This window comes from Anolis sagrei, chromosome 4 (assembly GCF_037176765.1).
Source record: "Anolis sagrei isolate rAnoSag1 chromosome 4, rAnoSag1.mat, whole genome shotgun sequence".
Lineage (NCBI taxonomy): Eukaryota > Metazoa > Chordata > Lepidosauria > Squamata > Dactyloidae > Anolis > Anolis sagrei.
Window position 1 is genome coordinate 194,280,810 of NC_090024.1, and position 139,563 is coordinate 194,420,372.

General features: G+C 40.1%; 1 protein-coding gene across 3 annotated transcripts; it reads right to left on the minus strand.

Annotated features, from left to right (window-relative positions):
- Positions 1–6,697: 6,697 nt before the first annotated feature.
- On the minus strand, positions 6,698–116,670 carry BLACAT1 (BLACAT1 overlapping LEMD1 locus). 3 transcript variants are annotated; one of them, XM_060772914.2, is made up of 5 exons: positions 116,484–116,670; positions 116,213–116,360; positions 22,098–22,265; positions 17,094–17,303; positions 6,698–12,148 (listed from the first exon to the last, which is right to left on the minus strand). In XM_060772914.2, the coding sequence occupies exon 4, from the start codon at positions 17,268–17,270 to the stop codon at positions 17,169–17,171; it is 102 nt and encodes a 33-aa protein (XP_060628897.1). In that variant the 5' UTR covers positions 17,271–17,303; positions 22,098–22,265; positions 116,213–116,360; positions 116,484–116,670; the 3' UTR covers positions 6,698–12,148; positions 17,094–17,168. The 3 variants fall into 3 exon arrangements, with proteins under 3 accessions (XP_060628897.1, XP_060628896.1, XP_060628899.1); XM_060772913.2 differs by lacking the exon at positions 116,213–116,360; XM_060772916.2 differs by lacking the exons at positions 116,213–116,360; positions 116,484–116,670 and adding an exon at positions 36,711–36,735.
- Positions 116,671–139,563: the final 22,893 nt, after the last annotated feature.

Below are 139,563 nucleotides of genomic sequence, written 5' to 3' on the forward strand. Positions count from 1 at the left end.
TGAGATTACATAGACTAGAGTTTAATTTATTCAGGTATACTGTACTCATTCGCAAATATGCACAGACCCGCAGTGTCTGAAATCTTGTACATATGTGTTTAACAGCCCAAAGTTAGGAACATCTTAGCCGATTATAATCAATACACATTTTTTACCACACTTAGCATAACACAGCTGCTTTACAGACCCCATGAGTCAGGATGCATGTATATGTTGAATGAATGGAGTTTGACACCAGTTTAGCTGCCATGACTCAATGTTACAGAATTGTGAGAGTTGTAGTTTTACAAGGTCTTTAGTCTTATCTACTAATCAGTGTTACTACAACTACAACTCACAGGCTTCCATAGCATAGCATTGTGTCAAGGTAGCTAAAGTGGTGGCAAACTCCATTAATTTTACAATGTAGGTGCACCAAAAGTAAGACACAGTGTATAAGTTTGCATAAGAAAAGGATTTTAAAAGGTAAGACATACTTTCTTGGGTGTCTGTATATATTGTATATTCAACAGACATCATTTATTCAAAATAGGGTCCTTTTTGTGTGGGCGCAGGATGAACACAGTTTCCAAAGGACTTGTATTTGAAGTATTGAAGCTAAAATGCTTCCTAATTAATGGGATAGATTTTTAAGTCAATTAAACAGATTGAAATTAATTGTTTGATCTTTCTTATAGAGAATTCCGTTTAATGTTGTGGTGTGACGTTTCCTTTAACTGTTCGCCTAAGGCAGTACTGGAAGCAGTATGGCTCTGAATATTATTTGCAAGGGTATGTAAGTGGAAGGGCACGGTTGCATTTATGTCCAGCCAGCGGGTTGCTTACAGGCAGCTTGTGGATTTCCTCTGATACAATAAGGTTATTGTGTATTCTATATACTCATATATAAGTCTAGAAATTTTTGCCAAATAATCTAAAAAAACTGGATTGATTTATCCATAGTTCAAGCTGAGTATTGTATCTTAAGTTTTATATACTGGAAGTCCCTGAGTTACAAACATCCGATTTACAACTCATAAGAACGGGGTTGAGACCACGGGAAGTGAGAGAAATCCATCCCTAGGAAGGGAAAATCACTCCTGGAAGAGTTTTCATAGAGAAAAGGTGTCTCTACTGAAGCTTTATCACCAATTCTTGTTTCCATAACAAGCCAATTTTTTTCCAAAATCCAGTTCTAACAGGGACAGAAAATGAGGTGAAATCTTCTGAGCAGTGACAAAGACAGCAGAACAAACACCACAGAGGTGTTAACCCTTCCCTATGGTATCCAAAGCCATCTATCTGTCTATCTGGTGTTACGCTTAAAAATGTACCTTCTCCGACTTAAGAACAAACCAACATAACCTATCTTGTTCGTAACTTGGGGACTGCCTGTACATATAAAAGGAACAATCCCCTTCTCTGAGTAGAGTGCTGAAAGGCAAGAGCTTAGTCTGTGCTGGCAAAACCTAAAAAAGGCATCAACCACCTCTACACTTTCTGCTGTGACACTGCTTCTGGCCTTTGGTGGCTGTACCCCAAAGGTGGCATTGGTGTTTTCCAATCTCTTTGGAATGACCCTCAATATATCCATGAGTCATATCGAAATCTTCAATTTTGGCACCCAAACCTACCCTCAACTTATACAGTAGTATATACTGTACTTCTTGTATGTACTTTATGTGACTGAAATTGATACGGCTGGATTTTAATCCACATCTATTGCTGCGTTTTATTGAGGAGTCACTATAAGGGGTTTTATATGCTGTTTTATTTATATTTATTTTATGTAAATTGACACTGCTATATGTGTTTTACTGTACCTATAATTTTACTGTACCTTTACCTGTTGCACTGCTACATACTTTTGTAAGCCGCTCCAAGTCCCTTTTTGGAGATGGTAGCAGAGTATAAATTTATTATTGTTATTGTTATTGTTATTATTATGCTTCTTGTAATATTTTAGGGGCATACCCTGCCATGGATATAAAATCATCTAAACCACTAAATCTATTTAGATAATTAATGAAAGGGGCTAACCTTGGTATTACACTTTGGAGCCAAACTATTTTCTATGAACCAGTGCAGGCTTTGAGATCTGTCGGGGAGGCCCTTTGAGATCTGTTGGGGAGGCCCTTCCCTTGGTCCCACCACCCTCTTAAGTACGGTTGGTGGGGATGAGAGAGAGGGCCTTCTCAGTGGTGGCTTCCTTGCTCTGGAATGCCCTCTTTAGAGAGATTAGGTTAACTCCCATTCTCCAAATCTTTCGATCTATTCTAAAAACATGGTTTTTAAAATGGGACTTTGACTTTGAGTAGACTGAAATGGGTGCATGTGAGAAGTGATTATTCACTCTGGCACTTTAGTTCATTAATTGATGACAGTCAGTTTTATCTGCAGGTACTTCTGTGCTTTGAAAAAATTAACAATTTTATTATTATGTGATGTTATGTTCATTTGTTGTGGTTGTTGCTCTAATTTTATGTTATTGTTTTTATGCTTTTGTATTGTTTATTTTATATGCAGCACTTTGGAGTGCTTTTGTGAGCCACCCTTTGGGGAGATGGTGGCAGGGTATAAATAAAGTTGTTGTTGTTGATGATGATGATGATGATGATGATTATTGTTGATGATGATAATTAATTATATGCCTAAAATGACTTATTCTGCCATCATTCCTTCTAATATTTCCAGCTGAAGTTTCTGTAAATGATTTTTGTGACTTCTCCTTTACACTTTTCTCCGACAGGGAGCTCTGGCATGGGCTGGTCCATGAGGTCACGAAGAGTTGGAAGCAACAACAACAACAATTCTTACACTTCTGTTATTTCCAGGGAAACTTAAACTTAAATCCTGATTTGCATTCTGGTTAATCTTCTGTAGTATGGAATACGGAATGCTATGGAGAACTGGAGTTACAGAACAAATGAGGTTTCCCCTATACAATTTTGCCAGCTGTTCTGTGAAAAGATATAAGAGAAAGTCCTGCAGATGGCACTATCTGATCTTTTTTTTCTTCGCTCCATCCTCAGCTCGTACAGCTCCAGGCAGTGCAGAATGCAAAAATAAAAAGCATGTAATAATATATTTCACATATTTGGAACAAAACTGTCAAAATAGTTATTTTTAAATTGAGGGCATCATGCTGCTGGCTGACTAATTTAACATTAAAACACTTGAAACTCTTGACCAAAGAGTCATTGGTGTTCTAGAAAGAAGAAACATATGAAAATTTCTTTATATGTAAAGTTAGACAAAGAAGAAACAGCCCTACAAATGCTGTCGTAGAAATGCCATTAAAGTCATGAATTCCACATATTTTATTTCAGGGTGATCCCAGTCTTTTCCTATGAAGCTTAGTTCCAATAATACGGCATGTTAAGTCCCATTTCTTAGCTATGTATTTTAACCTACCTCTCACCAAGGAGATTCTTCACTCTGTTTTACTCATTGCAATATGCATGTAAAATTGGTTAGGCTGAGGAATCATGTCACTTCTAAGGTTACCCAGTTAATATCATGGAGATTTCAACCCCATTCCTTTGAGTCCTACTCCTACAGACAGGACTGCTTTTCTTACCTCTAATTGTTTTATAGTGTGGATTGTTAACATGCCTCTCTAGGTTTCAGGATTTCTGTGCAGGGCCATTTCTTTGTCTTAAGGCCTGGCTCTCTTGAGGTTACACTGAACAAATTAGTGTTGGGTTGCTGTGAGTTTTCATAGCCATGTTCCAGAAGCATTCTCTCCTGATGTTTCATCCACATCTATGACAGGCATCCTCAGAGGTTGTGAACAAATTCGTGTTTTTCAGGAAGCATACAAAAAAAAAGACAGTGAAGTGTCTTGCAAATTAAAAATATTATATGACAGCTTTTAAAAACCTGGCTATTATGGGATAAGTTCTGCAGTCATATAAAGAACTTGTTCACCTTTTCTGTCATTTTCTGGGGCTGTCACTTTGCCATTATATTGTTGCATATGAGTTAAATCTCAGCTCTCCTTCTGATAAAAACAGGTCGCCATTAATATATATTAGCAAAATTACCCTCCTTAGGTTGAGATGAACAATAGTGTGGTGTAGTAGTTTAGGTGATGGGCTAGGTCTCAGGGAGAGCAGGGTTCAAATTCCTGATCAGCCATGAAAGCTCAGTAGATGGTCTTGGACCTAGTATATTCTTCAGATAACACAGAGATGTGATCTGCAATGGGTTTCTCTCTCATGCCAACCTGATCAAGCAGAATGATGTTCTTTTCCAGTTTATCTCTGAGGAAGGCAATGTCAAACCTCTGTTGAAAAAACCTTGGCAAGAAAAAATCCACACAGGTTTTACCTTAGATTTGCCATAAGTTGGAAATTATTTGGAGACACTTTTAAGATAGTTAGAGGCTGCATATTACAAAGAATCCTCAGGAGGTACAATGTGTTACTGTGTGCTCTTGCTACACATAATGACAATTTGGAAACTCCCCACTTCCTCATTTACTCCAGCTGGATTACTCACTAACTGGACTGCAGGAAAAAAATTCCCCCCACTTTTGTGCAGCAGCATCCCATCTACAACATTTCACTTTTTTTTCCTGAAAGAAGTGTTGGGAATTATCTGTTTACACAAGAGAGATACATGTACAGAAATATCAAGGTGTACATTGGAGACATCTGAAGAGGTGAAAAAGCTGGTCTGTGGTGACCCCTGCCCAAAGCAAGGCTGATCCACATTGTGTAGTCTTGCATAAGTTTGTTTTGTGGTTGTGAGAGAAATACTGCAATTTTGAAATACAGGAATCTGAACAATGGTCAAAACGAAAGTTAATGCAATTACACACCTCTCCGCTGTGTCTGGATCTTTGAAAAGGCAGAAGGGTCTCAGCTGGACTGTAGAAGATCTCATTTTCAAGTGCCTTCAGGTAGATTTAGGGCCCTTCCACACAGCCCTATATCCCAGAATATCAAGGTAGAAAATCCCACAATATCTGCTTTGAACTGGGTTTTTTGAGTCCACACTCAGATAATGTGGGATTCTCTGCCTTTATATTCTGGGCCCTTTTAACACAGCTGAATAAAATATCATATTACCTGCTTTGAACTAGAATATATGGTAGTGTGGACTCATATAACCCAGTTCAAAACAGATATTGTGGGATTTTCTGACTTGATATTCCAGGGTATATGGCTGTGTGGAAGGGCCTATAGACACATTTCTCTGAAATCCAGGAAAGCTATTGCAATCTTTGTTGAACTACTGGCTAAATAGATCCATGCTCTAAGGGTCCTTCCACATAGCTGAAAAAAATCCCACAATATCTGCTTTGAACTGGGATATATGACAGTGTGGATTCAGATAACACAGTTCAAAGCAGATATTGTGGGTTATTCTGCCTTGATATTCTGAGTTATATGGCTGTGTGGATGGGCCCTAATTCAGTATAAGGTAACTTACAGAAGAAAGAGGGAAATTTCATAGGGGCTGCAGCACCCCCCCCCCCCTTGCAATTCCTGCTATAATAATTAGAAATGAAACTCTTGAATGTCATCTAGTTCAGTATTGTTTCATATTAACCATGGGGTGTTTTAATTGGGGTTTAATTAATTGTTTATTTAAGGTTTTTTTTTTTTTACTCATTAGGCTTTCCCTCAGATGTCTTGATAGGTCAAGTGACAATGAATCAATGCCATAGATAAAAAATCAATATCATCTACGTTAGTGGTTCTCAACTTGTGGATCCCCAGGTGTTTTGGCCTACAACTCCCAGAAATTCCAGCCAGGTTACCAGCTGTTAGGATTTCTGGGAGTTAAAGGTCAAAACATCTGGGGACCTAAGCGCATAGAGTGGCAGCAGCCTTTCAGAACTTTGGACAAGAGTTTCTCACCCCTCCTTGGAGATGCAAAGTGTGTGAATGTCAATATATTTAGATGGCTATTTGTATACATCTGTATACAAATAGCCATATTTAGATGGCTATTTGTATACATCTACTGGGAAACAAATAGGCAATTTCTTTCTGTTTATACCATTTTACACCAGTATACACAAGCGGCTCACCATTAGACAGTACATTCGAGGATACTTCTAATGTATAGTAATCTATACCTTACATAGTTTGTCCCCATGATCGATTTTTGTTGTCAGGATTGTGTAAATTGGACAAAGTTGTGTAAAGGAAGCTCCATTGTTTATATGTTTATGTATATTGTTTATATGCTTTGATGTTCTATACTTTAATGTTATGTTGTTTATTTTATTGTAATTTTGTATTTTTTGGATTGTAATTTGTTGTTCAGGCTTGGCACCATGTAAGCCGCTCCGAGTCCCCGTTGGGGGAGATGGTGGTGGGGTATAAATAAAGATTATTATTATTATTATTATTATTATTATTATTATTACACAGTGAAGTTGTGCAAGTGGGCTGAGCTGCTTGAAACAATGTAAAATAGAAATTTTACAGGATTAAAAAAGTCTCTGTGTTGTTTACATTGGATAAAATAACGAAAAGGAGATTGGACTATTGAGTTTCACTGCCATGACCTTATTTATCTATCCCTCCCAACCACCCTTTTTACATTCTGTTTTGGATCGTAAACAAATGCTATCTTTCTGCTTCTTTCAATTGTTCAATATGTGGTTGTTCAAGTTAGAGGTGTAGCAGAAATTTCAACTCACTGATTTCAATAAGTAAAGCAGCATGGTGGCAGATGCAAGTTTTAGACCATGAAGAGATGGAATAATAAACTCTGTTTATTACTGCAATTAACATTTCCGCTCTCCTTAGCATGCTTTCACAGTTACAGCAGAAAAGTGCTTACTGCAAGTGCATAGATCTGAACAAACAAACATAGGAAGAAACTGAGGTCAAGCAATTTAGCTGGTTCCAAACTTGGCATCAGGCAGAACAGGGAATTAATCAGCCAGGAGACCAATCAATAGGCAAGTATTTCAGTGAAAGATATAGACATGATAGGCATCTATAATTTATAATACAACCTTGTAAACCACCTTGTTACAGCAAAAGTCTTTTGGAGTCCATGTACTTACAACCCAAAGATATCTGTGAAATGCTGAAAGGAAGTCAGCAATGCCATAAGAGTTTTCCTGATTTGATTGTAAGATGTTGTGCTTCACTAGCATTGAAAAACACTGGAATGCACCCAGCAGACTTGCTTATCAGTAATAAAGTCAATGGAGCTCTACTTTACCCAACAAAGGTTTTCCAGCTGTATAGATCTATTGATTCAGTTTCACAAGGTGATCTTCATATTATCCAGCATGACACAGATGAATCTCCCTTTGTATCCATGTCCTTAATAGTACCGCATATAATTCAAGAATATTGTTTAGCACCATTTTTTCCACAAGTGTTTTGCACCCATCACAAGGCTCCTATGATTATATCAGCATATACAGTTTGGGAGCTTTTGTGATAACTGTTCATTCATATATATATATATAGTATTCGATGCAGTGCCAGTTTGTTGAATACAACTCTGAGTTATTTAAAGCATTCAAATAATCAGGAGGGTCATATAAATGAAATTACAGTTGGATACAGTAAGTATATAAATGTCACAAATAGAGGTTTACAGAGGGATACAAAAGTTCTAGAGCCACAGAGGGAAGTACATAGTGAAATCAACCGGAGATTTATAGGATTTGAATATATATGGTATCTGTAACATATATTTCAGTATCTTCAGTCCTACAAAAAAAATAACTTGGTGAAAGAGTTGGCTACCAGATAGAGGAGACAGATTTATTAAAATCCTCACAGTGCAGGATAGTGAACGGATGATTCCTGAATTTTATTTTATTTCATTTCATGTCAGGAGCGACTTGAGAAACTGCAAGTCGCTTCTGGTGTGAGAGAATTGGCTATCTGCAAGGACGCTGCCCAGGCAACAAGGATGGGACATTGCCCATCCTTGTGGGAAGCTTCTCTCATGTCCCCCATGGGAAGCTGGAGCTGACAGAGGGTGCTCATCCACGCTCTCCCCGGATTCGAACCTCCGACTTGTCGGTCTTCAGTCCTGCCGGCACAAGGGTTTAACCCATTGCGCCACCGGGGGCTCCTTTTCCTGAAAGATAATACTGGTTTGAACAATCCTGGGTGGGTGAGTGGGGATCCTAAGTTAGAATTGTCTTTTTCCTTGTAAAGTGCACTTGATTATTGACCATATAAATCTGATTCTTTATCTTACTATATAAAAAGCCTTTCTAATAAAGGCAGGCAGGTTTTCAGAAAACAATGACATTATTATTGGGAAGCTTTCTTTAATTTTACACTTGCATTTTCAATAGCAATTATTTGTTTAAAAACACAGTGGAATATCCTTTTTCAAAAGTAAGCTGTTGCCTTAGGAAACAAGATAGCTCATATATTAAAGAAAGATTGCCATCCTCACCTGGCTCTGAAGATACATTTTTTTATATAAAATAATCAGTACTACAAAGGGCCTGTTCTAAAAATTCTCACAAATATTTATCTCTCTTAAAGGGTATTTCATAGCGTGCAAATAATCTATCTAGCAGATTCCACTGCATGTGTACAAATAATCCTTCTCCCCCTTTTCTTTGATATACAATATTATACAATCAATTTGCATGGCTTATAAAGAACATCCAGTTCACAGGAAGCGGAGTTGACCTGTCTATCCAGTATAGAAAAAGTCATTTATTGATATCATGCAAAATAGATAGAAATAGCTGGTTTCTATGGCTACTGAGGCTGGAAGACTCCCGAGGAAGATTTCTATTTATGCTCCTATATAATAGAATCTGGAGAGCAAAAAGGGGATAAAGAAATAAGCACAGACTGCATCAGATAGATTGTGCCCTGTTGTTTGCCAGCTTTCTAATGAAAGTATGGCTTCTGTTTCTTATTTACAGAAGTTGGAGATCCAGATTAAACCAACCATGTATGGCGCTGCAAAGCAAGTGCTTTCTGCATGATAAGAACATTAATATTACAAGCTAAAAATAGGCACAACATCTATTTTCATTTGCCATTATGTCCAGGGGGTTTCCCATTAAGTCAAGCCGGAAGCCTAAGATATATTTCAGAAATGCAGTTTGAGCAAAGAAAACATGCTATATGGAAGATTCACATTCTCCAAAATGGGTTCAAGAATTTTCTCAGCAGTCAGATCTGCACATATCTTCTGCACCATGGGAAGCAGCTATGTAAGTAAAATCAGCTTCCTTGCTCCCAGCTGCCAAGATGTGTCCTCATATGACCCGACTGCTCATTTCTCATTAATTATGATTGCATTGGCTCTAAAAGTTGTCAAAATGTCATAGCGGAAAATAACAAACAGCTACCACAGATCCAAACAGGTAATGTTTTAATATCATGCTGGATCCCCATTGATTATCACAGGGGAAGAAACTGGCTATCCTTTCTACTGAGTTTTTGAGGGATATACAATTTAAATCTAGATAATTTATTTTGCAGAGTATCAAAATCTGTGCCAATTTACCTTTTGCCTATTGCCCTAACAATCTCTCTTTTTTACTTTCCTTGTCAACATCAATGCTTCCATGTTTTTTCAGCTTCAAAATGCCACATATCTTACCATTTTTGATAACTGGAATGCAGTTTTATATCTAGAAAACTGCCAAAGTTTCTATTGGAGCACCCCCCAAGAATTCTTGCTGGATGGATCCACCTCCAGCCTAATATGTGACTACAGATGTCTCTGAAAATAGATGCCTCTATATAGGGAATCTCCATATCCTGGTCCTGAGTTATGTGAATCACTAAAAACATATCTTATGAGAATGTACTTTTGTCTTTTAATATAAGAGCTTTGAATATTAGTAAAGGTCCATTGGAGTTACAATAGCAATGAGTATGAACCATTATAGTTAGGTCCTGATGGTAGCACAGTGCTTGGAAAGAGGATTAATTCCATCCCACCTTTTTAGATAGATAGATAGATAGATAGATAGATAGATAGATAGATAGACAGACAGACAGATAGACAGACAAACACAAAGCCTCCAGGCCAGGCATGGGCAAACTTCAGCCCTCCAGGTGTTTTGGACATTAACTCCCACAATTCCTAACAGCCTTCAATTGTGGGAGTTGAAGTGCACAACACTCGGAGGGCCGAAGATTCCCCATGGCTGCTTTAGCCCTACAATCACCCTTTCCTGATTGTTGATTCCATACATGGTTACTTCTTTCTAGCCATGCATAGAATCACATAGCCTCCAAAATCTATTAAATGAAAACTCAAACAGATGGCAAAAGTTATTAAGAACATACAAAGTAGAAGAGTCTGTGTGAGTTTTCTTTTGCCTATGTTTACTGGGAAGGGCAAAATGCTACTGCCCTCTTCTCCCCTACCCCTTGTTGAGTTAAATGTGTAGAAATTATGTTTGCTCTCTCTGTTTGCAACTATTGATGTAAGCTGAGCACAAACAGGGAAGATCGAAGGAAGGAAGAGAAACTGGGATGTTTTAAAAGCAACTGACAAAATGGTCTGACAGGGATTAACTGGAAGGAGAGTAATCCTCATAGGGTATAGTAAAGGTTTTCCCCTGATATTAAGTTCAGTTGTGTCCGACTCTGGGGGTTGGTGCTCATCTCCATTTCTAAGCTGAAGAGCCAGCTTTGTCCGTAGATATCTCCAAGGTCATGTGGCCAGCATGAGTGCATGGAACACTGTTACCTTCCTGCCAGAGCGGTACCTATTGATCTACTCACATTTGCATGTTTTCGAACTGCTAAATTGGCAGAAGTTGGGGCTAACAGCAGGAGCGCACACCACTCCCCGGATTCGAACCTACAACCTTTCAGTGAGCAAGTTCAGCAGCTCAGCGGTTTAACCCACTGCGCGCTCCCTCATAGGGTATAGTCGGACATAAATAGCTAGCTGTGAAAACAGTACACCAAAGCTTATGCTTACTGGCAGCAGCTTTTGAATAGCACCCTAAATACTTAAAATATAAAATTATCTGCAAAGCTGCCAGTGCTATGGAAGAGTTTTCTTATAACTTTGTAGCAAGGTTTGAGCTTTCATGTAGCTAGCTAGAGCCCAGGTATCTCAAAAGCCTTTTGGTTTGACTGAGGCCCGCGTCAGTATTTCTGAGCACATACAGTGTGAGGTTTGTAGATATGTTTATAGATATTAAACAGAATCTAGCTGAATCACTAATATTCTATATACACAACTTTGTGGTAGCCTTTAGTGACCCAGAGATCTAACTGTGCAAAATGAATGCAGGTACATTCAATAAACAGCATGTAAGTGTTGTTCTCATAAATCAGAGATATAAAATCAATACAGCACACAATGCCGCATACCTAAAGGAGCACAGAATTGTGATTTGTAACTGCCTGGAAGCAAAATGACTATTTGTTACAGTGGCAATTCCTGCAACATTTGACTCATGCAATATTTTCTATGGATAAAAAAATAACAAAAGCATGACTGTAGTAGATGCTTGATTATTAGAGTGTGCAACTTGAGCAGCTTGAATGATGGGGAAGTCCTTAGTCAAAAACCTAAAATTAGGATAGCTTCATAAATATAGTAATCACCCAAGCATTGCCCTTTGTGAGTTAAAGCATATGTCAAATGGCTAGAGGCAACCAAGGTGGAAAATAAGCAAATAGAGCTTTTTATTTCTTCCCTTCAGTCTGCTGGTAATGTTTTTCCCCAAAGAACCAGAAAAAATATTTTGATGATGGTCTAGCTTACTCTATCCAAAAATCTATATCTACTCACCCCATAGAATAAAGTGCTTCTCATGATATCATCCTTATTGCAAAAATATATACCTGTCACTATGTTTTTATATTGAATAATACTGGAATGCAGCTATTGTATGATTCACAGCAAATGTAATACTCACACAATTGTTTTTAAATGTGAAAACCAGTGTCATCAGAATTGCTGGGTTTTTACTATTCCTTATTTCACCGTTTTAGAATTTCTTCACTAATAGTGCAAATGGCTATATCAGGATATGTTTCTTCACACAAGTTGGTCTTTTTTTTTTACAGTTTAATCTTGCACAGGACAATGCTACACAAGGAGATGGTGTGATTTTCCTTGCCTTGCTTCTCATTCTTTGTCCATGTCCTTTACCATTCCAGCTTGCAATGTAAATATGGTTTTTTAAAAAATCTGAAACTAGTACAGTGGCGGTTTTCTTGGAAAACGGAGTCTGTAAAAAGATAAAAAAAGAACAAAATTTCAGAGAAAGATTTTTTACACATTTTAAACTTTTAACTCTACTATTTTCATGTAAATTAAACAGATAGAGACATTGAAATAATGTATTGCTATCTTGGACGCTAGTCTGAGACAAGGTTTCAGTGTTAAAACTTTTCACCTACTAGTGACTGACTCCTCCTACGCTTAGACATTTCACTGATGCACTGATTACTCTGATTTGTATTGATAGCACTATGAACCTGTACCCCTAAAAGACCCACCTCTATCAATATACTATATAGAATTAATATGTTTAATATTTGAAAAAGTAATAACTCTTTTAACGAACACTTCTAAAACGTATGTTTTTTTATGGTTTATTATGGGAATATGACTGAGGACAAGGTAAATGTCACCACTTAATTAGGAGCTCCTAGCATATTCTTCAAGTACATATAAACCACATCTCCTTCTGTGAACCAGTGCGGGTTCTGAGATCTGAAAATGGCTGGGAATGCCCTTCTCTCAGTCCCGCCATTGTCTCAAATATGGTTGGTGAAGACAAGAGAGAGGGCCTTCTCAGTGGTGGCTCCCTGGCCCTAGAATGCCCTCCCTTTTGATCTAGCCTAAAAACATGGCTTTTTAAATGGGCCTTTGACCTTGAATAGACTGAAATGGGTGTATGTGAAGATTGATTACTCCCTCTGGCACTTTAGTTCATTAATTGATGACAGCCAGTGTTATCCGTAGGTTCTACTGCGTTTTATAGTTTTAACAATTTTATTATTATGTGATGTTATGTGCACTCGTTGTGATTGCTGCTATAATTTTATGTGTTACTGTTTTAATGTTTATGTATTGTTGCAATGTGTAAATAAAGTTTATTATTTATTATAATAAGCTGTGACAATGGGCATAAAGGATTTTTATATCATGTTTGGAGGCTCCCGGAACCCCCTAGAGATGAAGCAACCCCCCCCCCCCCATGATCAAAAATTTCAATTATGTGACATGAGGTGCATTTCCACTATATTTTGCACATACACATACACACACACACACACACAACCAGCGTAGGCCCTAGAGAGGCCTTTTTTGAAACCCAGAACAAAGTGAAGATGCCCCACACCTCTAGAAGTTTTGGGAATTCCTTGTTTGTTTCTGGTGGAAACAGGTGTCCCCCCCCCCCCTCCCAGATCTGACAGACTTGCCCAGCTCTGATCTAAGGTGAAGGGAAGTCAGGTGATGGGTGCCCATTAGTTAGTATTCCTCAGTTTGTACAAGGCAGCATTTACAACACTGATCTAAAAAGATTGGGGGAAATTGCTAATAACAGTATGTTTATGTATCCACCAGTTATATAGAGATGTAGAGACTCCAACACATTTCAGTAGTTAAAATATGGTAGAAGAAAACTCTTGAGTTTTTTCTTGTGGAGCCTTGCAATCATCAATCAATTTATCTATAAGTACATTGCTCGCCTCTCCCTGTGAATCTAGATGAGGATGAACAACTAAGAAAACATATCACATAACAAAAGTTAGAGTATTTTAAAACTTATCACAAATACTTTAACAGCCACAATTTAAAAATAATCTGGATAGGCCTGATAGAAGAGACTGGCCTTTACTGCTGATTTTAACTCAGACAACATCTCAAACTGACAAATCTCTTCCAGCAGTCATTCCACAGTCTGGAGATGGCCAAAGAAGCTGTCCTCGAGGCAACTGTCAGGACCTCTCTACACTTACCTTGGTGTTGCTCTGTTTTGCTGGCATTTGCTACCAAAATGGCAGGTGTGCAAGGCACCTTGTGGCGCCCTTGCATCCTCCCTCCTTCCCCATCATAAGTGAGGGGCAGTATAAGCAGGTATGTAGCTGGGGGGGGGGGGTTGAGGGGCTTCAGCCCTCCCCCCCCCCCGAAATTCTCATGGTGGTTCGTGAAAAGGCCTTACTGGTGCATTATTTAAACTGTTATGTTTATTCATATCATGATCTGATCACCATACTCAATATATACCATATGCATGGGGGTATTGGGGTAACGATGCAAAAGGTTTGCTAGGGTAGACCCTCTTTCACTCAGACTCAGCCCCCCCCGAAACTCAGCCCCCCCCAAAAAACCCTGAAAAAACCTCAGCCCCCCCTCCCCCGAATCAAAATCCTGGCTACGGGCCTGAGTACAAGGCATGTTGGTGCTCTGTCCCCATCAGATGGGAGAAAGGGTGGCAAGGCCCGTTGCCACATTACCCTTTCTCCCATCATATGGGGAAAAGAGAGGAAAATGAGAGTAGCTCTGTTGGAGCTACCTGAAAAACACTATCGTTTTGCCATGCTTCCTCTGCTCTTAGAGAATCAATGGAGCAGGGCCTGCCAAGTGCTCAACAGGGACCGCACCCAAAGTGCCGCAAAGGGCAATGCTTGGGTGATTACTATATTTATGAAGCTATCCTAATTTTAGGTTTTTGACTAAGGACTTCCCCATCATTCAAGCTGCTCAAGTTGCACACTCTAATAATCAAGCATCTACTACAGTCATGCTTTTGTTATTTTTTTATCCATAGAAAATATTGCATGAGTCAAATGTTGCAGGAATTGCCACTGTAACAAATAGTCTGAAGTGAAAAACAGATAGTGTCCTGGCATCAAATGGGGCATGTCAGAGGGCATAGCCATTGTTTGATAAGTAATGCTATTTTCCTAGCTTAGCTTTTGAACTAGTCAGAATCTTGTATTAGTGTTTCCTTTCAGCTCCATGGCAATAGGATGAAAGAAAAGTCTTACCCTGTGAACATTTCAGGGTGATACAGTGAGGTTAATGGCTGAATGCCAATTGAATCCCATTGTAGCTTCAGCCCATTATTGTCCTGCTCTTCAGAGTTACAGGTTTGAAGCAACTCAGGCATCTCCTACAGCAACATCATTTCTTTGTCTAGTACTGACAAAGATGAATTAAAATCTCTTAGGTTCTCCTTTTTCTTTTAAAAGTGCCCAGCCCTCCTTTCAGATGACATCATATGTAGCCTACAATTGGATATCTTTGCTGGATAGATATTTCATGTAGCCATGTAGAAACAAGAAAATAAAATACAGGCAATCCCTAAGTTACAAACATCTGACTTACAAATAACTCATAGTTACAAATGGGGGTGAGACAAGAGGAAGTGAGACAAATTTACCCCTCAGAAGGGAAATTCACACCTGAAAGAGTTGTCATGGGGAAAAGCTTTAACACCAGTCCTTGTTTCCACAACAAGCCACTTCCTTCAAAATTCAGTTTTCACAGGGACAGAAAATGGGGTGAAATCTTCTGAACAGGGGCACAGACAACAAAACAAACACCACAGGGGTATTAATCCTTCCTTATGCTACACAAAGCGTGTGTGTGTGTGTGTGTGTGTGTATCTGGAGACACACTTATAAAATGTACCTGTTCCAGCTAACATACAAATTCAACTTAAGAGCAAACCTACATAACCTATGCTGTTCTTAACTTGGGGACTGCCTGACTGTACTGTACAATCCATGGCAAGGAATCAAACCAGAGACCATGTATACTATGTGTTGGTTTCCAGTATATATACTATGTTATAAAGCTTTACTATTCTAGTAGCAATCGGGTCTTCTAGCAGAAATTTAAAAAAAACTAGAAAGGTTTAAAGAGAGTTCATCACTATGCTTTGCTGCAAAGCAATATCAAAATTACCAAGAATCAGTACCAAGTATCACCCAAGCTTGTAGTGCCTTGGTTTAGCTGGACATTGTTGTAGGAACATATCTCACACAGCCAGTTTGGTGGAAGAACGTTTAAAGGGAGTGGTATTGGACTGCCATTAGAGAAGCTGAAGACTCAAGTATCTCTTTGCCTTTTAAAAAAATGAAGGGAAAATTCAAGTTGCTGAGGAAGAGCTGATAATTATCAGGATTATAGCATGTAGAGAGAGGAAAACAACTTTTTAAAAGATAGCTTTTTTACAACGCAAGTTTTTAAGAAGTCTAAATGTGTTCCTCAGTAAACAGAATATTCTGAGTCATGAATATCTACAGTCTCTAAGGCTTGGTGTGATTCAAATTAGGGAGCTGCAGAATTGCCATTTTGCTAGGTAGCTTCTAGATCTTCAATAACATTTTTTTTTTGCAGAGAAAAAATGTTTTGATGATCTCTAAAGTCTCTGGAGGGAAAGAAACAAAGAAATAAATGTAATAACAACATTAACGTCTTCTACATTCTCCTCTTCCCACTGCCAATGCTGATGAGAGAGGCTATCATTCACATAGCGGGTTCATCTCTTCCTGCCAGAGCACCTTCCTGTTCTAATCCATCAAGCTCCATGGGAGAGCTGGAAGGGTGAGGGTAGCATCACAGTCAGGAACATACAGCTAGAATCTCTCCATAGACATTCACACACACACACACACACAAACACATACACCAGACTCCATAGGATGGTGATAAGACAAGCACAAAGTAAGACAAAATCGGGTAACTTAGAAAGGAGTTTTACAGACGATGACTGTGGGCTGCAATTCAGTCCAAGTCCTCAAACTAAATGCCTTGGATCTATAATTTTTAATTTAAGAGGATGTATTTTAGATCAGATTCCTGTTTGTAGAGCTCCAGATTCTCAAAATAAATAGAGCTCCTTCCAATCTTCTATCCTTCACATTAAGATATGTATTACTTATTTGGCCCTGCCACCTCTACATGTTTGAGATAATCCTCACATCAATCCTACCCCCTCCCATGAGAAGAGATACCTATGGATTAGATGGAGGATGATCAGGACATTGAGAGGGGGGATGACCATGAGAGGTAGCCTAAAGACATTAATTAATTTATATCCCGCTTTTCTCCAATGGGTGTGATTCAAAGCAGCATACAAAGTTTCAAACCACAAATATATACACATCAATACACAAAATACATAATGAACAATATAAATAATAATATCATACCAAGTTACTGTAGTAGCAATCTTCTCCCAACTCAATACTGTTGAAGATAGCACCCCAAAAGAATGTGTTCTCCTCTCAGACAGCTGTCTCTTGTTCACTGTCAGCTTCTTCCTTTTTCCTCTTCATCTTGCAGAAGCCATGCAGCCCACAAAAGCAAGCAAAAGTGAACTGGGGCATCCCCTAGGACAGGCAAGGGCATCCAAAAGAAATCTACACAGAGTAATATAATAAACGACAGAACATTGTGGGTGTTTGTTTTTGCTCCAGCCTCAAAACAAAGAGTACCTTGTAGGTATTTCAGAGAAATGTTCCAAAAATTTGCATCACTTACATAGAACCTGTACAATTGGTGAAACACTGCTCAGGAATAAGAGTATGTACTTTGCATCTAGACAGTCTAAGATTCAATGGATTAGATACAGATGGTGACATTCTGCCCAAGATATTTTACTATGTAGGGTAAAATGCAACAAAAACAACCAAACAAAACCTTGATCAAAACCCAGATGAGCTGGCAATTTAATAGTTTGACTTGACCAATCTTCCTCTGCGCCGGAAGGCAACAAGCTAGTTACAGGAATGCAGCACAGATCTTGTTGTCTCTCAATATCTCCTTCCTGGAAGAGTAATCTCTGTCTAAAAGTAGGACCAGCCTTGCTACCAGAGATGCTGGGGGAACCACAGCTACTACTATACCAGGTATATCAGATAGTCTTACCTGACAAAGAGTAGCTGTTGACTATGTACACTCCAGAAACTCATCTTTGGGGACGCTATTATTTTTGTAAATCTTTTTATATGAGGTCTTATTTCTCAAGTCAAGAATATATATTTTTGACAAAATAAAGTTTGTATGAGACCTTACATCTTTACTAGAAATTAAGCACTGGCTGACTTGCTTTCAACTCTGTCACTGAACCTTGCTGTGTTCAGTTATGGTCCAATGACTTGCATGTTCTCTTTCTGGTACAGTTGCAGCTGCAAGGCAACTCACTTATTTCTAGCTCCCTCTCTCCAGCTGTAATGTATGGATGTTTTTATTGTTATTTCATACATTGGCCTGGCAAGCTGTTGTGGCAGAGGGCAAGACCCTTAACCTTAAGGTTGTAGATTTGGGTCCCACATTTGGCTTGAAGAATTAATTTCAGAGGGAAGGAGTGTCATATTTTTTTAAAATCCTTATAAATTTAGCTATGTAATATGTATTTCTAGGTGCAAAGATTACTGCAGATGCAGACTGTGGCCAGGAAATCAGAAGACGCTTACTTCTTGGGAGGAGAGCAATGTCCAGTCTCGATAAAATAGTAAAGAGTAGAGACATCAGACTGGCAACAAAGATCCGCCTAGTCAAAGCCATGGTATTCCCTGTAGTAACCTACGGATGTGAGAGCTGGACCTTAGGGAAGGCTGAGCGAAGGAAGATCGATGCTTTTGAGCTGTGGTGCTGGAGGAAAGTTCTGAGAGTGCCTTGGACTGCGAGAAGATCCAACCAGTCCATCCTCCAGGAAATAAAGCCCGACTGCTCACTGGAGGGAAAGATACTAGAGACAAAGTTGAAGTACTTTGGCCACATCATGAGGAGACAGGAAAGCCTAGAGAAGACAATTATGCTGGGGAAAGTGGAAGGCAAAAGGAAGAGGGGCCGACCAAGGGCAAGATGGATGGATGGCATCCTTGAAGTGACTGGACTGACCTTGAGAGAGCTGGGGGTGGTAACGGCCGACAGGGAGCTCTGGCGTGGGCTGGTCCATGAGGTCACGAAGAGTCGGAGACGACTGAACGAATGAACAACAACAAATATGTCTTATTATACATTTTGAAAATTGTCCACACAAATGGCAGCATAGCATATTAGTTTCTTCCTTGAGCCTTCCTCTGTTGATCCACTGATGCATGACTTCCAAAGTAACAGAGAAATGAAAAGCAGCAGAAAAGCTTGTAGCTTTACATTGGGCTTGGAGGAAGAGAGTCTAACCTCTGTATTTATGACTTAGGAACAAGACAAATTGTCACCTCCTGACTCCTTATCTAGCTAAAGCAAGTAACCAAAGACATTAGAGAGAAAAGATAAGTGACTCAGTGATAGCAAATGCATTGCTGCTCATTTAGTGAAAATGGAAAGAGATTGTGTTATCTCATACTTAAGAGTCAAGTTAAAAACACTCTATCTTGTTTTTGGAGGCTAAGTTTACTGTGAAGCAATGTTAAAGCAACAGTTCCAAAGGTGACATCATGAAGTAATATTGACCACCATAGGTATCCGTTGCTGGGGCTTGGGCTGCCAGCTGAAATAAAGGAAGAGGGTTGCTGTTGCTTTAATGGGATAGCAGCCCTATCCCTTATTTTACCTACCAGTTCTAGCTGGAATCGTGCCTGCTTTTCTATCAAACATACCTTCTGACATTCCCATTCCCAGTATCCTCATTCTCCAGACCTAGTGTGGCTTGTGGCAATGATTGCTTCACTTAGCTACTGAGGAAGTGGGACAATTTCAGAAGAAGCCCCAGCTGTTCCTCCTGACTTGCCTGCCCCCCTCGCATTCCCATCTTCCAGACCCTTTCCCCTGGTGGCAATGCTGCTTTGGACTGGCTGTCTCACATAGTCTCTTCATCTCAGTATGTCACAGTCAGCATATTAAGACAATCTCCTGACCTAAGTTCATAGAATCACAATATTTGTTCTGGTAGGCATCAAGACATCCACCATTAGAGCAATAAGTGATTGACAGTGATATTGGATCAGAAGCAGATTCCCAGACTGTTGGCCCCTTTTCTGGGAAGGATGAAGACTGGTACAATTAAGACTCAGCCTCCTTTAATAGAATTCACAAGTAGAAACCAGATTGCTTTGGTCTCCCTGAGGGTCCTTCCACACAGTCCTATATCCCATAATATCAAGGCAGAAAATCCCACAATATCTGCTTTGAATTGGGTAATCTGAGTCCACACTCAGATAATGTGAGGTTTTCTGCCTTGATATTCTGGGATATAGGGCGGGGTGGAAGGATCCACAGACTAGTTTTAGCTCAGTAAGGCAAACAAAGGATATGCTCGTTTCATAGCTAAAACATTAATTACATTCAAAAGTGCATTCAAATACATACACCTAAGTTCTCACTAACTACACAAAAGTTTCAAGACAGGGAATTGTTCAGCAAAGCACTTATCATCTTGAGGGAGGAGGAAGAGAGAGAAGGGTTTTTTGGTTATATGTTGTCATTGCTGAGATACATCCCCACAATGGAAAACTGAGCAAATGGGGAAAGCTTTAGACAACATATATAGGGTTGAGGTATGCAGGAAACACTTATTGTCTAAAGCCCTCTTGCTCTGGTTGCAAATGGATAAAGGGGGTTAACAAGGATGGTTGGCTGGGAGATATTTTCCAGCAAGTGCTATGGTGGAAGAAAGAAGTACGGATGTTGAATCAGACTCCCTGCTCTCAGGTGTGGTGGAAGATGCTCTTGCTAGTATTGAAGTATGGTCCAGTGGACAGCCAAGTCAAGGCCTCTCCACAAAGCCCTATTTCCCAGAATATCAAGGCAGAAAATCCCACAATATCTTCTTTGAACTGGGTTATCTGAGTCAACACTCAGATAATGTGGGATTTTTTGCCTTCATATTCTGAGATATAGGGTTGCGTGGAAGGGCCCTTAGTTTCTTCACATGGAAAATGTGTGTCAGCAAAGTGACTTGGGATGGCCCTTGAACCAAGAACTATCTTACCATGACAAAAGAGCACAGAAAATGGCCCTTGAACCAAGGGCCATTTTCTGTGCAAGGTTCGGTTCAAGGATGGCCCTTGAACCAAGAACTATCTTACCATGACAAAAGAGCATAGAAAATTATGGATTTGGATTATAGCTTCCAAAATCCTCCAGTCAACATGCTGCTAATCAATCTGACTAGGGCATTCAAGGAGTTACAGTTCAAAAAAGTAAGATTTCTAAGCTCTGACAACAGCTGGCTCACCAAAGGATACCATTTTTATGGATCCATGTGTATGCAGCATATGTGTGTGTGTAATGACTGATCACTTTCAGATGAAAAACAAAGAATATCTAAGGACAGTACTGGTTGTTGTGCTCGTAGAGACTTTATTGAATGCTTAAAGATCTTTTGCCTTGAACAAAGGTTGTGAAGCAAAACCAAACACAGCAAGTCCAAATGACTTATCTGTGAACTCCCCTCCCACCACAACTCCTGCTGAAATGAAGCATTCCAATCTATGGATTACTCCAGCCAGATGAAAAAGAAGAGGCGAGAGCCAAAATCCCGTTTGAGATGGTTGCTTTTCAATAGCCTGGCTTGCACTCGGGGCATGATTAAACCCTCCAAGGTTACAGGGAATATTTGACTGACCTTCCAACTTCAAACACAGCCGCTCAGCATTCATTAAAGAGCCCTTCAGCACCTCGGAACAGTCAGTTCCACACAGCAATGAAAACTGCATCCCTCCCAGCCAGTAACCTGGGAACCGGAGGAGGCTAGCTTTGTCCTCTCTGCTTCAGCCTGACCTTGTCTTTCGCAATGACAGACCCTGACTTTAGAACAAAGCAGCTCCAATACAGATAAACCACAGAAATGCACAGCCTGTTTAATTCAGTTCTACAGCTGCACTTTCCCCCTGCCAGCCGTCCACCACTTTCCCTTGACAGGTTTCTGTATACCTGTCTGCCAGAACCCTTCGTTTGAATATGAGCCCTGATGCCTCCTGTGAGGCTCGAAAACTATGACTAGAGAGACGCCTTAATGAGCATTCCTGTCTGCAAGGTTTTTGAGCAGATTGCCATCTTTCGCTCATCTCTAGGCTACTTTTATTCTAGGCATTGGGGGGACTTTTCTACGGTAATGGCCAAGAGAGAGCAAAGTGCAATCAAATGAAGCTGTCAGATGGCTAACTATGCAGCCACAAAGTGAGCTCATTCCTCACCCTCTACCTGCATTTTTGCTGTCAATTGCTTTTCTGGGTAAACAACATCGCCAGAAAGTGTTAGAATAATACCTTAATCAGCATCAAGCGGCACTGTAGGAAGGCAAGAACAATAGAAATGAAGTCCTTCCATATATAATGTTTCCTCGGATTTCCAGCAGCAATGCTTTTGCTTTTTTTCTTCAGGCTCTCAGATTTTAATCGAGGAGATGGTTTTATGGCTTTAGGGAAACCAAAACACTTTAAAAGAACAAAGCAGAGGAAGAAAAATAAATGTATGACAACAAGAAATAACAAGAAAGGCACAAATAACACCAACATATTCATTTTTCTAGATTTATGCTTATGTCTGAATGATCATTTAAGTGATTAATAATTTATGAAGTTATCTTTGTCCACATATTCATACACAAGCATATATACATGCATTTGAAATACTTTTGATTATAATATGTATGTTCCTATATCTGGAAAAATATCACAATTACATTTTATAAAAGTTGTACATTTTTAAAATTATTCATATTCTGCCCTATCTCCCTGAGGGAACTCAGGGTAGATTCCAATGACAAAAAGGCAAGCATTCAATGCCTGAAACAACAATAAATACAAATACAATAATAAACCTACCAGAACCCAAAATAAACTACAATAAACCCACATATACTAAAATAAATCCATATATATGACCAAATTATAATTGATAACATTGATAATAAATATATCAACATTGATAATAAATATATGAAAATACCTGGGTTGCATTCAATGTGTGCATGTCTATTAGTCGCCAGTCAACTTATGGAAACCACATTAATTTCATAGGATTTTCTTAGGCAAGAAATACTAAGAGCTGGTTCCTTCCTCTGAAATATAGCACTCAGACTGAAACTTAAATGATTGTGTACTATAATAACAGACCAAATACTTTTGGGGGAGGACTAGCTCTGATTTGCCTTGACTTATTTAATATGATGAATTCTTGGTGGTAGTGTACACATTGTCCTAAACAAGAGAGGTGCTAGCTATATTATAGACATATATAAAAATGAATTTATACTAAGTGGGACAGAGGACACCACTCATTAGAGTTGGGTAATGTATGTGTGTGGTGAAAGGAAATTGCTGCCACAGGGTCCAATTTTTAGGATGCCTTGAAGTATAATTTTGGTGGATTTTGTTTCAAAAATAAATGCAGCTTTCCAGCTAAGTCATCAGAACACATATCCTGCTTCACTTCCATTTTCTGCATTTCTCCATCTGTAAAATAATGACTTTTATATGGTAGCAGAAATACCTATGAAATCTTTTTGCTCATAACAGAGTGAGAAACCTCCAGAAGCTTTTGGCAGCCTTTCTGACTCTGATAGTCCGCCAAGTCACAACAGCGTCCTCCAAAAAATGAATGAAACAAAATCACTTAGGATAGATCAGAAAGCCATTCCTGGCTTCCAGGTATGCCAGATACCACTGAAATACCAGAATCTCCCAACAGCCTTCCCAACAATGAAAACTGGCTGATGGTAGCCAAAAACAGAAACTAAAAATATCCCCTGATTTTGTTGTTATCGACTAGTTTTTCTGAGAGGGTTCAGTGGCCAAAATTGGCCTCTGTGTCTTCAACAACTGCCCACACTTGATATCTGGTGACTATTTCAGGAAGAAGTAACAAAAGGCTCCCATTTTGCATCCATTATCAACCAGGTTCAATCTCCACTACGTCCAGGTACATTTCCTATGGGGAAAAAACTAGAACACTATTGCCACTCAACATAGATAATAGTAAGTTAGAATCTAGCAGATGGATTTGTTTCATTAATTTGTATGCTACTTTGTTTCCAATATGGAACCAATAGTTGGACTTAGTGTAAGGCAGCACCTGGATGCTATAATTCAATTCCTGCTGTGCAGTCATCTTATGCAAGAAAAGTGAAGGTAGGAGGGTCATATTGGTCAAAGCCTTTCTGAAGGAGTTCAGAAAATCTCCAATATTTTCATGCTGATGAAATTTCTTGTTTGATACTTGATTTGTAAATATGGAAACAAGCAATGATGAACTGTATGCAGCACACATATCAGTACAGTTCATTTGTGCTTGTTCTTCCTCAAGATTTTTTAAATTTAGTGCCCAAATACAGTATGTGCTACCTGGACCTTAGAGATAATCTTCAAAAGCCCCTCTGTTGGTGCCTTTGCAAGTGAAGTGCAAAAGGCAAAAAGGACCTTTTCTTTGATGGCAGCCTACTTATGATTTCTTTCTCTCCAGACAGCCTTAGAACTTGAGAAGTGGGTGGGTGGGATTAAATTAAATGTTTCTATATTAATTTCTATTTATAGCCATGAAACATGGCCAATGAAGAATGCTGACAGAAAGAAAATTAATTTGAAATGTGGTGATGGAAGGGAATTCTATGGATATTAGGACTGCTAAAAAGAATAAATAATGGGTCTTGGACCAAAACAAGGCAGAACTTTCACTAGAAGCCAAGATGACTAAATTGAGACTGCTGTGTGTTGGACATAGCACGAGGTATAAAAGACAATAATACAATATGCGATTAACTTTAATTGGGGCTAGGACACAGCCCCCCCCGCCAAATAAAAAATGCAAATTTAGACTCCCCCCCCCCCCCGAGAGAACATTATCTAACAATCTCTCTAGTTCAGTGGTCCACAACCTGTGGTCCCCAGCTGTTTTGACCCACAATTCCCAGAAATACCAGCCAGTTTACCAGCTATTAGGATTTCTGGGAGTTGAAGGCCAGAACATCTGGGGACTCACAGGTTGAGAATCACTGCTCTAGATCCTCCAGTATGACTCTGTGCTCAGTATCTGTCAGACACTGACCATAGCATCATCCAGGTGGACCTAGAGGGAATATATTAAACATATCAGTGAATAATGAAACCAGCAAAACGTTAAACTGGCAAATGTGAAGGGTTGACTGTACTGGGTAATAGGGAAGGCAATCGGAAAAAGTAAAGACAACACTGCAAGTAGATTGATCAATCAAAGAATGACAATGTTGTGTTTGCAAGACCAGAACAAAGCAATTGATGATCAATGTTCTTGGAGGTTTCTCATGCATAGGATTTTGGTGGCAAATAACAACAGTATTGATGAATTCCGTTATCTGGTACACAAATTGTACTGGTATGGTTTATTGTTAAATTGTACTATTTGTAAAGTATGCTGCCCTGTGAAACCTTGCATTGGATAGCCTGTAAATAAATGCCTATAAACCAGAAGACAACACCAAGTGACCATCACTTGGTGCATTTGTGTGCATATATGCATGTGCATTCAAGTTTCCTGTTGATATGTGGCAACACCATGAATTTTATAGGGTTTTCTATGGCAAGGAATCCTCAGAAGGGATTTCCCACTTGCCTTTCTTTGATGAGGCTGAAGCCTCATAAAAGTGTCAACAAAGCGTGACCTGGCTTACCTTCCAAAATCAACAGGATCTGGTTCTTTCAGCATATTTAGGATTTTTTTATTTATCTATCTATCATAAATGCACCTGCTGTTTCTGGAAATGAGTATATTCAAGACAGATTGCACAAAAGTTAAATCAATCATACAGCAGAGAAAAAGCAATTAAAACAAAAAACAGGTAACAGAATTCTAAAGCATTCATATAAGGGGAAGCCACATTAGTTAAATATGTGCAGAAATAAAAGTCCTCATCATTTTTAGGCAGTGGAGGGGTGAAGTTGAACCTCTTTAAGGAAGCCATTCTACAATACAGATGGTATACTTGTTATATTGCAGATGGTAAGAGAACATGGAGACGTGACCTTGTTCTTCGACAGGTTCATGCAGAAAGAAGCAATTTGGGAGGTGCCCTGACCCCAAACAATGTAAAGCTTTCAAGTTCAAAGCTAGTAGTTTGCACTGAACTTGAAAACAAAGTGGTATCCAATGTATTTTTTTAAAAAAATGGCAAGCCATCTTGGCTCCCAATTTGGAGAGAAAAGAGAAATAATAATAGGGTTGTGGGTTTTTTTTTGTTGTTGTTGTTGTGTCAGGAGCAACCACTCCTGTTGTGAGAGAATTGGCCGTCTGCAAGGACGTTGCCCAGGGGACGCCTGGATGATTTTTGATGTTTTATCATCCTTGTGGGAGGCTTCTCTCATGTCCCCACATGAGGAGCTTAGAGCTAATAGAGGGAGCTCATCCACCTCTCCCCGGATTCAAACCTGCAACCTGTCGGTCTTCAGTCCTGCTGGCACAGTTCTTTAACCCACTGCGCCACCGGGGGCTCCTATAATAATAGTAATAATAATAATAATAATAATAATAATAATAATAATAATAATACTGTTGCAAAAGAAGCTGTGGTAGGGATGATAAGCTGCTTATGTCATTATTGTATGAGAGCCTGAGGTATGGGGAAGGGGTTAAGGAGTATCCCATAGTATCTGAGGCACATTTTCTTTCCAAGAGACCTGGGTGGTCTGAGTGACAAGACTCCAGTTCCATTAGGGAGCTATTGATGTATTTAGGCAAGCTTGTAGCATGGAGCCTTTTAAAACTGACCCTCCACTTTCCATTCAGGGAGCAGACAATGATGAACGAGTCAGGAAGAATAGAGGCGGCACAGCTGAGTCAAATGCTCCTGTTCTTCTGGAAAATGGGGAAAAGGGATCTTTTAAGGAGTGAGGAATAATTAAAAAATAAATGAACTAGCGCTAGCCGAGTGACAGAGGCCCTACTTGATTTGCAAAATCTAAGCATGTTTCATGGCCTAGCTCTGCCCTTTCTATTCAGGGGAGAGGATCCTTTGAATAGAACCCTCCGCAGCCCAGAAAATGTGGTGAGCATTAAAAATGTAAAGCCAGAGAATTCTCTTTAGTCATTTGCTTAACCTCGGGCTGTGTTTGTCACTGTCAGAGTGATGAATTGGGAGCTGTCTGAAATCAGCATGCTCACTTTAATAATGTCACTTTCCCCAAGCCTTAATAAATGTCTTTCTGAACCAGCTGGACAGAACCAATTCCTTAGACCAACAATTACCGATTTCACCGGGTTTTTGCTCTACTTAATAGGGTCCTGTTGCTGAAATTGGAAATCTTTATCCTTTTTGTACATTCGCTCAGCAATGAGGAGAGGTGTGATCCAGTTTGTAAAAGCTTTCCACCAAAAACAGGAGCAAAAGGCAACAGTTCTCCATGAGCAAAGCAACAGGGTTGGCTGGTTTTCAAATTCTGTTGACTACTTAATCAAACCTAATGGCAAGTCCACTCATATCAATAGATTTTAATCTTGATTAACAAATTACAGTGATTTTAATGGCTTAATCTTAAAATAATCATGACTAGTTTGGATAACATTTACTTTTAGAGGTCTGCTATAATAAAATACTAAATCTAAATCTAGATCAGTACAATCTGAGGAGTAGATTTATTTATTTATTATTTATTTGTAGCATTTATATTCCACCCTTCTCACCCCGCAGGGGACTCAGGGCGGATTACAGTGTACACATATATGGCAAACATTCCATGCCAATTTTGACATACAACATATACAGACATACACAGAGGCTATTTAACTTTTTCTGGCCGCCAGGGGAGCTGTCGCTTTCATTGTCCATCTGCGACACTGATGAAGTACTTCCGCATTCCCCGCATGCTTTTTTGCTGGACTGCTTTGCTGGAGTCTTTTTTATGGCCTCATAAATTAGTTAATTTAGCCTCCCCGCACTTTAAGGTGGTACCTAATTTTCCTACTTGACAGATGCAACTGTCTTTCGGGTTGCAAAAGTCGACAACAGGCTACACAATTGGTTGGAAACCCACTCCAACCCGAGCTGGCTTCGAACTCATGACCTTTTGGTCAGAGTGATCTTAATGCAGCTGACAGTCAGCCAGGTGCACCACAATCCCGGTGCTTCTCCGTGGTTTCTTGGGACATTCCTTTGTTGAAAAAGTGGAATTACAAACATTTAAATGAGCTTTTTCTGATAAAAAGCATTCATAATGACAACGTGGATAGGATATTGTGTGAACTAATGTAATATAGTGGTTTGAGTATTGGATTAGGACTCTGGAGACCAGGATTCAGATCTCTGCTCAGCCATGCAAACTCACTGGGTGACCTTGGGGTTGTTGCCGACTCTCAGCCTCAAAGAAAGGCAAAGGCAAAGGCAAACCTTCTCTGCACAAATCCTGCTAAGAAAACCCTGTGTTAGGGCTGCAATAGGGTTGTCATGATTTGGAAACCTGAAAACACGCAACAGGTATGTCATATTCACAGCTTGCTTTTAGAAACTATATTGATTATGATGGATATTAATTTTAAAACGCCATATGGTGGTAAAAACCCTGGCCACTTCTAGAATCATGACAGGTGATTCATGACATCCCCAAAATGGAACATTCACTTCCTCAGTTAGCTATTCATAATGAAGAGCCCATCAATTTAACATAATTAAATGTAAAGACAGCTGTAACTTGTCATATATAGATGAGAAAAGCTGCATCTATAGAAAGTTCTCTTCCATCTCTGCCTATGCAAGATGAAAGGCACCCACTCTTCTCTGCATCTGGTCTCCTTTAATAAACTAATCACAATTAGGGAGCCTTGATGTTGTTCAGTAACTGTGGAGCGGACGCTAAAGAAGGGGTGGGCAACATGTGAACCTCTAGATATGACTGCACAATTATTTTCTATTGGTGACATTGCTAAGGTTGTTGGGAATAGCACTGCAACATCTGGAGGACTATGTGCTCCTCAGCCTCAAAGAAAAATGATGGAATGATACAACATTCAAGCCAGTCTGGGGGTTTCCATTGCACTTCTCAACTTGACTTTGATTTGGATCTGCACTCAGTGACAAATCAATCTAACTTTGGGTTGCTGTGAGGTTTCTGGGCTGTATGGCCATGTTCCAGAACCATTCATAGAATCATAGAATCCTTGAGTTGGAAGAGACCTCGTGGGCCATCCAGTGCAACCTCCTGCCAAAAAGCAGGAAAATCACATTCAAAGTACCACTGACAGGAGCCTCCACCACACTCTGGGGCAGAGTTCCACTGCTGAACGGCCCTCACACTCAGGAATTTCTTCCTAATGTTCAGATGGAATCTCCTTTCTTATAGTTTGAAGCCATTGTTCCGCGTCCTAGTCTCCAGAGCAGCAGAAAACAAGCTTGCTCCCTCCTCCCTATGACTCCCCCTCACATATTTATACATGGCATCATATCACTTCTCAGCCTTCTCTTCTGAAGGCTAAACATGCCCATCTCTTTAAGCCGCTCCTCATAGGGCTTGTTCTTCGGACCCTTGACCATTTTAGTTGTCCTCCTCTGGACACTTTCCAGCTTGTCAACATCTCCCTTCAACTGTGGTGCCCCTAATTGGACACAGTATTCCAGGTGTGGTCTGACCAAGGCAGAATAGAGGGGTAGTTAGGTAGCAATGTGGCCAATTGCAACATTCACACTTGCCTCAAGCAAATAAGATTTCTTTCTCCCACCCTGGACATTATTCCACAGATATATAAACCTCACTTGCCTTATTTCCAACTGACCTCACAACCTCTGAGGATGCCTGCCATAGATGTAGGCAAAGCATCAGGAAAGAATGCTTCTGGAACATGGCCATACAGCCTGAAAAAATCACAGCAATCCAGTGATTCCAGTCATGAAAGCCTTCAACAACACAATCTAACTTTACTCATATAGTTGTTTGTAAGGATAAAATGAGATAATCCTCATTATTCTGAGGTCCTCAAAGGAAGGCCGGGATGCTCATCTTAGCAGTATTTTTCCTTAAGCTTTCCCTGTTCCCCGTGCCTCCCATTTTTAATTCACTATTAATGCATTAATTCTTTATCAACAGCCAAATAAAATACACACGCACACAGAAAGAAGCAAACAGCTGCTTAAAAAAAAAATCTTCGGAAGAGTTAAACTGAATGTGTAAAAAGGAAGCACTGTCTCTTTAAAAAGAGATAATGATGCATATACAGCTGGTGTTTCAGGCTGCAGTGTTTGCAGAGAATTACTAATTAAAACATTGCTTCTGTAAAGTATGCTGATCCCATTGATTCTAACCCCCTCCCCTCCCCAGCCCTCATATCCACACAGTTAATTTGCTGCAAGGAAAGCAACGTTGCAAGGGTCCTCATTATAAAAATTTCACTGGCTGTAGCTAATGGTTGTAATTAATAGGTGCAATAAATTTCAAATGGCCAGCCAGGGTGTTCATTAGTTTCAGCCTGAGTCAGCACCAAGGGGGGTAGGCTGTTACTTAATAACCCATTTTCTAACCTAAAGAGAGACCTGAGTTTTTCTATGGTTCAACACAACCAGAGCAATCTCTGCCAAGAAGGAAAGGAGGGGGAGTACCGTATATACTCGATTGTAAGTCAAGGAATTTTTTATCCAAATCTTTAGTCTAAACCCTGTGTCCGTGTATTCATATGCCAATGCTGGAAACAGATGATGCCATTGACTCAATAAGCTCTGTGCATCCCACCATTTGTAGGCCTTGGCTTAGATGAGAAGGCCCAGTTGGCCACCTTCTTTTACCTCCACCTCTCTGTCCTAGTCCTGGGCAAAGTGAATCCCCAAATCTCATTTTGGTCTAGGAAGGAGTAATGGGATAGAACCACCAAAGGGGGGACTCCTGACTCATCTCTCTTGTCACTGCATTTATGCTGGGTCTATAATAAAAGCAAGTTGCTCTCCTTGCTCTTCTCCCCCTGCCTTTTTTCAGACCACATTCTCTTTCTTTTTCTCATTTATATGGTATTCCTTTCCCTGACTGTATTTGTACAGATGTTGACATTTTAAGATCAGCAATTCAATTTACACCTCCCCCCATTACAACCCCTCAAATAAACAGATCCTCTCCTTCTCTTTAAAACATCCTAAGCATTATTAAAAGAAAAGGAAGAGATTTGTTACATGTCCCTGGAAGGTACCCTCAACTTACCTATGGGTGAAAATTCTATCGTTTTGGGCCCCAAACCTGCTGTTGACTTATCCATGAAATTGACTTATAGTCACATGTATACATAAATAATTTGTAGTGTGTGAGTTTTCTGTCCTGTAAAGTTCGATTGAGTTGTCAAAAGCTTTCATGGCCGGAATCATTGGGTGTCTGTGAATTTTTTGGGCTGTCCCAGAAGCATTCTCTGCTGACATTTCACCCACATCTATGGCAGGCATCCTCAGAAGTTGTGAAGTCTGTTGGAAACTAGGCAAGTGAGGTTTATATATCTGTGGAAAGTCCAGGGTCTATATTTGTAGTGTATATTTCACTTTGGACCTACTGGTTTCCCAGTTGTACAAGGAAGACATGGCATTCATCCAGACAAAGTAGACTAATCATGGCTACAATTTGAAATTGGTTGGCTGCCTTGGGAGTTAAGGACGAACAATTGGAAAAGAACAAAGGAAGACTACTTTAATACATGACTACAGCATCAAGATTATTGAATATACAAAGTTAGACGAATTCAATCTTACCTATTGGAGAGGAACAATTGCTGCAATTAACTTATTTAGCAAAAATGGAAAAATTATCTTGTTGAAATTAAAGAAAAATCACTGGTGTGATTTTTAAATGATTTTAAAAAGAAAGAAAATGGTTTGGTAACTTTTGATAATTAATAGGATTTGTTTATTGGAAGAAATGACTTACATGGTTTTAGAATGAGAGGATAATTATATTAGATATACCTGTCAAAAAGAAAGCCGGAAGCCACTTTTCTTTATGTCTCCATTACATTTTGTATTCTGGTTTTCTTTTCTTTCTTTTTCTTGTTCTGAATGTTTGTATGGTAGGTTTTTTTATTGTATTTGGGAAAATTTTCAATAAAAGATACATGAAAAAGAAATTGCCAGCTTGCCTTTAAAAATGTCTCAAGTGTAACCATATCATTAATTAAAAATTGGAGACTGAACAGTTGTAAGTTATTATCCTCAAGAAAACAAAATTTTACAGATCTCAAGCACTAAATTAGAGGAAGTTAATTAATTAACTTGTGTTTACTTGCCTTTCCAAATAAAAGAAAGCTGCATCAGTGTCAGTTTTATAAATAAAGTACTCCTTAGTGTTATTGTTCGACAACAAGGGAAAACAACTATTCTACCAGTACAAATAAAAAAAAGATAGAGAACAAGCAAAATAATATTGCAGTGTGTAAATGTGCTTCTTTATATAGTTCTAGTCCAGTGGTTCTCAACCTGTGGGTCCCCCGGTGTTTTGGCCTACAACTCCCAGAAATCCCAGCCAGTTTACCAGCTGTTAGGATTTCTGGGAGTTGAAGGCCAAAACATCTGGGGACTCACAAGTTGAGAACCACTGTTCTAGTCAATCACGTATTCCAGAATACTTTGTTTCAGGTTAACCATCTCTGGGGCTGTTGGTAACCATCTCTGGGGCTGCACGTAATCCATTTTCACATCCCTCAAAAAGCCACACTCAGCCCTTTTCCCAAACCCTGGAGAGGTTGGAAAGGGATATGTCGGGGAGTGTGCTTAAGTGATTAAACAGATTGAGAATGGAACTACAATAGAGTCTCGCGTATCCAACATAAAGGGGCCAGCAGAATGTTGGATAAGTGAAAATGTTGGATAATAAGAAGGTATTAAGGAAAAACCTATTCAACGTCAAACTACATTATGATTTTACAAATTAAGCACCAAAACATCATGTTTTACAACAAATCGACAGAAAAAGCAGTTCAATACATGGTAATTTTATGTAGTACTCACTGTATTTATGAATTTAGCATCAAAACATTGCAATGTATTGAAACAGCTGTGGATCCTGGCAGGAGGCAGACTGCGTTGGATAATACAGAACGTTGGATGAGCGAAGGTTGCATAAGTGAGTCTCTACTGTGCTTTTAAATGGGCACAATCCCAGCCCTTGAAATCCTTTCCAACCTCTGAGGATGCTTGCCACAGCTGCAGGCAAAACATCAGGAGAGAATGCTTCTAGAACATGGCCATACAGCCCAAAAAACCCACAACAACCCACTTTCCAGGTTGAATTGGATGTTTTTAAGTTGACTTGTTTTTCAGAAGGGGGGAGGATTAGACTAGGGTTTTGGTTAGGGTCTGAAGGTTCTAGGAAATTCAACCAGAGTACTTGTTGAGTACCAAAGGCTGCTAAACCTAAAGATTGCCAGTTCTGCTCCCCCACCCCTCTCTTATATGCTCCCACTCTATTAGTTCTCATTCTGCTTGTAGGAAGGTTCTCAAACTATGTCTTAGAAATATCTTGCCTCAAAATATATATTTTAACCCTTAATCATGCTGACTCCAGTGTGCTACAGCACTTCTTGAATGTTTAGAGTAGTTCATATAATTATCTCATAATCCGTCTAAGTGCTCTAGAAATAGAGCTATTATTGTCCAAGTATTGCAGATCGGGTGTTCAGAAAAAGACTGCAGGCTAAATTAATATCAGAGGTTTCCACCTCTGACACTTGGAAAGAGCCCTTTAAATCTCCACCGGCACAAGAGACAATTCAGCATCAGCCCCACTCATTTACTCTAAGGTCTTCTCACCCTCAAACACACCTCTCTGCATCCTTTAATGGCCAGAAAGAAGTAGGATGGTCAGAAAGGGATGGATGCAATGGCAGGACCACAAAAGGAGCAAGCAGGACTCACTACTGCCATCTTCCACAAAGCAGCAATACAGTACTTTTATTCACCCAACACCAAAGCTCAAAGTACATCATGCAAGCCTTCAAAGCTTCACTAACTTCTTCATTTGGCAAAGATGTTAAAAATCATATAGGAACAGAGAAAATGATGTTAGGGTCATAAGCTTGCATTTCATCTCAGTTACTCTGATATCACTTCAGATATAATCTAGAGAGAGTTATCAGTGCAGGCATAGGCCATGTGAGAACTAGGGACAAATGGCAATAAAAGACGGAGTAAAATTTCAACTCCATTAGCAACAGAAAAGTAACTTCCCTTGAGATCCAGAGATTTTTATGTTGCTAATGGAGTTGAAAATTAGTTCAGGTTTAAGCTACCAAGTGGAAATTGTGCTTAATCTTCTGGCTCTTTTAAACATTCATTTATTTATAAGATTTATGTACTACCATTTATGGCCTAAAGACCTCATATCCCCCTGATCTTGGAAGCGAAGCAAAATTAGCCCTGGTGAGTACTTAGATAGGAGACCAACAGTAAATACTAGGAGCTAAATAGGCTATATTTCAGAGGGAGAAAGTGGCAAAACCACATCTAAATATCCCTTGCCTTAAAAAATCCTATGAAAATTATGGGGTTGCCATAAGTCAACAGATGACTTGAAGCCATGTGTACACACATTGATATATGAATGCTTTCTCCTAATGAAATGCAAAAGAAGGGTTACTGATGAATGTTAAGGAAACAAAAATAATGAGCACAGATGATTTACATAACTTTTAAGTGGGTAATTAAAACACTGAAATGCTTAAAGATTTTCTATACCTTGACTCAGTCATTAATTAAAATTGTGACTATAGTATAGACGTCAGAAGAAGACTTAAGCTCTGGGAAGGGAGTGTATAAAGAAAGCATAACGATATAGAATCAAATACCAAAGTCAGAATCACCCATGTCATAGTAGTTCTGATTTCCATGTATTATTGTGAAAACTGACAGGAAGAAAATAATCTGATTTGAAATGTGGTGCTGAAAGAAAGTTCCATGAACTGCTGAAAAGGCAAGTGAATGGATCCTTGGGTATATTGGGCATAAACTTGCATTAAAAGCCAAGATTATAAAATTGAGGCAGTCATACTTTGGACATATAATGGGACACTAGGACAGACTGGAAAAGACACTAAGACCTGGTAAAAGGAAAGGTTGTAGAAGAAGAAGACATGGTCATATTTGCAAGATCTGAGCAGGACAATAGACTGGAGCTTTTGGGGTTCTTCACAGGGTCACTATAAGTCAACTTTATAGCAAATAACAATAACAAATTATGTTTATAATCCAATAGTCAAGTAAGTATTCTGTTTTTGTAAGCATACCTGATTCACTATGAGCAATTAGGAGTCTGCATCCACTTACCAAAATTGTTCCTTAGTCCACAACCACAGAAGTGATTACGACAGGTTAAGACTCATTAGATTTACATCTGAAAGTGTTGCACAGCACAGAATGGGACTTACGTCCAAGTAAACACACACATGATTGTGCTATGACAATCTGATTTTCCCCAGATAGCAAAGAAAAGAGGAAGAAAACTAAGAGGACTAAATCAGTGGGATTGGGATAGAGGAGATTCCTTCTTTTTTGCCCTTCTATACATTCAAAAACATGCAAATGTGAGTAGATCAATAGGTACTGCTTCTGCGGGAATGTAATGGCACTCCATGCAGTCATGCTGGCCACATGACCTAGGAGGTGACTATGGACAATGCTGGCTCTTTGGCTTAGAAATGGAGATGAGCATCACCCCCCAGAGTCAGACACAACTAGGCTTAATGTCAAGGGGAAACCTTTACCTTGATACACTACCATATAAAATCCAGATTATCTGCTTTGAACTGGCTTATATAATCTACTTCAAAGTGGATAATGTGGATTATCTGTCTTGAAAATCTGGATTATATGGCAGTGTAGAAGGGGCGTAAGAGTTTATGTGGTGATTTGGCCAAAATTCAGTAAGTTAAGTGAAGGGGCTATGAAGTTTTGTAAGCCTGCCCTTTCACACTTTGCACCCATAATTTAAACTATGGTTGAGTCACTATATTACTCATTCATTCCAGCGTTTAACAAAACTCTATATGAACTTGAAAGTTTTCTATATTTCCTCCATTGTAGCCAAATGTAAGTCTTGCAGAAAGACAGAGCATTCCTTTTGACATCTGCTTTGCTAAAGAAAAATCAATAGCACAAAGAATAGCGAAACAAATCGCAAGGGACAAGGCTCTAACCTACATTCCAAAAACTTGTTGATAAACTTGTTCAGAGCCCTCTGCTTAACACTCAAATATTTATTGGAGGGAAAGACTCTTGGTATTAGTTCCTGCATCTGTTGATATAAGAATATAGAAATTATCCTTACAAACAATGCTCTAGTCTCCTGTGTCCGGAACATAAATAAAGGATATTGGATGCTCAATATTGAATTAAACAAAGAGACAAATTATCCTTGTCTATTAGATTAGCTGGAGAAGAATTACAATTACACAGAATTGGAACATGCGACACAGACGTTTACTGCACGTGACCTAGAGAAATGGAGCTGCCTAAGGTGGTATAACATCAAGTATGTAATGTTACCCCTTCACTCCATTATTGCCTCATACTTTGCATGTTTTGTAAAATTAATTTCCAGTTTGAATAATAACAGGACTGCCAGATCATCCTTTGTTCCTTATCTCTTTCACCAGGAGTATATATATTCACTATTTATAATTAGATGCAATGCTATGAAATTCTGGGAGTTGTAGTTTTATAAGACCTTTAGCCTTGTCTCTTGGGAAGCACTGGTGGCTCATGAAACTACAAATTCCAGGATTACGCAGCAATTAAAGTGGTATCAAGTTGCATTAATCCTACTGTTTAGAGCCATCCAGGGTCAGCTACTTGCCAATTTTTATATTTCCAAAGAGATCTTCAATTACGTCTTTTTTACCAACTAAGACTGACCTGCTCCTAAACAGCTGATGAGACCTATTTCCATGCCATGAAAAAGGCTTACCTGCTCTTCAGTTGCACATCAGGCCTGTGTTAATGGTACAAGAGCAGACAAGACAGAAGTAGCTTTCCCCCCTTGATCAGTTGGTAGCACAGGTTATTTCTCTGAAGGGTTACTGTCTTTGTAGAATATTCACCTTTGCACACCTGTACTTATTTATCCATACAGCTAGTTCTCTAAGGTGTTATTCAAAAGACAGAGAGTAGCAAATACAAGCAAATCCTCATATTGGAAGAGCCAGCATTTCAGAAGAGCTGCTTTCCAATCCCTTTTCGTTTTGTTGACCGTTTAAAAGCCTGGCCTTCAAAAGTGCCTGGGCCCCCATTGCAGCTGCCCTGATCATTAAGGGTACAATTGGGGAGAAAAGAGTGAAAACAGAGCTGCACATTCCATAGGGGTTTTGTTCCAATTCAAGCTCAACTAAAGGCAAACGGGATTTTGCTCATTACTTTCCCAGCACAAGAAAACATTTTGGTTTGCAACAAAGAAACTGGTTAAATGGGTTCTTTATCCCCTGCCATCCGTATTCCTATTATTGCTAGTTAATTAGGCCCTGGCTATCCCTGCCCCACTCATTCACTACTACAGGCAGGACAATCAGAAAAGCAGGTGTGTGGTATGACCTTTGCTGTTGGCACTGGAGCACACAAAGGCAGTGCCATACTAGCTGAGAGACGTACTTTTGAGGGCAGCTGTGTTAGAAAGAAGTCTCAGATATCATACGCATAGAAATACTGTGTTCCTTAATGAAAGAGTCGGCCTGGTGTAGCAGTTTGAGCATTGGATTATGATGCTGGACAGCAAGGTTCAAGTCCCTCCTCAGCCATGCAAACCTACTGGGTGATCTTGGGCAAGTCATGCTCTCTCAGCTTCTGGGGAAGGCCATGGCACACTCTCACAAAACACATTTTCCCAATAAAACCCCATGATAGGTACATCTTAGGGTTGCCCTCAGTCAAAAACACTTTGATTTGAAGGCACACAATAGTGAAAGCAGGTGAGAGCTTTCACCCACCTACTCAATCATGTATTTGAAAGACTGACGTCTATTCACAAAAGTATAGGGTATTTCCTTTGGGGTAAGACAAACATGTCCATTTCTGTGTTGTTGAAGGCTTTCATGGCTGGAAACACTGGGCTGCTGTGAGTTTTCCGGGCTGTATGACTATGTTCCAGAAGCATTCTCTCCTGACATTTTGCCCACATCTCTGGCAGGCATCCTCAGAAGTTAGGGGTCTCAACCTCTGGGGATGTCTGCATAGATGTGGGTGAAATGCCATGAGAGAATGCTTCTGGAACATGGCCATACAGCCCAGAAAACTCACAGCAACCCATGTCTATTTCTGTTTTGTTGTTTCTCTCTTTTTTTCAGTTTATTGCTTTTCTGCATAACTTTGCACTTTTCAAGTGAGCATGGGAAGGCATATTCATGTCTGTGTGCATTCTTCCCAAAATAGTCATGTTTTATATGCTTTTTCATAATATATACATTTTGGTAAGCATTGCCCCTTTAATTGACAGTGTTTTTAAATGTTGCTTTCACTAATGTGCTTTTTAATGGATGTTTTGCTTAGATAGCCATTTTGATTGCCCTGAACTGTATTTTTAAAAAGTAAATATATGTGTACAAGTGTATTTCAGTCTGTCTATTGCATTTGAATGCACTTTAGCTAGGTTTACTGGAAAATGTGAATAGAATCAGGTTACCACCTATCCCTAAGCTCCTAACTCCAGCAACATATGCTTCATTTAGGGAAGTTTTATGTATCCACACAGCATATTAAGAGTTGTCAAGTGATCAGAAGAAATCCAAACTGGTCTGCTCCTGTCTTTTTAACAGAAGATTGGATTGCAAAATCAACCTGTGAAACTCTTTAACAGCACTAGCAGCGGATCACTATCAATTGCTCCTGGTTATGCTTTCTGCAGGCCATGATGAACATTATTCTCTGCTAGTTTCTGTACCTCACGTTGTTGTCAAGGACAAAGCTAGAGAAACCAATTGAAAAACAGAGTCTCAGTTATGTGTCAGAATTTCACAATAATCTTTGCTTGTGTTAAGGTCTGTAAAAGCATGTGTTGGACTGGCTATCTGTAATCAATGCTATCAAAACTCAGGTGATTATTTTCTGGATGAAAATACTAAAGATTATAGTTCTAAAATTTAATAGTTATAAAACTATTCGATTCAGTTATAAATTATAGGCAATATCCAACATTTAAGGCTGAGGAAATATATATAAAAAGTGGTGACATTCCACAAGTGCATTTCCTTGAGCAGTGATTTCCAAACTTTGGTTCTTTGGGTGTTTCGGGTTTCATTTCCCAGAGTTCTTGACAATTGGACAACACTCTAGAGTAGAGTAGAAGCCCTAAGCATCTGAAAGATCAAAGTTTGAAAATTCACTGCTCTTAGAAGAACAATTAGAACAAGGAATGCCTAGTATTATGACAAGGGTGTGAACTCCTTGAAATCCAAGTGACACTTATCCCTAGTTTCCACCCCTAAACACATACTTCTGGTTTTTGACTGAAGTCAGAATGACTAGATATGAAAAGCAATGCCTAGTTTAGCTGATCATCATGTTTCTGAAGTCTTCTAAAAGCACAGAATGATTTTTTTATTTAAAAGTTGTCTCTGGAAGGTGTACAAAGCTTCGATGATGCAAGGATTCTGAAACTGCTTTTGGGGGGGGGGGGGGAATAAACCTTAGCACAATGGATTCTGGAATGGCTTGTGCACCTGGTTGTCATACGGCTGGTGCAAAAGTAACAGCATGGGCTTGTGAACCAGTTTTCAGAGGGACTTCTGAAACAAGCCCATCTAAAAAAGGGATGTTGCAAATTGCACTAGAGCACAGCATCTTAACAAATTGCACAAGGACAGCAATAGTTTAGCATAGTGGTTCCCAACCTGTGGTCTGTGGACCACCAGTGGTCTGCAAGAACCAAAATATGGTCTGCGGCCTCACCATTATTACACCATTGCCTCGAAACCACACAGCAAGAGAGCGACCGGTCTCTCGAAACCCTCTTATAGTGCTGAGGTAATGGGGATGTCAGGAGGGGAGAGGCTGGCTACCCACAAAAGATTACTCCTACCACATCAGCTCTAGATGATTAAATATGGCTTTCTATGGGTGAGCAGATGGTGACTACTGGATGTCATATGTTCTGTATCAGAAACTAGAGCTGATGTGGTTTATCCAGTGCAATTTTGCACCCCAAATAGCCAAACCGAATCTAAAGTTGACCAAAAACTGATTCATAACCCTTTTGGTACTAATGTTGGAGAGTGGTCCCTGGTCAACGTGGTCCTTGGTCAAAAAAAGGTTGGGAAAGACTGTTTTAGCATGATCAGAATGATACTTGTGTATGCAGCCCACCAAGACATAGAAAATATGGCTAGGATTGTGCTGCTGAAGGATTATCAGTCCTTTGCAAGCTTAGGAGGCCACCTGCATACAAAGAATTATGGCTTTTTGTGCTGTTAGCACACAGCACACACTTTAAAAAAACATTTTATTTGCAGACGTGTCAGTGAGAGCAAATTCATTTTGTCTTCCTGAGTGCCCTTCCGAAAGTTATTGCAATTGTGCATCTGACTGAAAATCCCAATTTCTCAGTCTTTTTCTGTCTTTGCCCTGCCCTTGGCTGGACACCTGCACAACCTGACTGTGAGAAAGTGCCTCTAATTACCTGTCACTGTTCTCAGCATGCCTAGTTAACTATGGCTCTTTCTACCTTTCATGGAAATGGTTTTGCATTCTGCACAGAACATTCCTTACAATGGGCTGAGGGTGATGGAATCTTTGGCCCTTGCGTTTGAATAGCAGCTCTCTTTTCTTTCTCCTTTTTCAGAAACATCTTACAAAACCCGAGCTGTAACCTGATCAGTGAAGCCATCTTCTTTTCAGCTGTGAATGGAGAGAAGAAGAGGCTCAGGAGAAGGAGAGATCAATCCCTCCACCTCTGTATGTCCTTTATCTAACAAGCCCTTGTCACATTAATCCAGTTCAACCTTGCGACATCCTGGCTTATCTCATTGGTCACTGGATACAAAATAAAGATGGGTGATTTCTATTGACGAGAGGAGGGATAGAGTTAAGGAATCTGTATTTCATGCCACTTTACTGAAGTGGCCAAAGAAGTGGATTATTCCTCTGTGTAACCCATGGCTTTTAGCCCTACATGAGGTATGAAAAGCAATCACATAGGAATAAAAAGCCATAAACCACAGCAGAGGGCTTAAAGAAGATAAACCGAAGTCCTTAGGAAATACAAAAGAGCAGGATAAAAATAAGAACCTCCAAGCTGAGGCCACTTGGACTGAGTCTCCAAAGTTTCACATCACAGAGGTAGTCCTGGAATTTTTTACCTTGGCTAGTCATCTCCTGGGTAATTGATCCATTTTGATTGTTTCCAGTCTACTTGAGGCTCATTCTTAATGAAATTGACTTTAGTTGTTTGTTCTTAACCCTGGAATTTTCAGTAGTGGTCTTTAAATAGGATGTGCAGCCTTCAGAGGCTTGATGGCTTGAGCAAATTTCCCCCCTATGAGGTACTCTGATCCTGGATAACTGGGAGGATGGATCTATCTCCTCCTGGCTCCTATCGATCTAGATTCAGGTCTCTGAAATGGGGGACAGACTAAAGGGTCCATCACCCTTACTCTAGATTGCTGGTTATGGAGGAGGGTGGCAAAAGGCTTTCACTTTCCCCACACCCAAGCAATGTTGAATGAATGGAGTCATTGGGATGGTTGGGCAGAGGTGGAATCCTCCTTCTCCAGTGCCAGAGATGCTGGTCATGATCACTAGAATGGAGATATGGTGAAAGTCTCTCATCCCACATCTGCAGTGTTCATCTAAATTTTTTATGATAGGAAAGAGGGGACACACAGGAAATGTTTTCCCCAAGCCCCCTCTTTTCAGCAATCACCATTTTGCTAGAAACATATGAAGAGTCATCCTCACCAATCTACTTTTCCAGTACAATCGGACGATAGCAATAGCTAATTGGATGACTGGTAGAGATAATTCTCCTTACATGATACACAGCAATGTCATTCAATAGCAGTGGCAACAACACTGGGAGGAGCCGGGACCAGAAACATCAATGGTAACTCATCCTGCCTTTGAGAACTGCAAATTATCTACCCTATCAATGAAATACTGGGCATATATAGATCAGGCATGGGCAAACTTTGGTGCTCACGTTGTTGTTAAGGACAAAACAAGAGAGACCAATCGAAAAACTGAATCTCAGAGATGTGTCAGAATTTCACAATAATCTTTGCTTGTGTTAAGGTCTGTAAAAGCATGTGTTGGACTGGCTATCTGTAATTGATGCTAATCCCAGTCAGTTTATCAGCTGTTAGGAATTGTAGGAACTGAAGTCCAAAACTCCCGGAGGACCAAAGTTTGCCTATGCCTGATTTTCACAAATGCTGGTACATCATAAGCAGTATTGCAGGTTTGTTAATATATACTTAAAATAATATGTAAGAAATTCAGAGTTGGTGCTAGAGCTTATCTCTCCTTTAGATTTTGTTTAGATGGGTCTTTGTATTATCAGCCCAGCAGGCTGTTAGGAATTGTGGGAGTTGATTTCCAAAACATCTGGAGGGCCAAAGTTTGCCCATGCCTGACCTAGATCTAAGAATTGCACAATCAGTACACAATACAGGTCCCTTCTACACTGCCATATACAATCCAGATTATCTGCTTTGAACTGGATTATGACTGTGTAGACTCATATAATCCAGTTCAAGCAGATGATGTTTATTTTATGCTTTGATAATTTGGATAATTTGGCCATGTATAAGGGCCCACAAAAGATGCCAGTGCTGCACAAAATATGTCAGTGTAGAAGAGGCCACAAAAAAATCAGATTTTGCAAAAGGCTTAGCAGAAATAACTAATCATTAGTCACTAGGGAACTTATTGTACTTCTGAGAACTTCAGAAAAGATGCATAAAGATGCATGTCCTGCTGTATTGGAAGAACAAGCAATAAACAGACTTGCCCAAGATCAGACTGTACAAGTATCAGGGGTTCGATCTTTCAATCTTGGAAAATGCACAGTTAATCTAGTTTTTTTTAATGCTAGTTTAGAAATGCCCTTATTTCTCAGATTGAGTTATTTCCTGAAGAAAACTCAGAACTTATTATATTTACCCCAACTGATTTGTCTTTTTTACTCCAAGGCAAAATATGTTCCTGGAAATTTTAAGTTTACCTTTACAAATATAAAAATCTGTAGTTTGCTTGAAGTTGTCCATTTCACAACCCATTAATAAAAGAATAAATCTGTTTTATAACTATATTACATATTGGACAGAAATGACCAGTTACTAGAAAAAGCACAGTACTAATGTATTGTATGAAAAACTGCCAACTGCCCCCTCCCAAAACCATCCACAACTGGCCCAACATTGGGAGCACTGCAATATGTCATGCACTAGAGCTGAGTTATGTCTGAGCCAATATGAAGATTCACTGTGGCCTGGTTGTTCTGCAGTTGTGTGATTTCTCCTTCAATATATGATGATGTGGACTGTTTCACACATGCCCACTCTATGTTTATAAACTCAGGTTTCCTTTGTGTCATGCTCTGCATTTACAGGCCCACAGAAAAAGTGAGTTTCCATTAATTTCCTGTAAGATAGTGGGGGGAAATCTTGTAAGATGCTGAAAGACAATCACCTTACCCTTTCAATCATGAATAATTTTCCAGACCTTTCCCAGAAGCATGATTTTTAAGCACCCATGTATTTTTTTTTAAACCATGCACACAAATTTGAGTGGACCAAGTCCATGACTGGCAGATATGCCTCAATGTGTTTTACTCTTCTGTTCTCCCTCCATGAATGTAATGAAAGTCAATAGGTGGGAGGAGGGGTTGGAAAAGGGAAACACTTTTAAATCAACTGTACATTTCTAGTCAATGTGGGTTTTCATTCCATTTTGAGACACAAGAAATGCGAGACCTGATTAAAGCATCTCATGAAAATAGCCTGAGATGAATGAATGCTGGCATGTGGGGCTCTGAAAGGTGTACAAAACAAAACTTTTTTGTAGCTCCCAGACAAAAGGGATAAAGAGAGTTGTACTGAGTGTACAATTTCCGCCTCCTGCGTTTCAGGTGGATGGTCTCTCTCCTCAGCTGCCTTTTCAAAGAAACTCCTCTCGGTGCTTAGGCAAGGGAAACGATAAAAAAGAGCTCTTGGAATAAGGAAAATGCTTTAATTAGCGAAGAACAAAATCTCCCCAGTGCTTCTTCCTACGGATGGGAACAGTTCCTGCTATTTAATGAATGTGTCTGCACCTTGTGCTCAAGATGGAATTTGTGGGCAAAATCTGCAGAGTGCTTATGTAGACAGACACCAATGCTTTCATATCAGTTTGCCCAGCTGGAGACCTGGCCCTCTGCCTTTACTCTTCTCTCTGTGCAAACACTAGTCTGACTCATGCTTGCTCAACAACAGTGCTTATTTACTAACATACTAACATCAGAAGTTGATATTAGATACATCCCCTCTTCCAGCATGTTTTGCATCTCCTTCTAACAATTTTGTTTTAAAGTAACCCTAAGAGCTTGGGTTTTTTTCATCCAGGCAGTGAACTTTGCATACTTAGACATGGGCAATTTTATATTTCTAAGCAAGGGTTCAAAGACAAATCTCCCTATTCTCTTATTAAAACAGAAGGATTGTAGAGGAAAGCATCTTGCCCAAGATATACTCATGACTCCACATGATCAAATGTGCTATATATAAGTAATCAATATGCACAATATAGGGACATAGATTCATAGAGTTGGAAGAGACCTTGTTTTTGAGAACACAGAGCGTATCCAGTCCAACTCCCTGCCAAGAAGCAGGACAATCGTGTTCAAAGCACCCCCAACAGATGGCCATCCAGCCTCTGTTTAAAAGCCTCCATAGAAAGAGCCTCCATGGAGGCTTTTAAACAGAGGCTGGATGGCCATCTGTTGGGGGAGCTTCAAATGCATTTAATATGTTTAATATGCTCTGGGGAAGAGAGACAATAAGCAATCTGTTAACCAGATTTCATCAGAATTACATTAACCATCTGTAACAGCCACAGATATCTGTTAGTAAATATGCCACACAAGATAAAATATTTGAATTAGAAATAGAAATGGAAATGGAAAGTATCACCTTCACAACTTTATTGGGCCAGTATTTTTAACTATAGCTCAGTCTGACCTACTTTATAGGGCTGTTGTGAGAGTGGCATGGATGGAACTCAGGGGCACTGTGTGCAATGCCTTGAGCTCTTGTGTGCGATGGAGCTCAAGGCAAATAAATAGCCCATTGCTTTTTAAGCCAGGTCCAGACCTTCCCCCTATTTAATATTTGAATAGTAAAATGCTTAATCTTTCTTAAATCAGTACAGCAAAGCACAATACATCATTTCAAAAAACTTTAAAACCTTTAATTTGCTTATTACCATTAAGAGAGCATTAATTTGAGTGTTTTGGTTGTCCCCCCAGTTGGAAACATTGCCATGGATGTTCCATGAACTTTACCATGTGCTCTCATACGGTCATGCATTCCTTGTGGTCCTCACACTGGAAGCCCGCCTGGAGAAAACAGTAATCGGTTGTGCATGCTCTGTGTTTCAAATGATATATCCAGACGTAATTCCAACAGCTGCCAAGTGGACATCTGTTCTATATACCCACCTTTTCTTTTGACAACAACAGACTTAGAGCATACACTCTGTGTTCTCAAAGACAGCAAATCTGAGTTTCTGCTTCTTCATGGAAAAGCAGCTTTTGAGGAATATTCTGTGTCTACATACTCTATTAGATGGACCCATCTAACATATTTGCCAAAAGGATATACACTATATCCCCCCTCCTCAGAGATGCTTTTTTCCATACGTGATATTAAATATACAGATATAAACTTGGAAATAATTAGTACTGTCAATCCAAGAGTCATACAAAATGTCTTACCATAAAGGGGTAGCCTGTAGCTGGGAGACATATACCTGTTTGTTCTACTTGCTAGGTATTGCCTATAGGCAGCTTTAAGGATCTTACTCTCCCTTGTTTATCTTTCAGTCAGATTGGCAATGAACAGTCCTGCAACTAATGGTTTCCTCCAACAAAAGAAGTGTCTTGTGTATAGTAGGCATATGAACATTTGAAATACTAATTTTGGCCACCAAAATAGTTATAGGAAATGAACCATGGGTTGCATGGTCATTTGCATAGTATACTATTTTTAGTGGAAAATAGTGATGTTTTTTTAATGACTCTGGGATGTTTTTTGAATGACATCTGTAGATATTACCCACTTCTACCAACTATCAGTGTCATTTGAAGGTTTAGATTAAATGATCACATGCATGTTCACCACCTTCCTTTTAATAAGAAGTCTGGGTGCATTGCTTCATTTGGTTCAGAGTGTGAAAAGCCAACCAGCTGTAAAATATTTGGAGGGCATTTCTACAAGCAAGTCCCAGACCTCTGCCCCACAGACCTACCCTGTGGGCACCATAATGAACAACCAAGCAACTGTAAGGGAGCAAAAGCCTTCTGGGTAGATACCAACTCCATTCCAGTTTGAACTAATCCATACAGATCTGTATATGTCCATAATAAATAGCATCTATACTGTCCCATTTACGTCTTTTTCAGTGATACCTCAGATTAAAAATGTGTTCATCCAAAAGAGGGTATATGACAGGATTTCATACCTGTTACTTCTGACAACCACAAAACACATCATCTACATACAACTATGCCTCCCCCCCCCCCAATCCACCTACCCACCCACCAAACCAGAGACAGGTGAATATCTTGGAAAAGATAGGATTTTTGAACTACTGTCAGTGAGGCATCTCTCACCTCTCCGCCCCCAGCCACCCAACATTTTCCCTCCAAATAATGCCTATTAAGGCTTCTTTGCTAAACATTTTAATGGTAGATTTTTTAAAAAGAGGTCATTTTAATAGCTGATACTTTGAAAGTTTTGCTTTCTCCACATCTGCAAAGCAAAAGGAAATCACAGGCTTAAAACATAACACTAAATGTTTCAGTTTAAGTTGTTAACTCATTAGTGGTCTGTCGCAGACTAACTATGCAACCTTGTAGATGCTTATTCTCAAATAAGAGCAGACAATAGAGCTAATCTCAATTTCCTTGTGAATAAGGACAAATGAAAACAGTGAGACTTACTTTTAAGCATACCATTGTGCTGCAAAAAGTCTCCTTGCCATTTCTTGTGAAAGCACCCAAATCATCAGCTTTCATTCCAATTTACTTAAAAACAAAAGTAAAACAAAAAAAACCCTTACATTTGGGTGGAAAGGGTAACACATTTAGGTGAGTGCACCAAGTCTTGGAATAAGAAATAAGAATAATTTCACACATACACCCCTTTCCCTGCCTTTCTGCCACTACTGACCCATTTTTAGCCATACTGTGTTTACATACCCCCAGTCCTCCCATCCCCAAAAGACTGGAGCGAAGGCTTTGGCTATCAAACTGTAAATGATCTCACCTTCAGCAGACAACCTCCCCACTGGCAGCAGAGACAGTGCCAAGTCAGACAGCTTTTTGGATGTTGGAACAGCAACAGTAGCAGCAAGAGCTATACAAGCTGGTGGTTGAAAGGCGGCAGGCTGGCTTTGTCCTGCCTTCCTAAACCCTTTAGCAAAAGAGCACGTTTCAGGAAGAATTCTCTCGCTTGGCTGGTGAAGAGCACTGTAGGAATCCAGCAGGTGGCTGGCTGGCACTGAGCAGGACACTGAAGATGTTGATGCCGGTGCACTTCCCTCTCCGCCACTCCTTGCTTGGAACTGGCCTCTGAGCAGAGTCCAACTAAACTTGACTTGCTTTTGAAACCCCTGACCTCCCCTCCCTTTCTTGCCATCCCCTCTCTTGGGAGCCTTCAAGCAGGAGCAAAGTAGCTACTGCTGTGTTTCATACTTGAACTAATTCCACATCAAGGCCCTTTAGATGCGGTGGACGAGCAGGGCAGTGGATGGGGGGGGGGGGGGCAGTGTTGAGGTAGGAAGAAATCAGGTATTTCTCCATTCCAGACTCTGGAGGGCCTTGATAACAAAGCCTCTATTTAACCAGATCCTGTGAAGCAGAAACCTCTTGTATCTACTTCAGTGCCTTTGATCTCACTCCCCCAGTGTGATGTGTATTAGTCATGTCCCTCCTGCTAAGCTCTTGCAGCCAAAGACCTGGGGAGAGGGAAGGTCCCCCTTTCCTGGCTTCCTTTCCTCCTTCTCCCCCCCCCCCCCCCCCCACCACTCCCGGTTTGGAAAACCTCTTCCTTAGGCAAAGGGATGGCAGAAAGGGCTCACCCATCCTTGTCTGGTCCCACAGCTGCTTCTCTTGCCATCTGAGCCCTGCTCTTTCCACTCCACTCCCCTTTGTCCCCGCAAACACCATTGCCTTCCCAGTCTCAAAGTTTTCAAGGATGAGATGCAGACTCTTATCCCGGCCTTTTATCACTCGCCCAGCCATTGAAGTGACAGCATCAATATTCCACTATGCCTTAGAGCCTTTCTTTTATTAGGACCTCCTCCTCCCCGCACCCGGCCCCACTTGCTGTGACTAAGCACCTTGCAAAATCCATTCAGTCCTGGCTTAGCATCCTGAGAACATTGAAGTTGGTGGATGCTTTTCTTTTCTTTCTCTCTCCCCCCGCCCCCACCAAAAGGACTTTACTGGCAGCTGGACAAGGGATAAACAAAGGAAATATTTGACTGGATGCCTAGATCTTCTGGTACTGAATGTGCTTTTTTAACTCCTGTCTTGTGCCACTCCTTTGCCATGACTCCTTTATCTGCAGGCGGAAGGGCGGGTGGACAGACACTCCAGAGATGAGGTCCTTGGACTGCAGGCTTCTAAAGCGACTCGGGATCCAATTTGCCACCTGCAGAACTGGCTTCTAAAGCTATCAGGATTTCTTCTCGTTGATAATACACGCCCGCCTTTGCCACTTTGATCCACAGACCCCTTCAAGCTAGCTTGCCTCTCTTTTTGCCATTGACAGAGTATACACAAGCCCCACATAATTCAAGGGGCACTCGAGAATCAATCTTGGGTGCAGATTTTTGCAATGAAAGCAGTTGGATTGCCTTGGAATCTTCCAGGCAGAGTAAATGTATAGGGACATTGTGGCATTGTTGCTTTAGTTCTTGTTTTCTCCCCGGACCTAAATTAAGTTTCTGTTACCTAGGACTATTTCTGATAATTCACAGCACCAGCTGAAACAGTTTATTTGGCCTTGTATTTGTTAATTGCATATCAGAACCAAAAAAACCTTTTCCTTCACAGCCCCCACCTTTAAATTACAGTATTATAGTGTCTCATCTTATCAGTGAAATTGTGCTTTTGTACAAGAACTGTAATTCTATCAAAGAGACAGAAAGAAAGAAAAATTGCCTTTCAGACCTCAGGACCATCTCACTACATTATGCCCCAGTGTTTTTTTAAAAAAACAAAACAAAACAAAAAAAACCCCACCTCTTTGAAAGAGCTCTTGTATAGATCCAAGAAATAGGTACAAACATCACCCTAGACAAATGCACTGAATGGACCCTAAAGAAATCATGCTTCTTTAGACTAGTTTGGAGGGGCTCACTGTATCTCAACCTAGCCAGAAACAGGTTGAGAGTATTACAAGGCTAAAAGAAAGGCCGTAAAAGTACACCTCATCTCACTAGAGAATGAATCTAGTTTAAATCCAGTTTCTGCCTCCTGCAGAATTCTAGGGTTTATAGTTTAGGGAGGAGCCTTTAACACCCTCACTAAACTACAGACCCCAAAATTATGCAGGAAGCAGAAACCGGATTTAAAGTGGATTCATTCTCTAGTGTAATGGATTAGAATTCTACTTCATCAGACTAGAGAATGAATCCACTTTAAATATAAGATCATTGGAGGAGGGCTTTGACAGGAATATAACTCAAAATATAAGCTGAAATGATAAACAGAAAATCCAAACAGTACATGTTAACATATGATTATCACTCCTTTTTAGGGCAAGAGGAAAGAGCTGGTCCCCACTCCCTCCTGCGATGCTATCAGACCATCATCCATCCTGAAGACTGGCCATCTAAAGCTGAGAAAGGCATAGCCTCAAAATAAACTGAAGATCACAGGTTCCTCACACCTGCTTATGAATTTATATCGACATTTAAGCAGGGCTTTGTGCACAGAGCATCTCTTGATACTCTAAAATCTGAAACTTTTTGCGGTCAGGCACCTGCTTCTGCCATCAAGGTAACGGCTGTGGCATTCCTGATCACTCATTTACAAGGCAGAAGGAGGTGGTTGATGGGCTCCCCAAAAAAGAGAGAAAATCTAGAAAGAGATGTAAGGATTTGTGAAATGACAGGTGGTGTGGATTTGCACCCCAAACACTATACTTCGATTAATGCAATTTCACAGATCCTCAGCCCCTCTCCAGCCTTGTATCTCATACACAACGGAAGTAACAAATGAGCAAGACATAAAAATATTTAAAACTATTGTGCATAAAATTACCTTCAGGCTACTGATACATGTCAAATATGAAATATATATGAAATTCATGTTTAGACTTGGGTCCCATCTCCAAAATATCTTATTATGTACATATATGCAAAATATGTATTTCAAAATCCAAAACATTTCTGCTCCCAAGCTTTTCAGATAAGGGATACTCATCTTTTATTTGGAATATGGAACTGTGATTCCTGAAAACTTCAGCTTGTTGATTAAAGTTACTATCTGTGAGGTCATGCTCGGGATTATGGAAAATAATGTTTGCTGAATACACAACCATCTTATTTGTTCTTCTCGGAGTCTATCCCCACTCAGTAATTATTATTGCTATTTTGTGCCTTCAAATCACTTCTAACTTATGGTACCCGTAAGATGAACCTATCACTGGATTTCTTTGCCAAAAAAAAAAAAAAAAAAAAATCAGAGGGAAATTTTGCCTTTTCCCTCACCTGTTGGATTTCTATGGCCTAGCAAGGATCCAAAACCTGGTCTCCAAAGTTGTAGCCCAATGCTCAAATCATTACACCATGTTGGCCCTCTCATTGGGTGCATTCCCTCGCAATGGGAATTACCCCAATATATGGCACTGTCAGTCACTTCACAAGAGGTTTTACAAAAAAAATGGGTAGTGTGAAAGTGTCTTAAACATAGTTTCAGTTCAACAAAACAATTTCCTATGATAAAGTCAGCACAAAAAAGTCCTTTAAATTTCCAGTTTGGTGGAATGGGATAAAAATGTATGCTCAGGATCTCATAGGAACATGCCTTATTCCAACTTTCAACAACTAATGCTCTCCGTATGTGCTGAGCAACAAATCCTTTGAAGACGCTATCTGAAAATGTTAGGATTTATAGATCAGTTCATAGGAAGTATGGTTGTTTGGGAAAGTCTGACCAATGTTGTATCTGATCTCTCCACTCAAGAGATGTCTGCTTTCTGAAGAGACTAAATTAGAAAAGCCTAGGAAGAATGTCTCTCTGAAAATACAAAAAAACTCAGCTGTAAGATAAGGGTGTTTCCAAGACTTTTATTGTGTAATTACCTTGCCTCATTCACTGAGTGCTACTAGGATCTAAATAATGATATTGTTCACATATTTCTCTTCATTTTCCCACAATTCCTACCAGATTTTCTTCTCATCCACTTAAACACACACAAGCCATTACAGAGGGAACTGTGCTTTTAGATTGGTATCTTTAGAACTCCTGTTTTGGGGGTTAAGGCAGATTACACTATGTAACAAAAGTTGGGAAAAAATCCATTCCTGGTTTGTAAGTGTTATTTCTGGTTTAATTGTGTGGTACTTACTTTGAAAGTAGTTGATATACTCCAGAAACTTTGTTTTTATGACTGCCAAAAACTGTTGAATTGGATGAGACTATCAAATATTCTTTAAAAACTGCAGGATGTCCCGCAAAAACCTTTTTTGCAGTTTAATAAACTTTTCCCATGTTTTTATGATAGAACCAATTAGGAAATGATATTTGTAACCCAAGAACATCATAGTGTTACATAGTGTTATAAATAAGGATAACAACAACAGTAACAAGATTCTCCATCTGGAACCCCATCTGTCTCTAGTACCGTTAAAACCTAGGGGTTTCTTGAAGTTCAAAGAGCTAGTTAAGGAAGAAATATCACAGCAATTGTCCTAGCAAAACTGATACCTATTGTGGGTTCTTGGTATTCACTGAAGTTTAATTCTACTGAATACTCAAGACCCATTATACACAATGGCTTAATATATGGTGTTCCTACATAAAGTGGAAACAGTGACTAAACTGATTTGTGCAATGTGCACCAAAGTGCTGTAGTATTGCCCAAATGTTGAATAGCTTCCCACCTACCAAGCCAAAAATGAGAGATGTGGCATATAGAAAAAATAGTCTACAGGCACATTAATGCAACTTCTGAAAAAAGTGCAAACACTTGAAACACTACAATGGTATAAAATAGTTGCACATCTGGATACCTGTCATAGGCTGATCCACTGATGGCTAAACTAAAAAGTGAGGGTACAGTTGGATACATAGGAGAAGCTTCCTCACACCCACCGACTATCTCAGTTTGGTAGAGAAAGTTGCAATTATTTATTGATCATTCTACTTTTTCAGTTGCACATAAATAGTTTCTCTCTCCTCTCACTTTTGTCTTTTGTCCTATTACTGTGCTCACTGCAACTGTGGCTAACTGAGTTCAAAGTGCTAAAGTAGTTTGCATTCAATTACCTCAGTAGGAGTGTGAAAGAGAGAAGGGGAAGGAACCTTATAGATGTGGGTGAAACGTCAGGAGAGAATGCTTCTGGAACATAGCCATACAGCCTGGAAAACTCACTTCAACCCAACCTTACGATTCCCACTAGGTTTAGGCAAAACCAAACTGCTACAGCAAGCATGTAGCCCGGGGGGGGGGGGGGGGGGCTTGGGGGGCTTCAGCCCCCCCCCCCCCCGAAATTCTCATGGCGGTCCGTGAGAAGGCCTTACTGGTACATTATTTAAACTGTTATGTTTATTCATATCATGATCAGCATGCTCAATATATCCCATATGCATGGGGGTATTGGGGTAACGATGCAAAAGGTTTGCTAGGGTAGACTCTCTTTCACTCAGACTCAGCCCCCCCCCCCGAACCAAACTCAGCCCCTCCCCCCCCCCCCGAAACAAAATCCTGGCTACGGGCCTGTGCTACAGATTCTCCATGCTTGTGTGTTCTTCCTCGTTAATATTTTTTTGGCATCTTGGCTATGTTGCTTAGCCACATGTATCCAAGTTGCCATGTGTGAAAGGCTGGACAGTATGCTTCCTCCTGCCCATCTCTTTGCTCCCACAGCCCTCCTTCACATGTCCATCTTAGGAATCGCAGAACTTGCCTGCAAGATCTGTGGCACTGGAAGAGGTCCTATGTTCATAAGTAACTGAAAAGGAACCCTCTTCATCTACTTTTGTCTCTGATTTCCCCGGGTAAAATTTCTGTCCTTGGAAAGAGGATTGGGTAGCAGCAGCTAGGATTTTTGAAGTGTTCATGCAGAATGAACAAAAACACTTCATGGGGCTTGTCCAAGCATTTGACCTGAACATTGGGCTGGGCGGACTAGATTCTGTTTCTGTACAAGCCAGAGAGGTTTTCCAAGTTATATTGTTTTTGTGTGCCTTCAGGACATTTCTGCCTTATGGCCACCCTAAGGCAAATCTATCATGGAGCTTTCATAGCACAATTTATTCAGAAGAAATTGCCCTTGCCTTCCTCTCAAGCTGAAAGGGTGCAACTTGCCCAAATGAATTTCCATGACCAAGGAGTAATTTGAACTCTGCTCTCCCAGTGTCCTAGTTCAACACTCATATCACTCCATTATGCTTGATCTAACATTTAATGATACTGGAAATATTTCTGTACTACCATTCTGAAATTCACCCAGGAAGTATTTATTTATTTACACCATTTTCCCCCACCTTTCTCCACCCTGAAGGGGACTCAAGGTGGCTTACACATAGGCAACTATTTGATGCCATAGGGCAATGTACAATTAAAAAAAATCTAAGGATCTGTACCAGCTGTCATGGGGGGGGGGTGCATTACTGGTGTGCAGAGAGCACAGTCCAAACAAGAGAATAGGGAATAACTTCTGTGTTTGGAGAAAAGACATTTTGGTAATATAGATTCAGCTACAGCATTCTCTAAAAATGTGAACAGATCCTGTTTCTTTTTCCTAAGATATATTCATGACAGTAAAAATAAGTAGAAAAACTTCAACATATTTACCCAATTACCAGTCCAAAGCACTGAGATCCTGGTGGATAGGAGTAGGAGATTCTAATTAAACAAGATGAACCTTTAGTAGGAACTGTATAAAACTGCTTTATAGTCCAGAACCATAAACATTAAGATAAATGTATTGTCGAAGGCTTTCATGGCCGGAATCACTAGGTTGCTGTAGGTTTTTTCAGGCTATATGGCCATGTTCTAGAGGCATTCTCTCCTGACATTTCGCCTGCATCTATGGCAAACGTCCTCACTATCTCTGAGGATGCTTGCCATTGATGCAGGTGAAACGTCAGGAGAGAATGCCTCTAGAACAGTGGTTCTCAACCTGGGGTCCCCAGATGTTGTTGGCCTACAACTCCCAGAAATCCCAGCCAGTTTACCAGCTGTTAGGATTTCTGGGAGTTGAAGGCCAAAGATATCTGGGGACCCCAGGTTGAGAACCACTGCTCTAGAACATGGCCATATAGCCCAAAAAAACCCCTACAGCAACCCATTAAGATAAAGTTTGTATGACTTGTTATTAACTATTTTGGATGCTTCAATCTTGGGATGAGAAATCCAATTGTATAGTTAATGTATCTTGAAGATATTAATCTTTTCTGAGAATTTTGACCATGATTTCTCAATGCCAAAAAGGCAACCTATTGCAATCTTGGTTGTGAGATTAAAGTACATACTCTTTTAAAACTGTATAATTTCCGATCCTTCATGACACTTTGAAATTGTATCTGGAAGTTATCCTTGTGTTCCTTCAGGGTTCAAGATATACATTCTTAAATGATATGTAAAACCAAAAACTGACATTCTCATGGGTGTGCTCTGGCCATTTTAGGCTTTAAAGAGGCTTTTAATCTTCAAAGCACACAATGAATGCCATGAGCTTCCAGCCGTTCTTTTTAGCGACAGCTGTGGCTGTGGATTTTCTTTGGTAAACCTCAGGCCCTTGGAGATACCATCTTGGACACCCCAAATATTAGTAGGCACCAGTTAATTTAGTCCCCAGCTGCCGCTTGCTTGACATTAATAGCTGTCGGCCAGTCTCTCAGGTGCTTTCATTCCCCAGTTATCCCTGGTCTCCAAGGAGAGGAGAGATCGTAGGGAAGCTTTTCTGGTGGGACAGAACGCCTATTCTTCTCCTCGCTCTGTCCCCACTGAGAGCTCATTGTTTACCATGACTACACACATTCTTGAGTCTCTGATGAGATCCTTGTTACTGTTTCTATTAAGAGGGAGGGACATGCCAATGAAGGAGAGGAACTCCTGGAAACACAAGTAGTGCAGCGAATGTCCACACTATGCAGCCCTCCCGAGTTCTTGCTCTGGCAATAGAGAGAAAAACAAGGTAATAAGGCAATCTATTGAACAGGAAAGGATCTCTATTTCATGCTTGGAGGTAGGAAGTTAAACAAATGTGCTCTTAAACAGCCCACACTAAAAGAAAAAAAGAGAAGGAGTGAGAGGGGGAGAGAGCAAGTTTTTTTGCTTACACTCCATATCAGTAGCAGTTTCTCCAGAGTCGGTATATTTTATCATACAGTGATGATTCATTTATGAATCCATCTTAGTTCAGCAGCAAAGTTAGCTAACTATCTCTTCCTGTTGCCTCATCACAAGTTTGTGCTACCAAAACTAGTAATTCTGGAACTTTGCTAGGTTTACAATAATCCCTGAAGGCTTATTGTGAATCCTTGCACATTCGCAATCTGTATCTTAGTTATCTTTCTACAAAATATAATGGGCCTATCTTATCTCATTTTTCCTTCTCCTGTACCAGACCATAATACCAGAAAAACTGTCAAAAGCAGTGGCAAATTGGTTAATAACAAAAGCTCTAATGGAGTGCATGCACATGAAAAGGTTCAAAAAGTAAATCAGCACAGTGTTTCAGCCTTGTAGGCATATGATACAGTATGTGTAAGTGGGGCTTGCAAAAATTATTTTGTACGTATTTTTATTTTAAAAATACATTTTTGCTGAAACTGCACAAAACATTGTATAGAGAGTTATTTTTCTGTCAATTCTGATGGTGTCACCTGGTGTGGTTCTCTCCCCCACTCCCCCCATTAATGCTTCCACTTTTGCAAATTGGGCTTGTTGTGGGTATGTACCTTCAAATAATTTCTAACTCTTGGTTAAGATGAACATAACACAGAGTTTTCTTGGAAGATTTGTCCAGAGATCTTTGCCTTCCTCTGAGGCTGTGCCAGTGTGACTTGCCCAAGTGGTTTTCCAGGGCTACGCAAGGATTCAAACCAGAGTCTTCAGAACCTCAGTCCAATACCCAAACCATTATGCCACACTGGATCTCATGTGCCTATTCTCAGTCATCTTTTATCTGTAATTTTTCCTACCTGCACATTTAGTGTTCACTTACATCCAAATCTCCCCCTCACACACAAATGCTATCCTCATGAGGTTACAGCCCAGAACATAATAAAGTTCCCACCTGTTTCACTTGTTTGGGGTGCTAAGAGACAAAATGTACAAATATCATATGGGAAAAAAGCTTCTGAATTTCTGCATGCTCCATTACTCTCATCAGTAAACTGGTTCAAACTTTTCATCAGCTAGAATTAGAGAACAGGGATCCCAGGCTAGTGGGGAGACTCGATTCGTGACACCCTGGAAATGAAGTGATACAGGAAAAATGTGTTCAGAATGTAATGATAGAGAAAATATCTATGCAGACAAAAAAGTCACCTTATTTTAAATGCTCATCAGGCTTATACTTAGGGGCTGACTAGTGGAACTGCATGAAATATAAGGTGGGGAGGGGAATCTAACATGTTATCCTGAACAAGACCTATGAGACTTCTTCCATATTTTGTTCTGAACATTGTATCACAGGAAGTCAATGTAGAAAAATGGCTAGGGAAATGCCTATTAACACCATTAGTTTTTGTAAACCAGGTGCACATTAAACTTAGGCTGTTGCCTTGGACAAATCCCTCAACGTTTCAAAAATGAGACCTGGGACATGTGTGGCTAAGCAGCAGCAGAATACAGTCAAGATGGCAAAGACATTGATGTAGAAAAGGAGAGACTCTTTCAATTTTCCTTTTGCCGGATCCTACTGGGAAGAACAAGATTCCACCCACTACTTTCTTCTCCTCCCTGCTGAGTTCATTGAATGCAAGGTGCTTAAGTACTTTGAATTGAGTTTCTAGCAATTGATGTAAGATGAGGACAGAAGTGGAGGGTGTTAGAGGAGCAGAAAGAAACTGGAAAATGTTAAAAGCAGTAAAAAAAAAGTGGGACAACTAAGGATTAACTGGGAACATTCCTGCCAAATTGGGACAGTTGGGGGGTATGCCTTGTGCCAAGTTGAACACCAGTGAAAACATGTCAGGATTTTCATATTGATTGGCGGCAGTTGGTCTGAATTTCAGATTCAGGCCTCTCTGTGTTCCACCTGAAAACCAAACACAGAACTTTCAGAATACAAGGCATGCTGTCTATCACTATGAATCAGTTCTCCTATTCGATGGAGGACCTTCTTGCAGCAACACCAGAGGCACTCCAAGTGGCCAGATACTGGTCAAAGGACATTTAATCAGCTACCAAGTTTGCAAAATTTGTGTGTGTTTTTTTATCTGTTTGTTGGTTTTGCTCTGTTAGAAATGTAATACAATGTTCTGGTTGTAGATGACACAATAAATAAATAAGTTCTCCTATGTAATAATTAAGCCATCATAGACATGTAACATACACAGAACCTAGCATTTAGACCAGTGGTTCTCAACCTATGGGTCCCCAGATGTTTTGGCCTTCAACTCCCAGAAATCCTAACAGCTGGTAAACTGGCTAGGATTTCTGGAAGTTGTAGGCGAAAACACCTGGGGACTCACAGGCTGAGAACCACTGATTTAGGCAATAGTGATGCTCTTGTCTACCTTGATGAAAGACAAACTTGATCTACTGTATCACTATGTGATTCTGAATCAACAGAGTACAGCAGTATAATGGACAGATTTTGCCATCACAAGTCTGAATTGAATTTGAATTTTGCTGTGAATTGTTACAGGCAGAAAACCTGCCTGGATTGTTTTTTTCTATTTTTGGAGGAGGAATGCCAGCTTTTTAACTGACAAAGCTCAAATATTCAGTGACAAGTGATGAAGCTTGAAAAGTCCATGTGTCAGATTAATAGCAGAGAGACGAGATGTGAACAGGTAGTGTTTTGTACATTGAGAACTGATATCATTAACTACAGGTATTACTTTCAAGCCAACTAAATTGTGGGAGACATGTGATAGAAGCAGTAAAAAATACTCAGAAACTATAAAGAATCAGAGCCCTTTCACACTACGTATAGCACTATGATTCTACTTTGATTGCCGTGGCTGTATCTTATGGGACCCTGGAATATTTAATGTGATGAGACACACCGTTCTCTGAGAAAGAATTTGAATTGCCCCTTAAACTGCAAATCCCTTGATTTCATACGAAATCATGGCAGTTAGTGGAATCATAGTGCTATCATCATGTAGTATGGAAAGACTCCAAGTACCACTTTGAACAATTACAATGTCTTTGTGAGATTCTAGTCTGTTGATTTTCTATTAACATAAATACTGAGTAAATAGACACTACAGGAACACAGAAGGACCCACACCAACAGGAAGTGTTCTGTCCAAAACAGCTGTTATCTTTTCTCGCCACAATTCTCTACAATTAAGACAAGAAAAGGGCTCTTGCACTTTCACCTTCTGTAGGTACAATAACTATTAAAGGTACAATAACTTTGTCCTCTTTTTCACATGTCTGTATGCCCGAGAAAGCACAGCCACTGTCCTGGTGGGAACACTGAACTGCCTTAACGTGGACACTAGAAAAAACAATAATTGGAAACATGGAGGGCAGCAGGATAAGAGGAAGACTGCATGCCAGATGGATAGACCCAGTCAAGGAAGCCACAGTCCTGAGTCTGCAAGACATTAACACGGCTATTGAGAATAAGGTGACTTAGAGGTTTCTCATCCATAGGGTCACCATAAGTTGAAGTCAATCTGAAGGCAACTAACAACCACCAATATACATTATGACCTATAAAGCTCAGTCTTGCAACATCATGCTGCTGCCCCCTACCCCACAGTATCTGTTTAGTGGTGGGATACTACTGGTAGGGTCAACCGTCAATACCTGACTGCTCATTTTTTTACTCACATGCTAACCCTAATTGTTATTCTTGTTGCTCTTATTTGCCAATTTCATTGTTGAAATAAAGATGTTATTCTCCTTGGAACAGAAGCCAAGATTTTCTTCTACTTATGAGACTCAGTAGACTGTCACGTGTATTCATAATGCTGTATAAATATTGAATAAACAAATGCATTTTGCATGAGAGCATCATGACATGTAAAATAACAAGTGGAATTCAATGATGCCTTGACACCTTGGAAGTTAATTCCCTCGTGACATTAAGAATAAGAACAAAGATAAAGAAAAAGGTTAATTGTTCTGTTCATTGCGATATATTACCATTGTGGCTGTCAAAGTAAAAGGTGGATTGTGTTCCTGCGCAGATGTCCCCTCTCCGATTTTCAGTCTGGCAATTCTCACTGCCATACATGAGTAGAAATTACATCTGACATTTACATCAACAAAACAACCATATTTCTGGCTTTACTATACCTGTGTTATTAAAAGGTTTACTCAATGCCTACTAGAAAATCAGGTTTTCCAATGCAACATTTTTTCCTAGAATAATTCTACAGAGGAATTATCATAAGTATGAAAATAGATTCAATTCCAGCAATGCTTGGGAAATGGAGATAGTCCAAAACTAAATCCCCATCATCACCATATGCTTGCTTAGACCAAGCATGTTGGGCCCTTCAGATGTTTTGGACTTCAACTCCCACAATCCCTGGCCTCAGGCCCTTTCTTTTCCCCCCTCAGCCGCTTAAGTGGCTGAGGGGGAAAATGAAGGGGCCTGAGGCCAGGAATTGTGGGAGTTATAGTCCAAAACACCTGGAGGGCACAAGTTTGCCCATGCCTGGCTTATCCCTTTGCAGGTCCTTTGTCCAAGAACATTTGCCGTACGGTTATTGGAAGAATATATCCAGTTGTGGGTTTTTTTAAATTCTCGAAAGCCTCATAGATGTGAAAAGGTGCAGGAGATATCTATTGACAAGATGCTGACTCATATCCTACCAAAATCCTCCAGAAATCTATTTGCATATCAAACCCTTGTGTAAATGACACGACATCACCCAATCACTTTTGAATTGTAAAAGTAATCAAATCAATAAATGGTATTCCATGGTCAACAGCAAGGAACAATATTGAATAAAAATCCAAACAATCTCACCAAACACATGCCTTCTGGTGTAAATTAGATGTATCTCACTCAATTTCTCTATTACAGCAATACTAGAACTGGGCCACTATGTGTTAATTTGTTCTCATTTTAGTCAGATGTGTTTAAAAGAAGTGTTGCTAAATTTAAAGTGCCGGCCAAGGTGTTACTACTACAGACTTTTGCCAAGTGGATTCTAATTCCACATGTTCACACTCTTTATTTGATAGCAAATTCACAGAAGACGACACCAAGCTTAATTATAAATTCACCCAAGATTTTGTCATATGAAAAAGAAAGCATAGAACAACATCCTTTTTTTGATTACCTGCATGAACCACAAAACACATCTCTGAGAATACTGGCATTTCTGGCATATTCTCGTTCCACCTCTGCCTTTTGTAGTGGACTTGGCTGTATATTGAAATATTTATTCCATTTTCATCTTCCAAAGAGCTCAGGGCTGCAATACAGCCCATAACTGCATTCTCTTTTATCCTCAAAACCACCTTTTGATATAGAGCAGTACGTGTGAAAAAGATCTTGGAGTCCTCGTGGACAACAAGTTAAACATGAGCCAACAATGTGATGTGGCGGCAAAAAAAGCCAATGGGATTTTGGCCTGCATCAATAGGAGCATAGTGTCTAGATCTAAGGAAGTAATGCTACCCCTCTATTCTGCTTTGGTTAGACCACATCTGGAATATTGTGTCCAATTCTGGGCACCACAATTCAAGAGAGATATTGACAAGCTGGAATGTGTCCAGAGGAGGGCGACTAAAATGATCAAGGGTCTGGAGAACAAGCCCTATGAGGAGCGGCTTAGGGAACTGGGCATGTTTAGCCTGAAGAAGAGATGGCTGAGAGGAGATATGATAGCCATGTATAAATATGTGAGAGGAAGCCACAGGGAGGAGGGAGCAAGCTTGTTTTCTGCTTCCTTGGAGACTAGGACGCGGAACAATGGCTTCAAACTACAAGAGAGGAGATTCCATCTGAACATTAGGAAGAACTTCCTGACTGTGAGAGCCGTTCAGCAGTGGAACTCTCTGCCCCGGAGTGTGGTGGAGGCTCCTTCTTTGGAAGCTTTTAAGCAGAGGCTGGATGGCCATCTGTCAGGGGTGATTTGAATGCAATATTCCTGCTTCTTGGCAGGGGGTTGGACTGGATGGCCCATGAGGTCTCTTCCAACTCTTTGATTCTAGATGGTGCTAATACTATACAGTTGGCATACCATTTCCACAGAGTCTGCATTCACCTATTTAGCCATTCATGGCTTGAAAATATCCTATAGAAAACTCTTATTTTGCTATTTTATATAAGGGGCGTCATTTTATTATGCCATTCTATATAATGGGACTTGAGCATCCATGTATTTAAGTGTCCATGGGGAGTCCTTGGACCACACCCCTGCAGATACCAAGAACTCGCTATATGAAATTGCTTTCATTGACACTAAACTCAGTAAACTGCACACATGTATAGGATTGGGCTGCAACTGCAACTGCCCCAGTTTACTAAATTGGCTTCACAGCTAAATAGAGACAGGAAGCTGGATTTAATTACCTTAACTACTATAACACATCTTCAGTGCTTCAGCCCCATGTGCAATATCATTTGTGAGCTCTCTGCACAGATGTCCAGCCTTTGCTCATGCATTTCATTGTCTTTTGACCTCACCATGTATAGTTCTTTGTGTTTCTACCCTGTCTACATAGCTACCATAATTATTTGCCATTAACCAGGTTAGCGTGGGCTAATGGGAATTATAAGGAAAACCCAAACAATCTAAAACATCTGGAAGACGCCCTTCTGGCAAATGCTGCAGACAGTGTCACAAAATCCTCTGATTCTGTTGCAAGAACTTCAACAAAGCTAATCTTCTGGGAATTATAATTCATGTAATTGTCTCCTCAAAAGAGGTATCAATACCCTGATGATGACAATGACAATGGTGATGGTTTTGCCTTAGCCACACCATCCCTGGTTTTCAAGATATAAAAGCACCCTGACCAGTTTCCTGCCAATTCAAAGCAGCCGTGGCGACAACAGAAGGAGCAACAGACCCAGGATGCTCTTATGTCTTTTAGCACTGCTTTGTCTCTTAGACATTTCATCTCCTGCAGCACTGACTGTAATTAAATCTAGGCTGTGAGTTAGGAAATGCAATACCAGATGATACAACCAGTGGGGAATTCACCTAGATCTGCGGGAACAGCACAAAAGAGCCCTAATGAGTAATGGACTCAGATACCGAGAATGACAACAATGAGCTACTGAAGATTTTAAGCTCCTTAAAAGTGGGGAGGAGAGGGGAGTCAGAGGAGGCTGCCTCACACAAATCTTTGTGCGAAGGCAAGCATCCCCTTTGGATTAGTGCCTCAAGCAATCAACTGGTGGGCTGGCTGGAAGAGCAGACCACCAACACAATGGAGCCAAGCGACCGGCACTGAATGAAAGGGCTGCCTCCCCAGCAGACACTGACACTGGCTCTGACGCTGACGTTGTCAGGGTGGCTTGGGAGCAGGATGTTACTGAAAGATCAGATGTGGAAAGAGGTTGTAGTCACCCATGGGGCTCTGTGGCACCAGAAAAGCTATTTATCGGATTTTTATTCTATCCTTTCTCTTCAGTCCTCAGGGCAGAACACAGGCATTATCTTCCCACCGCCCCTCCGTCCCCTCCCGGACTCCAAATTATCTTCAGGAAACCCCCATGAAGTAGATTATACTTAAAGAGAGAGAGACTGAACAACCTAAAGCTGCTACTGACTTTGAGGCCATATGGACTTGGACATTCACCAGTCCAATTGTAAGTGAACACTCCAGCCACTATCCTACTCGGTCCATTAAAAAAATGTCCTCTAGCATATATGGAAACATGTTTTGGGGTCTTCCTGGCCTTTCTAGTATTCCTTTGAGGTTTTTTGCAGGGGAAAATGTTTTGCAAAATTTAGCAAAATGTCATTCGGACCCTAAAGCAGAGTTTCTCAAGCTGGGGGTTGCAAGGGGGGTGTCAGAGGAGTTGCCAAAGACCATCAGAAAACACAGTATTTCCTGTTGGTCATAGGGGTTCTGTGTGGGAAGTTTGGCTCAATTCTATCACTGGTGGGGTTCAGAATGCTCTTTGATTGTAGGTGAATTATAAACCCTAACAACTACAACTCCCAAATGTCAAGGTCTCTTTTCCCCAAACTCCACCAGTGTTCACATTTGGGCATATTGAGTATCCGTGCCAAGTTTGGTCCAGATCTATCATTGTTTGACTCCACAGTGCTCTCTGGAGGTAGGTGGACTACAACTCCAAAACACAAGGTCAATGCCCACCAAAATCTTCTGGCATTTTCAGCTGGTCATGGGAGTTCTGTGTGCCAAGTTTGGTTCAATTCCATTGTTGGTGGCGTTCTGAATGCTCTTTGATTGTAGGTGAACGGTAAATCCCAGCAACTACAACTCCCAAATGACAAAATCAATCCCCCTCCCCCTCTAACTACACCAGTATTAAAATTTGGGTGTACTGGGTATTTGTGCCAAATGTGGTCCAGTGAATAAAAATACATTCTTAATATCAAATATTGATATTATGATTCATAACAGTAGCAAAATTACAGTTATTTAGTATAATGAAAATAATTTTATGGTTGGGGGTCACCACAACATGAGGAACTGTATTAAGGGGTTGCGGCATTAGGAAAGTTGAGAAACACTGCAATAATGCTTAAAAAGAGCAGGATTGTAATCCACCTGTGGCCAATATGTGTGCCACATGAGAGAAACAGCAGCCGTTTTGGAATCCCTTACATGAATAGAAAAACTGAGAGAGAAGGACAGCTTCTCCAGCATGTTAAAAAAAAGACAGAGCTATGCATTTGGCCATTAAAATTGAACTTATTACAACAGAGGTTGGTGGAAATAAAACCTGCCCCTTGAAGTGGTCTCTAGAAGATTCCAAATGTTTTTACTTACCTGACCCCCTTCTTTCATTTCACATGTGCATATCTTAAGTTCCAATTTAAAAATCCGCTGAAGCATGTTCAAGTTGCTCTTAATGTTTCTGTGATGAAGGAACCAATCCCTATTCTCTCCATGTTATTTTTGCCTCTGGCACCAAAGCCTCTGTTAAGGAAGTAATATCCAAGGATACACCTACTTTATTAACTGAGATACATGTGAACTTCAGTCTCAGGGCTACTTTCCCTAAGGACTCAAATATACCCTCCTTGCTGGTTCAGGCTTAATTCTTCATACAACCTAAGCTCAGAGGTGGGCAACATGTTGCCCATGGACCCTCCCCATGTCCTTTTTCAATCATTGTGGTTTTTTTTTTCCAATCCCCTATGCCTCCCTGCACTTCTGGAAAGAATGCTACAAAAGACTGAAAAAATGCATTGAGAAAGCCTCCCATAACCCAGCGCATTCCAGATGTGGCAGAGGCTCCTTCTTTGGAGGCTTCTAATCAGAGGCTGGATGGCCATCTGTCAGGGATTTTTTGAATGTGATTTTCCTCCTTCTTGGCATGGGGTTGGACCCATGAGGCCTCTTCCAACTCTATGATTCTTATGTTTTGACTACAACTCTCATCACCTACACTGTTGCCAATGCATGTTGAGGTTGATGGTTTTTTTGTAGTCCAAAATATGTCATGAAGCTGCAGTAGATCCCCTTGCATGGAAGGCTAAAATTATTAAGCATTCGGAAAAATTTGCTTTTTGGCACCAAATCTCCCAGAACCCCTTAAAACCCCTGTTCATGGATTTTCCCAATAGTATAGACAACTTCCTTTGTACTAGTTTTTGGGTGGAACATAACACCCCCCCCCCCAAAGGCCAGCCTTAGTTGGTCTATTCCATTTCCCTGTATAGAGCTCTCTTGCTGGACCCCCCTTCTTTTTCTACAGTCACTAGAGGCTTGGGGCATTGTCTGGTATCCTAAGCCAAGCAATCCAAAAACAGGCGTTCTTAGCACCTGCATTTAGCAGTATTTTTATACCACCAGTCCAAAGGACAACAGAAGCCTAAGTTTCATAGGAAAGAAGATTAAGACAGTTTATAACCATTGCTTTGCACCAGACAAAGGAAAGAAAACTAGCAAATTCTCCTTTTGTAATCTATTTTTTAAATTTACCTTATGATGGTCCCGGGTGGAGTTAACCCTTTATTTATCTTGTTTCAATAAACTCATTTGGTTATCTTTTCACCATGCCTAAAGTGCCTCTGTCTACTAAGGGCCTTAATCTTAACAGAAGGTATCAGATAGCCCCTGAGTAAAGCTAGACGATATAGTTTTCCCAAAGGCTCGGGTATGCCATCACAGGGCCCTCAAAAAACAAATCCAGGTTCTGCTATCATCTGCATGCTCCTTCAAGAAGAAGTACAGTTATCAGCTGGGGTTTGGTTTGATGATCGCCTATATCTACTGGAATCTGTAGACCTTTGTACCATTATATGCAATGGTGTAGTCAAATTCTGTCCTTAGATATGGCAAAATCAAGCTTTGCTTTTTCACATTTTCTATTAATATTTTCAAGCTATGGCTTGTTGAATTCATGGATACAGCATCCATGGATATGACAGTACTTCCAATGAATATACTGCTTCCTTACAGAAACAGATAGAAGGGTTGCTTGCCATTGCCAAGTGTATTGCATCTCTTAATATTTTGAGCTCAGAAAGTTTTGGGGTTTTCCTCTGCAACTCTAACTTAGAACAGTAAGAGAAATAAGTACTCTACTGTGAATCTCAAAGGATTGCTCTGATTTGTTTATTGTATATTGTCCTAAATCCTGTTTTTAGCCCTAAGAACAGATCCATAATATCAATGGAATTTACCAATGATTCGACTCACTATTCAACAAATGATTGGCTAGCTATCTTTTGGGAGTGCTTTGCTTGTGTGTTTCTCCATGGCAGGGGATTGGTCCTTGTGGTCTCTTCCAGCTATGGAATTTTGTGATTCTATATGCAAGTTGGAACTTACTGAGCCGCTGTCTGAAAGGCAGACTGCGGTTGAAGCTGGGATTCCAGATTAGATTGGCTAGAGACCTTCTCAGAAGTCAGGCCAACTTGAATTGCTTTTGAGTGTTTTTCCTAAACCACACTGAACAAAAAGAAAAGGGTTTAGCCTCTCAGTACTAATGCAAAAACTGGTTTACTTCCCTCAAAATTGATTCAGTCTAGCATGACAATTCATATTGTGAACAGCTGGCATTCTTGTGAACTGTGGCCCTAAATGCACTGTGCACACATACTCCGAGCCCATTAGAAAGTTTTCAATGAGAAGAAAAAATACAAGAAAGGGAAGAGAAGGAAGCAGGCAGAACCTTTAAGTTCTGTCTTATGAGAATTTCCCCAAAGACTCCACCCGCCTGCTGATATTCCACCAGCTCTGGCTAGAGAAGAATTAGCCAAGGCAGCTGCTGGAACACTAGATTAAAATGATACCAGATAGGTTTCATTTTACTCCATTTCACTTGATTTGAGCCTTTGCTAGACTCGCTCCCTTCCTCTTCTGTTCTGAGTGCTGCTATTTAACATGGCAATTCTCCCAGGGAAGGGAAAGCCTCTGCGTTTTTTCCTCTGTGTGCACACAGATACCAGACAAGTGGAAAAGCTTTGTCTAGTCAGTCAATCCCATAGCCAAGTTGTCCAGGCAGGCGGGAACTGATGATATTACAGGAAGGGGTATGCACACAATCTATGCAAGCTTACTGAGAAGTCCTTCTAAGATTTATGTATGAGGTTTACTCTCAAGTAACTGAGCATTGAGTTACAGCATAACAGTAGACTCTTATAATGGTCTAGCCAGATGTTCTGATGAATTTAACTAGGCTTATTTCCATGCAAAAGTGCAGAGGACTGAAAGTCTAATCAGATATTAGGTAAAGGTAAAGGTTTTCCCCTGACATTAAGTCCAGTCGTGTCCGACTCTGGGGTTTGGTGCTCATCTCGATTTCTCAGCCAAGAGCCGGCATTGTCCGCAGACACCTACAAGGTCATGTGGCCAGCATGACGGCATGGAGTGCCATTACCTTCCTGCTGGAGCGGTACCTATTGATCTACTCACGTTTGCATGTTTCCGAACTGCTAGGTTCTTAGAAGCTGGGGCTAACAGCAGGAGCCCATGCCACTCCCTGATTCGAACCTGTGACCTTTCGGTTAGAAAGTTCAGAAACTCAGTGGTTTAACCCACTGCGCTACTGGGGGCTCCGGTATTAGAATGTGTTTATTTAATAATGCTTCTAGACAGCTTTGCTATCCTATATAAATCTTCAAAGCAGCTTTTTAAAAAGGTGAAACAGGTTAAACATAGTGAGAAAATGCAAAGTAAAGCAAAATAAACTAACAAGAATGCAAGGGGATCTTATTTCTTTATTTTATTTACAGCATTTTTACGCCACCATTCTTACCCCCGAGGGGGGACTCAGAGTGGCTAACAGAGGCAGCAATTCGATGCCACAATAACAATAACACCAGTATAAAAGATAAATACATAAAAAGTTAAAACAACATTAATAATTAATTATATCATCACCCAATCACATAGTCACATATCCAATTCCAAATTATCGTCACAGTCATCAAGTCCAGTTCCATGTTCAAAGTGCTGCTACACCCACTAGCCAAAGGTCGGGTTCCATAATCACTATTTTAGTTTTTTCCTGAAGAAAAGGAGGAAAGACGCCAATCTAATCTCGCTGGGGAGCAAATTCCACAAGTGGGGGGTCACCACCGAGAAGGCCCTGTCCCTTGTCCCCACCAGATGTGTTTGTGAGGCTGGTGGGACTGAGAGCAGGGCCTCTCTAGCAGATCTTAGACTATGAGGTGGAACATAGAGGGAGATACGTTCGGATAGGTAAACTGGGCCGGAACCGTATAGGGCTTTATAGGTCAAGACCAGCACTTTGAATTGTGTTCGGAAGTGGACTGGTGGCCAGTGGAGCTGACATAACGGGGTTGGTGTGCTCCCTATATGGCGCTCCGGTGAGTAATCTGGCTGCCACCCATTGGACTAGCTGGAGTTTCCGAACAGTCTTCAAAGTCAGCCCCACTTAGAGAATGTTGCAATAAGCCATTTGGGATGTAACCAGAGCATGGGCCACCGTGGCCAGATCAGACTTCCCAAGGTACGGGTGCAGCTGGTGCAAAAGCTCCCTTGGCCACCGCTGAAACCTGGGGTTCCAGGCTCAGCGATGAATCCAGGATCACTCCCAGACTGCGAACCTGCGTCTTCAGGGGGAGTGTAATCCCATCCAACACAGGCTGTAACCCTATGCTCTGTTTAGCCTTTTGACTGACCAGGAGAACCGCTGTCTTATCTGGGTTCAATTTCAATTTGTTAGTCCTCATCCAGTTTGACACAGCAGCCAAGCACCGGTTCAAAGTCTGAACAGCCTCCTTAGTGACAGGTGGAAAGGAGTGACAGATTTGGACATCATCTGCATACAGATCTTGTAGTGCCTTTGAGACTGAGAGAACAAAGTTGTTGGAGTAAGTTTTAACAGACTAAGGGTACACCTACACTGTTGCATTAATACTGTCTGGCACCACTTGAACTACCATGGCTCAGTGCTATGGAGTCACTGGAGTTGTAGTTTTATGAGGGCCTTTAGCCTTTTGTGCCCAAGAATGCTGGTGTCTTGCCAAACTATATCTCACATGGGTTCATTACATCAAACAATGGCAGTTAGAGTGGTATCAAACTGCATTAATTCTACAGTGGAAATACACCCTAAGTCAACTTACTCAGATGCATGATGTGCAGAAGAAAGCCATCATTGAATTAACCTCCCTCAACCTAGTGCTCTTCAGATGTATTGGACTAGAAGTCCCATCATCCTCAACCAGAATACCCATGTTGGAGGGCACTAGTTGGGTTCAGGCTTTAGCAAGCTACCACAGCATAAGAGCAATAGCAGATCAGTGCAGTCATCGCCAGAGTCTCAAGCCCAACAAATTGAATGCCTCTGCTGTATGGGATTTACTAACCTACACTGAGGAAGTAGGACACGGAAAAGGTAATATTCCAGTATAATTTTTCACTATATGTGTATAGTTGGAGTTCGCCTACCTCATGCATCTTCCGGACCCACCATCCTGCTTTGTATTTTGTGTAGGATATCAATGCAGGTAATCTGGGGATAAACTGCCTTAAAGAAGGAATTATTCTCAAAGAATCATTCCAGAGCTGATTTTCAGTATATTGGCATCAGTCTACACACACAAGGATATGAAAGTGTATGTTATTGCCTGAGGAAACAAGTTTAAGATTACTGATGCTTCTGAAGACCTTTGAAGTTTATGAGCCGACAGAAAACGCAAGGTACCATTGCTATAGAAACTGATCTTAAAAGATGTAGACTCTCTGATATTCACAATTATTGACCTCCAGCTCCTTGCTTCCCAAAACTGAGTCAAGACTAATTTAAAATCTGTATAAACTGCACCTCCCATTTTCCTGTGTAGAAGGCCAATTAATACAATAAAGACGATGAACTGAGAACATGTAGTGAGGGTAGACATAAGAGGACAAGGGAACATCAAAAATGCACAAGAAAAAGTACAGCTACAAAAAAGCTTCTGTAGCTTTTTATCCTGAAGTTACAATGGTTTATTTGGATTTATTAAAGGTTATTTTAGCACATGAGGCATATGCCGACCTTGAGTAGCCTAACAATTCTAGGAAATATTTAAACCCATGCTGAGCCTATCAACCTTTTGAGTTATTTTTGCAGCCTTGTCTGTGATAAGAGAGTGTTGGCTTCACATGAATTCAAACCTGGAATACCATAATCTCTCAAATATCCGGTATCCTTGTGTGTTGAAACTTGTAAAACATCAAGCTTGGGTTTTAGTTTGGAGTACAATTCAGCTACAGAACTCAGATGTGCAAGTTTTCCAAACTGGGTAACAGCAGTGGGGATTCAGCCCAGCAGCAGCTACTCCAGTCTCCCAGACTCTGACTAAGACACTGTGAAAGTGGAAAACCCTAAATAAAAAACACTTTTAACATAAAAAAACAGTTTTTTAGGGATCTTGGGACCCTCCAGTGCAACCTAGTGGTCATGTTCTGCCACATGTTAAAAATCACGTTGGAGGACCTACAAATGGCTAGAGAAGTATTCTCTCTAGATACACTAGGTCCTCTAGTGCAACTCTGTGGTCAATTCCTGGCAGAGGTTGGTTGACCATAGAGTCACACTGGAGAATCTAGAGATTCCTAAAAAGAACATATTAATCAAACCTGTGAATAAAAGAATAAAATTCACAGAAGGAGAAAAAGAATGATATACATTGACCTTTGTTGTCCTCTGGGACTTGGGTCACCCCAATAATAACACCTGTGGGTGCTCAAGTATTGCTGTATACAATGGCATAGGAAAATGGCATCCCTTATATAAAATGGCAAATTCGAGGTTTACTTTTTGGATTTTTGTCTAATATTTTCAAGCCACGAATTGCTGAATCCCTGGATTCAGAATCTATGGATACAAAGGGTCGGCTATATATTCAGAGCAACTCCTCAAGAACAAATTGAATAATTTAAGAGGAAGGCAAACACTGTTTCCATCATTTTTCTCACATTCATTTTCTTTTTAAAGCAAGTATAATGACAATATTATTGGTATTTTATCCAGGCTGCACAACCATAACCAGATCTCAGAAAAGTTACTTTTTTATACCACTAATCCCAGAATTCACCCCGGCCAGGAAATTCTGAAGAAACATTCAAATGAATAATCATGATGTATTGTCTGCTATGGGGCTGCGGTGGTGCAGTAAGTTAAACCGCTAAACTGCAGAACTTTCTGATCAGAAGCTCAGCGATTTGAATATGTGAGATGGGGTGAGCTCCCATTGTTAGCCCCATCTTCTGTCAAACTAGCAGTTCGAAAATATGCAAATGTGAGTAAATCTGCAGGAAGATAACGCCGCTTCATGCAGTCATGCCAGCCACATGACCTTGGAGGCAAATACGGACAATGCCGGTTCTTCCGCTTAGAAGTAAAGATTAGCATCACGCCCCAGAGTCAGACTCGACTAGACATAATGTCAAGGGAAAACCATTGCCTTTTTATTTTCTGCTTTGTATGTGGCAATAACAAGGAGGACTATCTCCCAATAAACTAAAATGTTTCCTTATACTGGTTTTGATACTAGCTCTCTGAATTAGAATTTGTAATAACAGCAGCTGCCAATTAAGTTTAGAGATAAGGAGCAATGATGGATGAATAAAGACATGCTCACTTTTTGATGATTAAATAAGGACAAATGGCTTGGCTGTACAAAACCACCAAGAAAGGTCAGATTTATTCCGGAGGTACATAAATCTACATTTCATTTGTATCAATCCTATCAGGCAGCGGTTTCTCACTAAAACATCCAGGAATTGTAGTCCAGTTGGAATAAGAATATCTTCCAAAGATTCCTAGCCAGTCCAATCCCAACATCATTTTAAGTCTTCTTGCCAAAGGGAAAAATAATGAACTATGTTTAGTACTTACAAAGTGTAAAAATGCTTTTAAAGATGTCCCATCTTTCTCACATCTAAAGCCTTTTCCCACATTCGAAAGAGTGTGGCTCAATTATATGTATGTTGCTACATGTAGCCTGATAGCCATCTCCCTTCCATTGCAACTTTACATGTGTCTTTGTTATCAACAGAGCTTGGGAATGTTACCGTTTTTGGATGACAGCTCCCAGAATCCACCTGCCAGAACCAGCTTTTACAGAAAGACAAAGGATTGCTTGCAAAGAGTCTGTACATTTCACATGAATGTTATTACAAAATAGAGTTTCAAGTGGAAGAGCTGTGGAAGGAATGGGGAGCAGAGTACTTATGCATTTGGTGCATTTATGCCTCATCAAAACAAGTGAGGAAACACAGATGTGCACAAAATGGTCATGTACTCATTTATAGTCCAAGGTCAGGGGTTATAATTGCACAGTTCTCCAAATGCTGTTGGACTTCAACTCACATTAGCCTTCATCACTGCCAATGCTGATTAGGGCTCATAGGAGCTGCAGTTCAATGTAATCACTATTCACCTCATCTCAACCATGGGTACATAAAACATATTACACATGATAATGACATTACCTCTGACCAATTTGCAGAAAATAGTTTCCACACCTAGGCCTAAATTGCACTGTTCATCCCAAGTATAATAGATACATTGGATCAACTGGTTTTACCCATGTGTGACTTCCTGTTCAACAACTGATTTAATAGGTCTGCTCTAGCTGGACCTGACCAACAGGATCCTGACTATAAAAATGAAATGTAAATAATGTTAGAACAAGATAATATCTCCACAACAATGGACGGAGAGAATATCCCTGCAAAGAAATCTCTCTCTGCCAGGTGTGACACATCTATGATCAGTATGCATTCATTTCACTCAAGACTCTGGGAAGACCAATTTATATTCAATTTATGTTCTAGAACATGTCACCATTTGGGAATTCAGCAAAAGATGCATGACCTCTACTTTTGAAATGAAGTGATGAGGTATAGATTGTACTTCAAGTTGGCTATATATATATATATCACATGTATTGGACACATACCTATATTATTAATGGTAGTGTTTCTTTTTACCATGAGCTATAAACCATTATTAAATGTTGTAAACCATTAGTAAATGGTGCAAGGAGCCCCTGGTGGTGCAGTGGGTTAAACCGCTGAGCTGCTGAACTTGCTGATTGAAAGGTCGCAGATTTTAATCCGGGGAGTGGCGTGAGCTTCCACTGTTAGCCCCAACTTCAGCTAACCTAGCCGTTCGAAAACATTCAAATAGGTACCTATCAGGTGGGAAGGTAATGGTGCTCCATGCAGTCATTACCTTGGAGACGTCTACGGACAACACTGGCTCTTTGGCTTAGAAATGGAGATGAGCACCAACTCCCAGAGTCAGACACGACTGGACTTAATGTCAGGGGAAAACCTTTACCTTTACCTAAACACTGTTAATGGATACTACTTCTCAGACTAATGTAATGTTTTAATTACATTTGTTCATGCCGTTGAGCCATAGGAAGAATATTGTCTTCCCCTCAGATTTGAGATGTTCCTGTAATCAAGTCATATCAGATGAACAGCATGGTGTATAGATTTATATCTTCAGCTACATTTTTTTCGTGTCAGAAGTGACTTGAGAGACTTCAAGTCGCTTCTGGTGTGAGAAAATTGGCCGTCTGCAAGGACATTGCCCAGGGGACACCCGGATGATTGATATTTTACCATCCTGTGGGAGTCTTCTCTCATGTCCCCATATGAGAAGCTAAAGCTCAACAGACGGGAGCTTACCCCACTCCCCAGATATGAACTGTCAACCTGTCGGTAGACCAGTCCTGCCAGCATAAAGGTTTAACCCATTGCGCCACCAGGGGCTCCATTCAGCTACATTAACTTCTATGGAGCAACCATATTTCTATCCACATCAGCTTAGATAACCTAATGCATTATCTCAGTAGAATGAATAGGGTGTAATGTAGTGCTATCATTATGCACAATGGTTCACAAACATCTTTTTAAAAGAACCTAAGATCTATTATAAAACAAGTATAGATTCACAGAAATAATACCAAGGATTTTTTGTTCTAGACTGTACTGCATGTGGTTAGTCATTCAGGGGAAAGTTACATTTTTAGGACAGAACCCCCAGAATCCTAAAATGCTTGCCAGGGAATTTTGAGAACCTTGGCACCCAAAAAGTCATATCTCCAAGCAATGTGTTGTGAAGTCTTTCTTTGCCAATAATACCATACTGTCTTGGTGCTGCTATGTCCTACTCTGCAAAGAAAGTGCTAGTGTACTGACTTTAAAAGCGGCACATGTGAAAGTTCCCTTTTTGAACTGTCTCAGAATCCCCTGGCCAGCTTATAGTGACCATAATGGATAAAGAATTCTTGGAATTATAATGCAAGAAGTAACTTTCTAGTTCTGTTCTGTATTTCTTTCATGTGAACCAGATTTGAAATGATGGATAACATTACAAATGATTATTTCAATTCTGTAACACTAGTTCATCTGTGGCATCAGAGAAGCTCCTTGTTGGCTTTGCAAATCTGGACAGTGTTCCATGTTATGTTTAGGTTCATAGTGCTGATCTGTGTTTCTGTCTATTTCCTATTATAACCTTAGTTTCTGAACAAAAGCACAGATTTTTTAAGTTTGTGACTGTTAACACAAGATGGAAACTGAATCTATTTCACATCAGACCTCCACAGCCCAACGATGTACTGTGTAGGTAACAAATGCTCTTTGTACCTCTGGCAGAGCAATACATTTTTTCTCCATTCAGGAGGTGTGCCAGAGCCGTCTGCAATCTGTAGCAACCAGCAGTTTCTCCATATTGGAAAAATATTAAGACAGAAACAAAGGGAGTGCAGACACCTTCCCAGCAGAACTGTGTCTGCCTTGAAATTCCCGTGTCTCCCCAGCTAGCTCACTTTCAATAGCCAAATTCCATTAGCCAACAACTGGGAGGAACAAGTAAGTTCCCCCCCCCCCCCCACTTTTATTAAACAAGATGACCCAAAATGCCGCCCCATCTGTCTTATTCTTGGGGAGAACTTTCAGGTGATCTGAAAGTATGAAAGAAGAAAAGGCAAAGAGAAATGCTGCTTCATCAAACTTTCCCATCTGAAAATAATACAGACTGGTTTTGCAATTAATACTCGTAAACTTTCATATCAAGTCTGGATTGTTCTCCGCCCTCATAACTACATTGTTAAGGTAGAATCAGATTCTGAGTTTCCCCCCTTCTTCTTACAATCTCTCCCTCCTTTTAGTCTTATGCTCTTTATCTCCCTCTCTCCTTTTTCTTTTGTGTCCTCCCCAGCTAAAGCATCCAGTAGAGAAAAATGATTATTCATCTCCTGAGCTTTTATGTTGAGTGTCTTTGTTTACCACTGGAATTTAAATCAATGGGAACTTTGTAGTCTCTTCTTTGCACCAGATTTTTGTTTCTGGAATCAGCTATGGGAACACTGGAGTGAATGTTTATGCATGCACTTAAAATGATGGCATTGACTCAAATCAAGACTTTCCAATCGGAAAAGGAATTAGTAATCCATATGTATGCCTGTTGATTGGGTTTGGTAAAGACAAAACTTGTGAAACTTTCTTTGCAAATGGTAGATTCTTGCACTAATATAATGTTCTCAGTATGTGTTCTGTTGCAACCACTATAATGTTCATTTTCTAAATAGACAAAAAAACAACAACACCCCCATCCACCATGTTATTGTCCAATGTCCGGGTCATAATCTTAAGTAAATACATAATCACAAACAGATCATTTTCTCCTTTCTCTGAGGGCAGTTGACTGCAACAATTGAGGAACTTTTAAATATGATCACAGAAACACAAAACACAAAGGTTCCTACTCATAAATACAAGTAGCAATGGACAACAATAGCCAAGGACTTGAGCCTGATTAGATTGATTCCATAATAACCTCACTTAATGCCAGTCTAAGTAAATGGCATTAATTCCAGTATGACTTCCACTATGAAACGTTATTAGTATATATTCCTTATCTATCTATCTATCTATCTATCTATCTATCTATCTATCTGGACATATGGTTATAAGTGCATATGTATCATTCCCTCATATACAAAAACTGAATGCTCACTATGCATACATCCAAATGTGATACATATTCCACTTATAATAAAGTACATTTATATAAATAAAGTCCATGTATAGAATCAAAGAAATTTCAAAATTGAAAGATTACTAAAACTAAATTTAAATTCATTTCATCACTTCACACATATACTTGCTATCTGGAAAGGACTTATACCCTATATAACTAGACAATAGTAAACACTTATCATTTGACATATACCTCTCCCTACATACATTTATCTTTCTTCTTTTTATGTCTACCGCCCTTACATCTCATTTGTGAATAAATACTCCCAAGTGGCTATCTTATATTTAAGTCAAATCTAAATTAACCCCCTAAAGCTAAAATTAAACATAATGTTGCATATATGCCTTTGTGCTGCTGACTTTATACACAGAGTACATTTAGAATGGCATTGATGCATGCAGTTATGTGGACTTTTCTTAGACAGATAATAAATCTCTTTTTATTAATCAAAAATTCACATATTTACATGACTCTATGTCACAAGTATAATGAAACACAGTATTCAGACATATGAAGGGGGTGTAAACTATGACTCTCAGACATAAAGATGCTTGCATTGTTACTTGAAACAGGAATAAAGAGCTGAAAACACAGACACACAGAGAACATGCATTGTAACATTATATAGTAACACAATGCACCCACATATGCATGCATTCACAAAATGTCACTCATGCTTTCTTTCCCCAGACAAGACTTTATAACAAAGAGAGAAAAGAACACTGTCTTACTTTTTTTTTCCACCTTCTTTATATGGTTTCTTCCCTGGTGCCTTAATTTCAAGACTTCAGTGGGACTGGGATTCTTGGGCAGAGATTATACAAAAGCAACTAAACAAGCCACTGAGCACAAGAATAGAGATTCACTCAGGAAATTGCTTGCTAGCTAAGAAAGAAAAGAGACAAAAGCCCTAGTACCAATAAGAGCAGCGCTGAATAGGTATCTTCTTAACTGTAAGGGAATTGTGGTGTATGCATGTGTGTTTGCAAGAAACGGGGAGGGAAATGGTTGGATGAGGGTGTAAGAAGAGGCCTCCCTCCTGCATAGGCAATGGAAGGGAGCTTTGCAACCTGAAAGTGAGGTTATTGAATAAATTATTCCCATCCCATGCTCTCTCCCCATTGGGCCACAGCGCAGGCAAGACTTCTGCATCAATGGTGTTATGACGAGATCTTTGCATTCACCACACAGTCCCACACTGTTACCTTCTGTTAAGACGGGCTCATGGATTTGGGCAACATTGCCCAGCGAGGGAGCGCAATTAAGAACCTAATTAATTCCAAAGTGAAAAAGTGCCAAATTAATTTACAGTCTCTCTCCTGCAGGCACACACACCGTGTTATTTTGGTGCCTGCTGCCTTGTGACCAGATTTTTAAAAAGAGAAAAATGGGGGTGGTTTAAAAAAATACTGTGGATTTTTTTTAAATATGCAACTTTCAAGTTTTCTGCTTTAAGCACAAGGAATAACAAGTAGTATTTCTGCCTCCAAGAGAGAAGCACCTTCCTTTTGAACATAGATATCCTTTGCTCTCCATCAGCACTTCCTTTGTATCTTTTTTCCTTTGTCATTTTCTCTGTGTGGGCTTTTTCTGAGATAACAATTTACACTCCTAGGCTAGCTTTTAAAAAAACAACCCAAGACCCCAGATATGTGAAAACTATAAATTGAAGGCTGGTTACAGTTTTGTCAGGGAGGGAATCATATCAAGCAGCTAATTTAGGGTATCATTAAAAGTAAAGTATTTATTATTTAGTTACTTTTTTGTAACTTTCAGAAGTTGGAAAGATTATTTTTAGACTACGCAGGCTAGGGTCTGGAGCCAACATCTAAATACAATTTTTTTAAAGGTTTGCTGTTTGGAAGGGCTCTAATTAAATCTGTCCCATCACTCCAAATGGATAGACTCAAGGTATATCCACACTGTAGAATTAATAAAATTTTACATCACTTTAACTGCCTCTATGCTGTGGAAACATGAGAGCTCCAGTTTTACAAGTATAGATTAGTGTTTATCAACCTGGCGGTCGGGACCCCTGGGGGGATTGCAAGCGGATTTCAGAGGGATCACCAAAACTATCAGAAAACATATATTTCTTATGTCTTAGGAACCCCTTTGGCAAAAAAGGCTGAAGATTTCTCTGCCTGTCCATCTCTCTCTCTCTCTCTCTCTCTCTCTCTTTGGAAACAGACAGCAAATCCACCAACTGAAAGCCCTCCTCTGCTGTGATTGGCCAGCCTCTCAGCCAAGCAGAAGGCCGTTTCTGAGACTCCAAGTGGGGTTGGTGCTTGACAGCATGGTGCGCATGTGCGGGAGAGGGAGAACATGTGAGGCTGGAGGGAGGCTCACACCAGCAAGTCTCTTCAAAGCATGGGGGTTCTGTGTGGAAAGTTTGGCCCAATTCTATTGCTGGTGGGATTCAGAATGCTCTTTGATTGTAAGTGAACTATAAATCCCAGCAACTACAACTCCCAAATGTCAAGGTCTGTTTTCCCCAAACTCCACCAGTGTTCACATTTGGGCATATTGAGAATTTATGCCAAGTTTGGTCCAGATCTATCATTGTTTGAGTACACAGTGCTCTCTGGATGTAGGTGAACTACAACTCCAAAACTCGAGGCCAATGCCCACCAAACCCTTCCAGTATTTTCTGTTGGTCATGGGAGTTCTGTGTGCCAAGTTTGGTTCAATTCAATCATTGGTGGAGTTCAGAATATTCTTTGAATGTAGGTAAACTATAAATCCCAGCAACTACAACTCCTAAATGACAAAATCGATCCGCTCCCCCTAACCCCACCAGTATTCAAATTTGGGTGTATCAGGTATTTATGCCAAATTGGGTCCAGTGAATGAAAACACATCCTGCATATCAGATATTTACATTACAATTCATAACAATAGCAAAATTACAGTGATGAAGCAGCAACAAAAATAATTTTATGGCAGAGGTCACCACAACATGAGGAACTGTATTAAAGGGGTGCAGCATTAGGAAGGTTGAGAAACACTGGTATAAATGGGCCCTTAATCAAGGAAGCCATGCCCCCGCCCCAGTCTGCCAAACATATTGGTGACAAGGTGACTTGGAAGAGGTCTCTTATTCAAAGGGTCACCATGACTCAAAGTCAACTTGATGGCACTTAACAATAATAAATTGTGTACACTAGCTCTTTAACAGAAAATCCTAAACACATCATCAAAGTATAAATCCCTGTGTTCCAAACAATGCAGCTATGAGAAAGTCCTCTTAGAACTGCATGTAGATATACTCTCAGTGTTTGGGGACAACTTTAGGATTGCTCGTTGTAATAGTAAGCTAGATTCTGTCTAATGGATTCTTCATTACAAACATTACACCCATCATGTAACATTTCTGTATACTGGTGATAGTGCTATTCCACATTGATTGATGCATCATGCTCTCTTTAGTGCAAAACATGACCTTGTAATCTCTTGTGCAGCTTTCAGATTTGGCAATTTCTTTTTTTTCTTTTTTGGCATTTTCTCCAGATAGGTATCTTTCTTTGTGTTGATGTTGTTAATTGGCATGATAGCTTTCATTTGCATACTTCCCACAATAAATCTAACAAACTTTTGTTTTCTCCTTGAATTAAATTGCCACCAAAAATACCTGCAAATTTGTCTATGCAGTTCTTGTAATCAGGTGAATTCAAGAATAATTTGGCAAGTTTAGTCAAACCTTTTGGTCAATCAAATCAACCCAACCAAACATGAAAGAGTATTTTGTGCATCATAGTGCACAAAACCTCTCAGAGCCCTACAATCAAACCTGGAAGCAGCTTATTTGGATGTATAGTTCACTTGTTGCAGCACTTACTCAAGATCTATTAGGATTCCTACTGATGTTTGACATACAAAGAAATGATTTAAAATGTTATGGCATTTCTAGAATGGCAAGCTTGGTTTCTGATGTGACGAAGAACAAGATTTGGTACTAATACTTACAAAACAAAATAAAGCAGCTCATATTTATGTTGAACACTTAGCTCATGTCTCTTGTTTGCAGTATGAAATCATGCTCCTCATAAACAAGTTACAGATTCTTTTATGCTGGATTTCCATTAATAATGGAAACCATTTTTACCATGGTACTAATGATAATGGTACTTCGGCCATTTCTGCTGTTTTCCCTCTCAGCTCCCATTGCAGACACAAAGCACAGTTACAGCATATTTCTACTTCACAAACTCATCTTATCCATCTCCCCCATCAAAATCTTTTACAGCACACTACAAAATGTATTGCATTTGCATATGGACACATGTTTACTTAGATTTTATTGTATACATTTCTTACTATGGAAGCAAAAAGAGAAAAAATGTACCCAGGAATCCAGTGATGTGGCAGTGCTGGAGGGACAATGTTATGACCCCACAACATAGATGCCCAGAAACCTATTTTGAAGATACATCATATGGCTTTTAGTCAATTAACTTGTTTTCCTCTCCGTTCATTCACGAAAAGTATCATCCGCGCATGTGTGTGTGTGCACGCATGTATATTTTTGATGCATGAAGGTATGAAAACATGAATAAACACAAAGGAAATGTTTGGTGGATCAATCAACTTTATAGTATGAGAATGAAAGAGAAAACAGCAAGTGAACAAGGGATATTTGCAATGCCCTTCAGCTATCAAATTCTCCATCAGGCCTATTTCTGGTAGTTATCTTCAGAATACCGAATGGCCATCTGTCTTACTCTATAGAGGATTTCTATTATTTGAAGAGTGTCCTGTGTTTTGAGTACTATCTATTCCAAAGACTATGGATTGTATCTGTCTGCATGCCTGTGCTTTTATGATACGTTTCTTCTTCTTGGTAAGGCATAAGTAGCAATCCTACTGGCCAACAACCAATATTTCTTACTTCTAACATTGCTGAGATTTCAAGCTGACAAAGAAGACAATCCACATCAATATTCACCAGTCTCTTCAATGTAAGAAACTAACTTTCTGGAAATATTCAGTCTCCCAAAGAAACAGTGACATGAAGCAGTGGAATATGGATGAAATGAAAATTAGGTTCAACTTACAACTCCTTCATTGAGCTCACCTGGAGACTTTTGGCTAGCCACTATCTTTAATTAAAACTTCCTCGTGGCATTGTTGTGAGATAAAATCAGGCATGCTAATATTAAGAAAATGATTTCATTTTTACACCTACACATTTTCCTGATTTCTTGTTTCGGATGCTCTTTACTATGTTTCAACCTTAAAATAGTGCAAAACATTATTTGAGAAACAAAATGTAATATTCATTCAATCATTACACTGGCCAACACTGGTGTTTCAATTGTTAGTCCAGTTTCCAGATATTGTTGACCTGCTGATTCCAAAAATGGCACCAGTTTCTCCCATCAGCTCTAGTTTTGTGATACAGACCATCAGTCACCATCTGCCCATCTACTGAAAACCATGATGACCATATCTAAGAAACTAGAGCTTATGCTGTCTATCCAATGCACTTTTCTGAATCAGTACCCCAAATAAGCTCAGTAAAAGGTCTAAAAATCAGGACACCAAGAAACAATTTGGGGGGGGGGGGGTGAGCTATACTACCCATTTATCTCATTATCCATTTGTGACAATGTTCATAGTTGCCATACCATGAAGTAGCTCATACTTCTCTGTTTGCTACTCCCTTTCCCCTTAATATAACTTCTTGATTAAAAGCCTTAATTGTTTTCTATGGTATGTACAACAAAACAGCAGGCATATTTGGCTAATTCTTTGGGTTGTCTAATGGACCACCTACAGTTATTGTAGTATCATTTTATACTTTTCACACGTTCATAAGTTTTCTTGGCAAGATTTGTTCAAATGGCCTTCCTCTGAGGCTGAGAGTGTGTGACTTACCAAGGGCCACTTGATGGCTGAGGGGAGACTCAAACTCTGGTCTCCCAGAATACTAGCCCAGCACTCGAACCATTACACCATGCCAGCACTCTCATTTCTGATTATAATTCCAGGCTACCTATTAGTTTCATCTTGACCCCTGCCCTTCATGCTACAACTATTTACAACTACTTAAGATAGCAGCCCTGAGTGCCTACGGGAAGAGAGGGGGGTTGTTGGTATTGTTGTTGTTACTGTAACCTCATTCAGAAGCCTTTGGTTTCAGAGGTTGCGAGAATTTTGAATTCTTATCATTCAAATGTATATTGTTTTAATATTTGGAGAATACTAGATTAGAGGATCCTACTGCAGACTATTCTAGGTAATAGGAAATAAATAGTCCTAGTAACTAGATGCAATGCTCAAATCCCTTTCCTTATACCAGGAATGGGCAAGCTGTACCTCCCCAGATGTTGTTAGGTTGCAGCTCTGTCAGCTCTACCCAGGGTAAACAATGATGAGGCATGGTGAAAATGTAAATTCAGCATTGTTTGGAAGGCTACATGTTATCTACCCCTGCATTATATTGATGTTAGCTGACCTGGATATTACTTAACATACTCTTACCCCTACTGGCCCAGAATACATGATGTAGTTTGCATTTGCTTGGAAAAATATTCATATCTAAATGGTGATCTTTTCATTTTCTTTCAAAAACTTCTCATCACCTAGCTCTAAGCCAAATGTTTTATCTTTACACTATGACACATATGAGCGGAAGTTGTGCTACCACAAAATACCTAATCAACGCTCTATGTTGCTGAAGTAATCAACTGTAGAAGCTGAATTAACCATTCTGGAAAAGCAGATTAGAGCATCTGAAATACTATACGAACTAATGAGCGACAACATTATTACACCTCTGTGAACTTCAAATACAGCATTTACAAACATAATGGTATCTTCAAAAGCATCATTCATGAGCACATGAGAGGTAAATCTGAATTCAAAGTTCTTAATAGAAAACCATGAAAATTCAGTGAAGCAATCACATTGATTGAAAATTGTCTATGAATATTTAGTTGCTCTGAATTTGAATCAGAAGTTGAAAGGTTACTTTGAAAGGCCTGCCTAGTAGCACACATCTAATAGCCTTCTTCCAACAGACAAAAACCTTCCTGTTTCGGGGGGCACTGTAGTGATTATTTATTATCCTATTGTGGTGTCCACAGTTTTATATTTGTAACAGTCAGCTATTTTTATCTGCTTCTTTTCCATTTCAGGCAATTCTATGGTATGTGTCTAGATCTAGCATAGTGTCTAGATCTAAGGAAGTAATGCTACCCCTCTATTCTGCTTTGGTTAGACCACACCTGGAATACTGTGTCCAATTCTGGGCACCACAATTCAAGAGAGATATTGACAAGCTGGAATGTGTCCAGAGGAGGGCGACTAAAATGATCAAGGGTCTGGAGAACAAGCCCTATGAGGAGCGGCTTAGGGAACTGGGCATGTTTAGCCTGAAGAAGAGAAGGCTGAGAGGAGATATGATAGCCATGTATAAATATGTGAGAGGAAGCCACAGGGAGGAGGGAGCAAGCTTGTTTTCTGCTTCCTTGGAGACTAGGACGCGGAACAATGGCTTCAAACTACAAGAGAGGAGATTCCATCTGAACATTAGGAAGAACTTCCTGACTGTGAGAGCCGTTCAGCAGAGGAACTCTCTGCCCCGGAGTGTGGTGGAGGCTCCTTCTTTGGAAGCTTTTAAGCAGAGGCTGGATGGCCATTTGTCAGGGGTGATTTGAATGCAATATTCCTGCTTCTTGGCAGGAGGTTGGACTGGATGGCCCATGAGGTCTCTTCCAACTCTTTGATTCTATGATTCTATGATTCTATGTATGCTCTACCAGATGTTACCATAGAGTTGACCTGTAGGATCTAGGAATTTTCTAGGTGCTTCAGAGCAAAGCTATGATAACTTCCAGCTGAATATGTCAATTTCAGCCAAGTTCTCCATTGCTTTCAGTTTCCACAGTAAATTCAGGAACAGATCTCCCATGGATAAGGGGGGGGGGGGGCTGTGCTCTATGCATTTTGTCGTTATGTAACCAGTAACCACTTTGAGCATCTAGTGTAGAAAGGTGGTTATGATTTTGTGTTTTTGATTTTCATGTATTTCGAGTCAGCATTGTATTATGTCCGAATAGCATCAAACTGTTGCCAAGTGTTAGCTGTTCTGAGTTCCTCAATGAGGGAGAGAGGGTGTGATATAAAACAAAGTAAATAAAATAAATACATAAAGGTAGAATATATTTTATCTATTTGATAATTTATTTATTTAATTTATCGTGTCATCAGCAACCATTGTTTTACAATTCTAACAGAGCAAAACAAACACAGAGATTAAAAAGAAAAAGAAAAAAAAACCACACAGATTTTGTAAATTTGGTATTTGGTTAAATGTCCTTTGACCAGTATCTGGCCACTTGGAGTGCCTCTGGGGTTGCCGCAAGAAGGTCCTCCATCGTGCATGTGGCAGGGCTCAGGGTGCATTGCAGCAGGTGGTCAGTGGTTTGTTCTTCTCCACACTCGCATGCCGAGGATTCCACCCTGTAGCCCCATTTCTTAAGATTGGCTCTGCATCTCGTGGTGCCAGAGCGCAATCTGTTCAGCGCCTTCCAAGTCGCCCAGTCTTCTGAGTGCCCAGGGGGGAGTCTCTCATCTGGTATCACCCATGAATTGAGGTGCTGGGTTTGGGCCTGCCACTTTTGGACTCTCGCTTGCTGGGGTGTTCCAGCGAGTGTCTCTGTAGTTCTAAGAAAACTATGTCTTGATTTAAGTCGTTGACGTGCTGGCTGATACCCAAACAGGGGATGAGCTGGAGATGTCTCTGCCTTGGTCCTTTCACTATTGGCTGCTACTTCCCGGCGGATGTCAGGTGGTGCAATACCGGCTAAGCAGTGTAATTTCTCCAGTGGTGTGGGTCGCAGACACCCCGTGATAATGCGGCATGTCTCATTAAGAGCCACATCCACTGTTTTAGTGTGATGAGATGTGTTCCACACTGGTCATGCATACTCAGCAGCAGAGTAGCATAGCGCAAGGGCAGATGTCTTCACTGTATCTGGTTGTGATCCCCAGGTTGTGCCAGTCAGCTTTCGTATGATGTTGTTTCTAGCGCCCACTTTTTGTTTGATGTTCAGGCAGTGCTTCTTGTAGGTAAGAGCACGGTCCAAAGTGACTCCCAGGTATTTGGGTGCGCTGCAATGCTCCAGTGGGATTCCTTCCCAGGTAATCCTCAGAGCTCGGGATGCTTGTCTGTTCTTAAGGTGAAAGGCACATGTCTGTGTTTTAGATGGATTAGGGATCAGATGGTTTTCCCTGTAATAGGCAGTGAGAGCACCTAGAGCTTCGGAGAGCTTCTGTTCTACCATCTCAAAGCTCCCTGCTTGAGCAGTAATGGCACGATCGTCAGCATAGATGAAACTCTCTGTCCCTTCTGGCAGTGGCTGGTCATTTGTGTAGATGTTGAACATGGATGGAGCAAGCACGCTCCCCTGAGGCAGGCCGTTCTTCTGTTTCCGCCATCTGCTTCTCTGGCCCTTATTTGATAATAAAAGAGAGCATTAAAAGTGGATGTGTATGCTTGGACCTGACTTCACCAAGTTCTAACACAACCTAGATATCTGAAAGTTGGCATAATTAAAGGAGTCCTGGGGTAGGCATCTCAGGGTTATTATGTTTTCAAAATTGAATACAGTCTGCCCTCAACATTTACAGGTTTAACTTTTGTGGATTTGATTATTAGTGGATTTGATTAAAAGGTTCTATTTTGGAATCTCTAGGTCCTCCTCTACTACTTTATGGGCAGCTTCTGCAAGTTGACAGTAGAAGACTTACAGATTCCTAGAAGAACATTTATCTAGGAATTTCTTGGACTTCTAGTGCAATTCTGTGGTCAGCTTCTGACAGAAGTTGACAACAGAATCATGCTGAGAGATTTAGAAATTTCAAGAGAGATATTCTCTCAGATGAAAAAAGGAAGTTTTTTATTTGCAATTTTCAACTTTCTCAGACATCTCAACCTTAGTGAATGTGGGTGGCTGACAGTATATTTTAATTGCCTGTAACATGAAGTACAATATTTAACCATTATATGAGAGAACTTACATCAAAAGAAGGGCAAAGTTTGAGGCAGCTTTTGCAATTTCTAAAGAGTTAGTTTTTTCAACAATTTCTAAGCTGGTTGGCGATCAACTTATTTTTCAATTCCCCACATAAAGATGGGCAAAATGGCCAGTTTCTCTGTGCAATGATAATCCCTGTTGTTCACTTTTGTTGCTTGTTTGTAAATAAAATGAAGATGTGTCAGAGGAGCAGAAATGGCCATTTCCCCAGATTGTCACTGCAGAGGCTTGGGGAAAGATCAGGGTTAATTTAAAACCACTTCCTACAATCCGGGGTGATATTTGTTTTAAAAGATAAATAAAATCCTGGACTGAAAACGGGAGAAAACTTCAATGCAAACTATTCCAGGGAGAGGGCCACCTTAAGGAAGGTGCTTCTGTTTCAGTGGAAGGGGCTTGAAAACAGTGCTGGATGCCTGTTCTAAAAAGTGTGCTGGTATTCTTGAAATGGGAGGAGTTGAGTTAGATGGTTGAGTTAGAACAGTGGTTCTCAACCTGTGGGTCCCCAGATTTTTTGGCCTTCAATTCCCAGAAATCCCAACAGCTGGCAAAACTGACTGGGATTTCTGGAAGTTGTAGGCCAAAACAGCTGGGGATTCATTGAGTTAGAAGCTGAAGGAGGTGATTAGTGTGATGGGAGTCAGTAAATTCTTCATCTCCTTTAAAGACAGAACCTATGAAGCTCCACCCTTTCCCCTGCTCTCCATTGTTTTCTCCATCTCAATGTGATGATGTCCATAGAATTAGAGGAGACCACATGGACCATCTGGTCCAACCCCCTGCAAGGCAAGAAAAGCAAAAGTATGTGGCAGTTTCCTCCACTATAAAGGTAAAGGGTAGTTTCCTGAGGCAGTGAGGAGAGTGTGCATAGGGCAAAGCTGACAGAGCATCAGAGTAGAAAGAGATAAATGGCAGTAAGAAAGAAAATTATGAGTAGGGTAGAAAAGAGGAAGAGTCGGAAAGAGGAGAGAACTGTATGTATTCCTATATAAGTTGACCTCATGTATAAGTGGAGGGCAGATTTGGGGAGCAAAATTATGGATTTTGATATGACCCATGGATGTCTGGGGACATTCTGAAGAGGGAAAAGCACCAATGATGCCTCCATGGGACACCCAGCCTTGGTCAACACTGCCAATTCACCACCCAGGCATTCATAAAGGTCAGAAATGGCACTCCGGCAGAGAGTTCTTCCAGGTTAGACTATACCCTTGCCTTTTGCCACCATACTCAGAGAAGGGGGCGGTTCCTTTTTTGTATAAAAATTAAGGCATAGTACCCACGCCAACTGGAGAGAAGTCAACCCAGGATTTTGGGGTTGATTCTTTGACTAAAATTTCTAGACCTATATATGAGTATAGGGTAAGTACAGAGCCAAACACTTTCTAGCTCTTGTGAAGCTTTGGATTATTATTTTTTTTTAATACCAGAAACCAAGTGTAATAAATATCTGCACACTCAGAGGTTTTTTTTTTAAGCAAGCAAAAGTTGGTGAAAATTAAAATAGTAAAGAAATGTTGCTGATCAGAAATAAGGTGGCCATCTTGATTTTGTGTGGAAGGTGACTGGACAAAGGAAGCAATATTGTCAGTGTAGGTCCAGAGCCTTTCCCCACACATTTGCTGTGAGGTTGTGGGACTATCAGTCAATGACCCTATGTTTCTTTTAAACCTTTATTTATTGAAAGTGGTTACATTTCCCACCCCTTGGCCCACAGAAACATTCTTGCCAAGGAACAGAATGAAACAATGCAATGTGCAGCTAGCTACAGTGGGGAGGAAGAAGGGGAAATAAGAAGTCCATTGCTTTGGGAGAAAATTAGCTGTCACAACAGTTAAGGAGATCTGAAAGGCCAGTGTGTGGAATAGTCCAAGAGGTGTGTGAACAAAGAGCCTAGGAAAATGTAATATGAAAAAGAGATGGGGTGGGAGAGCAAAGGTGGGAAAAGCAATGAAGTGTTTCTTCTGGATCTGAGCGATGCTTCCCTCTCCTTTCCCCAACCCTCCTTCCAAGCTGAGCGGAGAAGAAGCCAGCATCATCTGTCTTCATTACATCATCCAAATAGGCTCTGTCAGTTTACACTGTAAAAGTAATCAATATCCCCTTGCGGCCTGCAAGCTTCCTGTCACAATTTCGCAAGGTCCCCCCGCCCTGCCATATTGCCCATGGGGATGGACCTCAGTTCCAAGACATATTCACATCCATTCTGTATGTGTGTGTTTCTGTGTACATGCCCTGGCCTCCCAATGGTGCTGTATTTATTTGTGAGCCTGGAAAAGGTAATATTTTTGTAAGCTAGTTCTCAGAATACCCTAGCCAGTTGTCTATTTTGTTGTTGGATTCTGAGTTGTAGTCCAAAAAGTAACTTTTTCCAACTCTGAATAAGGACAAGGACCACTTTTCCTTCAAGTAGCAGGGAATTATTTTTAAAATGTATTCTAATTCATTATACCTGGTTTACACAAGAAGCTTATTTGATATGCATAATGTAAACATTATGTTGGTTAGATTTTAGGTTTTCGTGCCATAAACATATTGAGACTTTCCTGCCCATACCTCTTAGTTTCATTATTCACAACCTCCAGGTTGGATTGTTAAATAATGGAAGGAAGCCAGAAGCTTATTGCCGCAATGAGCAACTTGTTCTGCACAGAGAACTGTATCAGAAATCTGTCATGAGCTGGAGGGATGCTGAGAGGGTGCATAATTTACTTTCATGTAATTTTAATTTTATGTAATTACAATTTGCATAATGAACATTATTTGCATATTGTCTGACTGAACATGGCCAATGCCAAACCACCATTGGCATTGCTCCTCTTCTGTCTGATTCCTCTTCTGAAATTGTTGCCCTCAAACAGGGCTGGTTCCATCACAAGCCAAAAGGGTAGGAGAAGCCATTTGCCACATGATGTGCTGAAGTTATCTGAAGTGATGGACAAAACAGCCATAACATTTGGGCAAGTGACCAGCCTTACTCTTCCAGGCATTCCACATATTATATAGCAAAATGCTACTTAGACATACATGCGACAAGGTGTAAATAGCCCATTGTTTGCTGATTTTTGTGTGTATATTTGATATTGTCTATAAAATGTTTTTTTCACTTTAGTGAAACTTCTCAATAACATTTTACAAAAGTATTAATAAAACAATAAATCTATACACATAATAAAAGTGAAAATATGTATGTGTTTATGTGGTTGAGGTGCCCACTTTCATAGACAGGCTCCCACTTCCACAAACAGCTTTGACCCACAGTGCTGAGAAGCGAGTACCATGGACACGTAGCCCAACCCCTGCCAATGTCCTCCCCAAACATCATACTGCCCACCACCCAAGGAATGCTTTCATTCGGGGACAATTTCATCCTAGATTTTACATGTGTCCTCTACCTACAGACATCCCAGTATGTCTTACTCTCTCAGTTGGTGTGGAATTGGCATGATCCTGTCCACTGCCTCTCTCTTAACCCTTTCCTACACTTTTCAATTCTGTCTGCACAACAAACAGAGCAGAACTAATCCACAACTAAACATACTGGAGGAGTCTGGGGAAACTGGCTCCACATGATGGAAGTTGCAGTTCACCCTGCATCAAATCAGAGCACTATGGCCCCCATTGACAATGGACCTGGACCACATTTGACACACAGAACCCCCGTGACCAAATTAAAATACTAGAGAGGTTTGGGGGGAATTCACCTTGATTTATAGCCATTGTAGGTAATGGAATTTGTGGTTCATCTACAATCAAAGAGCACTTTGGACCTCACCAATGATGGTTCTGTACCTAACTTGGCACACAGAACCACCATGACCAACTGAAAATACTGGAGGGGTTTGGGGGGAACTGACCTTCATTTTTGGAAGTTGTAGTTCACTTACATCCAGAGGCATTGTGACCACCACTGATGATGGATTTGGACCAAACTCAACACACAGAACCCCTATGACCAACTGAACCTACTGGAGGGATTTGAGGGGATCTGTAGTTTATCCTACCAGCACAGATCACACTGAACCCCACCAATGATGCATCTAGAGCAAACTTGCCCAACATGACAAACTTTAACTACTGATGGAGTTTCAGCGTGTTAACCTGGCATGATATGAGTAGTAGTTCACCCACAACTTTATGCATTTTCATAAAATAAAAAATTACTTTTTCAAAAAACCCGGGCAACGCCGGATACCCAAACTAGTATACAGTAACATATGAAGTTCTAATTAACACACATTTATGTATTTCAGCAAAACATATTAACCCATCACCAAGGCTAACTTCAATTCCTTGCTGAAAGGCAGAACATAAAGGCCATGTTTGATCTGCTGCTTTAATGAATCTGGTGACAGCAACAGGAAACTTCATCATGCTATACCCTTAGGAGTACAATAGGGCTTGTAATCATCATGCTACACTTAGGAGTACCATAGGCCTTCCACTTTCTTGTGGACAAGTAAGTGCAAAACCTCCACAAAAGTAGGCAAATGTGAATGTTAAAAAACACCGTTTTTGCCATATGTTAACCCTGGAGGACCAAGAAATTCCTAGAGAGACAGTGGCTCAAAACAGAGTTGGTGACTCAAAATCCCTTTTGGAGCAGAGGTTAGGCCACATAGCTACTTTTCTAAATGCATTGCTTTGGCATCCTTTCAATGTATTCATAAGTGCAGCAGTTGTGTGGGTGATAGGGAAAAGTGGTGGGATGAGTAGCATTGCATAGAAAATATCTGGGGCATTAAAAGTTAATTATTATAAGATTGGCACCATTCTGGAAGACACACTCCTAGGGGAAGAGAAAAATTATCTTGCCATTTTCTTGTAATTCAGCAATTTGTTTTGATGATTCTCAAATGTCTCAAAAGGTACAATTTTCACGCAACAGTGCAACTCTCCAGCTGTTTTCAGTACTTACGTCCAATGGCTGTGCTACATGGTTAAACATTTCTTGTTTAAATACACACATACACTCTACTGTTCCCAGGAATATTTGGGAAGAACTATGCTAAAGATCCCAGGACTCTTAGGAGAAACTGGGGGCCCATCTACTGTATTAAACTGTATCTATTTAATACAGTTTGAAGCTAGCTCCCACAAAATTCCCACAAAAGCATGCAAAAGAGAGCCCTTTATGTGCATCAATGCTCTGTGGTTTGTATAATCACCATCAGGGCTTCAGACTGGCTCCAGGATTTCCTATGTAATCATCTTCATAGTGAAAACACTTTATTCAATACCAGTTTGGAACCACATTAAACCTTCAGTGTAGATGGGACCTGCGATAGTTTAAGTACAAAAATGTTAAGAAAAGGAACTGAACTCCAAGCAACTATGCTGATTTGTGATGTCAGTATTCTAGAAATTTGATCATGATGCAGAGATCCCTAACAGACCTAGTCAGGGCAAAAACATTTTGGTTGTGTAGTTAATAGAGCAATGATGGATGTATACATCCATCCAGCCATAACCATTGACAGTGGGTCTGGAGTGCCCAAAGTAGGGATCTCAGGTGTGAATCAACCACTATCAGTCATGTCTATTGTTGAATGCAGTCAAAAGAGACAAAAAAAATCTATATTAGTAAAATTACCCTTCACAAGACATCAGAAGTTGGAGAAAGGTACAATGACAAGGTGGGACAAGCATGATTGGTGGGAATGTGAGAAAGGGCCTTCTCCAGCCCTCTAGTTCCAGCTTCTGCCAACCTAGCAGTTTGAAAACATGGAAATGTGAGTAGATCAATAGGTACAGCTTCAGCAGGAAGGTAATGGCACTCCATGCAGTCATGGACCTTGGAGGCGTCTACAGACAACTCCGGCTCTTCGGCTTAGAAATGGAGATAAGCACCACCTCCCAGAATCAGACATGACTAGACTTAATGTCAAGGGGAAACATTTACCTTTATGTTTTAACTTAATTGTTTTAATAGTTATATAACATGTGCAATTCTATGTTATAGTGATCTTTTGTTGGTTTTTATGTGTATAGTCTTGAAAGTTAGACACAGCTTAATAATAATAATAATAATAATAATTTATTAATCTATATTCACAATTACTCCTTTGACTACCAGTCACCCTCTAGTCAACTTCTTGTTTTGTGATGCAAATTTCAGCTCCACCTTTCAACAGTCCGCACTATCTAGGTGATAGAGAGAATTATGTACTGGAAATAGTTCTCTTTCCATTCCTTTTATCTGCCCCAAGTGAGTGTGTAAAAGAGTTACAGGAAATGCTCTCTGTCTCCCACCTGCCACTGTTGAATCCTCACATACTGAGGCAGCAAGTTAATAAACCACAACTGTAAAGGTCAAGATTCAATCATTGGGGGCTGCTGGGAATGAAGCAAAGAACCAGAAGACACTGAATTGCCCTCCAGGCACAGATAATGTCTGGAAAAGGACAGGGTAATATGCTGGGTGCTGTTCAGAACAATGGCTAGAAGAGCTGCAACCTGATGTGGGGGAAAGTGATTCACTTTTTTACTGAACTCTGGTCAATTCTTTTTTTGTCTCGGCGGAATGCTTTCTATGGGCCACCAACTGAGAACAAAAGGGGATGGAATTTGTTAGAACTAGGTGATAGGGAGCTTTTTAAAAACCACTAGTTTATTGTACAATAAAGATGTTTTCTCACTCATTCTGCCTGGTCCTTTTTTCAAGTGCACAATTCTGTCACAAGGAGATTAAAGAATAACACATTTATCATGACACACCTTTTTGTGGACTAGAACAGAGATGAGCAACTTCTTGATGCCTTGCACGGAGTATAGCCAACCAAAGACAATGTGATGCACAACAGCCCATTACTTTTGCATAGTTAGAATGTCATATTAATAAATACACAGTCAATTCCCACTCAACCATAGAACTCACTTAATGACTTTGATCATTCACTATTTCTCAGCATAACTTCCCTCCAGCATGTGTGATATCTTCATTGTGCATTTCATGCAGCAGACGTTAGTCCAGCTCTGACCATTCCCATACTGTTGCTTGCTTTGACCTCAAAAAGAATTGTGCTGCCAAAATTTGGAGTTCTCTCCCCCCCCCCACCCCACAAAAAAAATAAAGACAAAAAGGCATTGCTGGTATCCTATTAACTACATACACCAATGTTAACTTGGAATGTCTCTCCATCTCCGCCCCTGCTCCCTTGTGCAATGACCCAAATCCGTCCCCACTTTAAACATTACACTGTTTCAGTGGTTCTCAGCCTGGGGTCTCCAGATGTTTTTGGCCTTCAACTCCCAGAAGTCCTAACAGCTGGAAAACTGGCTGGGATTTCTGGAAGTTGTAGGCCAAAAACATCTGGGGACCGCAGCTTGAGAACCACTGCAATATTTGAATAAGGCTATTCATTAGCTGGTAGAAAAGCAAGGAGGGACTGGTGGAGTATCCATCTATGTGTTTGCAGCTAATATGATAACTTCTAGGGGAACTTCTAGGGGATCTCCAGAGGTATTTTTCTTCATCCAGCTTCAGGCACACATATGGACACTTTACCACTGTTACCACCCACCCATTCCTGCTTTCCACCAGCCAGTAAATCACTGTGGTAGGGAACAAGAAAAAAGTATGGTTTTGCAGGATTGAGAGAGGAAATGTTCTGCCTGGGCAAACCTTAGTGCCCACCTCCTGTTGCAGGTTCTCACCCACCTTTTTCTTGCATCTCTTCAATTAAGGAAGGAGATCCCACATTCTACCAATTTGTTAGGATACTATGATGTGGGAAGATGCTCTGGTACCCTCCTCTACCACAGAGTACTATTGTGCTTGCTAAGCATGTCAGCAGTTGCAAAACTTTAATGTTAGATTATGGTCTGCAGCAGAAGCAATGTGATCCCAATGGGTTCAGTGGCTTATCCTTGTAAGTTGCTCATCTTTGTTCTAATCCTGCTTAAATCAATCAATACAGAAATTATACTGTACCATAAGATTATATTTTGCTTATACTGCAACAGGCAAATATGACTTTCCTTCTGAGAACTGCTACCCCCAATGTTTATTTTTCAGCTAAAATGACTTGGACAGGAGTGGGCAAAGTGTGTTCTGTGAGTTGAATTCAGCCCCCAGAACTATTTTTGTGCCCCTGAGTCTAACAAGAGTTACACCTTTTTCTTTTTTTTCCTCTGAAATGCCCCCCAAGGCACTCTAGGCTTCTCAACAGTCAAAAACATTTTTTGCAAACTTTTTGTTCAATATTTGTTTCCAAATCTCCCAAAATCTCGTCAAAGGGTGGGGAGCATTTTACAACACAATTTATGGCCTCCATATCTTAGGTTCAGAACATTCCTTTATAGAAACAAAAAGCAAATGGAAAGTGATGTGATGGAGAGTTATAGCTCTTCAGAGTCTCCTGGAGGGCTAATGCACACACCCACTCCCAGCCTTCCACAGTTGCTTGGACAACACAGTACCTCCCCTTTAGTTTCTTAGGCCCTAGCTACACTACCATATGAAATCCACATTATCTGTTTTGAACTGGATTATATGAGTCTACACTGCCATATAATCACTATCAAAGCAGAGAATCTGGATTTTATATGGCAGTGTAGACGAGGCCTTAGAAAAAATGAGGGAATAATTACAACAACTAGAGCAATAATAACATCTGCATGAGACTCAATGGCACCTATATATTTTAATTTGTTAACAATAATACACAGAGTGCCAATAGAGGCTTTTCAAAAGCTTAAATGTAGTGCAGTAGGGAAATACCTTATATTTGTCCACCTCTTCAACAAAGAATAATAAAAGTTTAGATCTTTGGGGAAGAACTGCTAGGGCCTGGATAGAGAAGACAGGGGGAAAGGCTCACAGGTTACTGAATCTACATATGGTGCAGGGACCCTCCACTACAGAATCAAAGAGAGTCATAACCAGAGGAAGGAAGGCACTAGGTTTCCCATATCAATTTAAATGTCACCAAACATCACGCACCTGATCTCTATATCAACTATATACAATGCTGGATGGAAACTCTAAAAAACTGTTTTTAAAGAATCAAACATCTGCATTTAGAGGCTCTTTACCTGACCCACCTCCCCCAACCTGTTAAAGCAGTTTAACAGAGTCATAAACTTGATGGAAAGTGACAGGAGCAGCAAAAGTTGGTGTGCTGGATATCAGTGTGTCTGGGTGAAGAATGTTCTGACCTCAACATCTTGGAAGATTAAACCATTCTGGTACAGAACTATCCCTTCTGACCTTCAGACCTGTATCTCCCGAGCAGGATATTCTGAATCACCATCCTCTTGTTGATTTGACCCCTAGTAATTTATTCCAGCTGGAGGCCTATCTGCCTGGTACAAGGTTGATATTTTGATAGTGATATCATCTCTTCCAAGCCAACAAATGTCTTCTTCTCCCAGACTAAATACTCAACCTAAGGCAGAACTCAATTAAGTCCACTTACTTCTAGCCTTACTGTTAAAAATATACTAGCAACCACCCTAGATTGCCAGCTATTCCTGTAAAACATTTGTTCATAAGCACTTTGCCTTAGCCTTCCTCTGAGACGGAGAGAGTGTGACTCACCCCTGGTCACCCAGTGGCTTTCATGGCTGAGGGTTTCAAGCAATGGTCTCCAGAGTTGAGGTTTGACACTGAAATAACTACACCATGCTGGCCCCCAGTGGCATCTAGGGAGCTCATCACATGGATGAGTTTCAGCACCATGATTCACCAGCCTCTATGGCAAATCATGGTGGCAGCGGGGCAATGCCAGTGCCCCAGCCACCAACAGGCATTCCCCCATTTCATGCTGGGAAGTGTTGCAACTCTGCCAAAGCCCTGTTGTTTCTTATGGAATATGGGACGGCCTCTGTGTTTGGTGGCGGCAGCGTCCCACCATGTTATCACTCCAGTTCACTCACAAAGCCTCACCAGAAGTTGCCATATGTAGTTTGATGGGCAGTGGGGGACTCCACAGGCAAACCAAGGCAGAAGCATCTTAGGACACTTTGCCCCATGTGATAAGGTCATAATTCACCAGCGGTTAAAGTGCCAAAGGGTGAGCCCTTGCTTTTGCTGCTTCCACAAGCTGTGTCGCTCTGTAGGTATTCTTGAGCAAACTACTTATTATTCTGTTATACCTAAGTAGTAGAAAGGATGCCAAAATTGCCCTGATCTATGCCTACTACACCCTTAGAAGGAGTTTGTAGGGCCTCCTATTTTCCTGCTCTCCATCCCTTTTAATTTCATGAATGTTTGCATCACCACCGCAGGGAGTCCTCTTCCATTTTCATGAACTTTTAAAACTCTGGAATGTGAGCAGCACTGCTGTAGGCTTCTCCTGTTTTCCCACCATTTTTTTCTGCCTCAGGAACTTCAACAGCAGCAGCAAGGCTCTTCCATTCTAGCTAAATTGTACCCAATGCTACTGAGATCTGTACTGGGAATCCCAGAGGAGGTCTATTTCTTCCTTATAGTTTTTCTTTAACCTCACTTATGGCAGCAGTATCTCAGAGAGCTGTTTTTCATTTGGCCACCATCATTAACTCTCAGAAATCAAGAGATGTGCTTCACCCTTCAACTGCTTTCTCACAATTTTCTTGCTTTGAGATTCTTAGCAGTGCTTCATGGTGCATCTAAAACTCTTTTGGATCTCCTATGGAATGGGAGAAGCAAGATATAGATAACATAATAACAATAAAAACAGAATTAATATAGTTTGAAATCTTGTTGATTACCATGGCTTTATTATATAGAATCATGGGAGCTGTAGTTTTTAGGCAAAGGACACTAAAGACATTGTAAAAGTACAACTGCCTTTTTTTTCAGGTCAGGAGTGACTTGAGAAACTGCAAGTCGCTTCTAGTGTGAGAGAATTGGCCATCTGCAAAGACGTTGCCCAGGGGATGTCGGATGTTTTGATATTTTACCATCCCTATGGGAGGCTTCTCTCATGTCCCCATATGGGGAGCTGGAGCTGACAAAGGGAGCTCATCTGTGTTCTCCCTGTATTCAAACCTTCAACCTGTTGGTCTTTAGTCCTGCTGGCACAAAGGTTTAACTTGTTGCACTACCGGGGGCTCCTACAACTACCATAATCCCATAGAAGAGAGCCATGGTAGTGAGAGTGTAGCCCCCAGTGGTGCAATGGATTAAAGCCTTGTCTGTCAGACTGCTGACCCACAGGTCAGTGGTTCAAATCCAGGGAGAGCGGGTTGAGATCCTTTATCCAGCTCCCCATGCAGGGACATGAGAGAAACCTCCTACAAGAATGGTCAAACATCCAACATCCGACATCCCCTAGGCAACGTCCTTGCAGATTGCCAATTCTGTCACATCAGAAGCAACTTGCAGTTTCTCAAGTCGCTCCTGACATGAAAACAAGTGAGAATAGTGCCAAACTACTGTGTAGGTGCATCTTCATGGAGCCCTTTCTTGTCTTCTTGCCCTTATAAAAAGTATTTCCCAATTATGGCAGGTCTTCCTTTCAATTTCAAGGAAACTTCCCCTTCCACTGAACCCTGAATGAAAATCTAAAACACTGGTTTTATTTCATCTATTGTGAATTCTTGAGAAGTTATGGACAACAGCTATACTTTCTTTTTGGGATCCTTTGCTTTAGGGTTTAAATGTGAAACTGGCCACTGTGACATGGATGATAACAAAACAAACAAACAAACAGTCTGCCATATTTTTAGGTATACTGTGATTTCTTCAGTTATGGCTTCCCATCCCCCTTTTTGATTTCTCATGCCTCCATTCCTGAGCTCGGAGTTTTGACTAGGTAATGCAGCGTGGGTAACAACCAAAAAACAATCTATAAAATTTCGAAGTGCCTATCATGATGTTCCAATGAGTTATAGCTGCCACAGAAAGACACTCAGATATTCTCCTTTATTAAAGCAATGAAATTGCCTCAGTGTGTCAGTTTGACTCAGTACAAAAAGTTCTCTGGAACATGTTAATGAATGTTAAAGTAATGCGTGTATTCAAGGCACCAGCCACTCCCAATCTGACACCCTCCAGATATATTGAAGTACAGCCTCATCACCCCCCACTCAGAACAGCTGGAAATGATGTGGGTTGCTGTCTGGAGGAGATCTGCTCAGAAAAGACTGAATCATTGGAGCTAAATAGAATTTCCAAAAAAGCAGCCGGTTAATGCCTTTCTCTTGCTTAAAGGTACTTGGAGCAGGAATTTGGCCACCACCCTAGACATCAGCCAAATAAGGTCCAGTCTTTTAAGTAAGGGAGACATGAGAGAGCAGAGAAAGGAAGAGGAGGTGGGAACCACCTCTTGTCAAGGGGAAAGATCAAAGGGGGATGTAAAAAGCACCCTTGCCAACAACTACGAGGAATCATAAAATCATGGAATCTTAAGAGTTGGATGAGACCACAAACATAATCCTGTCCAATCCCCTGCCATGCAGGAACATACAATCAAAGCATCCCTGTCACTCAGCCTCTGTCCTTCCAGACAGGCCCTATATCCCAGGGTCTGATCCCAGGTTTTGACCTATAAAGCCCTAAACGACTCCGGCCCAGTTTACCTGTCCGAACGGATTCTCCCCTATGAACCATCAAGGTTACTAAGATCTTCCAGGGGGGGGGGGGCTGCTCTTGGTCCCACCACCCTCGCAATCATGTTTGGTGGGGACGAGGGGCCTTCTCGGTGGTGGCTCCCCGGCTTTGGAACTCCCTCCCACTAGAGATTAGATCTGCTCCCTCCCTCCTGACTTTCAGGAAACTAATAAAGACCTGGCTCTGGAACGTGGCATTTGAGGACTGAATCTATAACCTTCGTCCACAAGGAAGGAGGATGATGAACTGTGACTATGACTGTGACTGTGACTTTGCTTGGGTAATGTGATGATGATGTTTTTACTGTACTATTTTAATCTGTAATGATGTTGCACTTTGTTGTTTTTGTATATTATTGTATTTGCATACATGTTGTAAACTGGCCTGAGTCCCTCGTTCAAGGTGAGAGACCGGTATATAAAACTTCTAAATAAATAAATAAATTTCTGTTTATCCCAGATGTTGGCTCATACAATCCAGTTTAAAGCAGAAAACCTGGGATCTAGGGCCTGTCTGGAAGGGTCCTCCATCATGCTCCAAAGCTGCATATTCCACTGTTGAACAGTTCTTACTATCAGGTCGTCCTTCTTAATGTTTAGGTGAAATCTCTTTTACTACAATTTAAATCCATTGCTCTGTTTTCTATTTTCAGAAGCAGCAGAAAACAAGCTTGCCCCTTTGTCAATGTGACAACCTTTCAAATATTTAAACAGGCCTATCGTGCCCCCTCTCAGCCTTGTTTTTTCTCACCTAAACATACCCCTAAGCATAAGCCACTCCTCATTGGGCTTGGTCTCCAAACCTTTGCTCATTTTGGTTATCCTTCCCTGGACACTTTCCAGCTTGTCAACATCATTCTTGAACTGTAATGCCTAGAACTGGACACAGTATTCCAGGTGAGGTCTGACTAAAGCAGACTAGAGTGGGACCATTACTACCCTCAATCTAGACACTATACACCTACAGATGTAACATAGAATTGGCTTGGCTTCTTTGGCAGCTATAGCACACTGTTGACTCATGTTCAGCTTGTGGTCTCCTAGGTCCTTTTCAAGCCAGATGTCACTCATCTAGGAGGAAACTGGAGAGCTACACATATTTAAATATATGAAGACTGTTCAAATGTGTATTTAATAGTGTATTTCATGTGTGTAGTGGTATAGCTTATGCCCAAGTACATGCATATAGGATAGATTGTAGGCAGTCTTTATTATTTCGGAGAGGGCTCAACAGCAACAGCTATCTGAATATTTCGTAGTGCTTGATCATTTTAGTATAATTCTGATTGATGATTCCAGAGAAAGCTCAATTAATCTTGGTAGTCCAATTTTGCCAGATCATTTCAAGGTGGGCTCAGTTCTGTTGCCTAGTTTTGGGTGGGGGGAAACTCACCTTCCTCTCACATTATGAAGTCCCTGAACATAGAATTGAGTATAGACCTCTGCTCTATCATAAAACTCATTGATTAGCTTTGGGCAAATTTCAGTGTAAGATTATTGTGAGGATTAGATGGCCAAGAAGCAGATCCTTATATTTTACTTTCAAATAATTGAAAAGCAGAATGGGGAATTGTAATATGTAGACTACTTTGTAGAATGTCAACAAGCCCACCTTTAGAATAGATCAATTTTATCTGGAATATTCTTTGTTCCAACTAAGAGGAAACCAATTGGTTATGTGCCTTTGAAAGCTGTCTGTTAGATGTTGCTAAACTGGATCAGACATTGACTCTAGCCAGCATAGCCAGTGGGTGGAGTTGATGGACTCTGTAATGCAGTGGTTCCCAACCTTTGGGCCTCCAGGTGTTTTGGACTTCAACCAGAAATCCCAGCCAGTTTACCAGCTGTTAGGAGCTGTGGGAGCTGAAGTCCAAAACACCTGGAGGCCCAATGATTGGGGACCACTGCTGTAATCCAAAAACATTCAAACACACACATACAGTACTCATCCTGTTTTGAACACTGCTTAACTGCACTGTGAAACAGGTGAATAAAAACCTGGCTAAAAAAATAGTCCCATCAATCTCTAAAAATGCTTAAAAACTAATTTTGAATGATGATCGCAAAATAAGTCAGGAGCAGCAGTATGAAACCCAGGCAATTTATCTTCTCCATCATATTCTTATTCTGAACCTCCTTTACTATACCCAGACATAAAACTCCCAAATCCTTTGTATTGTGCTCGGGCAAACTACTATATCTGATCTTCTTCTCCCACCATCCTATTAAAAGGTCTTTCCACCCTACAGCATCCCTTCTCCTCTTAGCAGATGCTTTATTGTGAGGGTGATCCATATTGATTTGACATGCTGGACATCTACACTGGTCCCTGTTGCAAACATTCATTTGTCATGTAGATCTGGCATTTCTTAAGGGCAGATTTATTTGGGAGAATTCTCACATCCAATTTCCTCTGGCGATGGCTCTATTAGGCCAAGTGTGACAGAGACGGAGCCCCCTCCCTCCTGCCCCGTCCTGCTGCCACTGATGGAATTTGATTCCATGGCACCAGATTCACAGGGCCCCAAACACATTCTCTCCCTTGATTAATGTGAGTAATTTCTGCTTGAAAGAAGGCTGAAATGAACAGCCGAAGGAAAGCGAACAGTGAGGGCTCCCTCCTCCTTTCTTTGCCCATCGCTCTCCACTGATTGCATTTCTTCCTCCCTGGAACAGGTTCAGAGATAAACAAAAACCCTGGATGGGTTTCAAAAAGCAGCAGAAGGTGTGGGAGGCTGGAAGCACCTAATGTGGAGACACAGTTGAGATTTTTTGCAAAAGCAGTTGGGCAACAAATTTTCCATTTTGAATGGAACTAATAAGCACTTAATGACTGCAGACTGTCTGCTCATCCATCCATCGTGCTTAGTGCCTCACACCAGAGCTTCAGGTGTCTCAGAAATGATGGTTTCCTCAGTCCCAGTGATATTTCAAAACATTCACTACCTTGTGCTCTTCTCCCTCCTTGACAGACCCACCATCATATATCACCTTCTACCCTGGGCAAAGGGCACACCATTGGAGAGACACATATCAGGACTACATTGCTGCTTGGAAGCTGTAACTCAGCTCCAAGAATTATTGGGGAAAATAAGCCATTCTGACTGTATTCTCAAGCATGAGGATCCTATGAGAAGTTATGATCCGCTCCTCAGTGACAACCTGGCCTCAAAAGCAAGAATACAGGATAGGAGCTGTGTGAACAGGAATTCTTCCTTCATTACCACTGGCGATGCAATATGCCATTGTTTCTAAGTTAGTGCCCTCCAGATGTTTTCAGGAACAGATCCTAGCAATTCATGTTACCACAAGCTATTATGCTTTGGGCTGATTAAGACTATTGGCCAAAACACCTGCAGGATGGCTGTCATTGGAAGCAGACTCAGGGGGTTTGTTCAACCCGTATATTCAGTCAATTATAGCTCTCAGAAAATTAAAAAGAAAGAGGCTATGGTGGAAATATAGAGCCAGCATGGTATAGTGGTCTGAGCACTGAATTATGATTCTGGAGTTCAAATCCTCATTCAGCCATAGAAATCTACTGGTTGACTTCAAGTAAGCCACACCATCTCAGCTTCAGAAAAAAGTAAACCCTCTCAGAACAAAGCTTGATAAGGAAATCCTGCGATAGGTTTGCCTTAGGGTTGCCCAAAACTTGCAAATAATTTGAAGACAGACAGCAGCAGCAAGGTGGAAATAAAACAAAACACTGGTCAATTTACATAAATGTCAGTTCAGTGTTAGTTTGTTTTAAATGGGAGTTGGACTGCCTGAAAGAAAAAGGGAAATAAAAGAACTGGAGGTTGATCAAAACAATAAAATTGACATAAACAGCAGGTTAACAATGTTTCTTTGTTAAAAACAAAAGGTTTTAATAAATACCCAGTCATTTTGTTGTCATTTTACTTCTGTCTAAGCTGTCCATTCAGGGAACCGTGAAAGTCTTCAGAGAACACCATAAGGGGGTCTATCTATGCCCCTTGTGTCCTCCCACAGAGAATCATTAAAGAACTATGAATCTACTTTAATTACAAGGGCAACAACCTGTAGAATCTCAGTTCTTGTGGGTTTTTTCGGGCTATATGGCCATGTTCTAGAGGCATTTCTCCTGACGTTTCGCCTGCATCTATGGCAAGCATCGTCAGAGGTGAGGTCTGCTGGAACTGGGAAAAAGGGGGTTTATATATCTGTGGAATGACCAGGGTGAGACAAAGGGCTTTTGTAAGTTGGGCTAGGTGTGAATCTTTCAACTGACCACCTAGATTAGCATACAATGGGCTGACTGTGCCTGGAGCAAACTCTTCTTGAAAGGTGATTAGATGTCCCTGCCTGTTTTTCTCTCTGCTGTTTTTGCTGTTCCAATTTTAGACTTTTTTAATACTGGTAGCCAGATTTTGTTCATTTTCATAGTTTCTTCCTTTCTGTTGAAATTGTCCACATGTTTGTGAATTTCAATGGCTTCTCTGTGTAGTCTGACATGGTGGTTGTGAGAGTGGTCCAGCATTTTTGTGTTCTCAAATAAAATGCTGTGTCCAGGTTGGTTCATCAGGTGCTCTGCTATGGCTGATTTCTCTGGTTGGAGTAGTCTGCAGTGCCTTTCATGTTCCTGGATTCTTGTTTGGGCGCTGCGTTCGACAACCTGTAGAATCCTCGGCTTTGTAGTTTGGTGACAAACTAGAACTCTCTAACAAAGAATTCCAAATAGCTCTTCCCAAACTGGAAATCTTGGGATTTCATCAGCTATAATCATGGCTGTTGAAGTGGAATCATAGGATGGAAAGAAAATAGCCCAAGGGGACGCATCTGGCCCCTGGCCTGCCCATGCCTGGTGTTCAACCATTGTACAAATGGCTATACAATAATGACACAGAAGTTCACACTAAAATTCTAAGGGGGGGGGGTGAATACCCCCCACCATGCCCGTAGCCAGGATTTTGATTCGGGAGGGGCTGAGTTGGATTCGGGGGGGGGGGCTGAGTCTGAGTGAAAGAGGTTTTACCCTAGCAAACCTTTTGTATCATTACCCCAATACCCCCATGCATATGGGATATATTGAGCATGGTTATCAGATCATGATATGAATAAACATAACAGGCCTTCTTGCAGACCAACATGAGAATTTCAGGGGGGGGGGCTGAAGCCCCTCAAGCCCCCCCCCCCCCCGGCTACATGCCTGCCCCCCACTTTGTGCTCCATCACAACCCAAAGCTAGACAAAATTCTTACATGCATAAGTTACCAGGTTTAGTCCCTAGTATTATCCATTGAAAGATGATACAAAAGACCTTGGTCTGACACTGGAGAGCCACTGTCTGGTCAGAGCAGATGGTATAGAGTGGGACGAACAAACAGACTGACCTGTTATAAGGATGCAATCTGTATGATTTTCTGACAGGTAGAGCAGACAAATGTAGCCTGCGACCATACATATGAAAGTAAGAAATATAGGCCAGTCTAACCAAGTCATGGTACTTAAGATCAGAAAATCAAACACAGATTTCAATAAATCTATTGCTCTCTATGTGGTTTTTCTCTCATGCCATTTATGTTGCAACAATGTGGCATGAAAACAGTAATCATTCTACTCTCCCAGTCTATTTGTGGACACCATGAACTGATTTATATAAAGCAGTGGTTCTCAACCTGTGGGTCCTCAGGTGTTTTGGCCAACAACTCCCAGAAATCCCAGCCAGTTTACCAGCTATTAGGATTTCTGGAAGTTGAAGGCCAAAACATCTGGGGACCCACAGGTTGAAAACCACTGATAAAGCTCCCTAACACCAAATGTAGCATTGCATGCTTTTTAATATCACATTGGAAGAATTCTAAATATTCAGAGTAATAATCAGGAATGTTTTTTCAGTATTCTTTCACACTTCTGGTTTGGCACAGACATGTTTTACTTAAAAGAGCATTCTTAGTCAATCTGAATAGCTACGGTAAAATAACGGTATAAGCAGATTCCTAGATATGCTTATAAGACTGAAGCTTGGACTCGATCACAGAAGACAATACAGGTTTGTTTCAGTGGAAACAATTGGTCCTGCTTAGATGATTGTTAGTACCAGTGTTGGTTTTCAGAGGTGTGTGTGTATAGATGTAGTAGCTGCTGATTAAGCCAGTAGTCAGTAGTCACCTGCTGATTAAGCCAACTTGGAGCTGGCCTTCAGAAAACATGCAATTTAGGCAGACCTCCCGCTTTCCTCCCTTGCTCTGTGTACAGTGATAAGATTCCAAGATATCCTGAAATTTAGCCAACACAGCAAAAATGTGATCAGGACAAATACAGCAACTGACAATTTTCCACTTTTGGGATGCCACATATTTCTCATTCTTGGCTGGTTTCCTTTACATTAAATAGTTTAAAAGGAAGCAGAAATTCAACAGCTCAAACATATATTTTAGTTTTGTGAATACTTGCTCTTGCTGATGTTTCCTCTCTGCACATTCAACTCTGCACATTCACTAGGGGAAAAGGTCTCCTATCAAAGTGAAAAACCGCAAATTAAAAAAATTATGATCTCTCCTGGACATTGACCATAGAATTACATTGCCATGTGATTCTATGGTTAGCTTCTGCAAATTAGCAGCAGTCAAACCAACAAATGTAAAGGGTGAACCGAACGATGTATGCTGACTGACCATTAAAACACTTTAAGGCACCACAGATAATAATTTGTTAAACTATGGTACAGCAATAAGAGAAAGCATGGGTAACTGGCAGGTTCAACAGCAAAGGGATCCAGCTGCACAGCCCCACACTCCAAATGCAAAACAATCCTCCACAAATTACCCGAGGCTGGGTTTTTTGCTGCCCTGGAGACTAGGACTTGGAGCAATGGCTACAAATTACAGGCAGTCCCCATGTTACAAACAGGATAAGTTCAGTATATTTGTTCTTAAGATTAATTTGTTTGTAAGTCAAGCAGGTACATTTTAAAAGTATAATTCCAGCTGTGTCTCACTCTGTGTGTGTGCTTTAGATAGCATAGAGAAGGGTTAACACTCTTGCGGTGTTTGTTTTGCACTCTGTGCTCCTGTTCAGAAGATTTCACCTCATTTTCTGTCTCTGTGATAATTGGATTTTGACAAACTTGGCCTATTGTGGAACCAAAGATTGGTGAGAAAGCTTTGATGGGGTCATATTTTCCCATGGTAACTCTTTCAAGAGTTAATTTCTTTCCCAAGGGGTAGATTTCTCTCACTTCCTGTTGTCTCACCCCTGTTCTTAACTATGAGACATTTGCAAGTCACATGTTTGTAACTCAAGGACTGCATGTACAGGAAAGGAGATTCTAACTGATCTTTAGGAAGAACTACCTGACTAAAGAGCTGTTCAACAGTGGAACTATCTTCCTTGGAGTGTGGTGGAAGCAAGAGCTTTCATGGATATTAATCCATTTCTGCAGCTATACCATTGGAGTGCAATATTACATTACATGTATTTAATTACTATTACATATTTGTGGGAGTGGGATCAAAATGTATGAGGATACAGCAAAAATGCAAATTGTGCACATTTTTATTTGCCAGGAAATATTAGGCGAGCTGGCAATTTCTCAAAAAGACACAGTACAAACTGAAGATAACAGGAACACGATAAATCAAGGGGGTTGTTTCTACAGAAGAACACTTTGGGATTATTCTCCATCAATTTTTTTTAAAAATTCAGATCCCTATTTTGTGTTGCACTTGCGAGCATCTTTCAGATTGGCTGATCTAAGGGCAGAAGAAGAGCAGTGAAACACCTAAGAAATGCTTAAGTGATTCACTTGTAAGAAACCTGGGAACATGTGGCTGTTAGAGAAAGACTTCTTCTTCACTTTTCCTAATGTTTATATATGGATAGAAACTTAGACATCATTTTTTTGGCTGGTGTATGTGGCCAAAAGCCAGCACTTTTCCCAGCACACTTGTTAGAATTCATTACATTTGAAGGACGTTATTGACAAACTGGAATGTATTCAGAAGATAAGGATAATGAGGGCCTGGAAAACAAGTCCTAAACATGCTTGAAGGAATTGGACATGATACTCAGGAAAAGAGGGATTATTCAAGAAGCTATATGACATCCCCCATCAAATATTTAAAAGTATGTGCCATAAATGATGGAGCATTTTTTCCAAAGGAAAAAGCTGTTGGCAAAATCTGAGGAAAAAACTTCCCAAAAATACAAGCCGCTGAACAATGGAACAGACTGTTTTAAAATATAATGAGTCCTTCCTTTTCATAAGAGACTGGATGGCCATTGACTAGTGATTCTGTAGTAGTGGTTTCTTATCTCTAAATTGGCCAGAAAGAACAGCCATTTAGGACACTTTTCTGCAAGTGAGAATCTTACTACTCCACAGAATGGATTTGGATATATGGTTTAATCCATCTTTTCTTGACCTAGAGGTCGAGACCCCTGGGGGGGTCGCAAGGGGGTGTCAGAGGGGTCACCAAAGACCATCAGAAAACACAGTATTTTCTGTTGGTCATGGGGGTTCTGTGTGAGAGGCTTGACCCAATTCTATCATTGGTGGGGTTCAAAATGCCCTCTGATTGTAGGTGAACTATACATCCCAACAACTACAACTCCCAAATGTCAAGGTTTATTTTCCCCAAACTCCTCCAGTGTTCCCATTTGGGCATATTGAGTATCCATGCCAAGTTTGGTCCAGATCCATCATCGCCTTGAGTTGCCTTCGGGCTGAGAAAGGGGGGGTTAGAAATATCGTAGATAAATAAATAAGTAAATAAATAAGTAGTTTGAGTCCGCAGTGCTCTTTGGATGTAGATGAACTACAACTCCCAATTTCAAAGTCAATGCCCACCAAACTCTTCCAGTATTTTCTGTTGATCGTGAGAGTTATGTGTGCCAAGTTTGGTTCAATTACATCATTGGTGGAGTTCAGAATTCTCTTTGATTGTAGGTGAACTATAAATCCCAGTAACTACAACTTCCAAATGACAAAATCAACCCCCTCCCAATCCCACCAGTATTCAAATTTGGACATATCGAGTATTTGTGCCAAATTTGGTCCAGTGAATGAAATACATCCTGCATATCAAATATTTACATTATGATTCATAACAGTAGCAAAAGTTACAGTTATGAAATAGCTACGAAAATGACTTTATGGGGGGGGGGGTCCACAACAACATGAGGAACTGTATTAAGGGGCTGTGGAATTAGGAAGGTTGTGATAGTGCCCTGTGAATTCTGGGAGTTATTATCTAAGCTCTGGATACCCCTAAGATTAGCAATGAGACCAAATGTCTTCAGTCATTGGAAATGTAGTAGGGAGACAACATTAGCTATCCTATTATTTTTAATAAATGTTAGCAAAAGCTGACAGTAGCTCCTTTCTACTTTTTGTCCAGACACAGCTGACAAGGAATGCTTGGCATTGTTAAGCACAAGGAGGAATTAGACTGTCTGCTCATTCCTTCTCCTGAGCAGTTACATCCACTGGCTGTCAGAGGCTGACCTTCCCCATCATCCACTCCCAGAGGACCTCTCCTTCCTTGTTTATTTGTAAAATTAAAGAAGAGGAGGAAGAAGAAAGGAAAGGCATGGCTGTGTGACAAAATGTCAGCAAGTGATTCAGAGAGCAAAGGCAAGAGGAAGGCAGGGAGAGGGAGCTGGCCCACACAGGAGACTTGCTTCTGATTTCCAAATGTCAGCATGTCCTTTAATTAAATGCTGATTAACCAGGGACGGTCTCCCTCATGCCGCAATGGTCGTGTGACACGATACTGGAAGCTGGGACATTCTGTGCTGCCTTTCTGATGCCTGCCAGGAAGAAAGTCCCTCTTGCTTCAGGGGAGGATAGGTAAGAAAAAAACAATGAACACAATCTCTATGGCTCAGGACTAGCAGTCTGACATTAGGAGACTCTGAGAAAGCAAGTGGCTTTCCTTCATACTGTCTCTCTGTGTGCGCACACAGGTTTAGATATAATTTAGTCTGCATTTTAAATTCTTTCTTGAATATTTTAACCTGAACTTACAGAAATAGTCTAGGCCAGCCTCATGAGTATCGCCAAAAAAGAAGAATGGTGTTGCTAAAAATGAGTGGGTGGATTTGTATGAAACTGAGCATCCACTGATTCAAATGCATTTATGCAAATTTAGGAAGAATTAGATTATCTTAAACCAGGAGTGGGTAATTCTGGTAGATCTGGTAGATCTGAGAGCTACTTTTCAGCCCATAGAATTTGGAAAAATATAATTTATTTATTTCATACACTTTTATCCCACCCTTCTCCTCCCAAAAGGGGACTCGGGGTGGCCTCACATAAGCACTGTACAATGCTATCATTATATAGATAAAAACAAATACAAAGACATTTAAAAACAGTTCATTAAAACAATAAATTAGTCACACCAATTAAAACCAAATCCAAGTCAGGGGTTAAATTAATGTCGCCGTATCCAAGTCTTCTTTCCAATCGCTGCTGTCCACTAATAGAACGCCTGGTCCCAAAGCCAAGTCTTCATTTTCCTTCTAAAAGACAGGAGGGAGGTGGCCAACCTGATGTCCCTGAGGAGAGAGTTCCACAGATGTGGGGGCCACTGCCGAAGGTGCCCTGTCTCTCATCCCCACCAACCGCATTTGTGATGGTGGTGGGATCAAGAGCAGGGCCTCTCCTGAAGATCTTAAACTTCATGATGGCTCATAGCAGGAGATATGTTCAGACAGGTAGTCTGGGCCAGAACCATTGAGGGCTTTAAAGGTTAAATCCAGCACTTTGAATTGTGCTCGGAAGCTGATTGGCAACCAGTGGAGCTGGCGTAATAGAGGAGTTGTATGCTCCCTGTATGCCGCGCCAGTAAGCAACCTGGCTGCTGACCATTTGACTAATGGAAGCTTCCAGGCAGTCTTCAAAGGCAGCCCCACATAGAGTACATTGCAGTACTCTATTCGGGATGTAACAAGAGCGTGGACTTAGGGCCACTCAAAAAATGAATATTTCTTTGATATTAAACACAGCATCTACTGGGGGGGAGGGGGGAAGCAATTTGTTTTCAATTTTTCTGCAAGAAATAGGAGAGCTGCAGAACTGCTCACTTTGCTCATTCCATCTTAAATAGAAATACTAAATTTCTGACTATAGTGCAGGATAGGCCCTTTCACAGCTCCTGTTTTCCATTCCTATGGATCTCTGTCTTTAAATTGGATGTGGACAGGGAGGTCTCTGAATTCAGTCCGCTCCATGTAATAATGCAAGACACATGGTCTCACTAAAGAGGGTGTGGCAGCTCATCTCATTTCATAGATTTAGTACATGACTAAAGCTATGGGAACACATTGGTTATTTAATTTACAATACAAAAATACAAGAGCTTTGGGGAATTAAGTGAAAAGTGCATCTGTACTGACATCTGGCTCTCCACTTCCAAGCAGGTGCCTCATGGAAGCCCAGAAGCAATATAAGAAGCCAAAATAATGTCTCCTGTTGTTGTTCCTCGGCTACTGCCATTTGAAGGCTACCTGCTTCTGCTACTGAAAATGTTTAGAGCCTTCCCAAAAAATTTAAAAAAAGCAATGGATAAAAAGGTAAGGGAAATAAATTTAGATAGAATAGGGGATTGGATGAAGGCGGAAATGAAGAGGGAAAGGATGTTGGAAGAGTTTAAAGAAATAAAATTATCATGGTTTCATTGTATACAACTAGAACAATGGTTAATAAACTGGAAAAAAAATAATAGAAACGGAAACCAACTCAATCAATTTGAACAAATAATACAGAAGGGAAGGGCAGTAGAAGAGCACGAAAACTTGAGAGGTATAATTAGCAAAATCTATAAGATACTAATTGAAATGAAGGATGGGAAAACGAAAAAGAGTACCCTTAAGGAGATTTGGGAAGAGGATTTAGGGATAAAAATAAGTGAAATAGAGTGGCAACAGTTATGGGGACAAAGACATTTAAAAAACCTATCGATACGTGTTAAAGAAAATTATTACAAGTTAATATGGAAGTGGTACTTAACACCGGTAAGAATAGCATATATGAATAAAAACAATTCAACAAATTGTTGGAGAGGATGTAAAGAACCAGGAACATATATACATATGTGGTGGCAATGTAAATATGTAAATAATTTTTGGGAGAAAGTATTTAGAGAAATAGAAAGCATAATGAATATGAAAATAGACAAAAGTCCTAGTATAGCCTTATTATCATTATATACCAATAAGCAACTGAAAAAGGAGGATAAAGAAGCGATAACAAACTTACTAACTATAGCAAGACTGCTCATAGCAAGGAATTGGAAAAAAGAAATGAATATACGAATAGAGGAGTGGTACAAGGAAGCATGGAAAATGGCATTAAATGATAAACTGACATGTATATTAAAGGTTAAAAAAGGTATATGGAAACAAAGTGATTTTGATGCTATATGGGGTAAATTTGTGGTAAATGGATTAAAAAATAAGGAAGGAAAATTATCGTCACAAGAAGAAATGAAATTTTGGACAGATGAAATGTTAAAAATGTGGCTTGAGACGGGTGGAGGGGAGCACAGAGGTGAAAAAAAAAAGGGGGGAAAAAAAGAGAAAAGGGGAGGAAATGTCAAAGCAAAACAACAAAACAATATGTTAAAGAGGTTGATGTATAAAATGCAACAGTATGTAATAATTGTGATAAATCAATAAAAAAAATTAAAAAAAAAAAAGAAAATGTTTAGAGCCTATATCTAGCAGCTCATCTATCTTCCTTTCAAACCTTCCATTCACACCTAAAAACATAGCTATTTACATGGGCCTTTGACCTGGACTGGAGTAACGTACTATGGTCATGTGATGACATCAGCCATTGTTATTCGGGACTTTAGTTCGTGTTTGAAGAAACCGAATGACCCACAGGTATGTCTGTATTTTAGAAATTTAAAATTTTTAAATTTTATCAATCTATGTTTTTCATTGTTGTATTCAGTCAAACTGTGTATTGTTTTGATGATATGTAATTCTATTGATGATATGTAATTCTACTTTGTTAGCCGCCCCAAGTTCCTTCGAGGAGATGGTGGCGGGGTACAAATAAAGTATTATTATTATTATTATTATTATTATTATTATTATTATTAAACACCCTTTCATCCCATCTAATCCCCTGGTCACAGAAAAGAATGGTTTTCACCCCATCTAAAGGCTCATTTACCCAATACAATACAACCCCCATACCCATGAAACTCATACCCATGGTTTCACCGACCTCCAACTGAGAAAATATGTCCTCTCCAGGATTTTATTTGTTTCTCCAAGTGATTCTATGGTGTTCTTCTTCCAGAAGTTACCATGGAGTCACACTGGAGGACCCTAGTAATTTCTAGGGAAGATACCTCTTGGAAGTCTAAAAGCAATATAAAATCTCCTTAGATAGCTTTGCTATTACCCACAGTTCCCTGCTTCCATAGTAAGTTCAGGAACATACCTCCTGCAGATAGGGAGATTGTACCATATAGCATTTTGATTCCATTTTAGCTGGCATGGTTTCATCCCATTGAGTCCTGGGATTTGTAGTTTCAGAGTCTTTTGGTGGACTCTAAATTCCAGGCAGTTAAAGGTATCTCTAAGTGCTAGAGGAAGGAACCTAAGATAAAGGCCATCACTAGCTAATGGGGAAGAGTTCTATAGATTACATGTTGTTCTTTCTTTGATTCTGGCTTTTCTGCCAATCCATTTCATGTAATGACCCTGACTTCTAGAATCTTGCACTGCAGCTCATTACGGATAGTTTTGTTGGAATCATTAGGTTTTTATCCTAACATCAAAGAGAAACAAACATTTTTGCCTTTCCTCACAGCAAAATGTTCATCATTTGAGCTGTTTTTAATGTACCTTTTCTACTTGATGTTCTTTCTGACCTTTCTTCTCAAAATGGGGACACAAGCTGACTCATCACAAGAAAAAAGTACAATGTAATGCTGGTGGGTCAAATGTCAGTGGGTAGTGTATCCCCTCTGGGTTTCAGTCCAAATTTTTAATGAGCTATGAAGGAAACTGAATCTATTTGGGGGAGAGGGTTGCCTAACTTTGATGACTTGGATAGTTCTGCTAACGTTCAGCCTGAAACCTGGAAAAGACATGCTGTCCCTTTGACATTGGAGTCATCAAACACCTCTTACCAAAATGTAATTAAATTCAAAATCAAATATAATCAAATTAAAAACATAGTTTCAAAACTATTTAAACACAGTGCAAAGTACATCAAAATAAGGAAAGAATAGACATAGACTTAATAACAAATTTCTTCAATGTTAATAAGAAGAATGGGGAGAAGGGTTGATCAACCTTGATAAAGAGCATTGGAATCTGTCAGCAACCATGTTATGCTTTTTTGAGGCGGGATAACCAGTTTTCCATATTATAGCTTAGTATAGCTTCATCATTCACATTTATAAAAGCATCAAAACACCAGCAGTTTGTGGGTATTGCTGCAGGAGCGACTTTGAACTATCTGTTTTGTCTCCAATATGCCTTTGGCAGCCTCCTCTGTTAATATTAGGCACCCCTAGCAGCCCCTGTCCATGAGCTCAAGTCCTCCTGCTTGGCAGCTGATCCCTGGGCACTTCACCTGCCTCCTCTTTTGCCAGGTCCAGGTGATAGGCTTTGCACTTGGGCATCATTTCTTTCTCTAAAGATATCAAAGGGGATACTGATCTGCATTGCATTTGCATTTCTATAATTTATATGCAAAAACAAACATTTAGAAATCATTACTAGAATGTAAATCTAAGCTAATACATCTCGGCATAGTGGAGAAAAACTGTGACCAAGTGGATCTACTCTGTCACTTGCTCAAGTACTGCTAACTGTTGATGGATACTTTCAAGGCCTCTGCCCTCTCTCCTAATGGGGTTTTAATGTTTAAACCCAATTCAACCAGGATTCCTCATCACACCCATGAAAGGGTGAAAGATGGAGCTCCGTAAAACAGCGGTTCTCAACCTGTGGATCCCTAGATGTTTTGGATACAACTCCCAGAAATCCCCACCAGTTTACCAGCTGTTAGGATATCTGGGAGTTGAAGGCCAAAACATCTGGGGACCCAAAGGTTGAGAACCACTGCCTTAACAGATCTAATTGTGTCACTACACTTGTGCAATGGTCATTTGCACAAATGGTTGAGGTGTCCATCCCCATTCCACCCCACCCCGTGGTGAACTAACAGATCCTAGCATCCAATATCCTGTTGCTCAAGTAATTTTCACAGGCAATTCAATACCAGGACTAGTCTAAGTGTGGTGGTTACAACTAAGATAGAGCTGAACTGCTATTCTGTTTTCTTTCTTTATTCTTTTAAGGAATGAATATGTCCAGAAGTCATCAAGTATCATTGACAGTTCCCCCATTGTGACATTGGAGGATTCTGTCTTGTTCTACAGATTGCAAGAGAAAGCAAGACTGAGGTCTGTTGGTAAAAAGAAGGGAGCAGGGGGAAGCAGAGAAGAAGGGAGGCCAGTTGAGGCAGTCAATTCATTTTGCAACAGTGGTGAGCTATTGCCAGGGATTAAGGGACTGCATAAGTTTTCTATGGGACCTTGCCATATCTAATTTTTTAAAAGAAATAATTAATTAAAATATTAGAGAAAATGGTTGGTATTGAGGGAATTGAGGACTTTAACAATTCCAGGATTTGAAGGCTGGAGCCATGATAGTGGAATCATAGTGCTATAACTACAACCTCTCATGGTGGCAGCAGAGCTTCTAGATGTACATGAGAGAGGATGTTCCCCCTTTTCATTGCAATTGCCTGCAAGGGCTGTAAAAACAGCCACTGCTGCTGCTGTCTTCTTCTCCTCTGCCTTCCAGGTAAGGTCAAGTACAGAAAGCTGAGTGCATTCAAGTGTACGTCCAGAGGTGGGAATTGCTAGCACTAGACAACCTCAGTGACAGTTGTTGGTTCCTCTGTCAGTCTGTCAGTGAATCCACTCCAAATTTTAATTGAACTTTAAAGGAGTTCTCCAAGGTTCCTCAAAAATAGTTTCCAACCTTGGATAGTTCTTTTAAAGTTATCTAAAACATGACATTTATTCACTGTTCCAAAAATATAGAAATTACTAGTTACCACCATTTCTATTTAATTTTTTTGAAAAGAGCACACCTCTCTGGGAAGCCGTCATCAATAACAAGAACATGCAGGAAAGCAGGCCTGAGGGTGAGGTGGAGGAGGAGTTTCTCTCCGGATCCTTGGTTGCTAAACTAGTCCTTGTTTTAGCCTGGTCTACCAATGAAATCCCTCTCATCAGAGTTTGCTTCCCAGTCTGATTCACTTGTCTGTGGAATGGGAGTGTCTCAATGTCATATCCATGATTACTATATGCACAACTTGAAGCATGTTTGGTTTTGAATGCACACCAATCCCATCCCATTCCATCATTTCACAAGTGCAGATAGCATCTGATTTACTGTCCAATACATTATATATTTTGGATGTACTTTCAAATATGTATATGACTTGTATGCACTCCCTGTACCCATTCCGGTGACTCAGTCTGATCCATCTTAGATAGAACATATCCTGTTAAGGAAGGGGGCATGGAACTGCAGTGGTAAAGCTGGTAGATTCATTGCTGGTGGAGCAGAGAATCTACTCTTGATTTTACTGCTACTTCTTCTGCAGTTGCTCCTAGCTGAATGGAAGCATGCTTCTGAAAACTAAAGCTCTGAAATCATGACTGGATCCACAGATTTATCACATCCACAGTACTGGCTCCACCAGTCAGCCTTCTAGATTGCAGTGTTTCCACATCTATGGCTAAATCTGATTGTAACTTCCAAATAGAGGAAACCCATTGAATCAATGGAACTCATCTAAGTCCAGAATGAGCAAGTTCCCCTAGGTTCAGTACTATTATTCTGGTTGAGATTATTAGATGTTGCCCCTTATAGCTGTTTTCCCTCTTCCAACAAGCCTGTATAAGACAGTTTGTAATTGACAGAGAGAATATGTTTGTGTGTGAGCAAGAGAACAACAGAACTGATTCTTTGCACTTCCAGAACAACAATATCTGTCCAATTATCACAACATTCCTTACCAATCATTACTTCCAAATGGAATTAACAAACACACTGAATCCAGAACTGAATCTCAAGCTTTTTTAAAATAAAGAAATGCAGTCAGTCTTTTGGATCTTGAGAGACAGAGCAGTGATGTTTTTAAAAAATCATGTGATCACCACGTGATTCCAGGAAGGGATGACTTCAATGAGAATTGTTTTCATCTCACACTGAACCAGGATATGATGACAAAATGAGTGAGATTTTCTCCCCCTTTGCCTGGTTTCTCACTACTATTGTAAAGCAACAGCATATGAACTCAGAAATGAGCATTTTTTCCAGCTTTTTAGAGTTAGGTGAGGATTATGCAAAGTCCCACATGCAGATATTAAACAGCCACAATCTAGCAACAAAAATCCCTTTCCACATACACCATGATCTTACTTTAGAGGGATCTGAACTAACTGGTTGCTTGCCACAAGCCTTTTGCACAGGATTCATTTGAAAACTTCCTCATATCTGAAAGTTATTTGAAGTCCTTTTTCTGAAAGAAAGACCCCGCTTATCTAAGAAATCTCTTCTGACAGAACTTTATTGCTCTATACCAAAAAAAAAGTAATATCAGTTCTCGATATTAAATATATCCCAAACTGTTTACCTTGTTAGCTGTGCATACAAGGATTATTTCATTGGGTGGACCTTCAGTACTGTCTGCCCACTTTCACCCAACAGGTACACTTCTTCAGTTTTCCTATAACCTTCTGGTCCCTGCCTCTGTGCTCAAGATTTCTGCTGAGTGTTATGAGCTATGGAGTAAAGGAGTGCAGGGAGAATCATCTTATCAGCAGCCAGTTTTTCTCCCACTACTTGGAAAAATAAAAATTGGAGCTTAATAGGGGCAGCTGGGGCCTGAGGAAGGAAAGACATACCTCTCAGCAGCTCTCCCTGTCAGGATCAGGGCCCATGCCATCTAACTGTCAGCAGTCTTCCTCTCTACTTCCTCTGAGCATCCTCATGTTCTCTATGAGCAAGAGGGGGTAGTTCAAAGCTGTAACTTAAGGCTCAGAGCAGGAGTGGAGGGATGGACCAGCTGTGCAGCCATTGGCTCAGCTCTACAGCTGCTGTACTAGTACATTAGGTTGCACATGTCATCCTTCGCCTCGGTTCCCCTGATGCCTGTGTCACTGTCCTCCTCTCAGTGGAGCTAGGAGGAGAATTTAAGAGACTGACTTATTGCTTGGGAAAAATTAAAGGACATAACAAGCAAGTGTAGATCAAGGCTGCCCCCATGTGTTTCTCCAAGGAAAAATGAGACATCAAACTATTTGCTGTTCTCCTTGGTGAATGTTGCCGGTTGTTTTCTTCTGTATCGGTCTTTTTTCAGCATATGGCATTAGAGCTTTAATTTCCTGGTATTGATGCTTCCCATGGCAAACAGTAGCTGTCATGCTGGTCTTTATTAGGCTTGGTGTTAACTCCCTGCTACATTTGCATCTGCTAAATGTCCATGTTTACTTCTCAGCTATCCATGACAGTAGGCTCTCCACTTTTGCAGGGAAAGGGAGTGCCAAATCCTTGTGAAAGTGGAAAAAAAGTGATTTAAAAACACTTTTTGAAAAAAATGGTGAAAGCACTTCTCTAGAAATCTCTAAGTCCTCCAATACTTCCTCCAGTGGAAACAAACCAGAGAGTCGCTCTAGAAGACCTAGAGATTTCTAAAAATAACACGATAATAAAATCCACAACTAATCAAATCTGCAAAAGTGCCAATGAATATGCAGAGCTGGCTGTATTTGTCATCTTGTCTATTCTTGCTGCCATTGTTTCCAGTCCAGGGGAAAATGTTGTGTTAGATCTTTGATCTTGGGAATTCTCAAATCTTTAAGTATTTTGGGTAAAGTCTTCAGAAGAGATCAATGTTTGAATTATTCTTATTTTGGTGTCACTGAATGACAGGTGTTACTGATTGGAATTTTGAAGTATTAATGACGTTGCTGTCAAAGAAACCAGGAATCAGTCCATTGTTGTTCTTACTATTGTCATGTTAACTGAAGCATGTTAAGGAAGGAATTCAACCTAAAGAAGATTTCAAAGTGTTAGAATACATTTTGGAGGAAACATACTGAACGACTTGGACTCTAAGATCTTTAAAGGAGGGTTTTCTCTCAGTCACATCACCTTTCCAAAGTATTTATGGTGAGAATACAGGAGAGGGCTTTCTTGGTGGCTGCTCCTAGGCTTTGGAACTCTCTCCCTATTAAAACTTGGGGCGGTTCCGCGCATACATTAAACCCACTTCAGAGCAGGTTTAAGAAGCCTGCCCCATGGAATAAAACCACTAATAATTAAATTCGTGACAAACCAGGGTTTACCTGGTTTGTGGTGAATGAATTTGTGTTTCTCTGGGACGTCATCTGGATGGCCCCCTTTAATTGCAGGAACTCTCGCATTAAAAGTGCTGTCTGAATGTGCCCTGAAATGCTTTCCTTTTTGCTGAATTACCATTAGCAAGCATTCTGACATACTTTTAAGATTTGGATGCAAGAAATTTTAATAGTGTGTCATTTTGCTGAATTTTATTTTTCATGATTTAATAGATTTGGTTTGTGTGTTTTTAATTCTATGCAGAGTTTACCATATTTTAACAATGTTTATATTGGAAACTCCCACTTATTAAGGATTGGATGATAGTGAGAAAATGGAATCAGTTGAAAAGTGAAACCTAGGGTTTTTTAGTTCTCAAATACAAAACTATACACTATGGAGCCAAGTCAACTGAGAGACAAAACAGGGTGGAAAAAAAAGCAGTAGCACTGGTTGAAAGAGCAAACCAAGGATCGAAAGTACAGAAAATGGCTATAATGTAGACTTGTCAAAACAGTGGAATGTCCAAAAAGGAATCATGAAAAAGCAGGGGAAGGTTATATGTTTTTACTTCCACCTTTGTTTTTCTATTTTATTTTTTGTAAACTTCCTGGAGTCTGAGTATTGAGGAAAATATGAAATATGAGTACAGTAATAACTATAAAAATAATAGAACTATTTTCTAAATGGGTATACGCATGTGTATGTCTATATGTAAAACACAACCATTTCTTTGTTTGTGTTAGTATTGTTTATGTTCAAACAGAAAGGTCTGTGTTATTTATTTGGTTTAGATCTCATCTTTCTCCCAAAATTGGCATTATGTGATTTCAGCTATTGCAAGAACTGCAGGTTCGGAGGCTCAGCGTAGTTTGCTTTCCTAAAGGCCAAATTAGACATAGATGGTTAAAAGAAAAAAAAACAGAGGTTTATTCTCAATGGCCAAAGAGGATGTCAGCAGGGAAAGCACTCCAAAGTATTGACCTCCCACAATTGCAAGTACAGAACATTTTTATTTCATTTGACAGAGATTCAAAAAACCTGTGCCAGCTCTTGATTGGTCTAGAAACTGTTCAGATATGACCTGCACCCTGAGTGGCTCGGGACTCTGTCCAATGTCATCACTGGTTGGCTCTTTATGGTGGCAGGAAATTCAATAAACTGTCATTGGGGCATTTGAAGTGTCTGTTCATTTATTGATCTGCCTCCAAGAGGGGAGCAATCAGAAAATGCCCCCATGACAGTGTGGCATTGGGTAATGAGTCCACGCTGGGCTTAATGGGTTGACTCTGGTGGAAGCAATACGGTTAGTCCAAAGTACACAATAAGTCAATGGTTATTATTTATTTTTTATTTACAGTATTTATATTCTACCCTTCTCATCCCGAAGGGGACTCAGGGTGGATCACAATACACATATACACACCAAACATTCAATGCCATTTTGACATACAGACAGACAGAGGCCATTTAGCAGTTCTTCCACCAGGTCCTGGAGGTTGCTCGATTTGGCCACAGGGGAAGCTGTTGCTTCGTCCACTATGATGCCAAATCTTTTTGATTGTAGTATTTCCTCCTTGCTTCTCCGGCATTTTTATGGTGTCATAAATTAGCCTTCCTGCTTTAAGAGGTCCCTAATTTTTCTACTCACAGCACACAGCTGTTTTCGAACTGCTTAGGTCAACAGTGAACTGGGCAGTTTCTTTTTTTAACAGCTATTTTTTTAAACAGCTATTAACAGTCGGGCGCTCCACTCAGGCTTCAAACTTGCTGTTGGGATTCAGCCTGATCCTGATCTGTGTGAACCGGATTCTCTGATAGTTTTTCCAACTGAGCAAGCTCTCCCTGACCCTGACAGTGTGGAATCTGTTGTTGATGCAGAGGTCAGCGGGGATGAAAATGAAACTCAACAGCTGGAGGAAAATGTTTTGGAAGTTAGCCATGATATCACTAGCCGTGATATTTCTTCACCTGGGGTTTTTAATGAGGACCGAAGAGAACAGATAGTTAGAGACAGAAATGTTTCCCAGTTTCTACGAAGGTCACATCGTTTACAGGAGAGACAGGCCCAGACGTCAAAGTCAAGGGGCGTTTCAAAGAATAGCTTCTTTGGTTTAAGAGGCCTCCTGCCGGGTGCCTCTTTAGATCAAAGCAACGTTTGGGACTGTGGCTGTGCCTTGGCAGAATTCCTGTGCTTCATGGCTGGTAATCCCAGAGGCTTAGTTATCAAGTTCATGTTTAGTAAAAGGCTAACAGATTCCTGGTTCTTGTATTGTGGCTTTTGAAATTTTGCTCAAGTTCAGAGATTCTACTGACTGCTGTGTTTTTCTGTGGCTTTTTGACTTTGCATTTATCTTTCTTTTGTAACCAATTTTTCATCAATAAACAAGGATTGCTTTTCCTACAGTCCAGTGTGGTGGATTTAAACTTATGGTCTCGTTTCTTGAACTGGGATGCAACACTTGCCACCTTTTGGTCGGCAGTGATTTATTGTAGCTGATTAACCAGTTGTGCTATCAGCCCGCCCCAGTTTACCAGCTGTTAGGATTTCTGGGAGTTGAAGGCCAAAACATCTGGGGACCCAGAGGTTGAGAAACATTGCAATAAGTGCTTGAAGATGGTGACCATTTTAATAGGTGAGGCTGGCTTGAGGCATGGGAGATGAGCCATTCCCACCAATATCTCATATAATATCAAGGAAACCAGGAAACAGATCTGATGCAAATTCATTATGTGCTGCCCTCATGTCTTCCAGTTCATTGTGAGGAGATCACTGAAATTAAAGGAAAGGGTCTGGAAGTGTTCAGACAGCATTTCACAAACAATTTATACAAAAGGTTACTGTAAGACAAAGGTGTGCTAGCCCATTATATACCCTAGCAGTGCTGCATCTCACATATTATTTATATATTTCATAATTTGGAGTATGATATTACTGGGACTCATAGCAGTTCATAATTAAGATTGGCTACAATGTTACAGAATAAAATGGCATGTAGGTAAATGTTCTAACATTATAAAATAATTAAACCAATTACAATATTATAACACAACTCAGAAGCAATTTTAAAGGACATCAATAAAGAAGGTACAGCACCCATCAATTAAGAGCCATTTCCCAGCAACTACTTAGTTATCAAATATACACCCAACTAAAAAGGTCTTACTTATAGATTATGAAATATAATGGAAATCTCTCTTTTAAGAACAATTAATATGCTAAGCAGGTAGTGAAAATTAAATTACAGTAAAAGCAATATTTATTTAAGTATAAATTCAAATGATAAATTATTTTAGCTCCAGAAACCACAATATCAATATTTGGCTCTTTTTGTGTTTTTAGTTAAATTGTTCTTTTTCAGTACAATATGATGATGGGAGAAATGCAGTATCATTATCTTCATCCCCATTATCGCCCCACCTTTCCCTCAAATGGGACCCAAGGAAGCTTGCATATGGATTAAAACAATCCTGATGTTGTTCCTCACTTATGACAGCCCTAAAGGAAATCTCACAGTGTTTTCCTGGCAATATTGGTTCAGAAGGAATTTGACTTTGACTTCCTCTGAGGTTGAGAGAATATGATTTGCCTAAGATAAGATACATGAATTTTAAAATGGTAGTAAAAAAAATGAAAGTTGTTGGATTGAGGTTAAATGCCCTCAAGTGTAAAGAATACTGGTCTGGAAATAGCTGTATTATATGCAAAATGAAAATCAAAACATTATGGTCCAACAGCAGCAGAATATTATATTTCCATTTATATGTTTGTTGTTGTTGCATCCTGTCAAGTGAAATTCACTATGGTCTTTAATCAGACACCAAGTAGCAACTGTTTCTCAACAGCCAGCATGATGTTTAGAGAGAAGATTAGCAAAAATTGAGATAAATGCCAAGGTTGATGGATTTGTTAGAGAGTTTGTCTCTTGTATTACCAGAATGCTGAGCCGTTCTGTGCCCATAATGGATAGGACTTTTCAAAATTCAACATTTCTTGCAGCAACTGCTGAGCCTTCCTATAATTTCTTTATCAATCTGGTCATGAAATAGCTGCCAAGAAAGGTTGTTTATTTAGCATCCAATTTTCTGGCTTCAAAATGCTTCCTCCTCTGGGATTGGTTCCAAATGCAGGTCTTTGTTGCTAATAGTCACCCCATCCAATTGCCTGACTACCTGCTAGGAATTTGATTTATGCAGAGCTCCAGCAGCCCAGCAGGCACTACAGACTGATCATAAGCAACTTTCAATATCTAAACTCAGAATGCGACTTTTTAAAGAGAATTCAGTTATTATTCATTCTTCTTCTTATTATTATTATTATTGCTAATTTACTAATAATTCATTCTTTCCTTTGGGAAAGAGTTGCTCATTAATATTATTAAATGTTTATTAATGAAGGACTAACTTGTTGCATTATTTGCTAATCACAAGTCACCCTATGTTACCTTTATATTTTCTTTTTAAAGCCCTTTCAAAATACTCAAATATGCACAATTACACCAAAATGAAATCCAAAAGCAAATGTTTTGGAACGGTGAGTACACACTACTCATTGTTCAAGGAATAAAAACACACCATTGTAGCATTATACTTCTCTTTAAAAGTAAAGAAAGACAAATAAAACAATCAAGTGCTTAGCACAGCAGGCTAAACTCCTGCAGAAAAATCCTTCATATCAGGTTAGCAATTCGAGCCCAGGCAGGGTGAGCACCCGCTGTTAGCCCCAGCTCATCTGCCCACCTAGCAGGTCGAAAGCAGAAATGTGAGTAGATAACAGGGAGGTAATAAAGGTACCTTTAAAAGTCATTGTATCAGAGGAAAAAGCTCCTCAGCATGGAAGACAGACAGCACCCCCCCCCCCCCAGTGGTAAGAGTCGAGCATGAGTTACTGGTAACATTACTCTGAACATGTTACTTCCATGGTTTGTTTAATATACACTTACATCATTTCTTTTCAACTCAACTGACCATATGCACAGACCTTTCCATTGCTATAAAATTATTTACTGTACTTTCCTTTTGCAGAAGATATTAATACTGTGCCTGCTGTTTCTTTAAGACTGCAGTTCTCGGTATGTTTACTTCAGGGATGTGAAAATACAACTTAGATCCAACATTATTTTTGTCCCTTTGACTCCTCCTGACTGGATTGGGGTTTTTATAACCGCCAAACAGGGTATAGCTTGCACCCCTCCACATGTATTGTTTAACATAAAGGATACACAGTTTTCCAGACCAGAAGTAGACATTTGCATACTCTCCAACATTTCACAGGTGAAAATTGGGACATATGTGTCTAAGATTGTAAGGTTTTATCTGGTCCTGAGTTTAAACCAATGTGCATGCTGCGCTCAGGACAAAGGAAGAATGGGAAAAGGAGAGAAACCCTGGGATACGTAAAAACCTTCTGAAAAAAATGCAATGGCACAAAATTAATCAGGACTCTCCCTTCCAAATAAGGATAACTGGAGGGCATGCATCACTATGGGTTAGTACTGAAAAGGATAGCAGCTGCATGATAGAGAACATGGTTTACATCAAGAAGATTCTAAGTCTTGCCTGGAAATGTTGGAAAGCACAGGTTGTATGAGATGGTCAGACTCTCTCGCTAAGAAAAATACTGCAATTTGGAGGGCATAATATGGGACTCAGTTGAGTAATATGTCTGATGTGGAATATGTCTATTCCCTGTGTTTTGGAGATTTTTCTCATATGTTGAACCAGGACATGAAGCAATCGAGCTACCCCGCCTCTCTCTCAAACATACACATACACATACACAGCCATCAGATCCTTTCTGCCACCTTCAACAGAAAACAAAACTTTCAGGTTTGCTGCATGTTGCTATTCCTCTTCTTAAAAACTGGGACTCATAGCAGGTGGGGGCGATGCTTGACAAAATAACACATCACTGTCTAATCTTCTGATTCAGCAAGAAGTTTGAAAGTAGACAAGGGGAAAATATCTAGGATATAAACTGCTAAGTCTAGACTAAGCATGACTCAACATGTCAGTCACAAGACAGTTGGGGAATCTCAAAAAGACAGGAACCAGTTCAGTTCTGTTTATGTGGGCATGAAATGATTTTGACTGGGGCAGATTTGTACTGTATTATGTTGGGAATTCCTTTTCTCTCCTATGTATTTGGGGCTATTGTCCCACTCTTTTTTCTCATTCATCAGAACCAGCATCAAAATGTTCATTGACACCTGTTCCTCTTCTGTTATCTTTTTGCAAGAGGATTTCTGTGTTCTGCCCCATCTTCTTTGCCTAAACTATCTGTCCTTGCTTGCTTTGTCATTCATATACAGTGATATCTTGGGTTAAGAGTTTAATTTTTTCTGTGACTGATCTCTTAACTCAAATTGCTCTTATCTCAAAGCAAACTTTCTCACTGAAATGCTATTAAACCATTCCAGACCCACAAATCCTTCCCATTTTATGTATTTTTAAATAAAAATGTACTTTATGAATAACAAATAATGTATACATGCATATTCACATAGAAGAATAAAAAACAAAGATCAACTTCTAAATGGTAGAAGCACAAAGTTGTGGCACAATGGTAGAAATATAAAGCTCTGACAAAGAAGCAGAAAGCACAAATTGAAGAGCCTGAAGCATCATTTTCTTTATACTGTACTCATTCCAGTCTCCCTCTTTCTCTTGCTCTCTTTCCTTGTGCTGTCACGCGCTGGGCCTATAGCAATTGGCTTTTGAACAGGACATGCTCTTTGTGCCCAGCGGGAAGCCGGGGTGCCTCGAGTGAGAAGCCCTAAGGATTTTCCTATACAGAGTCTTTAAAAGCTTGAAAAATTTAACAAAGTCCTTTATTATTGCTTAGGTCTTCAACAAGTTAAACAAATGCTTCTCAGATCTTCAACAGGTCAAACAAATACTTCAAGGCTTTGAATCAACTGGTGGCTTTCTTAATCTTGTCCACAAGGGACAGGCAACTGGCTTTGTGAAGTGTTTCTTTTCTTTAACAAGGAAAACCCTTTTTAACCCCTCCTTGGGCAATCTACTTTCTAAACTTTGCTGGTGTGGGCTCTACTCCCAGCTCGAAACTGCTTCTTGGGTCCCGAGTAGACCTACCAGTCAAGGCTTTGTAGATTCTCCAGCTGGAGTCCTTTGGAACTGTTTCCCCCCGGAATTTCTGGTGAAACGAAGCTTCTCTACAGGTGGAGCTGATTCACGTCCTGTAGCTAAGCTTTTAACTGTAAGACTAAGCTAAAATGGCTCCCTTTCCTTCCTGAACCCTGGGGAAAGGGGCGGAACTAAAAAAATCCCAACAATGATAGGCAGGTGGCTGCAAACCAAGGGAAGCCACCTTATTGCAAAGTGCATGGAACATTGGAATACCTGCAAACACTCAAAGAAAGAAAAGGAAGTTGGAGCTCCTGGTACAGCCATACCAGAACACTCCCCCTCTCTCGTCATGAAAAAAAAACAAGAATAAAATTCACATAAAATCAACTAACCCAAAATTCCTCAAATCAGACAAGAGCAAAGTAGACAGCAATTTCTCAAAGTGGACAAGAGCATGAGGCATGGAGGCACAGGGGCACAAGGCATGGAGGCTGCTTCCTTTAAGCCCTAAAGCCCTGTCCTCTAGTGTTAGCACTCCCTCTGGCGCTGGCGCTTAACTCAAAACACTGCTCTTGTGTCAAAGCAAAACCGATGCCAAGCGATGGCTCTAAACTCAAAATGCTCTTAAGTCAGGATGCTCTTAAGTTGAAATTCTACTTTATAATAATTGTGAGGAAACAGTACTTTTAATTTCTGCATTAAAACTTGTCATCTCTGACCTTTGGTTTCATAGGTTGTGGCTGGTGGGAGTTGGATTCCAACAAGATTTGTAAAATCACAGGTATCTTAACAGGCCCTTTACTGAACTGCAGCTTGTATTGTGAAAGATTGGGGTGTGGTGAAAGTTGTGATGAATGGATTGTTTCGCAAAATGTGGCAAATATCTTCCAAGAGCCTACAATTATGCATTTAAGTATTTGGGTGCATATGCTTCCAAGTAACCTGTGGACCTATGGTGACTTTCAGTAATTTCACTGAGTTTTCCAAAGTAAGGAGTACTTTGAGATGGTTCTGCAAATTCCTGCCTGGTGGTTTTTTAGCTATTCTTGATTGGCATTAAATCAAACAGTATTGCAAAAATGCCGCCAGATGGCAGCATTTCCAAACATTACCACAGTATGAATTGTATCAGCAGGTCCTCAGTTGAAGCCCTTCAAGGTATTCCTTAATTCATTTGAATTTGATTGTGTAAATGGGATTATCTGGTGGCCTGACTGTTGGTGGAGAGGTATGTGCATTCGATTAACCTGCACTAAATATTTTGGGATTTTGTAAACATGGGATTGTCTGTGACATAAAACATGAGAATGCATCCAGTACTTCATCTTTTCATTTTAATGAGAGACAGGGATGGTCCAGCCATTAATTTTATTAGATAGATTGCTGTTTTAACAGCTTGGGAAAGAGAGCTTGTAGAAGGTGATGACAAATCTCATCTGAGCAAATTTTGCCAAGAAAATCCCATGATAGCTTTCTCTTGGGAATTGTCATAAGTTGGAAATGACTTAAAGGTGCACAACAACAAAATTGCTGGGAACTAGATGATGTCTCTAATCATGTAAATATATACCCCCCCCCCCCCCCCCAATAAGAGTAGTCACAGATCAATTAAGCCTTGCAAATTGTTAGAAGCTGCTGCTTTACTAGGTCAGCTGGAGATTTTTACACAGCCCTTTCCTCTTTCCTAGAAGTTCACCAAAACTGAAGAATTTGTATCCTTTTCTCCATCTGAAGATGCTTTACTAAAACTGTAGACTCAGACCTGAGATCTCATAACTCTAGTGCTACTTGCTTCTGTAAGACTACTTCAGATATACAGAATGTTCTCCAGGACCTGCTTCTCCAACAACTCACCTTCATCCTCATCTGTATCAGGGGATAAGTTGGGAACAGGGGAGAATGTGATCCTGCCCTCTGCCTGACAGCTAATCTTGACACAACCTACAGACTACCAGTGTTGCATGGTTAGAGATTTGAAGGCCTCGCTTCCATCTTGACCCCATGAATACATGAATGGTTGGGAAAGCTGGAATTTTGGGAAATGTGTTATGGAATTAATGACCTTCTCTCATTGGTGAATTGTGAAGACTGATGGCATTGATGTCCTTCTCCCCATGATAAGGCAAAAGACATCATGCTGAGATACAAAACACATCCTGATTTTTGTCATGTTTATACAAAATCGAAACATAATCAAAATCTGATTATTGTTGCTCTGGGATATTAAGAATAAATCATCAGCAATCATCTGCAAGATTCTGAAAAGCAGAATGGTTTATTGGATTCATAGGGTCTTTTCATGTCAGGAGCAACTTAAGAAACTGCAAGTTGCATCTGGCCATCTGCAAGGATGTTGTCCAGGGGATGCCTGGATTTTTGATGTTTTACCATCCTTGTGGGAGGCATCTCAAATGGGGAGCTGGAGCAGACAGAGGGAGCTCAACCCATTCTCCCCAGATTCGAACTGCTGACTTGTCAGTCAATAGTTCTGCCAGCACAAGGGTTTAACCTGTTATTCCATTGGGGGTTCCAACACCAGTTAAAATATTGCTGTTTCTTTCAACTTTTTTTTAAGTTTAGAACATGGAAAAATAAGGATGGCAAATTTCCCTGATACACCTAGTGACTTTGGGATCAGTCCATTTTTTTCCTTATAAATATCAGAACGCAATCAAGTATCAGCAGTGCATGATGGATTGTGTCCCATCCTTATTGTTCTCAATTATTTGAGTGAGGAAAGAAAAAGAAAGGTTTGTTGTTGTTGTTCATTCTTTCAGTCGTTTCCGACTCTTCGTGACTTCATGGACGAGTCCACACCAGAGCTCCCTGTCGGTTGTCACCACCCCAGCTCCTTCAAGGTCAATCCAGTCACTTCAAGGATACCATCCATTCATCTTGCATTTATACAAGGTACATTTATATTTTTTGCAATTTTAATCTGTTGTGGACTCTAGCCCACTTTATTGGATGCACTGAGTGAATTGAACTAGAGTATCTGAAAACATATCCTAGAAATTGACATGAATTCTTACACATTGTAATTTGTGTTTTCATCTTGTTTTAAATTGCTCTGGCACCCCTTCTGGATTTGGGAAATGACTCATGATATAATTAACCAAGCTAAATCCAGTTTGAGAAGGAAGTCCATGGTATCCCATTATTTCTTTAGTCTGGCTTGACTATTTTGTGACAAGTTTTCTTAGTGGACAGCTTCATCTCTACTCTTTATTTCTCTCACCTAATTTTTGTTTCTGTTAAAAATGAGAATAGAAAAATGTTGTGAGTAAATGCAAATGTGATAATCCTTCAAGGATCTGCTTTTGTTTCATTTGTAAGAGGTGCGTAAGAAGAGAATAATTTCAAGCTTTATTTATAGAGAAGCTGGGATGAAGTACCGAAGATGTTACTTAACTATGAGAACACTTAATCACATGGAATTATGTGGATAATGAAATAATAAGTGTGTGCAGGTGGAAAAGAATGAATTATTGCTGGTGACAGATTTACCTTGGGACTACATGAACTCCCAGGAGATATTGTCATTGCTTTCTAAAATAAGTAACATGCTAGAGCTCAAACCTGCCTGGGAGATATATTTTTGGTCTGTAACTCCACTTGCCTGTATGGAATGTAACAGGAGAAGAAAATATACGACAGCAAAGAATTCAGACAGCAGGTTCTGGTGATAAATCAGATATGTACTTTGTTGAAATTAAGTTCAGCATTACTACCCTTCTCTTTTATAGAATCAGCCTGAAATCAATTTGTTCTACTCTTATCAGCAATTCAAATCAGGGGAAGTGGGTTGAGCTCCTGTTGTTAGCCCCAACTTCTGCCAACCTAGCAGTTTAAAATTATGCAAATATGAGTAGATCAATAGACACAAAGCTTTGGTGGAAAGGTAATGGTGCTCCATACAGTCATGCTAGCCACATGACCTTGGAGGTGCCTATGGACTATGCTGGCTCGTCGGCTTAGAAATGGAAATGGGCACCACTCCCCAGAGTCGGACACAACTAGACCTAATGTCAAGAGGAAACTTTTACCTTTACTTTTAGTCTTGTATACAAGAATTGATTTTGCAGTCAATGTACAGTACCTCAGATTGAAGCAATATCTATTTAGAGCCTGGAGGTGAGGGAAATAAGAATGGATTAAATAATGTGAAGAACAGTTGAGATAGACTTAGTTGTTGTTCTGTGCCTTCAAGTTGTTTATAACTTATGAAGACTATCGCAGGGTTTTCTTAGCAGGATTGGTTCAGAGGGTGATTGCCTTTCTCTTCTACTGAGACTGAGAGTGTGAGACTTGCCTACAGCCACCAAGTGGGTTTCCACAGCCAAGCTGCAATTTAAATCCTGATCTCCAGAGTCATAATCCAACACTCAAACCATTATACTACATTAGAAAAATAGTTACAGCTAGGAATGATTAAGGAAGGAAGGGAGGGCAAATTGATCTCATGGGAACTGATAATGTAGAAGGAATTCAAGGGAAAGTATTTTTTAGTTTTAATGAAATGGTTACATGGTGTTGTATATGAATCCACTCTAATGTGAAGGTGTTATACAAAGAAACCTTCAGTGTTTTGTCATTTTCCTCTGTGCCTAGATATATTTTATGTCTGACTTATTAACAGAATCAGATCATGCACTACTAAATTGAATCCAGCAATAAACACTATAGTGGTCACCTTAGAGCCCAAATACCAGGTTCAGGAAAGAATTTTACAGACAGAACAATGAATGATAGGATTCCAAGGGTTGGAATTGTGGAACCAACCTACATAAGGGATCCAATACAATAGGTCTTATAGTTAGGTAGGACAATATAGTTGTCTCATGAAGTAGGTGTCAGAATTGCTGCAGCTTGCCTGACACTGTTATCTCATCTTGGGGCAGAAGGGAATGCTTTCCTGTCACCATTACTGAGCAGAAACCCAATGGTTAATCTAGTTGGCTTTTATATATGGGAGGGAATGAACACCACTGTGCTCTTCAGCTTGGGTTTCAAAGTATCTTGAGTTTCTACTGAATATACAGGCATGAACTGGATGCCTAATGCAAGGAGGAATCTGCGTGAACATGGCTTGAGGTGGCAGAGGAAAGAGAGATGTCATGTTTCGATTATACCCAATTGAGGCAGTCAGTGTTGAATTCACATCTGTTTTCAGCCCCAAACTTAAAGGAGCTGTCCTGGGTGCTGAAACCTATCCTGAAAATAAACTCAGCACATGGAAATACATCCTTTAATATATGGACTAAAACCTTTAGCAGATTCATTGTCCCAGGGATCAGCACCCACCAACATAGGCATGGTTACTTTCTCTGAATTTAATGGTTAAGATGTATGGCTCTGTGGAGACTGAGAGCTCATAAGCTACTAGTCTAGACTTAATGTTCCAGGAGCTATCCCAAGCAATGAATCCTATCTCAAAACTGATTCAGCACTCAGGAAACCTCTGTTAACATTTAGATACATAAGGAGAGGCAAGTAAGAAATTAATATGAGTATTAGAACCCAGAGTAGCTTCACTATCCTATTCACATGTAAGTCACTAGGTGCTACAGAATCTAACTGGAAACATAAAACTTGTATTTAAAAAGAGTATCTAATTTCAGTGCGACATCAGTATATGTGGAGAGAAAAAGTATGGATAACTAAAATACTGCTCAAACCACTTCCCAAAATGCCAAATTATAGACTTTATTGTGATTGTCAGGAAGATGAGGCAGAACAGAATCTGCCCTGTGCATTCAAATCATCATGTTTTAGTAATTCACACAATGCTCCTTTGAATTGATTCTTGACAGCAAGAACAAAGGATGTTTTGTTTGTGTTATAGGAAGAACACTGGCATGCTGGGGATGATGGGGTTTAGTTCAGCCCCATTTGGAAGATACCCAATTTCTAAAGACTGAGCTGTGTCCTGCCTTTGTGCTTCCTGCTCAGTCAAAGCTCATTGTGTTCATGAGTGAGAGAGTTTGATTTAGCAAAGAAAACATGTCCATGAATGTCTGTAACCTGTTCACAAGGGATCCTCCAGAACTGAATGCAGCTGAAAATGGCAAAGGTGTTCTGCTTTATGAAAGAGGAGAAACTGCAGGCAGGAGAGAGATAAATTGTCCCCAAAACAGGAACTACCTTTGCTACCTGCAGAACAGATTAGACATGGGGGAAACAGTGTGTCTAGAATACACAGTGCATTCATTACGTCTCCATTCTGCACTGAATCCTCAGGGTTATCGTGTTGCTTTTGTTTTTATTTTGCTTCTAGACATCAACGTGTGATTGCTTACGAAATGGAACACTGGACTAAAAAGAGGAAATCTGAGCCTGGATTTTGGGGACAGGTGACAGAAAAATGAGGAAGATTCAGCACAGAGGAATTACCACGAATAAAGCATAATGCCAAATTATAGACTTCATTGTGGTTATCAGGAAGAGAATTTAGTCCCAAACAAATACAGTGGTATTTTCTTAATCATAAACATTAAGACTGAAATTTAAATCTGAGAGATGAACTTACTATAAAAAAACTGACTTTGCCACATGACTCCAATGTAGTCAAAAGCTTTGCTGTATATAATTATTGGCATCATCAGGACATCTTTCTTTTTCTGAAAAATAGAATTAAAAATTGGTTCACTAAAAAACCGAATTATAAAAACAATTCAAATATTGCAACACAATTTAATATAAAACGATTTTGAACATTACAATTCTACCCATCCAATTAAAATTGCTTTCTCCCATAGCAACACAACAGTGACCCCAAGACCTTGTTATTGTAGTGTATCTCTAAGTTGTTCTCATTCTACGGCAGTGGTTCCCAGACTGTGGTCCATGAACCATCAGTGGTCCACAATAACTAAAATATGGTTGGCGGCCTCACCATTACTACACCATTACAACAAGAGTGACTGGTCTCACAAAACCCTCTTATAGTGCTGAGGCTTATTAAATATGGTTTTCTGTGGACGTGAAGATGGTGACTTCTGTTGGCATATGTTCTGTATCAGAAACTAGAGCTGATATGGTCTATCCAATGCAATTTTCTGGAAACAGCACCCCGAATAACCAAACTGAATCTAAAGTTGTCCAAAAACTGATATGTAACCCTTTCGGTACTAATGTTGGAGAGTGGTCCCTGGTCAAAGTGGCCCCTGGCCAAGTGGTCCCTGACCAAGGTCAAAAAAAGATTGGGAAGCACTAATCTACAGCAACCTTAAGGCGATCCTGTCATGGGGTTTTCTTGACAAAATTTGTTCAAAGGAAGTTTGCCTCAGTCTCTGAGGCTGAGAGAATGTGACTTGCCCAAGGTCACCCAGTGGGTTTTTAAATATGGTTGCCCTGAATTAATCCAATGCTCAAACCACTATACCACGCTGGATGCCTTATCAAAATATTTATCTGAATACTAAAATGATTTGTCCACTGGTGAAAAGACAACAGATGGCGAGCCAAGCTAGCCTCCTTTGGAACGGAGCAAGAGATATACGACTAAGAAGGTGGGAACGAGAGACAGTCCTTCCCTGAAAATTTCAAAACACAGCTTGATTCCCAGTTGTACATGTCATCACATGCAATATGAATTATACCACAGAAAAAGAGTAGTTGCCCATCAAACAAGTTAACAAGAGAGTTCTGTGCCCGCTATAACCATGCAATCTGGCCACATCCAGAAAGTATCAACTAGAAAAGCAATGGCTACATCCACCAAGCCTGGGTGAACTCAGGCATCAAAATCAAAAAAGATCCAAGCAACATTACCGACAAAGAGCTATGGGCCACAGAGCAATAGGCTTTCATTGTCCCAAATACTGTAATCCCTCTGGACAACAATATCCATTATCAGAGCACAGTAAGGAAAAACAGAATGGTTTCCAGTTTACAAAGAGGTCAGACAAAGCTGGATTTTATCATTCCATTTTTAAACATTTGTGCTTAACATATCGTACGGAATGATGAATGAAGGAATGAGGTATGAAAACTGGAGGAAGGAACATTAAGAATTGAAGGTATGCAAATGACACCATGCTATAGGGAGTAAATATCTAGAAAGACTATTTTAGAAAGCCAAGGAAGAAAATGTAAGGCAGAGTTACAGCTGAAACATTAAGAAAACAAAAATTATCACCGCAGATGGCTTATATAACTTTAAAATGAATGATTGAGTCATTGAATCCTTACAGATTTTCTATACTTTGTCTTGGCCAAAAATAAAAATGATAGAGCAGTCAAGAAATCAGAAGAAGACTAGGACCTGGAAGAGCATCTATGATGAAATTAAGTAATATTCTCCACCATAAAGATGTGTTATTAAATACCAAAGTCAGGGTGGTCCATATCATTGCATTTCTGATTTCTATGTATAGCTGTGAAAGCAAGATACTGAAGTAATCAGAAAGGAAGGCAATCAATTCATCTGAAATATGGTGCTGGAGGAGAGTTATACAGATGTCATACAATCCCAAGATGATCAATCAACGTGCCCTAGAATAAATCAAATCAAAATGATAAAACTGAGGTTTGTGCAATTTGGACATAGCATGACAGAACTCATTCGCAAAGATGATAATGGTTATGAAGGCTGAAGGTACAGTAGTGGGGGAAAGTCTTCATTCAGGTAGATGGACTTAATAAAGGAAGCCGCAACACAAATTTTACATGACTGTAGCAGGGCTGTTAAAAGCAGGGTTGCAGTATGTTGATGCTGACTTTGCTGAAATTAACAACAACAACGCCATCAAAATCCATCAGACTCCTTGATTAGAACCCCACCTCTGCAGAGATGCCACATCGCAGCAAATGTAATCCACTAGCAGGCAGTGATCTGTCCATTATGACAAAACTATAGAAAATTCATCCAATCTAGATCATCATTACCCCACCTAACACAGACAAGCCCAGACACCCGATTTTAAAAACCACATGGCTGATGGTAGAATGTGCAGGTATTCAAGGGATGAGCCTAATAGCAAGGAATTTATCCAGCTGCAACCACTCTCCTTGCTAATCAGTATTTACAACTCACGATGACCTCAGCTCACTGGGCTGTAGGATAAAAATAGCTGCTAAGATCTGGTTGAACTTTATATATTGCCAGTTGCACCACTGCCAGTAACTTCTGTGTGAATGAAGCATTTGAGAAATAATTACACAATTCAGATATTCTGATCTATGTATTTATATTCTATAAAGATTTTAATGACTACACAAGATTAAGGGAACCAGGAAATTCAGATCATCAATTAGAATGTATAGTCTTGGAATGATGGTGTGATAAGAAAACTAAAATTTGAATTGAAGTTTTAAAATCTTTCATGATATTAAAAAACAAGATCTTGGGGTTCTCAGAACTTGATGATATCTATAGCTTCCCAGGGAAAGAGAAAATTTGGGAAAAAATCATTGACTCTCAGGTAAATGGGCAGAAGACTGCAACTGAACAAGCCACAGCCATGCGAATTATCAAGGGACTCCAGCTCTGTACTCCTTGTATCAGATTTGATTCAAGAGGCAATTCAGGTGAATTCCTCTTTCAGTTTGTACCCAAAAGCCAGGACTTTGTTTGCTTTCTAGGCAACTGAAATTCCCGTAGTTTTTTCCCCTGTTAATAGCATTAGCTACAGTAAACCAAAGTAGATAATGTTCAGTTCCAATTAACATGAGTGTACCTTTTATATCTGTCACAATACTTGATGGACCTTGAACCTTTCCAGGGATGTAAGCACTAATTGACAGTCTGAATTGCCTAGTTCCCTTAATCCTGTGTGACCATTAAATGATGAACTGCATCCCAAAGTAGTGAAAAAAAACACTTGCCATTTTTAAAGAAATCTTGGAGGACAAGAAAGGTCAAGCATTTTTCCTCTCTTTGAAAAGGTTCAAAAATAAATAGAAGAAAAGACCAACCAGTCTAAGCTCAATACCAGGAAGCATATGGGAACAGACTGGCAATAATGAAGTGGTCAGTAGGGACCAGAATGGATTTATCAAGAGCAGTGGTTCCCAACCTTTTTTTTTATACCAGGGACCACTTTGACCAGGGATCAGTGTCCAGTATTGGTACCAAAAGGGTTACAAATCTGTTTTTGGTCAACTTTAGACTCAGTTTGGGGTGCTAATTCAGAAAATTGCATTGGATAGACCACATCAGTTCTAGTTTCTAGTACAGAACATATTCCATGGTCAGCAACAGGGAAGGAGTGGCAGGCATTGCAAAAGGAACAAAAATAAAATAAAATAAGAGGAAGCAGACTCGCGGACCAGATTTTCATCCTCGTGGCCCACTAGTGGCCCATGGCCTACAGGTTAAGAACCACTGGTCAAGAGCAAATACTTCCACATTTCTCTCCCCCCACTCTAAATATATCTATCTACCTATTCATCCATCCATGGTCACTAATTTAGTAGATTGTAGAAATGTTGTGGCTGTTATCTGGATTTTTAGCAAAACATTTGATAAATTAAGGCCACATCTGGTGTGTTACATTCAGTCTGGCACCTCATTTCAAGATGGATATAGACAAGTTGGAGCACATTCAGACAAGGCCAACAAAGATGATAAGAGGTATTGAGGACAAAACATGAGAAAAGGTTGAAAATGCTAGACATGTTCAGCTCAATGAAAAGACTGAAGAGTATCATGATGGCACTCTTTAAATACCTCAAGGAAGTGGCAGGCCTGCTCTCTGCTGCCCCAGCAAGTAGGACCAGCTCTAATAGTATGAAGTTACAGGAATATCTATTTCAAATGAATATAGGAAGGAATGTATTGACAGTAAGCACATTTTAGCAAAGGAATCAATTTACTGGAAAAGTGAGCTCTCCTTCTCTGGATGTTTTCAAAAAGAATCTGGAGGGCTATCCACCGGAGCTGGAGATCCTGCACTGAGTAGAGGATTGGACCTAATGATGACCCATAAGGTCTCTTCCAACTCTATGACATTAAATTCTATGTGTATTGCAGAGTCGTACAGGAGGAAATGGGTATCCTAATCACACTTGTTGCACCAGCTCTGGTCTTCACAGATTTGAAATCTTATTCTTATAAGGACCTATGCAAATACACCCCAGTGTACAAATGTTATGCATGATCTTTAATGTCATATTGCACAAGAATGGCTTATGCATTGAGAGTCTCCATGCACTGGGATATTTGTGAATCAGTCCTGTGCAAACAAAACTTCAGACAATCCTTTTTTGATTATACATTTTACTTACTTGAAAAATATCTGCCAGAATGTATCATAAACACAATGAAGGAAAACAATAGTGGAAACAAACTAGGGCAAATAAAGGGAACACACATACAAACCCAGCTCTAATTTGTAAAATACCAGTGGCTAAAACATCCATGTAACCTTTAGAATATTTGTAGTGACACATTGCTACATAAATTTTACTGCTAGTGCTACCACTACTTTACTGCTATCAACCATAGAAAAGGGAAAGTGACGAGTCCCAAGGGTTTGTATTCCAAAAACAAAAAAACAACTGATAGCAGCTTTGAAGTGCAGATACAAAGTCAATTGTTGCTTAGGGAAATGCTCAGGAAGCCTTTTGTTTTATAATCCCTTCCTGACTAATAGGCCTGGGTGGGATAGGCCAGTCCAAAGTCCAATACATATTCCCCTAGTTAAACAGATGTTCCTATATAGTTCATTAGCTTACTAGTTGTCAACATAAGCTCCAACAGTCTCACTAAAACTTTAAAGAACTGCATATTCCATACTGATAAACTAACTTACATTTAATTTATTAAAAATTAATTTAAAACACATAAAAATCTTTATAAGTTTGGTCAACATATTAAAAATAAATGGTTAATCTGAGAACATCTGCTCGGGCGGGGGGGGGGGGGGGGCAGAGGCCTCCACTGAAGCTTTAACACCAATCCTTGTTTCCTAAACCTTAAAATTTCAAAATCCAATTGTCAAAGGGACAAAGTGTAGTAAAATCTTCTGAACAGGGACACAGACAGCAAAATAAACACAGAGGTATTAACCCTTCCCTTTGCAATCCAAAGCTCATATATATATATATATATATATATATATATATATATGGAGTTACACTTAAGAAATGTGCCTGTTCCAACTTAAAAACAAATTCAACTTAATAATGAACCTACAGAATTCTTCTTCATAACCTGGATACTGTCTGTGTATTCAGAAGAACAGCTAAAGTAAGAAAATAAATAATTTGTACATTTGCCAAATAGTCAGAAAATGAGTTCATGGCAGATAGCTATGGATATGTTTTTAAAGTCATGTTGCTGCATCTAATTATGCAAAAAAAAAAAAACTGGGCACAAACTCAAACAGAGAAATAAAAACATTTCTATTATAAATGTAGAGATCTCTGACATCTGTCTTTCTGAACTATAATTTCCTAGATCCTCCCATCAGCTTGAGAGGTAGCCATGCTGACTGAGAAATTACAGGATCTGTGGTCCAAAAATGTAATTTTGCTTGGTGCTGGCAATGTATCACACATACCACAAAATAGCCTAGACACAGGAAATTAGCGCTTTCTCCGCAGTATAGAGGTGAAGCAACAGGAAATATTTCACCTGCCGAATTACTTCCTTTCCTGTGTTAGAAGCACAAGGGGGAAGGTGGAGTCAGTAACTACAGTGACAGATAGATGACAACATTTTGCCCAGTTATTGTTCTTTATACTATCATAGATTGTGACATTGTTCAGCTGAAATAAATTCAAATACTGCCCCCATGAGTTTAAAAGAATTCAAGGAAGGAGGTGGGATGCGCATTTTGATGTCTCCCACTCCATCAGAATTTTGTTTGTTGTTGTTTTTGTCTAGTAGTTATGTGTGTGTGACTTACCCAAGGTTTTTCCATGTCTCAGAAGGGAATCAAACCCTGGTTTCCAGAATCTTAAACCAATGCTCAAACCACTACACATTGAAAATCTCTCTCTCTCTCTCTCTCTCTCTCTCTCTCTATATATATATATATATATATAATAAAATAAGAAACAGGATTCTTTCTTTGCCTTAAATGTGGGTATCAGACTGTCTGGAGACAAAGCACATGTTCTGCAGGGAGTTTCTGTTGGCAAAGCACATGTTCTGCTGCTGAGCTAAGCAGGTGAGTAGCAGAGCTCCAGCAAATCCACTAAGCCAAACATCACAAAGAACATCCAGAGCAATGAGCGGAAGCAACGGCTCAGCTTTTTATAATGTCATGGTGTGACTTACTATTCTGTGGCTTCATCTGTAGGCCTTTTCACATTAGTGTCTTGTTTCTCTAAAAGGGGGAGAGTCTATACTATTACTATGGGACTGGGATTGCAATGCTGCCTTTCACACTTCAGTTTTGGTCCCACACAAATAATGATCGTTGCCACATGAGTTTTTTCATACTGGGAAGCAATACGTGCCCTACATGTGTTCCACTACCCATACTCCTTATTTGACTATTATCCAGAGAGTGTCATAAACTTTCCTCACCATGCATTTCAGTCCTGTTTATTTTTTTTTAAGTCACTATTGTAAGTGCTCTAGCATAACATTCCTTCGGCATGCTCAAATCGTCTTAATGTGGTATCATTATAATGGCAGAATGCACAAAAAAATTATAATTAGGCTTTGGGCACTACATGGGATAATTATTTCATTTAATGGTTATTAAGTACTCAGTATAATAATACAAAGAAATCGAAGAAGACAACAAAAAAGCTAGAACAAGACTCCGAGAAACTAAGGACAAATTCAAACAAAAAGAATAGTGATGGTGTATGACCAATAGGTAAAGAGCCAATGTGGTATAGTAGTTAGAGCAGAGCTTTTCAACCTGTTGTAACACATTAGTGTGTTGGTTGCTAGCTGTGCCACACAAATGTAATGAGAAACCTCTCAGTCTAGATGAAATAAGAAAACATTTTTTTCAAAATATAAATGAAAGGTTTTCATGAGATATGTTGTGCTCTCATAAATTTTGTTATTACAATTTATGCATGTGTCCGTATCTCTGGTAAGAAGTTGGTTTAACTTTCAGTTTTCTAGTAAAGCTGAATTAATATGTTGCTAAATGATGCATGTCTAAAAGCATATCACCTGCATTCAATGTTTGGAAGGCTCTGGGTGTTGACTAGGATACTAGGAAAACCAGCTTCAGATCCCTGCTTGATCATAAAATCTACTGACAGTGCATCTGCATTGTAAACTTGATGTAGGTTGAAACCATTTTAACTGCCATGGCTTGTTGCTATGGAATTATGGGAATTGTAGTTTGGTGCAGCACCAGCACTCTTTGACAGAGAAAACTAATGACCTTGTAAAAATACAGCTCACACAAATTCCATAGCTTTGAGACATAGAAGTTACAGCGGTATTAAACCACATTAATTCTGCAGGGATACACCTGGATGACCTTGGATATGCCACACACTCTCAGTTTCAAAGGAAGGCAGAGTAAAACCCTTTCTGAACAAATTCAGCCAAGAAGTCTGCATTATAGGTTCATCTTAGGTTTGCCATGAATAAGAAATGTCTTTTATGATTTTAAAAGCTGGAGAATGAAGAAA

Coding starts and splice junctions, on each gene's coding strand:
- BLACAT1 (XM_060772913.2), bottom strand. CDS start 17,270: ATGCCCCAGTTCACTTTTGCTTGCTTTTGTGGGCTGCATGGCTTCTGC.